Source organism: Andrographis paniculata, unplaced genomic scaffold, assembly GCF_009805555.1.
Source record: "Andrographis paniculata isolate CXL003 unplaced genomic scaffold, ASM980555v1 Contig82END, whole genome shotgun sequence".
Lineage (NCBI taxonomy): Eukaryota > Viridiplantae > Streptophyta > Magnoliopsida > Lamiales > Acanthaceae > Andrographis > Andrographis paniculata.
Window position 1 is genome coordinate 4,052,977 of NW_026137620.1, and position 144,179 is coordinate 4,197,155.

At 35.9% G+C, this 144,179-nt stretch overlaps 6 protein-coding genes, 1 non-coding gene and 1 pseudogene across 11 annotated transcripts; 4 read left to right on the forward strand and 4 right to left on the reverse strand.

Moving 5' to 3' along the window:
* Positions 1-6,414: 6,414 nt before the first annotated feature.
* LOC127241442 (uncharacterized) lies at positions 6,415-9,095 on the forward strand. Its single transcript, XM_051260494.1, has 2 exons — positions 6,415-6,920; positions 7,563-9,095. Exons 1-2 carry the CDS (start codon positions 6,813-6,815, stop codon positions 8,658-8,660), a joined length of 1,206 nt encoding a protein of 401 aa, XP_051116451.1. The 5' UTR covers positions 6,415-6,812; the 3' UTR covers positions 8,661-9,095.
* A 28,413-nt stretch (positions 9,096-37,508) lies between these two features.
* Positions 37,509-38,252, reverse strand: LOC127241162 (probable E3 ubiquitin-protein ligase XERICO). Its single transcript, XM_051260078.1, has one exon. The coding sequence runs from the start codon at positions 38,029-38,031 to the stop codon at positions 37,651-37,653; it is 381 nt and encodes a 126-aa protein (XP_051116035.1). The 5' UTR covers positions 38,032-38,252; the 3' UTR covers positions 37,509-37,650.
* An 11,115-nt stretch (positions 38,253-49,367) lies between these two features.
* On the forward strand, positions 49,368-49,474 carry LOC127241556 (small nucleolar RNA R71). Its single transcript, XR_007836553.1, has one exon. It is a non-coding gene; the product is annotated as a small nucleolar RNA R71 (small nucleolar RNA).
* Positions 49,475-53,329: 3,855 nt separating this feature from the next.
* Positions 53,330-53,959, forward strand: LOC127241357 (glycine-rich protein 5-like). The gene has a single exon (XM_051260368.1). The coding sequence runs from the start codon at positions 53,330-53,332 to the stop codon at positions 53,957-53,959; it is 630 nt and encodes a 209-aa protein (XP_051116325.1).
* A 3,909-nt stretch (positions 53,960-57,868) lies between these two features.
* LOC127241160 (uncharacterized) lies at positions 57,869-62,755 on the forward strand. Of its 2 annotated transcripts, none has more exons than XM_051260077.1 (15): positions 57,869-58,237; positions 58,993-59,097; positions 59,200-59,311; positions 59,427-59,531; positions 59,884-59,988; positions 60,839-60,922; positions 61,003-61,118; positions 61,215-61,316; positions 61,393-61,506; positions 61,612-61,668; positions 61,757-61,823; positions 61,949-62,002; positions 62,117-62,191; positions 62,271-62,306; positions 62,470-62,755. In XM_051260077.1, the coding sequence occupies exons 2-15, from the start codon at positions 59,087-59,089 to the stop codon at positions 62,599-62,601; spliced, it is 1,170 nt and encodes a 389-aa protein (XP_051116034.1). In that variant the 5' UTR covers positions 57,869-58,237; positions 58,993-59,086; the 3' UTR covers positions 62,602-62,755. The 2 variants fall into 2 exon arrangements, with proteins under 2 accessions (XP_051116034.1, XP_051116033.1); XM_051260076.1 differs by having other exon boundaries at positions 59,010-59,097.
* A 20,988-nt stretch (positions 62,756-83,743) lies between these two features.
* LOC127241434 (glycosyl hydrolase 5 family protein-like) lies at positions 83,744-86,390 on the reverse strand. Its single transcript, XM_051260486.1, has 3 exons — positions 85,973-86,390; positions 84,749-85,517; positions 83,744-84,671 (listed from the first exon to the last, which is right to left on the reverse strand). Exons 1-3 carry the CDS (start codon positions 86,363-86,365, stop codon positions 84,142-84,144), a joined length of 1,692 nt encoding a protein of 563 aa, XP_051116443.1. The 5' UTR covers positions 86,366-86,390; the 3' UTR covers positions 83,744-84,141.
* A 41,619-nt stretch (positions 86,391-128,009) lies between these two features.
* Positions 128,010-132,256, reverse strand: LOC127241519 (pentatricopeptide repeat-containing protein At1g13040, mitochondrial). 4 transcript variants are annotated; one of them, XM_051260617.1, is made up of 5 exons: positions 130,419-132,256; positions 130,087-130,314; positions 129,465-129,664; positions 128,594-128,664; positions 128,010-128,307 (listed from the first exon to the last, which is right to left on the reverse strand). In XM_051260617.1, the coding sequence occupies exons 1-2, from the start codon at positions 131,965-131,967 to the stop codon at positions 130,310-130,312; spliced, it is 1,554 nt and encodes a 517-aa protein (XP_051116574.1). In that variant the 5' UTR covers positions 131,968-132,256; the 3' UTR covers positions 128,010-128,307; positions 128,594-128,664; positions 129,465-129,664; positions 130,087-130,309. The 4 variants fall into 4 exon arrangements, with proteins under 4 accessions (XP_051116574.1, XP_051116571.1, XP_051116573.1 ...); XM_051260614.1 differs by having other exon boundaries at positions 128,010-128,488; XM_051260616.1 differs by having other exon boundaries at positions 128,010-128,488; positions 128,594-128,704.
* A 3,640-nt stretch (positions 132,257-135,896) lies between these two features.
* On the reverse strand, positions 135,897-136,766 carry LOC127241358 (uncharacterized; annotated as a pseudogene).
* Between the last annotated feature and the right edge of the window lie 7,413 nt (positions 136,767-144,179).

Sequence of the window (144,179 nt, forward strand, 5' to 3'; positions counted from 1 at the left end):
CGAGATTGGAAAAGAACCCATGAAAACCATACCCCATACATAAAAAATTTCAACAAAAATCATCGGGGTTTGGGGCATTTGATTCCGAGCAAAAATATTTCCATTTTTTTGGCACATATTGCATGACTTATAGTATATGTAGGCATCCTTGAAGAGTGTGGACCAATAAAATCCACTATCGAGCACCTTTCCCGCCGTTCTGGGATCCATAATGTCCTCCGCGGGCCATGGCATGACAAAAGGTGAGAATATAATGGTATTCGCTTTCATCGACACAACGTTTGATCACTTAATCAACAAAATGCGTCTATAGATATGGATCATCCCAAACATAATATTTTGCATCGCTTTTTAGCTTATTCTTCTTCGCCTTGGGCCAGCATGTGGGAAATTTATTATTGACTAAAAAATTGACCAAATCGGCATACCAGGAATTGGAAACAATGAGAGCTAATAGTTTTTCATCTGGAGAGAGTTCTCGAAGAGGTTGTTAGTCCTCACATTCAGAGTATGGCTCATATGGTAGGCGACCAAATTTCTGGCACATGTTTTATCATTTAACTCGAGATCAAACTCTTGTAGAAGCAGAACCCACCATATGAGCCTTGGCTTTGCATCCCTTTTTGTCATCAAATATCTCAAGGCTGCATGGTCAGAAAAATCACAACATAAATATGAAATGAAGTTTTCGAGAGCGAACACAACAACCAAAAGTTCTTTCACAGTTGTGGCGTAATTTATTTGCACTCCATCCAAGGCTTTGGAAGCGTAATAAATTGCATGAGGTGTTCTTCTAATTCTTTGTCCAAGAACAGCTCCAACAGCTACATCACTCGCATTGCACATCATTTCAAATGGGAGGTTTAAGTCCGGAGGCTATATGATCGGAGGCGATGTCAAGAGAGCCCTGATCTGATTGAAAGAATTTCTACACTCCTCATTAAATTCATATAATGCATCCTTCTGCAGCAGACAGAACATGGGAGCTGCTATCTTGGAGAAATCCTTAATAAATCATCGATAGAAACCTACATGTCCAAGAAAAGATCTCAACTCCCTAACAGGAGTGGGGTAAGGTAAAGAATTTATGAGATTGATTTTTTCTTTATCCACCTCTATACCTCTGGACGACACCACTATACAATACTTTTCTCTACCATGAATTGATATTTTTCCCAATTAAAAATCAACTTGCATTCTATGCATCTTTGTAAAACTTTGAATAGATGGTCTAGACAGTTATTGAATGTATCGTCTTGTACTGTGAAATCATCCATAAAGCTTCAAATATTTTCTCAACATACTAAAAAAAAGATGCTTACCATACACATTTGAAATGTGGCTGGAGCATTACACAATCCGAATGGCATCCTACGATACACAATAGTGCCGAACGGACATGTAAATGTAGTTTTTTCTTGATCAACGGGTGAGATCGCAATCTAAAAATAACCTAAAAAACCATATAGGAAATAGTAATAAGATCAAATAGCCAATTTTTCAATCATTTTATCAATAAAATAGAGAGGGAAATGGTCATTCTTTGTTACTGCATTTAACTTACGATAGTCGATGCGCTGGCGCCAACCTGTTTGCTTGCAAACAGTCACCAACTCACCTTGTTCGTTCTCCTCAACAGTCACGTCTGCCTTTTTTGCGAGCACTTGTATAGGGCTCACCCATTGGCTATCAAAGATGGGGTATATAATGTCGGTTTCCGAAAGTTCAAGCACCTCATTTTTCACAACTTCGGTCATCATTGTGTTGAGTCGTCGTTGGGCCTATCGAGCAGGCTTTGCATCCTCCTCTAGAATGATTCGATGTATACAAAAGAATGGGCTTATCCCTTTGATGTTGGAAATAGTCTAGCCAATGGCTTCTTTATGATCTTTTAATATTCGGACAAACTTGTCTTCTAGTGTCTCGGATAGTGAGGCTGATACGATGATGGGCAGTGTGTCATTTTCCCCTAGATATATGTATTTCAAGTTTCTCGCCAGCGGTTTGAGTTCTAGCTCGGGTGCCTTCACAAAATATGGAAGCAATTTATGGTCATTTCAGCCATAGACAATAAGAGGTGATCACAACTTTTCGTCGAGATTGGAGAATTGCAGGGTCTGGGTTGTTGTTTATGGTCCTGCAAAAAATACAAAATTGTGATCATAATGCAATTCTAAAGTTTAAATCGCAGATTTCTTACCCTCTGACCCATCACCAGATTTGTATGTTTCCTACATAAAATGATTGGCAACATCAATAGCATAAACCAAATGATGTTCCGTAGGATGTTTCATGGAGTTATAAATATTGAATTGAATTTTCTCACCGTTAAACTCTATGGTTAAAATATCTTGTCTCACATCACTCTTTGTTTGTGCAATGCTCATAAAAGGTCGACCCGACAAAAGAGGGGGAAAGATTAAAGAATTTCTCATCATGCATGTCCAACACATAAAAATCGGCTGGAAATATTAATTCATTAACCCGAACGAAGATATCTTCTAATAACCCCTATGGATATGCGTTAGTCCTATCAGCTAATTGAATTATTATTCCTGTGTCTTTTAACGGCCCCAAAGTATTAATATCGTACATGGTCTTTGGCATAACGTTTATCGCAGTGCTTAAGTCTAGCATGGCCTTTTTCACTTCAGATGTTCCTATCTTACACGGGATAGAAAACATATTTATATCTCTACACTTTGAAGGTATTTTTCTCTGTAGAATTCCTAAAACATCTTCTCCAGCTACGATAAATTCATCTCGTCTCTATCTCCTTTGATTGGTACACAAATTCTTCAAAAATTTGGCATATCGGAGCACTTGTTTGATTGCCTTTAAATGTGGGATATTTACTTCGACTCTTTTAAAAACCTCCATGATTTCTTTTTCTTTCTCTTGTGCCTTTGACTTCTCCAACATGTGAGTAAAATGAGGAATTTCAAATTGTGAAAATCAAATTCTTTTGGTCTTACCTTTTTTTGGTTCCGTCGATGCCTCTTTTTCTATTTCTTTTTCGATCTTTTCTTGATTTTTCTCTTTCGGAATGGTAGGTTATGGATCTTTTGTAATAAGTTTCCGATGCTGCTCTTAGTTTTCTTTTGAAATTGTAGAGTGTGAGACGCCATGTTTTCACTATATCTTCTAATGACATACCTTGATTGGGTAGAGGTAGTTAATAGTGTGAGGTGTGCTCGGAATCATTGCAGTGTAGCCATATGGGGCAATTTGTTTCCGTAGCTGAGGTTAGGATGATCACTCCAACCAGGATTATATGTATTTGAGTATGGATTATAATTTTGACGTGGCACCATGTAACTGATTGCAATAACCTCCATCGGAACTCCTCCAGACTGTAGTGTGGGGCAAGTGTTGGTAGGGTGGTTTGATCTCGAGTAAAGTCCATAAGTGTAAACCTGATGCGTCTTCCCTATCACTAGTTGTCGAACTATGGATGTCAACTCGGTCATCTGTTGTTGAAGAGCTTTTATTCTTTGATTATATGCTTCTTCGACGGCACTGACGAGGGCTGCACTTCGAGTACCAAATTGTTGCGCATTTTCAGCCATCCTTTCAATTAATTCTTGTGCTTTTTGTGAAATTTTATTCACCAGGGCTTCTTCACTCGCTGCATCATTGACGCTCCTATTCATTTGGTTCAATCCTTCGTAGAAATATTGAATAAGGAGCTGCTTAGAAATTTCATGATGTGAACACCTAGTGCACAAGCCATTAAATCTTTCTGAATGCTCGTACAATGATTCTTCAGGGTGCTGTTTGATTTCACAAATTTTCTTCTCAAATTTGCAACACGAAAGGCAGGGAAGTATTTTTCCAAAAATTCTCTTCACCTTGATCCATGTCATGATACTTCCAAAGGGTAGTGAGTACAATCAATTATTCACTTCATCTTTCAACAAAAAAGGAAAAGCTCGCAGCTTCAATTGATCCTAAGTTGCCTTCGGTGGTTTCATACTTGAGCTAATCACGTTGAACTCCAGTAGATGCTTATGTGGCTCCTCACTTGACAATCTGTGAAGTGAAGGTAAAAGATGTATAAGTTCAGATTTTAATTCGAAAGTTACTTCATCATCATCTCGAGAAAAATTAATGCAATGGGGTTGCTGATGTAAATCAGGAGCAGCCCACTCTCTTAGTGTGCGGTTTGCATCGGTCATGTCGAATTCTTCAATTGCTATCGTGCCACTTAGATCAACGCTGGGACGACTCCAATCTGAAGCTGCAGGAGATAATTTTGGTGCGTTAGAAAGATTAGCTTCTGGTCGGATCTGCCTGCACTGTCAGGTTTCTCGCCGTAATCGTTTCACAGTCCTTTCAATCTCAGGATCGAATATCGGCTTGCCTGCGCAAGTAAAGCGGAGCATAAAAAAAAAATAATCTAAAAAATAAATCAAACTAAATAAAAGGGAAAAAAAAATCAGGCACCAATTCCCGGCAACGTCGCCAAAATTTGACAATGTTCGCGATAAAATTTCCTACTTTCTAATCGACAAATCGTAGTATATTAAGTAGGGTCGTCTCCACAGTGATCAATTGATTTATTTCTTTTATTCAATATGATCAAATTAAGAATGGAGAGTTTTCCAATTTTACGTCTAGTCCTAGCTAAAATAAAATCAAAAGCAAAACCAATCAAGAAAATTAAAGAAATCAAGAACTTCAAATAAAAATGCCTAATCCAATGATTGATTTTAGAGGTGAAACTTGAAGTTGATCATCAATCGAATATATTATTCTATTAAATATTTTGATAAACTGGTTATAGAAGCCGACCGCGCCTCACTTCCAATTTTTCCTTACTTAATCGTTAATTAAGATACGACTATTAATTAATTCTCTAATTGAAAAAAGAAATCCAAGGTACGCCCACCAATTTGAGTTTCTAAATCGCATTAAACTCTAAAAAAGCCCAATTATAAATAGCTATTTCTTACACAAGATTATCGCAATCATATCGTAAATTTCTAAAATGGTTCATAAACATTTTATTATCACTAAATCAAATAATCACACAATTACGGATGTAATTATTCAATTAACTATGGATTACAAACTCAACCTAAATATGGGCCATCACATAAGATCAAGAAAATTTGCTACACAGAAATTTTTACGAACACCAAAGAAGTCAATAGAAATTATAAATTAAAGAGTCGATCGCACAAAATCATGAAACTCAAATCGTCAATCGATCGTTATACTAGATAAAAAATTTAGCTCCTTATAAAGAAAAACAAAACAACAAAGAAAAGAAGATAGGAATGCATCTTGGTGAAGTTTTTCTATGTCGGGAGCTTGTCGGTTCGTCGTCTCCTTTAGGAATGCGATGTCGCGGCGCTCTCCTTCAGAAGATGTTCATCAACTTGTGTTCTCCATGTCTGTTTAGGGTTCTCTTTCTGTCTCTTCTTTTTTATTTAGATTTTTTTTATCCCTTCTTGAATCGGTCCGACTCATATTTTTCTTGTTTTACTTTATTGGTAGAGAAAATTGGCTTGGGTGTATTACTTTTTCACTTTTTTTTTTTATGACAACTTTTCCACATGTTTTGGGCCTCCAAGGTATCATGGACTTAATTTGATATGTTATGAGGGTGATTTCGAGATAAATTATGCGATTCAAGTTTTCTCTATTTAGAATGAAATTCCAAACAATCTCAAATGCCCTAGTCATAGGCATGACTAAGGAGCATGTTTTACTCTGGTTTTGTATTTTGTCTTTCCTTTCATGCTCGCTTTTAACATAATATAAACTAACACAAAAATAAGTAGAAATGTATTCAAAACATCAATCTATATATATATATATAAATTTCATGCAAAATATAAGTTATCAAGTTTGACGCAGTTTTAGAAGTATGAAAGATTTGACACAATTTAGTGAAACTATATATGAGTTTTGTGCAATTTTGCCTTTAACTTATACATAAATTACAAATATACCATTAGATATATACATAAAATACAAATGATAGTCGTGTAAGGAATGACCTGATGGTGGTATAGGGGTTGAACTTGTGACCGTAAGATCATTAGTTGTCACACATGATTAGCCCAGACAAAAAAATAAAAAATCAAATAACTGAAAAAAATAAAATACCATAAACATACATAAGAAAATGAAAATAAAAAGGAAAGGATCAAAAAGAGACGACACGCGATGAAGTGTTTCGTGAGCAAGTCAATTGACGCGTTAGTGAGACCGAGCCCAAGCGAAGAAACCTGAAATGACTAAAGTGCCAGCAATCAAATGAGAATCATCGGAATCAATGAAGGGGCGTTTCAGTAAAATCGAGTCTGATATTCCCAACTTTTCAAATATTTATTTATTATTATTTATATATCGGGGCATGGAATGGAATTGAAGAAGGAGAAGGAGAGAGGTAGGCGACAAGACAAACGGCTTTCTTGTAATCCTTACAACTGCCAATCTGCCATTCATTCATTCGCCAGAGCGGCTCCAACACACACCCACCCACCCACCCGCACATTCACATAATTTCTCTTCTTCTCTCTACCATTTCTTCTCATTTCTGCAATTTTTTTGGTTTCTATTTTTTCAATTCTTTCGATAGGGTTTTGGAGTAAAAAGTTGCGAAATTAGGGCAGGGTGTTTGCGGCTCTTGATTTTGCTGTCGTCTTTTGGATGCGGCGCTCCATCTGAGACCTAGTCGCCTGAATTTTCAAAAGTTTCCGGGAGATCTCCGCTTGGGTTTTGATCTGATTTTGGTGGGTTTACATTTCCCGATCTCGAGATTAGGTGATCGATTGAAGCCGGCGAGAGTTGTGCTCGTTATGTGCAGCGTATCGAGATATTGTGAGAAGGTATATGCGATGGCGGAAGGGGGATCTCATTATTGTTCCAAAAAAACTGATGACATATGCGGCGGCGCCTGTGACGAGGTAAATTAGGTTTTTGTGTCGTTTACATATGGACGAATCGAACTTTTTTTTTTTTTTTGCCTTTTCTGATATCTGGCTCAGATTTTATTTTTGATTTCCTGACTGAGATACTGTTTTCATATTCTGTTTCAGATAATTTTATGCTTGTGCTAAATACAAATCAAAATAGTTCAAATTCTGTGGTTTGAGCTCTTGGGAAAAAGTGTTTATTCGTTGAATAAAGAGTCACGAACACATCGCTTCTTTTTGCTTCAATTTTGAAACCACACAATGGATCAAGTCTCAAACCTTGTGGTTTTTTATGAGGAAGAAATCAATGAGACTTTAGATTTTAGATCCTGTAAACTATAGCTGTAACTGTGAGCCCTGATTCAGTTTGTGCCTGTATTTTTACATTTGAGTGCTTGGCTGTACAGAAAGGTTCATATGTTTGGATGAGTGATTCTGTTGCTCAAAGCCTTGAGTTGTTGCCTGTTTTAACGCCATTGAAATAGAGCTGAGTGCTTTTATTTTTATGTCTCTTGTGAGCTATACAATCAATGCGTAATAAGGTTCTGTTCTGTTGAGTTGTGGTGTATCGATCGATATGGGTCGATTGTTCCGGTCAGATTTGTAATCTGTTTTGGTGTTTTTAATCTGCAGGAATCGGGGCGGGCCTTGAGTATGTCAAGATTGAAATGTATTCTGCGGGGACTGGACATTAGAGCTTGCCTCTTTCTGTTCATGTTGATTCCAACGAGTCTTTTTGTTGTATACGTTCACGGCCAAAAGATCACATACTTTTTGCGGCCGCTATGGGAGTCTCCGCCCAAGCCCTTCCACGAAATACCTCATTATTATCACGAGAATGTCTCGATGGAGAATCTGTGCAAGCTCCATGGTTGGGGGATACGTGAATACCCGAGGCGTGTTTTTGATGCAGTGTTGTTCAGCAACGAGGTTGACATTCTTAAGATACGATGGAAAGAGTTGTACCCATATGTCTCGGAGTTTGTCCTTCTTGAGTCAAACTCAACATTTACTGGGCTGGCGAAACCTTTTGTATTTTCAACTGTTCGGGACCAATTCAAGTATCTTGAGCCACGATTGACTTATGGCCAAGTTCCGGGGAGATTTAGGAAGGGAGAGAATCCGTTTGTTGAGGAAGCATATCAGAGGCTTGCACTTGATTATCTACTCAAACAAGCTGGTATTCAGGACGATGATCTTTTATTAATGTCAGATGTTGATGAGATCCCGAGCAGACACACTATCAATCTTTTACGGTGGTGCGATGGCATCCCTCCAATCCTCCACCTCCGTTTGAGAAACTATCTGTATTCTTTTGAGTTTCTTGTCGACAACAACAGCTGGAGGGCTTCTGTTCATGTATATCAAGGTGGAAAGACAAGATACGCCCACTACAGGCAGTCTGATGAAATCTTGGCGGATGCTGGGTGGCACTGTAGCTTTTGCTTCAGACGAATTAGCGAGTTTGTATTCAAAATGAAGGCTTACAGCCACTTTGATCGGGTTAGGTTTTCCCATTTCCTGAATCCGAAAAGGATCCAAAGAGTGATTTGCAGAGGGGCCGACTTGTTTGATATGCTTCCGGAAGAGTACACCTTCAAGGAAATAATTGGAAAAATGGGACCCATTCCACATTCGTATTCGGCTGTCCATCTTCCTGCTTATCTTCTGGAGAAGGCAGAGGATTTTAGATTTCTGTTGCCGGGGAATTGCTTGAGGGAGAGTGGGTGAGGCCTATATAGATATATATATATACATATATATATATCATCTATATATATAGTGTCTGTGATTCGCATGTATAGGTTGAAGCCAGGTTTGGCTCCCGGGAATGGAAAGGATTTCCTTGACGAACGGCGCTGTGATGCTTTTAGAACAGCGTTTGCTTGCTTGCTTGCTGCATGTCCGATGGCGATGGAGATGGCGATGCTAAGTTGAGGTCTTTATTTATTATTATATCTATATATCTATAATCTATGTATCATTCTTTGTGTTCTTTTGGACAAGTTTTAAGAAGAGGAGATTGGAGATGTTGGATTTGTTCTCTACTTAGGTTGGACATGGTAGCGAGTGAGTGAGTTTTGTACATAAGAAACAAACAGCTGGGGTTGTTATTGTTATTAACCTCTCTCTCTCATTTTGTCATATGCTTCTCCTGTTCCTGCTTGTTCTCTCCTCTTTATAAAGCACTTTCTATCTAATTCTAACTATAAGGGTAATCAATCAATGAACCAATCCATCATCGCACATGGCTGCAAGCTGTGTTTATGGATTAAATTTATCTGGGAAGCAGACATCTGGACAGGTGGTTCGTTCCTTAAAAGTCAAATGAAGAATCAGATTCTGTTTGCAGAGAGAAAGAAGGAAGGGTATATTTGTTGTATGAATGAATATCCAAAGATATATATAATTCAGATAGACAGATCATGATCATGATTAGGAAGAAAGAAAGCACAGCAGTAAGCATGGTTTAGTATATAGCATAGTAAGAGAGTGGGCGGGGGAGTATCCTATCCTATCCTATCCTCGTAAAAAATAATGGAATTTTAGTGGAACTGGAACACCACCACCACGCCATCCATGGGTCACGTGCAGGCAGGCATCGATGCTCCTTCACTTTCCTAAAGAAAAAGATGAGATGCAATCCAATCCAATCCTCAATTACACGCGTGGAGTAATTTTTCATGATTCCATCTTCATACCATGTCATGTCTGTCGGAGCTCATACAATAAAAGTATGTTTCGATTCTTAAACCAAGCTAACTGTTATCTATCTATCATTCAATTGCAAGTCGGTTTCCAAATAAAAACATCTCCTTCACGACTTGTATTAATTAATTTTTAACTTATGTAGAATTAGGGCTGGCAATTCCCTATTAAAAATCGTGTTGGGTCGGACCGCCCGATTTTCAATCGGACTTGAAAAGGCCGGCACAGCAAGGCCCAGTTTGCTGGCCTGCTTTTTTTTTTTTTTTAATTATTTTGTTCGTTTTTTAGTTTTGAATTAATTTAGAATTGAATATATTTTAATAATACAATTCCCCGAACCAAATATATACAAGTCAAGACTTGTGTTGTTGGTTCAGCCCGGTTTATTAGCGTAACTAGTCCGAAAATTTTTCGGACCCAATCAAGATTTTTTCGTACTGTGCTCAGACCGGACTTTCGAGCCGTGCTTATTTTTGCCTTCGGACCTATTTTTGGAGGTTCAAGCACAGTTTTTTCATGCCGTGCTTGGACCGGACTTTCGGGCCGTGCCTGACCCGGCATGCTAATGAACCGGGCCTTGCCTGGGCCATAAAGAATGGGCCGTGTCTGGCCTGGCCCGATTTTTTAAAATTAATATTTAATCTATATATATAATAACTAATAAAAAACAACAAAAATGTAGACATAACTTGATGGTAAAGGGTATAAGTTGTTTTTATAAGGTTGTAAGTTCAGTTTTTAATTAGATATATGCTCGGGCCTAGTTGTTCAGGCCCGTTTTAAAATTGGGCCGTGACTGTACGGCCCACTTTAAAATCGGGTCGGGCAGTCCAGAACAAAAACAACCGAACTTGTCCGAATTGCCACCCCTATATGTGAATTCACTACTATGCTGAATTTTTATGTATCGTTTAATCGATATAAATTTTAATAGTATAATTTATATTAAGTAAGGGTAGTTTAAGAATTAAAAATAAAATTGATTTAATGACATTTAAATTAAGGGAATTAATCATATTAAATAGGTATATTATATTTGAAAATAAAAATCTATTCAAAATATATAAATATTATTAATTAATTATTAAATTTATATATTCGTAATGAAATGATGTCGTAAATAATATGATGTTTTATATTAATATATATAATGTATACTTCCTTAGTCCGGTAAAATTATACCTATTTTCTTTATAATTTATAAAGAAAATAGGTATAATTTTGGGGGACGAATGAAGTATTATTTATGAAATGAATTTAAGATTTTTATTTCCTAATATATTAATATTGTCAATTAAACAAATTTAGTTATAATTAATGGAATTATTTTGAAACAAATAAGTTTTCAAAATTTATATACATATATATTTTTCTTTCTTAATTTATTAGTCAATTTTTTTATTCCCCCCCCCCCCAAAAAAAAAATATTTGTCTCCCCCTTTGATTTTGTCCGTCATCCTCTTCCCAATCAAAGATTGTTGCCGGTTTTTTTGTCACCACGAAATTGAAGATCGGCCTCTACTATCCACTATGTTTATATCTGCGTTGCATTCCGATATATACTTCATTTGCACCTGCATTGCAGTTGAATTTGTAATAAGTGAATCCAAAAAATACCCAAAGACGATATTGAAACTGAAGGAGAAGAACCACCTTCATCTAGTTTCACTTGTGTCTAAAAAATGGTCAATTTAAACAACGAGAAACTATTTTAGTTAGATGGTGATATGTTGAGGTATTTTATACAGGATACTTGTTTTAAAAGCTTGTTGGTTGTTAATCATTTGCTATTAATTTTAATTTTTTTTTCAGATTTAAAGAGATTGGGATGTTAATTGTGATTGTTTCGTATTTTCAGAGGGAGGGAAATAAATAGTGAATTACAAGAATTCTACTAGGGTGTATAGATGTATAAAAATTATATTCAAAATATATACGTAATGAAATGATGTTTCTATTTGTCATAATTAATGTATATAGTATAAAAATATGATTTGTTATACTGATGTATATGTGCATTTTTTTTGTACATATTTGAATTGGTTATTTTTAATATTTAGATGTGTGTATAAAATTAAAAACGGTTGAACTACAAAATTATAGTTAAATTGTGCCGTACATTTCCTATGCGTCTTGTGTCTTTTCCTCATTATTGCAGCATGTGGTAAAACAATGATGTTCTCTGAGTAATGTGTGATGTTATTAAAGTTAAATGTTTTACTTTTAAGACAGAAAACTAAATATATTGTATCTATTCGAGATTAATTTTCAACCTCTTCTATATTTGTGTATAGACTGCAATGTATAATATGATATTTGTAATATTACAATATGATATATATATATATATAATATCAAAATCATGCCATTCACTCAAACTACTGAAAAATATATTGATTTTATTTGTATAAAATATTTCATAACAATAAAATTATTCGATTTCTTGGATTTAGAATTTTGAGATAATAAATATGTTTAACTAAATTAGGTTCTTCAATTAATGATCATAATTTATGATAATAACTTGAGTACATTAGCATTGCCTAAACTATGAACCAAATTAATGGAATTATAATTAATTAATTGAATTAAAATATGAATATATTAATTTATGTTAATTTATATAATCCAAGTAATAAATACAGTTTTATATGATTTTTATAGCTTTAATTATGTCGATTTATTATATATATATATATATATTTGTTTTGAATATGATAGTGGGTAAAATTTTTAAGATGAAAAACAAAAATATGTATAAATTATCGTAATATTTTATAAATTTTTAGAATAATCATATCTAAATATCAGTTTTATTCTTTCACGAAATTAAAAATAATGATATGTTGAACATCTTATATAAAAATGCTATTTTTATACTTTTTAAGATGCTGTAAATAGAATCTATATATGATGCGGTATAAAAATATTTTAAAAATTTCTTTCAAATAAAAACTTATTATAATATTCATTGTGAGTATTTTGAAATATGTCATATCCTTCTTCAATTCAATCCACATCAATGATCTCGTTTATTTTCCATATAATAGCCTAATTCTTATTTTCAGAAAGTAGAAGATTTTTTTTTTTTTTTGATCGGAAAGATCAGGGATTTTAGATATAAATAATGAATAAATAGTAGATACAAAATACTCCGGGCATCCCTGGGAGATCAACCAAAGCTAAGGCCTGGACATACAAATAACGAAATTAAGGTCTGCACGTAGGCCGAGACGGACAAAAGAATCAGGTGATTCTATCTTTGCTTGTCGTGAGCCATCTACTGATGAGGAGAATATCTTTTTCGTGGCACCACGTTTTTCTTGTATCTCCTATAGAACTGATAACTTGCACATCATCATCATCATCTTATTCATCAAGATTGTGAATAGGAATAAACTTGTGTACTAAACTCCAGGATATTCACACCCTCATTTTTTTTTTGTTTGAACTACTTCTTCAAGGGCTTGGAACATTTGAGGTGGTTCATAGGATACAGTGTGCTGCCAATTGGTCGGAAGTTTGGAAGATAACAAAAGTTTGGACCAAATAAAAAATGGTTGTGGATAAAACTGTTGGGGATAAAAAAAAAAAAAATAGTGAAATTTGATGTTGATGATTTGAATATTGGGAGTTTTGTGAATCTCCTTGGTTAGTCAATATTTCCATAAAATTTTGAAAGAATAAGTTTGAGTGTTTAAACTGAAATTCATTATAAAAAAAAAATAAAAATAGATAAATTTTTGATATACTAACATATATAAACTTATAGTCTATTTATATAGATTTTTACTCACATGCATTTTTGTCGTCATTTCATTGTATAAAAAGTATTAATTATTTCATAGTATAATCATCTCTTTTCAACAGCATCTAATGCATGTTATTTACTTTAATGTACTAAAAGAAATTGATTCTTTACGTTTTTTATTGTCACTTTTTAGAATTAATACGTAATGTATATCGTATCACTTCATTGTATAAAAAAGAATATAATTGATTACTGAGCATTTTGTTGTCATTTCTGGAATTAATATAATTAAGACACAATGCATATCATATTATTTTATTGTACTTGAAGGAATTGATTCTTCAAACATTGTGTTGTCAATTCTTTCAATCAATAGACAATATTGTCATATCGCTTTATTGTACTAAGAGGAATTGATTCTTAAAGAATTGTATTGTCATTTCTAATTACATCTTACAAAATATGTTTTCATATTAATTTTATTTTAAATTTTGTAAGTATATATAAACATGTAGTTTACAATCTTTTACTACATTATGTTTTCAATTCTTTCAATCAATCAATACACAATATTTTCGTATCACTTTATTGTACTAAAGAGAAATTAATTCTTAAAAAATTGTATTGTCACTTCTTATTATATCTTACAAAATATATTTTCAAATTAATTTTATTTAAATATTGTAAGTATATATAAACATGTAATCTCACAATATTTTACTATATTGTCTTGAATACACTATTATATATTTCAACCTCCTCTAAAAAATAAACAAAATGTCACTTACATCCCTCTTGAGTTCGAGTTTCGATTCAGATGAAGAACTTGAAGCTACTTACCAATGGTAGATGCAACACCGTAAACACTGTGCAACAATTTTGAAAAAAATTTCCAACAAAGAGGCAAAAAGTTCAAATCAAATCCAAAGAAAATCATACATAAAATAAAAAATAAAAAATAAAAACCATAAGGATTGCCATAATCTTTTATTTTGCGATTATTTTTCTGAGAATCCGTTGCATACCAATTTTTAGTTTCGCCGTCGATTTCAAATGAGGAGACATTTGTTTTTGCGCTTTGTAGATCGCCTAGAGATGGGGTTTGAATTCTTTCAACGACGCCCTAATGCACTTGGTTGACTTCGATTATCGCAATTGCATAAATGTACAGCTGCTCTGCGCATGTTGGCCTATGAAGTATCGTCTGACAATGTAGATGATTATGTGCGTATTGTAGCAAGCACTGCAAGGATATGTTTGATTAAATTTGTCAAAGTTGTAGTCTTTGTGTTTGGTGATGAATATCTAAGAAGTCCAAATGCAACAAATATACAATGATTACTATATGTTACTGAGGCGTGCGATTTTTCATGGATGCTAAGAAGCATTGATTGTATACATTGAGAATGGAAGAATTGCTCAACCGCTTGAAAAATAAATTTTCACTTGTTGATGGTAAGCCTACAATTATATTAGAAGTTATGACATCATATGACTTGTGAATTTCACATTCTTTGTTTGGCACACCAGGTACATAAAATGATATTAACGTTCTTGATCAATCTCCATTACTTAGGATGTTTTGGATGGCAGAGCCCCACAAGAGAATTTTGACGTTAATAGTCGTCAATATAACATGAGCTATTATCTTACTTATGACATTTATCCTCCGTAGGTAACTTTTATTCAATTCATTTGTCTTCCACAAGGTTTTCTAAGGCACAATTATTTGCACAACAATAAGAGAAAACTTGCAAAGATGTAGAACATACTTTTGGAGTGTTACAAGCTCGATTTTCAATTATTCGTGGCCCCATATGCTATTTGGGATCTAAACATAATTGAAAAATAATAAAGGTTTAAGTCATATTACATAATATGATTGTTGAGAAAAGAGATATATATATATATATACATTATTATGATATTTCAATTTGATCAAGTGAAGACAGATGCAGATGAAAATTCGTCTTGGTCATACTCACGTGATAGATATACTAATATGACAAGTTTTCTATCAAACAAAATCCAACTTCGAGACAGAAGGACACACCATCAATTGAAATCAGATTTAGTGGCATATAGAAAACTTTTAATTCTTTTGAAAATTGAATTGTATATTTAAATTTGAACATTTAGTTACTTGTTATGTTAATTTTATTAGATGTTGATATTATGATTATATTTTAATGCTATTTTTTTTTTTGGTAAATTATATAACATCCCTTGTGTTTTACTAAAAATATGTAAAACACTTCAATTTTATTTATTGCGTGAAACCTCCTTATATTAATATAAAGTTTGCATGAAATACCCTCATTGTCCAAAGCTGATGTTTAGTTCTAAATAAAGACTTAAATTACGCAAGTTTATACAAATAAAAAACATAAAATATTTTAAATTTTTTTTGAATAAAATAAATAAATAATTGATTAATCTTTCATTTTGTAATTTTTGGGAGACAATTTGTTATATGATTTTATAAAAACTATAAAAATAAATGATTGAATCAATTATTTATTATTTATTTTAATCAAAAACTTATTTAGAATATTTTACACTTTTTATTTGTATAAAACTTGCATAATTTAGGTCTTTATTTAGAACCAACTACGAGCTTTGAAAAAATAGGGTGTTTCATACAAACTTTATATTAACACAAGGGGGCTTCACGCAATAGATAAAATACATGATATTTTATATATTTTTAGTAAAACACAAAGAGGTGTTATTTAATTTATTTATTTATTCATAATTTTACATGTATATATAAATTATATTAAAATACAATATCTTTTATAAAATATATAACAAATATCAATATGAATATATATGTATAAACAAATAAATACGTGTGTTTGTATATGTATGAATACATGTGTGAGTACTTATGTATATAATATATATATGTCTAGAGGGAGAGTGAGAGAGGAGGTAGAGTATGAGAGAGAGAAAGCAAAGTCATTCCTCACATTTCATCAAGTACAAAGCCTTTATATAGGCAATTAACAAAATAATTAGTCACCACATTAGACCATGTGGTATTACAATATTATAACACCTATATGAATATATAATGACTCACAACACTCCCCCTTAGGTGTTATTAATTGTAATGAATACGCCTCGTTAAAACCTTACTAGGAAAAAACCCAACGGGACAAAAGTCCTAGTTAAGAAAAAAGTACGATATTCATGCATTAAATTGATGTGGACATCACTTAAAATCCCGCTCCCCCTGATGTGGACATCATTTGAAATTCGGTAGCCGATGCATCCCGATGTTTTTCACCAATTTCTCGAACGTTGCAATTGGTAGAACCTTGGTCAATAAATCTGCTAAATTACGATTTGATCGAATCTGCAGCACATACCATTTTTCTGAAGATCGTGAGTAAAGAAAAATTTAGGTGAAATATGTTTCGTTCTATCTCCTTTGATATATCATTCTTTCAGTTGCGCTATACAAGTTGCATTATCTTCGTATAAATAGTAGGAGGATTACAATTTTCAGATCTCAGACCACAATTCTTTAAAATGTGGTGAGTTATTGATCTCAACTAAATACGTTCTCGACTAGCCTGATGAATTGCTATTCATTTAACATGATTCGAGGATGTTGCAGTTAATGTTTGTTTAGTGGATCTCCAGGATACCACTGTACTGCAACAAGTAAATATATATCTAGTTTGAGACTTAGCTCTATGTGTGGGTCAGAGAGATACCAGTATCTGCATATCCAATCAATTCATATAGAGAATTCTTTGAATATAATAAACCGAGATCAATCGTTTCTTGGAGCTAACGAAAAATATGTTTGATTCATTTTCAATGTCGTTGTGTTGGCATTGCACTCAATCTAGCTACTAAATTTATAGAAAATGCTATATCTGGTCTAGTATTGTTAGCCAGATACATTAGTGTGCTACTAGCACTTAAATATGGTACTTCAGGACCAAGTGTTTCCTCACTCTCTTCTTTTGGTTTAAAAGGATCTTTGATATGATCGAGAGTTCTAACGACCAATGAAGTACTTACTGAATGTGCTTTATCCATTGCAAATCATTTCAATACCTTTTGGGTATATGGAGATTGATGTATCAGAATTTTATTTCCCAAATGTTCAATATTTAGACCAAGACAAAATTTTGTTCTCCCGAAATCTTTAATTTCAAACCCCCTTTTAAGATATTCAATAGTTTTTTGGGCATCTTCAGGGGTTTTAATTAAATTCAAATCATCCACATAAACAACTATTATCACAAAATTTTCTCCTATTTTTCTTTCTAAAAACACATGGGCAAACAAAATCATTGGCATATCCTTCTTTCAATAATAATTCACTGAGACGATTATACCACATGCGACCAGATTTCTTCAGCCCATACAAAGACTTCTGTAATTTAATAGAATAGCATTCTTTTGGCTTTGATTTGTATGTATCAGACATATTAAATCCTTCAGGGATTTTCATGTAAATATCACTATCCAACGAGCCATATAAGGCAGTTACGACATCCATCAGATGCATATCCAAATTTTTATGTACTGTTAAACTGACAATATATCTAAATGTTATTTCATCCATTATTGGAGAATATGTTTCATTAAAATCAACTCCAGGTCTTTGTGAAAAACCTTGGGCAACAATTCTTGCTTTATATATAACAATTTCATTATTCTTATTTCGCTTTCGAACAAATATCATTTATAGCCAACAAGCTTAACACCTCGGGTGTTTGAACAATGGGTCCAAAATTTTTTTGTTTTGCCAGTGAATTTAATTCAGACTGGATCACACCTTTTTATTTTGGCCAATCTATTTTTTTCCGGAATTCATCAACTGATCTAGGTTCCGGATCCTCGTCATTTTCCATTAGATTACATGCTACATTATATGCAAAAATATTATCCATAATTGTATTATTTTGGTTCCAATGTTTTCCAATAATTTCATTCTCTTCAGAAGAAATTTTATTAGGATTAACATCCTCAGCAGATTTATCAGGATCAATTTTTCCAAAAATTTGATCCATGTTACTACATATTTCTTGAGGATTTGATATACATTCAAATCCATGACCCTTTCATTTGTTCCTATTTTCATTCAAGGATTCTTATCTTTGGAACCTACAGGTCTGCCAGGCTTTAGTTGTGAATTTGATTTCCTAGCATTTTGTATTTTTCTTCAGGAATAACAATTTTAGCAAGCTGTATTTTTAGCAGCTATATAAGATCTAGTGATCCTGCTGGCGTCTCAAAAACCATCAGACAATTGATTTGTTGTTCGCTGCAAATGTTAAATTCTTTGCACTTCTAATTTACTTTGACTTGTACGAGGATCAAGAAAATTCAACGGTATTTTCCAAGTAATTTTATTTTCAGTTGATTAGTTTCTCCCCTAATGTCGGAAAATGTGACTCGTCAAAATGACAATCAACAAAACAAGGCATAAATGAATCACCAGTTAATGGTTCAAGATATTTAATGATAGATTGTGATTCTTACCCGACATATATCCTTAATCTCTATTGGGGGCCCATTTTTGTACATTGGAGCGGTGCAATTAGTACATAAACTGCACACCCAAAAGTTCTCAAATGTCAAATATTGAGTTTTTAATTGTACACCAATTGTATTGGGGAGTAGCTATTATAGCTTGTTGGTCTTAGTTTTATCAGTGTTCTTGCATGCACAATTGCATGTCCCCAAGTAGATATGGGAAGCTTAGATTTCATCAACATAAGTCTTGCAATTAATTGCAGTCTTTTTATAAATGATTCAAGTAGACTATTTTTAGTATGTACATGAGGTATAGAATGTTCAATGTCAATTGCAATAGACATGCCATAATAATAAAACGTCTTAGATGAAAATTCACCAGCATTATCAAGATGAATTTTCTTTATTGGGTGATCTGAAAACTAAGCTCGTAATTTAATTATTTGAGCAAGCAACCTTGCAAATTCAAAATTGTGGGTGGATAATAAACATACATGCGACCATCTAGTAGATGTATCGATAAGTACCATAAAATATCGAAATGGTCCACATGGTGGATCTACAGGCCTTCATATATTACTTTGAATTCGTTCTAAAAATATAGGGGATTCAGTTCCCACTTTTGCTGGTGATGATCTAGTTATTAACTTCCTTTTTGAGCAAGCAACACATTTAAGCTCATTTGTATTTAATACCCTTTGATCTTTCAAGTTATGACCATGAATATTTTCAATAATTCATCTCATCATAGTATTACCGGGATGCCCAAACCGGTCATGTCAAATCATAAAATCTGTAGACTTCTGATCTACCATATATGTTTCAACTGTATTAATCTTTGTATAATATAATCCAAAAGACAATGAATACAATTTTTCTAATATATAGTTATGTCCATCAATGAATTTTGTAATCAACAAAAATTCATTATATGTCTCACTTGAGGTCTCAATATGATATCCATTTATGCGAATATCATTAAAACTCAAAATATTTCTTTGGGATTTGCTAGAATATAATGCATTTTGGATATCAAGTTTTACTCATTCAGGGAGAAATATTATTACTCTTCCAGAGCCCTCAATTAATTTCGTACAACCACTTATAGTATTCACCTCAATTTTTCTCAACTTCAAGTTGGTGAAATATTTCTTATATTTCAGAATGGTGTGTGTTCATGCACTGTCAATGAGACATGAATTGTCTTTCATATTATTTAGTATAGCGTGCTCAGCATTCATATTTCTTCTTCAGAAATTTCGCAATATGCACATTCAGGATGCTTAATATACATCTTAATATACACCATCATGGGTTTTCAAATATGAACCTTCAGGGTTCTCAATATACACCTTCAGGGTATTCAATATACATCATCGGAAATTTTCAAACTATAAACCTTCAGGATTATCAAAGTACGTACCTTCTGGGTACATAATAAAAAATCACACATATCATTGTGTGCTAATTATCACAACCACTCACATTATTTTCAAATAAATTCATTTATTAAACGTTGGCATTTATGTTAGTAATAAGTGTATTTAAAAATTTAATTGAATAAATACCTCAAAATTTTGGCAGGGTTTCAGCAGCACTTTGATATTTTCTTATTGTATCCGGGAAGAACTTTGGTATATTTCTTTTTCTTCTTCGAACACAAATTTTGCAATTTGTTTGAGTAACTTAAAAAAACATTAAAAAAAAAAAACGCTATCTTTACATTAGCACTTCCTCGGAAAAGCCTCGTGTTGATAACGTGTTATAAAATATATAAAAAATATCAATATAAATATACATGTATAAACAAATATATAAGTATATATATAAATATATGTATGTATACGTGTATTTGTATATGTATGAGTATATGTGTGAGTACTTATGTATATAATAATTATATATGTCTAAAGAGAGTGAGAGAGGAGGTAGAGTACGGGTTTCATGTTCTCACACACTTCTCTTAACAGGGCTCAGAACCTAATTCCTTCAATTTGAGCCGTCTTTCAGCTGGAGAAGAATCAGGAGTTGGTGGGGCGCTTTGGGGTCCTCTCTCACGTGTGCCTCAACTCCTTGTCCCATCAAGCTCGACAGCCGTTCCAGGTCAGGTAGACATCTTTCCCCAAAAACCCTTTTAATTTTCCCCATATGTTTCATACTTACTCACCATCTCCTTACTTTGACAAGGCCAACTTGATCTTACGCCTCTCTCTCGGGTTCCACCTCCAACAAACGTCCAAACAATGGTGACCAATTGCGCCACATTGCCCTTCTCTAACTTGAGCTATGAAGCACTACAAGCTTTAGCTCAAGTCATAATTGACCTTCTATTCCAAAGTTCCACTAGTTCAGATGTTGTTTCAATTCTCTACCGATTGATGGAATGGATCACAGAGTTACAAGCTAATTTTCCCCTGATTCGACCTCCATCGGCAAGGCCATCTCAATCTCCCCATGAAACTAATCGGACCACCATTGAGGCCTCCTTGTCAAAGACCAATGAGGACCGCAAACAAGCCGACGCAAGATTGGAAAGCTTACTTCAGGCCCAATCCTTCTTAGACGAAGACATCAATAGGTGGCAAAGAGAACTAGAGCGCCTCCAAAAATAATTGAACAAGCTCAAGGGGGAACAGGCCGCCTTGAACGGCTACATTAAAGAAGAAAAGAGTCTGATCGATGGATACTAGCAGAGTCGAACCAACCTAGCCCCAGAACTGCATGCATCCATCCATTTGTGGCTTATGCACAAACATCAGATAGCCTTTCAAAACCGTCGGTTGGCCCCGGTCCGAGTAGAAATGGACTGACATTCAGGCCGCCCTTGATGCCCTTCTGTAAAATTCCTTTTTTTTTTGTAATAAAATTACTTTGATGAAGTCATATAATCTCAAAATTTTATCCTATTCTCATGGATCACGCATCACGCTGATCAATTGTAAACTTAATCACCACAAATTAAATCTTGATTCCAAACTTTCAATTATAAATAAACCATACCTTGCAGTAAACAATTTATACCTTCAACTTTCAAGCCTTTTCCACTGCAATGTCTTCACTATGTGTTCGTGTTCCATCCAGCAACCGGGAAAAATCATTGAAACCTTTCTTTGTTGGGTAACATCCTGTTGGTTGTCATGGTGAGAATTTGATACAAGTAATCTAACAATTGGACGTCATATTATAATTCTCTCAGAGAGGTAGAAGAACTATGCATCATGTGATTCCTTTAGTGGAGCGTGTCTTAACTGGGTATAAGTCACTAAGCGATATCTTCAGTTACATACTTGACCTCGATCATCATATGGATTTAATGGAACATCATGTTGTGTCAATTTTACCTAACCTCAGTTGAAACAATGTGCTTTCCTAACAAAGAGCATCTTTCACCCGATTGTACGTTCTTGTAGACCGAGAGCGTCAATCCAAAAGATATGAAAGTCTGGAACGAACAAAATTTGAAGGAAATGCAAGAACAATAGGACCGGTAACAACCTGACCTCAAAGACCTTTTGGATGAAGAACCAAAGTTGATTTCACCAGCTGGAACAAAGATCCTGAATCATAAAAAGAAAAACATCTTTGCATCACCCTTTGAGATGCTGAATAAACCCTTTATGGGTTAGAACCCTTCGTAGGTTCTAAAATAATTTGGAATGAGTAGTTAGCTTTAGTGACCTGAAATGGCAGTGTAATACATTTTCAAATACTTGGCATTGATGTTCTCATATACTAATTTCCCTTCATGATCCATAATAATAAATGCCCTATTCCCAATTTCTTTTTAAACAACAAAAGGTCCTTCCCAATTAAGGGACCACTTCCCTCTTTGAAAAATAAATTTCCAAACCAGATCCCCCTCTTTGAATGTCCTATGAAAAACCCTTTTTCCATAGTATCTAGGTCGTATTTTATTCTTCTTAACCATCTGATAAACCATCTTTAGTTGGTTGGTGTCCACATCCTCAAACTGCTGCATTATACTTTGCTAATACCCCTCATTAACATCCAAAGTGGTGTTAGCTGTGCGAGACGATAGCACACGAAACTCAACTAGTAACACACATCTTGTCCAAATGTGAGTTTATATGGTGAAAATCCTGTAGTCGAACTCCTACTATTCCGATATGCCTAAAGAGCTTGAGGTAACAACGTATGTCATTTCCTCAAATTTTCGTCTATAATATTTTTGATAATACAAATAACAATCTTATTTTTCGCTTATGCTTGCCCATTGTCCTGATGGTAATATGGTGAAGAATGATATACTTGAATACTAAATTCTGCCAAGAACTCAATGAACTTCTTTTTGATGAAAAACAACCCTTAGTCGGCGATAAGAGTACGTGGAATCCGAAATCGATGTATAATTTGATTCAATACAAACTCAGTACCTTCTTTTGCGTTACGTTCTTCAGTGGAATCACTTCAACCCACTTCGTGGAATAGTCTATTGCCACAAGAATAAAATAATGGTGCTTTGAAGAAGTAGGGTAAATTGTTTACCAATAATATCAATCCCCCAGGCTATGTATGACCATGGTTTGATAGTCGCTTGGAGTTGACGGTCGGAAAGTGATTCAATGGTCCATGTTTTTTACACTCTTGGCAATCCTTATCAAACCAAATACAATCCTAAAAAACTCAATGGCCAAAAGAAACTCATGCGATAGATGATCCATCTCATATTTAGACATGTATGATGGACCCCAAAAATTCCACTATAAACCTCTTGCATAACCTCCAATGATTCCTCGGCCCCCAGACATTCTAACAAAACATCTTCAAAAGTCTTTTTATATAAAAATTCCTCAATCAATCAAAATCACAACTATTTTTCAATCGAATTCCCATAGGTGCGGATGATTCGGCTCTTTATGATATGCAACAATATCTGTCCTCCAGTGGGCAAGTGCATCCGACTCTGTATCAATGTCATAAATGGCAACACTTGGCACTCTTCTACAAGCATTATGGGCTAAATGAGGGAAATTACAAGCATATCGTTCTGTTACCTGATTAACCACTAGTTGTGAATCTCCTTAGATAAAAAACGACTAGAATTTCTTTGCAACCAATGCCTCCAAACTAGAATCAATGCCTCGTATTTAGCCGAATTATGGGTCATCACTTCCAATTGCAATTGTAATATGATCTTTTGAGAATCTAGTCCTTCCATACTCACTCCGGCTCCTGACCTTCCTCCCGAACTGAATCCATCAAAAAACATACGCCAAGGTTGGGTACTAACATACGGCACATATTCTGTTACCTCTTGTCCATCCCCAGTAAATTCTGCCAACAGATCAACTACCATCTGTCCTTTCACAGCCTTAATGGGTTTATGTTTTAATGAGAATTTAGCTAACTTAATGTCCTATTTCATCAATATCTCATGCATGGTTGGTTTGTGTAAAATTTATTTAATCAAATATACCTTGTATATGACCTTAGTTTCCCGAGGGGGGATATAATGTTCTTGTTTGGTGCATGCAAATACCAACAAAAAAAAAATATCTTTTCGGGCATGGTATAATTCAATTCAAATCCTGTGAGAGTCTTGCTCAAATAATAAATAGTTCGCTCCTTACTATCTTCCTAGTCTTGTGCTAAAAGACAGCTCACCACATCGTAAGTGTTTGATAAATATAGCTTGAACGGTTGGTCCCCTCTTTGAGGCACCAAGTCAGGTGGCTAAGTTAGGGCCGTTTTAATGACCTCCAAAGCCTTTTTTGTTCGGCCCCTCCAAGAAAAATTAGTTGTTTTTACCCTTAACAACTTTGTGATTGGCTTCACTTTCCCTGTAGCATTGGCGATAAACCTCCTCAAATAATTTACGTTTCCAAGTAAACTTTAAACTTCCTTAACCGACCTGGGAGTTCGAGTCCTTAGACTTTCTTTAGCTTTATTTGCATCGATCAAAATCCCTTTTTCATGTACCAAGAAACCAAAAAACATCTTCTGTTGATACTCCAAAGGCACATTTAGTTGAGTTCATCTTCAAATTATACCTATTTATTCGACGAAGCGCCGCCCTTAAATCGTCTAAGTGACATTCAAAATCAGACGAATTGAGAAATCACATCATCAATATAAACTTTCATAGACTCGTCAATAAGGTCATGAAAATTGCATTCATGACCCTTTGATATGTAGCTCCAGCATTCTTTAAATCAAATGGCATGACTGTCCATTCGTAGATTCCCTAGGCCCCATGGCACCTGAAAGCTATTTTAGAAATATTTTCTTCTGCCAAGAAAAATTGTTTGTAACCTGCATACCCATCCATAAGGCTTAGAATTCGATGCCTTGGGGCTGAACTAATCAACATGTCTTCCATGCGCATCACATATTCATCTTTAGGGATTGCTAAATTGTGATCACGAAAATCTATACAGATCCGGATCTTGCCATTCATTTTTGTTACTGGCACAATATTTTTCAATCAATCAGCATATTGACACAGCCGGATAAACCCAGCTTTAAAAGCTTTTCAATCCCTTCCTTGATTTGTGGCATTAATTTGGGACTAACACGTCATGGTGGCTACTTGTATGGCTTGAAACCGGCTTTGATAGGTAACCGTTTCTCGATTAAATTTTGTTCTAATCCTAGAATTTATGAGTAATCCCCCACCAAAGCATTCTACGTTTTCTTGTATCATGTCAACCATTTGTTTATGTTGTTTTTTAGATAAAAGACCATTTATTTATGCCGTAAAGGACAACTCTATTTTCTCCAACAAATCTGGCCAACAAAACTACTCATTCTCACCACATATTTCTTAACCAGCTCTGAGCCTTGCAATCTACTTAGTAATCGCCCTAAATATAATTGATTAATTAGAATACTACAATTATCCATACTTGTACCACCCATAATAAACGCACGTAAAAATAGTAATGGAAGTTGGCTATCAATAAGCCATAGAGTTAAGAAGAAATGTTCTTTTCATAGGAAAATATACCCATGATTGTTGAGCTTACAAATTCACCATGAGTATTCGCTCACTAGTGCAGTTTGCGAAATTGGATGAATGTGCCCTCAATAGGGTACAGACTCTTCAATTGTTTCCGAAGCACAGAAGGGATTATCACTGGCTTCCATTTTGAACACTTAGTTGCCTTCCAAGAACATCAATTGCTGATGTGATGGTACACACAGAGGTGTATGAAGTCTCTCCCAAATAATACCGAATATGTGGTATCTTCATCCACCACAAAGAAAACAATGGATATTATCTTTGGCCCCACTTCTATTGGGGCTACCATCATGCCTTCTAGCTTAGTCGGTTATCCCGTAAAACTCGTCATCTCGATATCTACTGGGATAAATCGGCAATTCCTTTGCCCAACCTTTTAAGAGTTTTCAAAGGCATAACATTAAAGACTGTCCCATTATCAATAAATACCTTACTAATTGGCTTGCCAAAAATGTGAGTGCTGACATAAATGGGTTTCAAATGAGCAAACCGCCCCTTTAGGAAGAGGAGAAAAAATTATTGGATAAAGGGTGTCCTTTTGAAGATCGAGGCATGTTATCCTTGCCCACTCAGGCTCTTCCAAACATCTTTCATCCAGACTGGTCGAAATTGGTTATTCTTCATACCAATGCATTCTTGGCATTCCAACTTGGAAAGGGAACTACTTGGTGGTCGGCCTTGATTGGCCTTCATAAGCGGTTGTACTTCAGTCGAAGAGAATGATCTGAATAGAACTTCATCTCAATCCTCCTTGAATTCCTTCATGATTGGATCTATATTGATCCGTTTACAATATTGAAATCTAAAGCATTTAGCCTTTTTTATAGGGCCTTTCTTTACCTTCCTATCCCTTTTGGACAGATCAATGATTTTTCGTTGTGTCAAAGACAACCGAATTCCGGGCTGAGGTTTCAAAATGAAAGACCCCTTATGGTTGACCGAATGCGGACCATATCTGGCAGCATAAAGCGTTTGGCATTACAAATATGAGTATAGTTCATACTTGGAAATCAGGGATCTATATCCACTGTAACGGTTTCCTATTCTAACCTAATTTATTGTTGATTGGATACGTCTTTTGAGTCAGCCGATCCCAAATCAACGCCTAGTCTTTGAGCTTTACCTCATAAGTCCCATCTGGATAGTCCCATTTTTCTACAAGTCGAGCTTCACACACCTTGAGCCTTTCACTCTGATGTTCTTCTGGTTGAGTTTCCCTAATTAACCCCTATTTTGGACGAGTAGATATCATACCTATCGTTACCTTTGGGAATGGTTTTTGCTCCACTTTGACACTCCGGCCCGCAAGCCACGCGAAGTCGGGCGTGTCAGGATTGCAGACTGGCTCCACAGGTCAACACAAGTCCTTCCAGCGCGCTTTTGTCCTTACTCACGCGCACCGTGGGAGACTTCCGAGGGGGTCACCTATCTCAAGTTACTCTAGGGCAAGCACGCATAACTCTAGAGTTCTTTCAGTAGGGCTCCCGAAAAGAAATGTACACATTGTTGAGATGAGTAGTTTATTCAATCCAATTAACATTTAATCAACTTCGGATGGCTTGACACTAGCTCATCCAGACACGGGAGTTGGCCATGCAACAGCCCAACTCCGGGGGTATCATATCCACTCCTGAGGTGACGTATTTGAACCATCTTTCTTTAATGGCCATCTGGATTTCTTTTCAAAATTATGTGCATTGGCTCTTATTATAAGTAAAAGACTTGTGCCATTTGCAATACAGCCTCACATTAATCTCCTCTTTAGTTGCAAACCAATAACCTCTAGGAATCCATATCACATTCACTCCTAAGGTGATGTATTTTAACCATCCTGCTTTAATGGCCATTTGAATTTCTTTTCAGAAAGGTGTGCTCTAACTAGTATTATAAGTAAAAGACAGTTGCCATTTGTGACAGGTGTTTGTCACACGCTGCAAACTTTAAATAAAATAAACCTACTTCTGCAATAAAAATAACATAGTATAAATGAAGTAGGGTAGTCTCCTCAGGAAATTAAAAAGGTTTTATTTTTAATTGTTTAATTTATAAATATAATAAAAGGGGGGATTTTGGAAGTAGGAAATAAAAATAAAATAACAAACTAAAAAATCTACGACTAAAAGATAAATTTAATAAAAATAAGTTTCCAGTCTATGAATGAAATTGACAACTTGGGTAGTGGATTTGATCATCGATAAATATTTAATTTTATTGGTTTCTAAAGAAATTAGTTATAGTTACCAACACGAGCCTAATAACCAACTCTTCCTTAATTTCTTGGCAGTCTAGGTACGCCCGTCAACTGCTTCCCTAGTTAGACTAGAATCCTAATGTCGCCACAAAGAATTTACTATCCTAACCGCCTTGCGAACTAGAAGAGCCTAATTCAATTTAACAATTAACTATGCGAAATTTTTTAAAATTGATTCTGTGATTTCCTAATGGTGTCTGCCACTAGTTGTTACTTGAACCAAATTAAAACGCAATTACGGAATCCTAATTTAGTTTAGCAATTAATCCTTAATCCAACTGAAATACCTGGCCACAATACCCAACCAAATAAAATATTATAACTCAAAGAAATCAGAAACCACAAAAATACTTAGGAACCAAAGAAATATCATAAATCAAAACAAGTCTAATCTCCCAAATTCATACCAAGTTGTGTTCCACCCCTAGAATAGAAAAGTAAACTACTCGCTAATCATAGGAGGAAGAACAAAGGAAAAGGAAGCAAAGAGAAACATCGCCTGAGAATGATGTTTGTAGGGGTAGAACACGTAATCTTCTTGGAAGAATCTTTCTGCTTCTTGCCCTTGCACGGTTTCTCTCTGAGACTCTTCTGCACGGTGTTCTCCTCGGCAAGTGGCATAAAGTGGCGCCTTCCCCTTCTTACTTTCCTTTATATTTGCCCTGATTTTGTAACAATTGGGTCTTGGACCTTTTTGTTCTCTTTTCCCACTAATTATATCAATTTTATTATTTTTCTCCTGCAAAATTATAAATAAATAATATATGCCCATATCAGGTAGAATCTAATCAAAATCAACCAAATATCGCAAATAATATAAATATTTAACGCTTGCGATTTATGGCTATCAAATCTCCACACACCTAGATCATGTTTGCCCTCAAGCATAAATTCGAAACAAGCCAAAAGAAATCGCAGACGACTCAATATGACAAGAAAATCTAACTCAACCAAATCAATCGGAAATTCAACATATCAAGCCAAGTCACCTTACAGGATAAAGTGTATGCGCACATGCTCTCTGAAAGAAATAAGTGTATATAATCAGCTTACGCTCAAGTAGTACGACAAAATATTATCCCATAGGCTTGAATGAAAATCAAATCTCCCTTACTTAAGATACTCGACTATAACATCAAGAATCAAATGGAACTTTTTATAAAGGTTGTAACGGGGCTGATGGTTAGGGGTAGGAAAAAGGATATGCGAAGGCTAAAATATGTTTAAAAAAAAAAACACAGTAAGAACACGATGCTAGCATGTGAAAAACAGTTCGGCATAAACAATGAAACCCTTACTTTATTCACTACCCAAACCTTAATAACATAATTATATCAATAATACTTTATCAAGATTTATTTTATTTTTATTTTATTTTATTTTTTTTGGGGCCTTTTTTGTTGTTGGTTTTTTTTTTTTTTTTGGCCTCTTTTTTAAAATATATATATACTCCTTTCACTACCCGTTCTCATTGAAGCAAACACTTCTGAATGCATTATTTATTTATACTCAAACTTCGTTTCTAACTGGTGCCGAACAAATTAGGTGCATCACACCGTGAACTTAAAGTAATTCTTTCTAACATAGGGTTCAAATCGGAGAAGGCTTAATATCAAAAGAAGGGTATGAGGCTAAAAGACGGTTTAATATAGAAGAAAAATAGGCCAAAAAGTCTCAAATGGGCTAACTAGGGGAAATATATTGTGCTGGGTGATAAAGAAAGGCTCAATGGATTACCTAATGCCCTTATCATTTTCAAAATACAAGACTCGATAGTTGCAAGTTCAACATGCATAATCACTCAAGTTCTAAGTCATCTAATTGAGCACTACAAATCACACAAGAAAGAATTTCCAAAAGTTTGATAAGCTTTTTGGAATATATACTCGAATTCTCACAGGGTTCAAATGTCAACCTGGCTTAACATATTTTAAATCCAATGCCATCAATTATGTCAGACTAACCTATCACACAAACCACCTTTGACTCACTTCAGACAAATCTAAAAAACATGCAAAAGGACAGCAAATGAGGCATCAAAAGTAGCACAAAATGAAAAATTTGCCCAAAAAAATTGCATTACTCTCCTCTCTCCACACACCTAAAGCAAACATTGTCCTCAATGTAATAAACTAAAATAAGAGAGGAACTTCCTTGGAGTCCGAAGGATTGGCGCGACTGCATGTTTTTGTTTTGGATTCCAATACCAAAATCGATGGCTCACCGAGGTCGGATAAGCTGAGTAGGGAGGAAGAAGAAAAAAGACAGCAACTTCTTTTTCTTTTTTTTTTTCAAAATTCACCAAGAAGTTCCCTACACAAAAATAAAGAATCCAAATCAAATAGGTGATGTTTAAAAATTAAAAAATAAAAATAAAACAAAAACTAAAGAAAATAAAGGAAATAAAGCTAGAAAACTTGGGTTGCCTCCCAAGAAGCGTCTCTCTTTAACGTCTTTGGCTAGATGCAGTTACCATGTTAGCTATTAGGTAGTACTACTTCAGACCGTCATACCCACTTCATTTTTTGTCTTTTACTTCCATGTTTAAAACGATAATTACTCACAAAAAATTTCTTTGCAAGATTCACATTATCATTTAAGTGAACAAGCTCCAACTGATTCGGATGAGGCTTCGATTTTATGTCCAGGATAGATTTCTCATGCAATCTCAAGACTTTCTGTATACTTTTTTCAATAACATTCACACTACACAACGCATTAGATTTTTCAAGGTATTTTATAGAATCAGAAATATTAAATTGTACTTTCTCATCATCGAATTCCATAGAAAGTATACCTTGTTTCACATCAATTTTAATTTGTGCGGTGTACATAAATAGTCTACCTAGTAAAATCGGTGCAGGATTTGGAGAATTATCATCATGCATATCAAGCACATAAAAATCCCGGAAAAATTAATTCGTTAACTTGCACTAGGACATCTTCAATCATTCCTTCAGGGTAAGCATTTGTCCTATCAGCTAATTGTATAATCATTCCAGTTTCTTTTAAAGGTCCAATCTTCAAAAACTTATATATAGACTTAGGCATCACATTAATTGCAGCTCCTAAATCTAACATTGCTCGTTTAATCTCCAACTTACCTATTTTACAAGGAACCGAGAACATACCTGGATCTCGACATTTAGAAGGAAGCTTACGTTGTAAAACGGCAGATATGCTCTCGCCAGCAATAATGCATTCGTCTCCACGTAGTAACTTCTTGTTCGCACAAAGATCCTTCAGAAATTTTGCATACTTCTGTACTTGCTTGATCACATCCAGTAGGGGTATGTTCAATTCCACCTTTCGAAACATCTCCATCATCTTCTTATTTTTTCCATCCTTCATTGGTTTCACCAACCTGCAAGGAAACGGTGCAACATTAGTTTTAGTATTAGCAGGGGTTTCAGAAGTTACCTTGATTGATGTTTCAGTGGCGGCTTGCTCTATTTCTTTCTCAATGGCATCCTCATTCTTGTCCTTTAGAACTTCAGCTTTTGATACTTCTAAATCTTTGCCATTTTGTATAACAATCGAGCTTACATTCCTCGGATTGGTGTCGGGTTGTGAAGGCAATCTGCCTTTTTCTCTTGACTTCATCTGGCACATCTCATTCACTATTTGACGCACTTGTTCTTCCAAGTTCCATATGGTATTCCGAGTTTCCTGTTGAAATTGCAACATGTTAGACGCTATAGTTTTCATCATATCCTCTAAGGAATTACTCGGAACCGTTTGAGCTGGTTGTGGAGGGTGGTTAGGTGTTGTTGAATAGAACTCACATTGCTTGCTTCTTTAACTGCTACTGCTTCTATTGCTCCGAAGTGTTGTGAGTTCATTGCCATATTGTTTAGTAAGTCCCACGCCTCTCTAGGAGTTTTGTTCATCAAGGCCCCTCCACTTGCTGCGTCTATGATTCTCCTATCGATGGAAGTCAAACCTTCATAGAAATATTGAATCAGTAATTGCACGGGGATTTGATGATGGGGTCATCGAATAAGTAAAGCATTAAAGCGGTCTCAATATTTAAATAAAGACTCCTTTGTATGTTGTGTCATTCCGCATCTCTTTCCTCATGATCTCAGCTCATGAAGCGGGAAAGTACATTTCGAGAAACTTTCTCTTTATGTCGGTCCATGTAGTGACGCTTCCGGCAGGTAGATTGAATAGTCAATCTTTTGCAGCATTTTTCAGTGAGAAGGGAAAAGCACGAAGCTTGATTTGATCTTCAGTTACTCCTTGTGTCTTCATACTTGTGCAGACGACATCAAATTCTTGAAGATGTTTATGTGGCCCTTCTCCTAACAACCCATGAGAAGAATGGAACAAATGTATTAGTCCTGATTTTAATTCAAAAGCACTGTTACCGTCTACCGTCGGGTATGCTATGCAAAGATACTGATGAGTCAAGTTAGGAGCTGTCAGCTCCTTTAGTGTCCTTTGATCCATCTTTTCTTCTAGCTCCAACTCGTCAGAACTAAAATCGCTAGATGATTCTAAAGCTAAATCTTTTTGGCGACGCTCCCTAGTTTCTTTTCTTAATCGATGCGCAGTCTTCTCAATCTCGGGGTCAAAAATCAAGTTTCCTGTGCGATCAGATCTCGACACAAACTAGAAAAAAAAATCAAATTTTTTAGATAATAGATAACAATCAAAGATAAATAAACCAATTAAAATTCCCCGGAAACGGCGCCAAAATTTGACAGGCGTTTATCACACGCTGCAAAATTTAAATAAAATAAACCTACTTCTGTAATAAAAATAACGTAGTATAGATGAAGTAGGGTCGTCTCCTAAGGGAATTAAAAATATTTTATTTTCGATTGTTTGATTTATAAATATAATAAAATAGGGGATTTTGCAAGTAGGAAATAAAAATAAAATAAAAAACTAAAAACTCTACGACTAAAAGATAAATTCAATAAAAATAAGTTTCCAGTCTAAGAATGAAATTGACAACTTGGGTAGTGGATTTGATCATCGATAAATATTTAATTTTATTGGTTTCTAAGTAAATTAGTTATAGTTACCGACACGCGCCTAATAACCAACTCTTCTTTAATTTCTTGATAGTTTAGGTACGTCCGTCAACTGTTTCCCTAGTTAGACTAGAACTCTAGTGACGCCACAAAGAATTTATTAGCCTAACCGCCTTGAGAACTAGACGAGCCTAATTCAATTTAACAATTAACTATGCAAAATTGTTTAAAATTGATTCCGTGATTTCCTAATGGTGTCTGTCACTAGTTGCTACTTGAACCAAATTAAAATGCAATTACGGATGCGTAATTTAGTTTAGCAATTAATCCTTAATCCAATTAAAATACCTGGCCACAATACTCAACCAAATAAAAGATTATAACTCAAAGAAATCAGAAACCACTTAAATACATAGGAACCAAAGAAATCTCATAGACTAGAAAAGTAAACCACTCACTAATCATAGGAGGAAGAACAAAGGAAAAAGAAGCAAAGAGAAATATCACCTGAGACTGATGTTGGTAGGGGTAGAACTTGAAATCTTCTTGGAAGAATCTTTCTCCTTCTTGCCCTTGCACGGTTTCTCTCTGAGACTCTTCTGCACGGTGTTCTCCTCGGCAAGTGACATAAAGTGGCGCCTTCCCCTTCTTTCTTTCCTTTATGTTTGCCCTAATTTTGTAACAATTGGGCCTTGGACCTTTTTGTTCTCTTTTTCCACTAATTATATCAATTTTATTATTTTTCTCCTGAAAATTATAAATAATAAATATATGTCCAAATCAGGTAGAATCTAATCAAAATCAACCAAATATCGCAAATAATATAAATATTTAACGCATGCGATTATGGCTATCAATTTTCAATACGGTCTCTCATTAATCTTCCCTTTAGTTGCCAACCGATGACCTCTAGGAATTTGTATCTGGTCACCTGCTAATAAAATGTCAAAGATCTCGTCTGCTTTAGAACTGTCAAACGTTGGTTGATCCTCCTTTCTATTCCTAGGATCGGTTTAAATTTAGGGCAGACATAAGGCATTCCATTGATGACATTTGCCACCGTTCTTTGACACTCATTGTTTGATCTGTTATGTACGATTCTATTTCTATGCTAGTCATTTGTTGAATCTAGTTACGTCTAAAATTTTGGTCACTCTCCTTGAACAAAGACTCCAACCGTCCAGCCTTAGAAGCTATACTGGAAAAATCTTCATCACCGTGGGTAGTTAAAGCTTCTCGTAATCGTGCATGCATATTCCTAACCACAAGATTGGTCATCTCTCTCTCTCTTCTATCACGGTCGGGCATCTTCTTTTCATTAGATGGACCCTCTCAATAAAATGCGCGGAAGACTCTTCCAACATTTGTTTGATCTCCAACAAGTCAGTCAGAGATACTGTTGGAATAGGGTTAAAACACCTAGCATCAAAGGTTGTTTTCAACCCTTTCCATGTCTGAATTTGCCTCGGTAGTAACTTGACAAACCAAGAAAATGCCATCCTGGTCAGAGATAAACCAAATAAATGCAATTTGTCAAAGGGGTTGTTGCCAACTTCACTAGACTGAGCAGTAAAATGACTCACGTGTTTGATAGTGGATGAGTCATGTTCTCTTGAAAATGCATGAAAGTCGGGGGGTCGATAATTTCTCGGAAGAGGATGTTCATTAATGATCCTTTCCTGGAACGTTCGTTGATAAGCAGGTCGATTTACAATTTGAGGATTCCTGGTCGTTCATCTCTTTAAGGGGTTTTTCCCTATCACCCTACTGGGGGCGGAGGCACTTGGAATAGTGTTGTCCGCGTAAGATGGCCTCGCAAAATTTTTCTAAAGTCGTGAAGGTGACATCCCTGGCGGTGTACGTACGGAGTGTAGGGTGACCCTCAACAAGGCATGATCCAGCATGTTTTGCATTAAATTTTGTTAATCACGCAACATTGCATGCATAGTCGTTGTTTGTTGGTTGTTCAATTGTTGAACATGTGCTAACAATTCGGATGCTACTTGAGATATTCCCCTTGTAGTCGGAATGGTGGGTGGAGTTGTTGTAGTGGCTCTGACGGTTGTGTTGAGGCTTTGAGACTGAGAACCTGTCATGAGGTTCCTTTCAATGATTCAACAAGATCGGTGTTGTATGAAATTTTTGTTGGATGTAGGATCAGCAATTTTGTCTTACCTCCCACTGTAGTCGTCAATTTGCTGACGTGTGAAATTCAAAAATAAAAAGTAAAATTTGAAAATATATTTTGAATTTGAACGAAAAAGTGCTTGAGATCATCGACCCTTAAACACGATATGTAAAAGTGCTAAAAAAAATTTTAAACAAACAACTGGAAATATAAAATGATGATCTCCAATAAAATTTTTTTCTAGAAATCACTTGTTGATTGAAGATGTCCCACATCATCTTGTCGGAGTCTCTAATATACATACCTATCCGAACTGCTTTGAACCTCCCCTCAGTCGGTTACTGAGTTCGTGTATTGAATCGTCGTCGGTTACAAACTTTTTCTTCCTATGTTTTAACGTAGTCAGTTGTGAGCGTTGACCACCAATCTAGAAATTCCAGTCGGTTCCTTCACAACCACCCGTCAAAAAATTCCCAGTCGGACAGGCTTTCAGACAATTAACCGACCAACCAATCCGACAATCGTTTCACTTCAAAACCTCTCTGGGCCCCCATCGTTTGGCTGGACCTTTATTCAGTAAGACAAAATCTTGTCGGGCCCACCACTGGTCCATCCCCTTCTCAATTTTTGGCCAAAACCCTAAAGCCCAGATTTTGAATTTTTTGTACTCAACAATAGTGTTAAAAGAGATGTTACATTTTGTTTGATATGCTGCTTGTTTAATGAATGTCACAAACATGGTGGAGATACTACTTTTACCGAAGTTAGGTTCAAATATTGAAAGAAAAACCTTAGACAAATTTAAAGAGCATTTAGGAGATACAAAGAGTGTACATCATGGTGTTACAACTCAAGCATTACCATTAAATTATCAAAAAAATAATGTTAATTAGGTTTGTTATCTCAAAGAGGTAAGGAAATTAAGCTTGATCACCGTGTCCGACTGACAACATTGGTTAATGTAATTCGATTGATTTTGCGTCAGAGTTTTGTTTTTTGTGGACATAATGAGTCATAAACAATTTTTCTAATGGGTTTTGTCTTTTTGAAATTTTGAATTGATACTGTGAGCATAATGAGGAAGTTGAGAAAGTGATAAATTTAAATGCTCCGAAAAATAATTAGTTGTCTTCTCCTAAAATTCAAAAAGATATTATTAATTCTTGTTCTATTAAAGTAAAAAAAAAGTTATGTTTGATAAAATTTGAGATAAATTCTTTTTAATTTTGATTGATGGGGCTCAAGATAGTTCCTTAAAGAAACAAATATATACAATTTTGAGATATGTGCACAGTAATGGAGAAATGAATGAGTGATTTATTGAACTAGTACATATATTAGTGAGACACTACTTCAAATTTCTTGAAAAATATCATTGATTTTTTTTGGCAAAGAATTATTTGTCATTTTCTAACCTTAGATGTGAATATTTGGACAGGGCTTCCAAAATGTGCCCCTTATTTGGAATCCACTGACAGAAGACGCTATTTGGATTTATTGCTATGCAACACCGGAGGAGTCGATGTGCTGCTCGGGGAAGAATCGGAGCCGCCAGCTGCTGCCGGTCGTCGCTGTCCACCGGAGTAGACTCGATCCATAGAAATCCTTGGCTAGAAGAGTGAATTGAATCTCGTAGCTTGGTCAAACGAACACAAGAATAGGGATGGGTTCTTAAGACTATTTAAGACTATTTGTATTAAGGATATCTTTTGCTTGGATCTTTTATTTTCAGAATGTCTTTTTAGTCTTAAAATTATACTCTCTATTCTAAAAGAGTTGTTTTATTTTTTTATTTTCGTCCATTTAAAAATAATTATCTAATTTTCTTATTTAATAATCGTGATCCCGCTTTATAATAAAATTATTTCTATTTTTTTAAATCATCATTAATTATTACTTTAATTTACTTCTTAAAATCCTTCAAAAAAATAAAAATAAAAATATTTTAGTCTTTGAAACAAAAAAAAAAAAAATTCAATTTCGATTTAATTTAAATTTGAATTGAAATTTATTTCTGCTAATTAAATTATACTTTATTTACGATTACCAAGGAAATTCAATAAAACCCATCCATTCCCAGCATAAATTTACAAAAGTTTATTCAACCACTCATCACACGCCACAGTGAACATTCTGTTTTCGATCTGAAGGCAAATTTTGAAATAGTAGTATAAGCTTTGAAACTTTTTAAATAGTAAAAAATTAATAATTTGTTTAACATTTTAAAGAAACTATTATTGATGAAAATTAATACCAAAAAATCACCCCCAAACGGAACCTAAATTATGCACTGTCTATTTATTATAATGAACTAAAGGCATACATCACATCACACACACACACACACAGTGCGTGCCTTTGGATGACGAGCGAGTGCATACAATACACATATATATATATATATATATATTCACGATCAGGTAATGGGACGGCGGCAAAGGGGACAGGTAAATGTAAATGTAAATGTACGGTGGAGATTATGAAACCACTTATCCAAACAGGCCTTATGGAACAAGTGTTTGCACCACAGCTCACTCACTTCCTCATCGCCCTTAAACCTAGAGAGGCATACGCAGCACCACTCCGCCGCCGCCCCCTCCTGGTAGCGCGTCACCCACACTCGCCGCTCCCCATCATCGCTGCTAATGTTGTACTCCTCCTCCTTATCTCCTAATCCGCCGCCGGCCAGCAGCACCGACTGGAGCTTGTTCTTGACGAGCGCCACCGACCTCACCGTCTTCATCACCAGCATCGGTACCACTCCTTCCGCCGGACTCTCAAAATTCCACAGCCCCATATATAGACACACAATTGATTGATTAATTAATATCACAAATAAAATTCAGATTCAATTGCCAATCTATTTAATTCCAAGCCCTAGCTAGCTAGACTCGATTCAATCAAAAATATGTAATAAATGGGCAGATGGAATATGAAGTGTATTGTATTGTATTACAGCCCTTCAGGTCAGGAAGAGAGGTATCCATCCACCTGACCATCCATCCGTGTATTAATTAATGTAAGGAAGATGATTACAGTTAATATAAGATATATATGGTGAAGCTTTGGATGAATGATGGAGGAGATCGGTGGGGGCGACACGTGTAAGAATCTTAAGCGTGTGGAAGATGGGTGGGGTTGATGACGATGATGAGTGTACGGTACGCGTGGCCAATAGAGAGGCGCCTCCTACCCTGTGGGAACCTTCTGGAGCCGCGTTTCGCCTCGTCTCACCCAATTTGGACCTTATCTATAGTGTCTCATTTAAAAAATTATAATTAGTAAATAATTAATAATATATCAATAAAATAATAATTTAAATTAAAATAAAATAAATAATTAGTGTAATTAAAATTACAAAAATTTAAAATTTAAAATAAAATTAAAGTATATAAAAAAAAAGTTTTAAAAAGTGACAAAACAAGTATACATACGAAAATAGAAAGATAAACAAGGTAAGTGGGATGAAGAACTATATTCGTTACACATAAAAGTATTTATTTATTCTTTTTTAGGTTTGTTTATTTAGTATTTTGATTTGATTTTTTTCACATGATTGTTTAAAAAATCGTTTGATAATATAAATGAATGTTATTTTTTATTAAAATTAAATAAAATATATATTAAAAATCGTGTGAAAAGAAAATTTTGAAAACATAAAACTTAATTATCGATTCATATCATTCTTCTATTTTCTTAGGCAATACCTGCTTCCGAAAGGTTGATTTGGTCTTCTTCTTTTGATATCAAATGAATTCGAGGCCTTACAACCTGTCTTCGGGCAGGGCATCAAGCTCTTGGGACAAGACATGCTCCTTTTCCTCAACATCCAGCAGGGCGTGGATCCGCATCATCCGAGGGGCTATTTCGTCCCCTAAGTTGACCTTCTCCAATGGATCTTGCATTTCGAAAAATGGAGCAGCTCCTCGGATCGAATAATAAATTTCACCTTCACCTTGATCCAAAAGAGACGGCTGGGAAGAAGTCCTGCCTGCCTTCCAGGAATGTAAGCGGCATGATTTCCGGCTTGTAAGAATAGCAATCCGGATCTGTCTGCTCTTGCCTTTGGATCATGCAAAATCAGGTCATCATTCATGACGAATACATGAGTTTATGGGCCGTATGTCGGCCTCGGTTTTGAGATAAAATCTAATCACCTTGACTTTGAAGTCGCCTTCAAAATGTAAAGCTCATTCCAGGTCTTGGTCGGTGGCAATTACGTCCAAAGTGGCTTCCGATAGCTCGTCACAATCGAGTGCTCCTATCATCGGCTCATCCCCTAGGGTCTCGGTCGTTCCAAGTACTGCGTGGCCCTGAAAATTAACAATACAATCATTGTTAGTTAAAACACACTTTGGCCTCCACTCTTTCCAGGCCCAAAGCTAGTGGCGCAAGTCTATCCTTTTTAACTTCGACATTATAGTGGCAACTCTTTCCTGACTCTCGACATGCTGCCCCCTAGTCTGACCCTGCGAATTAATAAGACAATAATCATTAATTAAAACAGGCTTCAGCCTCCACTCTTTCCGGGCTCGAAGCTGATGACGGAGATCATTCCGACCAAGCTTCGGCCTTGCAGCCACAGCTCCTTCTGAGCCCTGGGCCCACTGCCCTCCGGCCTGACCTTCGTGGTCATCAGCCTGCTGCCCCCCAGCCTGGTTCTCTTGGGAAAGGCGAGCAGCCAAGCGTAGTCACTGCATCCTCCTTTTTTGAGTCCTAGTAGGAGGTCGCATCACCTGTTCCTTCTGGTTTCTTGTCCAACTCCCGTCGTCTAGAGTTTTCCCAGGATGGCGGGTCTAATGGGGTGTGATTACCACCTGATCTATGGAGGTTACTCGCCAAACCTCACCTCCCTTTTTCAAAGCTTACTTCCGCGATCGTATTCATGGGAGAAATTCTGTCCACACCGAACTTCTTCTCAAAGGTTTGATCAACCTTCCAAGCCTTTCAAACACTGGTTTTTTAGGTTTCGTCTTCATATTATTTCTTCCAGATCCTGATGCCGACCTTCCAGGCCCTGTTTAATTTATTCCGATGATTTTTATTGCTGCGGGACTAGTTCAGTATCAATCTTCATTTTAGCCTTCTCAGCCAGCCGGTGGCAGCCTTCCCTGATGATTTTCCTCTGGGATTCAGCCAGAAAAGTCTCATTCGGTTCATCCTCGGCTTCGAAAGCTTCTTCTTAGGAATGAGCAGGGTGGTTCTCGCTCTGAAAATTATGATTCTCGGTTGCTTGTGCCTTTTTTATGAACTGTTCGGCCTTCACAACTTTGGACGTTAGCTTCCGGAAGTGATGGTACTCTTGGAGGGCCAATGTCTGACGCAACTGATGCGTCATGTTGTCAATAGCTATGTTCACCACCTGGTTCTTTGGTATGCGAACTTCGCACCTACTTTCCGACCTCCTGAAGCGTTCCAAGAACTGCTCCACAGATTCGCACTGCACTGACGTAAATTTGTCAAATCTAAAACGGCCACCTCTGGAAGAGGGCTGTAAAAACGCTCGTGGAAGGCCCTCTCCATGTCTACCCACGTGTGGATGGAATTTGGAGGTAGCGAAGTGTACCACGAAAAAGCTTAACCTGTCAAAGATAATGAAAAAAGCTGCAGTTTATACCAATTATTGTTCCCGTACTCTCCTCCGTATTGAGCCATAAATTGGCTGACATGCTCGATGGTGGAGCGGGAATCTTCCCCTGAAAATAGCGTGAATTTGGGCATCCTAGCGTTACGGGGCAACGGGTGATCCAAGGGAACATACTCAAGAAAAGGCCTTTGGTAGTGTGGCTTTACCGGTAAGCGGATGAGATCACCATAAATTCTCCGAATTGCCTCATCGATGCTTGAGAATTTATAATTGGAGGCGGTGGTCGCAGTGCTTCTGCCTCCCCCCCAGGCTGTTCGGGAGTTGCCTGAACGGGCGGCAGATTGTGCACTGTAGGCTACGAGAAGGCCTGATGAACAGGTCCCCGTTGTGGGAAATAAACTCGGGAGCCTTCCGCAACCTCTCTGAAGACTGAAACCTCATGGAATAGTGGATTTGCAGGGTCTGTTTGGGCAGAAAATTCGTAATGTTGTTGTACCCCATAACCAGCAGCAAATCGACCTTCCCTAGAATCTCCCTGCCCCCCAGTGTATTGGGATGGTGTTGGGACTGGACCCCATGGTTCCCAAGTCATTCCAGAAGGCTTTGGGACCAAGGAAGGTGCTGGAATCGCTGTCTGCCCTGCCCCCCATGCATTGGAAGTCTTTTGTCCGGCTATTGAGTTTCTTCAAAGGCCTGGAGTGGGGACTAGGGTGCTGAAAGTAGTTCTAACAAATATGGGATTATTTTGCCCATGTGGTGTTGATGGGACTGACCCGAAGGTCATCCCAAATCCGTCGGTTGGAGGCGGCTCAAAGAAAGCCTGCCCTGCCGACGCTTGAGATTCTCGACCTTCTGGATGGTGATCGGAGGTCCTTCAGATCGGGAACCCCTACCTAACAGAGTAACATGTCCATACTTAAGTGTCTGAGAGGTCAGATCTGCTGCGAAGCTGGTTGTAAGGCCTGTGGGAGGCCAAATATCTAGCTGGCTGGAATCGACCTTCCGGGCCTTGCTTTATCAAGTTTCTTTCTCCATAAGCATCGTAAACTCATTCTGAATGGCGGATTTCAGAACATCGGTAATGTACCGAGATAGATCCAGGGTGGATCCGTGAATGGATGACCGAATTTCCTAACGAATCTACTCCTGAAGGACGTTGGCTAGAAGATTAATTATCTGATCCGGCCTTCCACCAACCACGAAATTCTCGTCACATGGGGCAGCTTGCGCAGGGCGCAATGACGAATCGCCGACGATTTCTTTGTTTTTAAACATCTCTGCAGTCTTCGGCGGCATCAACTATGCATGCAAAAGTCGCGAGACGTTGGTGTCCCACCAGGCGTGCCAATCTGTTGTCGTAAAAAAATCGCCACCAACGGCTTAATCGGAAAAGTCTGTCGGAATTGATTTAATCGTAGGGTTCTCTGACCTCCTCAAAAAAGGATCCGGGCTATCTCGCGATAACCGAAAAAATTAACGAAGAAAGAAAAAGGTAAAACAAGAACGAACGCTAAAAATTAAATTAGAATTAATCGATTTATTCAATATTTTTAACAATTGTGAATCAAATTTTTTTCAATTAATAAAAAAAAGTTATATGACTTCTATTGTAACAATATTAGTGGATGGTATTCAAATTCGTTATTTTGATTGAACTTTTATTGTAACATCATATCAACAAACTTTCTTCATTAATTTGATAATAAATTATTTATTTTTATATATAACAGATAAATTATTTTTCCTTCAAATTTCCTTAAAAAATGTTAGAAAGAAATATGGGGAACAAAAATTCTAAATTGATTCAAATATTTTTTAAATTTTGATTGAAATTTATTTAATTTATATCTTTAAAAAAACTCCAAAATTGTGTTTTATATTTCATATTTTTACTATTTATCTACAGTAATTTATTTTTTCATCTTAAAACACCACATTATACATTTATGTTCCATTAATATATATAGTACATTACATACAAAGAAAATTTATTAAAATGATATCAAATACCTATTTATATCAAATAATTTATCAAAATTTTGTTACTATTTCAAGATACACTAGAATACAAAAACACAAATAAATAAATAAATAAATACAACAAAGCAAATCCTAATACGTTGATTGTGCTTTTTATATATAATGTTGAAAGTTATTCACAAATATTTGAATATTGTTATTCATAACATGTTTAAAATTTATTTGTAATATGATAATGAGTATGTTTCTTTTGATGGATTTAAAAATAATTTGGATTGAATTTTGTATTAAAATAAAGTACGATAGAATATTTTTTGTGAGAGAAAAAAGTTATATTTTTTAAAAAGAATACAAATAGGGTGTGTTTGTTTGGGGATTGGATTTTAAATACACTATTCATCCCTTTTTTTTTTTCCAAAAATATCCAATCAAACACCTATGTTTTATTTTTTATATTATACTAAAAATTAATTTTACATTCAAAACATCACATCAATACCTATTTATATCACATCATACAACTACTCAAATTCAAAATTTTTACTGTTCAAATCTCAACTCAAAATCCAAACTCCCAAACAATCGTATAAAACCAAGTTTAAACGCAAACGAAGCAAACTTGGGATTGCATCTTTAAATATATTTGGGGCAAAACAAAGCCTAATCTATTACAAGTAATTCTTTTGTTATGGACAAATTAATTTGGAAATCTCAACTGAGGGGCCGGCCCAAAACAATTGGGCCATTCAAGTCTTGTGCATGTCCAGAAGTGGTCAAAACGATATTTGCTTGAAGAAGTTGAAGAACCCACTCAAATTTCGATTACTCTTTTGCTAATTAATTAGAGTTACAACAAATATAAATATAATAAGCAATTAAATAAAATAATATTTTCAGAAAGGATTGTGCTCAACATTTAAAGAGTTAATTACATTAATTTAGTTCATTAAATAATATAATTATATAAATTAATATATAAAGTGTTCAGCAGTACTGTATTTGATCCAATCTGTAATATTTTTGGAAAGAAAATTTATTAATTGTAATATCTTTTTAACATATTTTTGAGATATTTTTCAAAGAAATTTTCACTCATTTTTAATTTTGAAAAAAAAAATGTTACTAAAATTATTGTTAAAGACAGTTCTTAAAATTATAATAATTGTAGTAATCTATTTTTGGTCTGTGTTTAAATAAAAATTAACGTACTATTTTATCAAGCAAAATACAATATTTTCTCTGCCCAAAGTTATTTATTTTTTCACGTAGATTTTTAATATTAATTATATTGAGTTGTATTAAAAAAAAATATGACAAAAATACTTCTATTAGTATTATATAATATAAAAATAATAATATTTGTATAATATATTATAAGTTGTAAGTGTATTTATTACGTTAATTAGTTATGTAATACAATTATGAAATGGTACATTTATTTTCAAACGAATGGCGTATCAAAATATTATTAAAATTAAAATCCAATAAAAAATCAGTTTTAAATCAAAACCATAAGTTCAATTTAGTAAAGAAAAATCAATTGATGAATTCAATTATATGGTAAAATTATTTGAAATCCTTTTTGATATTTTAGTAAAAAAAAATAAATATTGAATTAAAATATTAAGAAAAATCTTCAAGTAAACAAATTTATTTATATGCATGTATCGATTTATTTTATGACATGAAAAATCACATATAAATATACGGTCATAAATTCACTCTTAAACACCAAATTATTTTCTTTATAAAATTATTTTTTACTTCTTCTATCATAAAAAAGTATGATTATTTGACCGTCTACAAATTTTAATAAAAATAGATTAATATAGAAAAAAATTTCTTTTTAGATAAAAAAAATAAAAAAATAAAATATTTTTTATTTAAACATATAAAAATAAACTTAGATGATAATAAAAATAAAAATAAATTGAATAAAAGAATATTTAATTTTTTCATGCATATGTATAATGATTGGCATCAATAATTTGACTCAATTAAGTTGTAAATATTGATTGGGTGATTAGGAAAGTTGGGTTTTGTTCCCATTAATCAATTAGTCATAAATCAAATCACAGTGTGAAAGTCAACTTACTATTGATTAATGGACACGCGCTGTTGACTTTCGAAAAACAAGGAAGGAATGAATCTGGCGTTGATTTGGATATTAAAATGCCACATGTCAAGTCAATTGTCATAAACTTCACAGAAAAGGTGAATATTCGGATTTTTCGTTCGAATTTTATTAAATTCGAAATTTTTGAAAAAATCAATTCGAACCGAACATAAATAATCGAAATTCGAAATCTGAAAATACGTATCCGAACTAAAAATTTCGAACCAAACTGAAAAATTCAAAATTTTAAATATTTTTATTATTATTTTTTAAAATTTTAAATTATTTTATATTTTATTATTATTTTATAATATTAAATATATAAATATATAAAAAATAAATATAATTAATAAATTTTGAGTTTTTTATATTAAAATATAATATTTTCTAATAAAATATTAAATATATATAATATATAAAAAATAAATATATTAAAATATTATATTTCAGATTTCGGATTAGTTCGGATTTTAAGTATACCGATCCGATCCAAAAATTCGAAATTTGTTAAAAATTCAATCTGATCCAATCCAAAAAATCTGAACCAAATTTTAAATTTCAATTTGGTTCGAATTGAATTTTCGAATTTCGAATATTTTGCTCACAGCTACTTCTTCAGAGAAGACGTGGGCTTATCATTTACACTTATTAAATTGAGTTTGGTTATAAATATAATCTGGCTTTTAATTTTAAGTTGATTGGATGGTTTCTATCATCTGTTTTTGGCTTGGCTTCTAAACAAATGCGTTCTACTTGTTTGTATTGATTTAGGTCAAAAAAATATTTTATTTTTTTTAGAAATACAAGAGTGTGTTTGTTTGGGAGTTTGGATTCTGAGTTAGATTTGAATAGTAAAAATTTTAAATTTGAATAGTTATATGATGTGATATAAATAGGTGTTGATGTGATGTTTTGAATGTAAAATTGATTTTTAGTATAATATAAAAAATAAAAAATAGGTTTTTGATTTGATTTTTTGGGGGAAAAAAATAGGATGAATAGTGAAAATCTAATCAAATCCCCCAAACAAACACACCCTGAGAGTACTTTTTAAAATAAACAAAATCAATTTTTAATTAAAATTATTATTTTATCTTTAATAATAATAATAATAATAATAATAATAATAATAATAAATACAATATTATAATATATTAAAAATAATTAATTTTATATATTATGTTTTTAAAAATTAAAAAATATAATTATATTATTATTCTTACTTTATATATTATATTTAAATAAAAATTTAAAATTATAATTGAGATACTAGAATTACATGGAAGTATATAATTTTTTTAATTATACTAAAATTATTAAATACTCCTATAAGTTATAAAAATTTAAAATAAATAGAAAAATATTAATAATTTAATACTCCTATTATATTATAATTTTATTTTTAATTTATATATTTAACTTAAATTAAAAATTTTAAATATAAATAATTAAATTTTAAAAATATATTTTCTACACTTTTATTTAAAATATTTAAATATAACTAAACAAAATTAAAAATATATATAATTTTTATGGAAAAAATACAATTATATTGACAACATGTCCTTTTTTAGTAATTTTAACCGTTTAAAAACACTTTCAATTCTATTACATCAAAAACAAGAAAAAAATTTTTTTATAATGATTCATCCAAATACAAAATCGAACTACTTCTGCTTTTGACTTCGGTTTATTTATTAAGTCAATCCAAACCGGTCCTAAGATATGTTTGAATTTATATGTTTTCTTTTTTGTGTGTGTATGAATTTGGTTTGGGTTTAAGGGTTTTGATATGTATTGATTCGATAGGTAATAAATATTATAAAATACATATGTATTAATGACAGGCGTTTATCACACGCTGCAAAATTTAAAATAGAATAAACTTACTTCTGCAATAAAAATAGCATAGTATAAATGAAGTAGGGTCGTCTCCTCAAAGAATTTAAAAGGTTTTATTTTTTATTGTTTGATTTATAAATATAATAAAAATGGGGAATTTTTCAAGTATGAAATAAAAATAAAATAACAAATTAAAAATTCAACGACTAAAAGATAAATTCAATAAAAATAAGTTTCCAGTTTCTGAATGAAATTGACAACTTGGGTAGTGGATTTGATCATTGATAATTATTAATTTTATTGGTTTCTAAATAAATTAGTTATAGTTACCGACACGCACCTAATAACCAACTATTCCTTAATTTCTTGACAGTGTAGGTACGTCCGTCAACTGCTTCCCTAGTTAGACTATAACCATAGTGACGCCACAAAGAATTTACTTGTCTAACCGTCTTGCGAAGTAGAAGAGCCTAATTCAATTTAACAATTAACTATGCGAAATTGTCTGAAATTGATTCCGTGATTTCCTAATGGTGTCTGCCACTAGTTGCTACTTGAACCAAATTAAAATGCAATTACGGACGCCTAATTTAGTTTAGTAATTAATCCTTAATCTAATTGAAATACCTGGCTACAATACCCAACCAAATAAAAGATTATAACTCAAAGAAATCAGAAACCACATAAATACTTAGAAACCAAAAAAATCTCATAAATCAAAACAAATCTAATCTCCCAAATTCATACCAAGTTGTTTTCCACTAATAGACTAGAAAAGTAAACTACTCGCTAATCATATAAGGAATAACAGAGTAAAAGGAAGTAAAGAGAAACATCGCTTGAGAATGATGTTGGTAGGGGCAGAACTCGAAATCCTCTTGGAAGAATCTTTCTCCTTCTTGCCCTTGCACGATTTCTCTCTGAGAATCTTCTGTATTGTGTTCTCATCGGCAAGTGGCATAACGTGGCGCCTCCCCATATTTCTTTCCTTTATATTTGCCATAATTTTGTAATAATTGGGCTTTGGGCTTTTTTTTTTTAATTTTCCCTCTGATTTTATCAATTTTATTAATTTTCTCTTGCAAATCATAAATAAATAATATATACCAAAATCAGGTAGAATCTAATCGAAATCAACCAAATATCGCCAAATAATATGAATATTTAACGGATGCGATTTATGGCTATCAAATCTCCCCATACCTAGACCATGCTTGCCCTCAAGCATAAATTCGAAAGAAGCCAAAAGAAATCGCAGGCGACTCAATATGACAAGAAAATCTAACTCAACCAAATCAATCGGAAATTCAACATTTCAAGCCAAGTCAACCTCACAGGATAAAGTGTATGCGCACTTGCTCTCTGAAAGAAATAAGTGTATATAATTAGCTTACGCTCAACCAAAAGACTTAGGCATCACATTAATTGCAGCTCATAAATCTAACATTGCTCGTTTAATCTCCAACTTACCTATCTTACAAGGAATCGAGAACATACCTGGATCTCCACATTTAGGAGGAAGCCTACGTTGTAAAATGGCAGATACGTTCTCGCTAGCACTAATGCATTCGTCTCCACGTAGTCTCTTCTTGTTCGCACAAAGATCCTTAAAAAATTTTGCATACTTCGGCACTTGCTTGATTGCATCCAGTAGAGGTACGTTCAATTCCACCTTTCGAAACATCTCCATCATCTCTTTGTTTTTGTCGTCCATCTTTGGTTTCGCCAACCTGCAAGGAAACGGTGTAACATTAGTTTTAGTATTAGTAGGTTTATCGAAAGTTACCTTGTTCGATGTTTCAATGGTGGCTTGCTCTATTTCTTTCTCAATGTCTTTCTCATTCTTGTGTTTTGGAACTCAAATCTTTGATACTTCCGAATCTTTTCCATTTTTTATAACAATCGAGCTCACATTCCTCGGATTGGCGTCGGACTGTGAGGGCAATCTGCCTTTTTCTCTTGACTTCATCTCGCACATCTCATTCACTATTTGACTTACTTGTTCTTCCAAATTCCTTATGTTATTCCGATTTTTCTGTTGAAATTGCAACATGTTAAACGCCATAGTTTTCATCATATCCTCTAAGGAATTACATGGAACCGTTTGAGGGGGTTGTGGAGGGTGGTTAGGTGCTAGGAATCCTCTTGAATGATCTCCAAAGTTAGCTTGTTGATTTCCGTACTTTAAGTTCAGCTGATCTTTTCATCCTAGATTGTAGGTATTCGAGTAGTGGTTGTATGCTCTTGGGATGAATCCTGCAGCACTGACATCCACTCCTTGAGTCATCGTGGGATAGGCATCAGAAGGGTGTTCCGGCTAGGGCATATGCTACATGCCTTAACTTTTGCATTCCCTATAGCCATCTGTCGAACAATTGAAGTTAGTTCAGTCAATTGTTTTTTAATAGAACTCACCTCGCTTGCTTCTTTAACTGCTACTGCTTCTCTTAGTCCGAACTGTTGTAAGTTCATCTCCATATTGTTCAATAAGTCTCATGCCTCTCTAGGAGTTTTGTTCATCAAGGCCCCTCCACTTGTTGCGTCTATGATTCTCCTGTCGATGGAAGTCAAACCTTCATAGAAATATTGAATCAGTAATTGTATGGGGATTTGATGATGGGGACATCGAATAAGTAAAGCATTAAAACAGTCTCAATATTCAAATAAAGACTCCCTTGTATGTTATATCATTCCGCATATCTCTTTCCTCATGATCACAGCTCGTGAAGCGGGAAAGTACTTTTCGAGAAACTTTCTCTTCATGTCAGTACATGTAGTGACGCTTCTGGCTGGTAGATTGAATAGTCAATCTTTTGCAGCATCTTTCAGTGAGAAGGGAAAAGCACGAAGCTTGATTTGATCTTCTATTACCCCTTGTGGCTTCATACTTGTGCAAACGACATCAAATTATTGAAGATGCTTATGTGGCTCTTCTCATGACAACCCATGGAAAGAAGGCAACAAGTGTATTAGTCCTGATTTTAATTCAAAAGCATTGTTACCGTCTACCGTCGGGTATGTGCTGCAGAGATGTTGCTGGGTCAATTTAGGGGCTGCCCTTAATGTCCTTTGATCCATCTCTTCTTCTAGCTCGATCTCGTCAGAATTAAAATCGCTAGATGATTCTAAAGCTAAATTTTTTTTGGCGATGCTTCCTAGTTTCTTTTCTCAATCGACGCGCAGTCTTCTCAATTTCGGGGTCGAAAATCAAGTTTCATGTGTGATCAGATCTCGACATAAACCAGAAAAAGTCAGATTTTTAAAAATAATATAAAACAACTAAAGATAAATTGAACCAATTAGAATTCCCCGGCAACGGCGCCAAAATTTGACAGGCGTTTGTCACACGCTGCAAAATTTAAAATAGAATAAACCTACTTCTGCAATAAAAATAACGTAGTATAGATGAAGTAGGGTCGATTCCTGAAGGAATTAAAAAGATTTTATTTTTTATTGTTTTATTTATAAATATAATAAAAATGGGGGATTTTGGAAATAGGAAATAAAAATAAAATTACAAACTAAAAACTAAAAACTGTACGACTAAACGATAAATTCAATGAAAATAACTTTCCATTCTATGAATGAAATTGACAACTTGGGTAGTGGATTTGATCATCGGTAATTATTTAATTTTATTGGTTTCTAAATAAATTAGTTATAGTTATCGACACGCGCCTAATAACCAACTCTTCCTTAATTTCTTGACAGTCTAGGTACGCCCGTCAACTGCTTCCCTAGTTAGACTAGAACCCTAGTGACGCTACAAAGAATTTACTTGCCTAACCGCCTTGCGAAGTAGAAGAGCCTAATTCAATTTAACAATTAACTATGCAAAATTGTTTAAAATTGATTCCGTGATTTTCTAATGGTGCCTGTCACTAGTTGCTACTTGAACCAAATTAAAACACAATTACGGATGCCTAATTTAGTTTAGCAATTAATCCTTAATCCAATTGAAATACCTTGCCACAATATCCAACCAAATAAAAGATTATAACTCAAAGAAATCAGAAACCACAAAAATACTTAGGAACCAAAGAAATCTCATAAATCAAAACAAATCTAATCTCCCAAATCCACACCAAGTTGTTTTCCACTCTTAGACTAGAAAAGTAAACTACTCGCTAATCATACGAGGAAGAACAAAGAAAAATGAAGCAAAGAGAAACATCTCCTGAGAATGATGTTGGTAGGGGTAGAACTCCAAATATTCTTGGAAGAATCTTTTTCCTTCTTGCCCTTGTACGGTTTCTCTCTGAGACTCTTCTGCACTGTGTTCTCCTCAGCAAGTGGCATAAAGTGGTGCCTCCCCATATTTCTTTCCTTTATATTTGTCATAATTTTCTAACAATTGGGCTTTGGGCCTTTTTTTCTCCTTTCCCGCTAATTCTATAAATTTTATTAATATTCTCCGGCAAATCATAAATAAATGATATATACCTAAATTAGGTAGAATCTAATCAAAATCAACCAAATATCGCAAATAATATAAATATTTAACGCGGGATTTATGGCTATCAATTAAACATAAATTTTTAAAATTAATAATGGTATGATATGAGTATGATATATACATATATATATTTTTATTTTTATTTATTTGTATTATAAAAATTTTATTTTTTAAAATGACATACATACTGCATATATTTTATTAAACAATAATTATTATAATTATCAAATAATTGCTTTGTAAGGATATCTGCGGGGCCGTGCACATGCTATCGTACACTTTGAATTTAAATAAAATAAAAGGAAAAATTATAAAAAAAAATGAAAAATCTGCTGCAGGTCAGCGGCTGTCGGTTAGGACAGGAGGGTTTCGCGCAGTTTTCACGATGCACAATAACTTCACAATGAAATTCTCCAAACCCCTTCCGGAAAACACACCCTAAATAATCATTGTTGAAAATGAACGTATCTTTAATAAAAAAAAATGAATTTTTTTTGGAAAGAATCCTCTCAAAAATAAAAACTTATTGAAAAGCAACGGCACATGGTCAAGGAGAGCAGGCAGCGGCGTGCGGTCGGGGTGAGGCTGAGGGTGAGAGCGGCGGCGTTGCGATCGTGTCTTGTTTGTGTGTATTATTGTTGAAATTCTTCGATGACGACCCGATAAATCTAGGCCAGTCAAAATCGATAATAATTGGGTTCCTCGGCCTACTTAATAAATTATCCGGGCTAGGTCTTGCAATAAAAATAAATCGACGAAAAAATATATAGGAATTGAGGTACTAGACCGAAGTGAAAAGCGTAGAAATATTGACGAAAGGAATTAAGATGACTTGAACGGATGAAAAATAATAATAATAATAATAATAATAATAATAATAATAATAATAATAATATGATTTAATAACAAGAATTTAAATAAGGCAAAACTAATGAAAATATGCAGAGAAAAGAGAATAAAGTGGATTGAATTTTTTGCTGTCGTGTAGGTTCGTCTTCTCTTCTTCTCCCTAATTGCCCATTTTATAACCTTGTGTCACACTTCCCTTTATTTTAGGCTACATGTTCCTAATCTTTCTCCACTTCCCTTCTTTTTGTCCCACCATTTTCTCAAATTTCCTATTTTTTGCTTAGAAAAGCTCCTTAACTCACTTCCCTATTATTTCCCTCGTCCATATTAAAAATTTATCATTATCCATACATAAATTGGGGTAAAATTAGGGTTGTTTGGGCCAGCTCATCTACTCCTTCGGGTTGGGCTGCCAATCACCTCCGGAAGCCCAAAATATGTGGGATTAACAAATGCCCCCTACTCCCCCCCCCCCAAAAAAAAAATATTTCGGCAAAAAGTTTGCCAAACTTTGAAGCCCAATATTTTCGTATGAGATTTCGACGGTACCTTGGTCTGAGCTTCATATAGCCTTATCTGGCAGCGGCAGAGGCTGGTCCGGGTCATCTTAGGGTCGGATTTATTGGAAAATATGGCGGTTGGAAGTAAAGCTTCTTGATTTTTTGGGCAAAAATCCAACCAACTCGACCTTGAAGTCGTTTTTGTACTGTAGGGCTCGCTCCAAGTCTCGATCGTTGGCTATGATATCGAGACTGACCTCTGAAATTGTATCATTTTCGAGAGCCCTATTCATAGATTCATCCTCCATATATTGAGCTTTTGGATCATCCGGAGAAGGTTGTTTATCCGGGGTAGCTTTTTTGTTCGAATCACCCGTTTTGGACTCCACTCTTGTCGGATCCGACACGGATGTCGCAAACCACTCTTGTCCAACACAATTTTATTTTCACATGTCTGTGTATGGCCTGCTCAGAGCTTATTTTCTTGTTGCCTCATCTTTTTTTTACTGGAACTAGCTGTCCAGCGCCAACGTCGCTTCCTTCATCTTTGTGCTTTTGTTTTCTTCTTCCTTCGGTTGCATGTCTGATGCTCATCCCTTGGGGACTGCTCGTAATGCCGCGTTGGGTGAAAGGTTATCACCACTTGGTCCGCCGAGACCACCCTCAATATCTTTCTATTTTTCTGAAAATGGATATTCACAAATGTATTGATGGTTCTTCCGGTTTCCTTTGACCCTTGCTGGTTTGCCCGGATTTGGGGTTGTTATGTCCGGATTTGACGGAGTTGACCCTCTCGGAGTCGGTGGATCTTTCCAGGCCCTTTCCGACACTAGTGACGCTTTCAAAGGTAGCGAGGGTGGCAGATCTATATCCCTTATCGCCTTAGGATGTGGCGTCATCGTCGGGGCTGCTTTTCGGATAATTTCTGGGGCTGGATGTGCTTCCGGAGGTGACAGAGCTGTCCTCCGGGTAATGTCTGGAGCTGAAAGTGCTCCCAAAGGTCGTGGGACTGTCTTCCGGGCAGCGTTGGGAGCTGGAAGTACTACCGGAGGTGGCGGGGCTGTCCTCCGGGTAATGTGCGGAGCTGGAAGTGTTCCTGAAGGTGGTGGGGCTGTCCTTCGGGCAGCGTTTGGAGCTGGAAGTACTGCCGGAGGTGGCAGGGCTGTCCTCCAGGTAATATCCGGAGCTAGAAATGTTCCCGAAGATGGCGGGGTTGTCTTTCGGGCAGCGTTTGGAGCTAGAAGTACTGCCGGAGGTGGCAGGGCTATCCTCCGGGCAGTATCTAGAGCTGGAAGTGCTCCCGGAGGTGGCGGGGTTGTCATCGGGGCAGTGTCTGGAGCTGGAAGTGCTGCCGGAGGTAGAGGGGTTGTCATCTGGGTAGTATCTGGAACTTGAAGCTCTCTTGGAGGTGGCGGGCCTGTCCTCCGTGCAGTGTCTAGAGCTAGAAGTACCACCAAATGCACCTCCCAGGTAGTCCATGGCGCCGTTGGCGCTGAATCTGCTGTCAGAGGTACCTCTCGACTCATTCGTTGAGTTGATGGTGGTTCCTGAGGAGTTGGAGCTGCTCCCCAAGTCATTCGTGGCGTCTCCGGAGCCGAACAGTTCTCGAATGGTACCGAAACCCCCTGATTTGGAGATCCATAATCCTGGACCTACTCGGACACCTCACGAAAATTTATCCTATGGTATACTCCTTGTCACCCATGCGGAGGCAGCGCCGATGAAGTTGGTAAGTCTGATCCCACGCCATTGCGACGGCCGAAGGGGCTGACCCCCAGGGTCCCGGAGGAGGCGGGGCTGTCCCCAGGGTACCGCGGAGGTGGTGTGATTGCCCCCTAAGTGATTTCGGAGGTTGTAGGAACGGCTGGAGGTGTCGGGGTCATGTTCGACCATGCCACCCAAGCATCGATGGTCACTCCTTGATTATTGCAATCCGAAATCGAGATATGAGGACCTGTTCCACCAACTAAATGGTTATTGTACCATTGAGAGCTTGGTGGTATACCTCTAATGCTTCCCGGAGGTCTCTGGAATGGCTGCTGCCCTGTAATAGCCTGCCCGGAGGACGTCGTTGCTTCAGCCAAGAACTCATCAAGGGTACCATTGTTGCTGGTCCTTCGCGTCAATACAGTCACGTTGACGTACCAGAACATTGTCGAATGAGATCCGATGTTGCCCCCCAGTTCCGCGCTTGATAAATGATCATTTTCGGCAAGTTCGGTGTTGGTTGTAGGAGCTTCTCCTTTGTGGGTCTTTCTTCCCTCACCCATGTAAATCCATCGCGGATAGTGAACTTTAATAAATCTGTAATGTACCTGAAAAGCTCCGGAGCCGACCCATGAAGTGCCGTTTGGATCTCTTCCCGGGTTTGATTCTTTAAAACGCTAGCCGGGATTCTCACCATTCTTTCCACACCTCCCGGAGCTGCAGAGGATTCGTTATGTGTGATTTCTCCGGAAACATACGGTGCTGTAATTTTTCTGGAAATCGACATTGTGGTTTTCTTCGGCGATGGTAATTTGCGATTCCTCAATTGCGTAAAAAGTGCGAGACTCGTCGGAGTCCCACTGGGCGTGCCAATATGTTATCGCTGAAATTCATCAATGACGGCCCGATAAATCTAGGCCAGTCGAAATTGACAATAATCGTGTTCCCCGGCCTACTCAAAAAAGTATCCGGACTAGGTCTCACAATAAAAATAAATCGACAAAAAAAAAATGTAGGATTTGAGGTAGTAGACTGAAGTGAAAAACATAGAAATATTGATGAAAGGAATTAAGATAACTTGAACGAATGGAAAAAAAAAAATCTGATATGATTTAGTAACAAGAAATTAAATAAGGCAAAAAAAAAATGAAAATATGCAGAGAAAAGAGAATAAAGTTGATTGAATTTGTTGTTGCGGTTCTTCTCTTTTCTCCCTAATTGCCCCTTTTATAGTATTGTGCCACATTTCCCTTTATTTTAGGCAATATGTTTCTAATTTTTCTTCACTTCCCTTCTTTTTGTCCCATTATTTTTTCAAATTTCATATTTTTTGCTTAGGAAACTTTCTTAACTCACTTCCCCGTTATCTTCTTCATCCATATTAAAAATTTATCCTTATTCATACATAAATTGGAGTGGAATTAGGGTTATTTGGACCGGCTCATCTACTTTATCGGGCTGGGCTGTCAATTACCTCCAAAGAAACCCAAAATATGTGGGAGTAACAGTGAAAAAAATAAGTAAAGTAGGACACGAGGAGGACGGCGCGTAGCGGTGGCTTGTGGTCGTGGAGGGCAGCGCACGGTAAGGGCAAGGTTGAGAAAGAAACGGCGGTGTTGCGATCGTGTGTTGTTTTTGAGAGAGGAAAATGAATAAATTAAAGTAAATTATGAATTGGGGAATACAAGAATTAGGATTACTTATACTATTATTTTAATGTTAATTTATATATATATATATATATATATGATATTTTATTTAGGATTATTTAGGATTTAAATTTGAAATTAAAATTATATAAATTGAGAACTATTTAAAATTAATATATATATTAATTCATATATAAAATAAAATTTAGATTTATTTTATTTATTTATAAATAAATAAATTTCATATATATAATATTTATAATAAATATATTATTTCAATAAAAGTTTGTAAACAAGATGTGAGTTCGCTCGTTAATCAAATTTTGTCAGAGCCGAGTTTACGAACAGCTCAATTAATTTAAGGGCTTTAAACTAAAGTAATGGATATCCGTCTATGCTTCATGTGATGTTATGAATAATAAGCATTGTGCTAATTACTTAGCCTTAATCACGGATTAATAATAAGGGTGTCAAAATTGAACTTTGTCTAAAAATATGAATCTACTCGATTAAACATTTTCAAATTAGTATCTGAGTATTTCGGATTCTTAAGAAGTCAAGTTTACTCTGAATTTTTTTTTTAAAAAAAGAAAAATTAGTCAAATTTCAATTTAACATGATAATTTAAAATATAAAAAATAGGTTGAATTTCAATTTTGCTCCGTCCAATTATTTTATTTCTATCTTTCAAATTATTAGAATAAGAAAGAAAGAAAGGATCTAATAATTAATAATAATAAAAATACTATTCTTTCTCGATCTGCTAAATAATTTAGGAATTAAAACAAACACATCGTATTCTTTCCGATTTCGAGTTTGAATTATTTTAATTTTTTAATAAAAATTTAAATATAATATTTTTTTATATAAAAAAAAATATATTTTTTTTATATAAATTCATAATAGTTATGATTTATCTAAAAGTTTAGATATTATTTATTTATTATGGAGTCAAATTAAATAAAAAATTTAAATAAGTTTCTAAAAGAAACATGCCCTTGAATTCTAGAAAATCAAATGCTAATGATGTGAATTGCATAAGAAAATTATCAATTTTTTTTTTTTCTTTTTTATTTTTTTTATAAAGTGGAACCTCCAATCGTTATCCGAAAGTGTGTACTGAGTAAACTTCCGGTCGAATCTAATACACTGCAAACTAGGTTCGATAGACAAGTCACACTGGGCGAATCATGTATGACAGGTAACCTAAGGCGTCTGGGATTAGTGTTAATAGAGATAAATCAAATTAATGATAACGCAAATCAAATAAATTAAATTAATATATCATATTCAAACTTTAAATTTCTTTATTAATATGCCTCTCATCTCAATAATAATAAAATAAGTAACGCTATGATAGTGTGCATGTTTGAGAGTTGAATTTTGAATTATAAAAAAATTTGAATTTGAATAGTGGTATGCTGAGAGAAAATTTTTGTATAAATAATATAGTCCATCAAAGTCTTTCAAACAAACGCAACCTAGGTAAAAATGAAATTATTTCACAAACACAATATTTTCAATAATCGAAACAATATTAAAAGGGTGTGTGTGTATGTTTTTTAATGATAAGTATGAAATTTATAAAAATGAAAATATATTGGAAATACAGAATTATTATGATATAAATATTATATATAACTTGTTATATTATTATATCAATTATATTTAAATATACACTATTACTATACTTATATTAAAATTGAACTAATCTCATTAATAATTAATAACTATTTAAATACATGGATGGGGAGGAAGAGGCGTTATTAATAAAGGTGGAATTAAATATATATATTTTTTCTATCTAACGATAAATTAATATTATGGACGAGATTTTTAATAAAACCCCGTCATTTTTTATTTTTGAAAAAAAAAAAAGAAAAAAATAATAAAATCTGCGGTCAAAAGTCAAAGCCCATAAACATTAGCGGAAGTGCAGAAATAGACGAGAAACAACGGCGAACGCTGTCGAAAGGGAAGGCAGAAGAAAACGAGGAGAAATTTGGTTCTTCGATCGCTTTTGCCTGCTAGTTCTCCCTTCTCTTGTTGCTCATTCATTGATTGCAACCTTGTTATTACGCCATTCTTTTTTTTCTTTTTTGTTTGAACACTGGAGAGGAGCGGTCGGTGGCCGCTGTGTTTTGGCTGCATCTATCCATGCATTTAATGGCGGATTAAGATTTGTCGACCGGCCGAAGTGTGTTGAATCGGTTTCATTTTGTTTGTGGAAGCATTTTTGTTATTTTTTTGTAGTTATCATCTCGTGTTGCCGATTGGTTCTAGGAATTGCAGGGGATTCTTTCTGATTTTAGGGGAGGTACGTGTTTCTATGTGCACTACTTTGGAGGATATTCTTTTGAGTAATCTGTGTTGAATGTTGAGTATGTTTTTGATGTGTTTGTGCTTATGTTTGGTCTTGAAGGGTGATCAGTTTAGATTAATGTAGAAAATCATCACGCGTAGACAACGTTCGTATCCACGGTTCTCTTAGAGTGTAGCTAATATTTGGGTGCTGATTTGATTGAGAGTATCCAGTGATTGCATTATTTGTTTTGATCGAGTGATTGCACTATTGGAATGAATGGATGTGGATTCTTTGTTTGTTTTTGAATGTATTTGGGATGAAATGCCTGATATAACTTCAATATAATTTTTTAGTTTTATTTTGATATAAAGAACAGAAGATGTAAATTTTCTGAAATATATATTTTGGTGGACCATGTGTTTCATCAAGTAGACATGTTAATATAGTTTTAGGCATTCCAATGGTTTTCTCAGCTGATGGAAGGGAAGTTGAACTTTGTGCTCTCTGAATGTAAGTTTCTGTTTTGATAGTTTTATGCTGTTAGAATGAGAAAGGAGGATTAGTTTGTGTGTCTTGTGGTTTGTGAGCTCAACTTGTTCATTATTTAAGTTGTTTGCTTGGGATTTTTGGTGTGTCGAAGTACTTTCTCTGAAATATTAATAATATCTGTGTAATACTTAGACTGGTTTTTATAATGATTTTATGCCACACTGATGTCTATGTAGTGAATAATCGTTGTGTTTGTGTTGTTGTGCTATTGTGAAAAGTTTCCCTTTGGACATAGGTAGCCTGCCATCACATATTGGATCTAAGGAGCTTAAGGGAGACACGAACCAAGGCGTTATAATTAGAAGCAGGAATATGGTGCGCAGGTATGTGAGATTCTATCAAACAATAAAAATTGGACTATGTCGTTGCAGTTTTGTTTGCCTACAAGGACACTATTATATGACATTGTGTTCCATTCTCATCAGCAAATTGTCTACAAGCCCAAATGATCCGATGAGGATTTCTGTCATTATTATTTTCGGACTAGTGTCGGGCTTCTTAGTAGGAGTTTCATTTCCATCACTTCCATTAAGAAAGGTACTAAGTTTATCCGTCGATTATAAGTTATAACATGAGTGTGGTTGCGCATATTGCACCACCCGGTTAATGATTTCTAATCTCCCATAACTGATTCAAGTTTCTTGTATGACAGTTAAATATCACAGCGTCTATTCTTAATGATTTTTCAATAATTGGGAACACAGATACAACTAAGAGCAACTCAATCAAAATTCAACCCAGGAAGGATGTATCAAAGGTTTGCATGCTTTCATTGCTTTTGTTTTCTTAAGCCTATTTAACATATCATAAGCTTCAACAACTTTTCCTCTTGATGCTGGTAAAACTAGTAATTTTTAATTCAGAAATGGTATTAACAAAGTCGAAAGGAAAATAAAGGCATGTTAAATTAGTTAAAAGCTTTTCTTGATTGGCTGTCATTCCTTGTGGCGTCTAATCTATCTATTGTACAAGCTAAAGAGTTCTTGCTTATGTTGTAGCTAGACTGATGCATTCATCGGGCTTCCATCATATTCCTCTATTGTTATGCATGAGAGAGTTTCTGTCTATAATATATTTTTGATCTATGTTGTCTTTTGTCTTCTATTCAGATATGGGTCCCTTCGAATCCGAAAGGTGCAGAAAGGTTGCCTCCAGGCATTGTTGCATCTGAATCAGATTTGTACCTCCGAAGACTTTGGGGCAAACCTAGTGAGGTAAGCATCATGATTATTTTCTAGTTTCATATAACAATGGTTGTTGTGCTTATCACAGTAAGCTTAGCATTCAGAACACCAGGAATAGGAAACAACGAAACATGGTATTCCAGACCCCCAAAAGCTCCTCCACAACCTTTCATTTGTCTTCTCATGTGCATATATGCCTAGTAATTATTTAAAAACATCTCTATTTCTTCATTTTCCTTCTCAAAGGCATGAATTCCATTCCCCTTGCGCAATTCCACACTTATACCAGCCTTTAATCTCTCTGCCCTCTTTATTCTTCTACCTTTATACTATTGGCTGAGTTGGAAATTTTGTCTTCGTTTGATATTTAGTTTGAAAGACTGAAGGTTCTTTAATGATATATTCCAGCAGCAAGGCTTGCATTCTCTTAAAACAGCACCACCTAGAATGATGCGTCTCTGATACACTCAAGTTATGTTAGTTTTTACAGATAAACTGAGTTTGTGCAATGACCATGATCACTTAAATTAGACTGCTACTCCAGACAAGTAAATATTTTAAGGCCATATTCAATTTAGGTTATTGTTCAATAATCACTTAAAATAAATAAACACTATGTACATGAATTAAAGAGGCTGACACTGGTTTGATCACTTCCCTTACCTTGGAAAATATCGTGCATAATAAAAAGTAAAAGTAACTAAAAAATGTACTGATAATATTAACCAGGTCGGGTTATATTTTGTAACCCTGCAAGCTAAGGAGCATAAGAACTGATCCACAGCTTGTTTGTACATGAAAAGGATTGTAAGCAGTGATTTCACTCTGCTGGAAGAACACAGCACAATTCATTATTTCTAACTGAACCATTATTTCTTAGGACTTGGCGAGAAAGCCAAATTATTTGGTGACCTTTACTGTTGGTTATGATCAAAGGAATAATATTGATGCCGCCCTAAAAAAGGTCAGTGTCCTTAACACTGGTTCCACTTAATCCGATTCTCCCTCCCTCTACCCTTGCTCACAAATGAAGCTTTGTTGCAGTTTTCAGAAAATTTTACTGTCCTTTTATTTCATTATGACGGGAGAACAACTGAATGGGATGAATTTGAGTGGTCAAAAAGAGCGATTCATGTCAGCGCTAGAAAGCAGACAAAATGGTAAGACTGCACTATTCTTCAGATGATTATGGAACTCTTTTGTCATCTATTTCGTAATAATTCTGGAATCTGAATTTTTTGAGATCCGTATACAAGGTGGTTTGCTAAAAGGTTCCTGCATCCAGACATTGTTGCTCCATATGACTACATTTTCATTTGGGATGAAGACCTTGGGCTCGAGCATTTTAATGCAGAAGAGTAGGTCCATTTCATAAAGGAGGAAGATTGGTCCATCTTTCTCAATGCTAATGTTCTCTGTTTCTGCAAATTCCAGATATATTAAGCTGGTGAAGAAGCATGGTTTAGAAATTTCCCAGCCTGGTCTTGAAGCCACCAGGATTCCAACTTGGCAAATGACCAAAAGAAGACTCGATCGTGAAGTTCACAAGTCGGGAAATGCATTTTAATAACATTCCTTGCTTGCATGTATTCTAATCTCATACCTTTTAATGATGTCCTTTAGTTTAAATGCCGCACCGCTCTGTGATTACAGGGAGACAGAGGAGAAGCCTGGCTGGTGCCATGACCCCCATATGCCTCCCTGTGCAGCGTATGACCTTTCCTGTATAATTTTCTTAAGTTTCTTTTCTCTCCACTTGCATCTCTGTGTTTTCTTTAATATCGAAAACTTTACCCAGTTTTGTTGAAATTATGGCTCCGGTCTTTTCTCGGGAAGCATGGCGGTGCGTGTGGCACATGATTCAGGTAGTTATCATTTTCCTATCTTCCTTTTCCATGCTATAAATATTCTACATTAATTTCTGCCCTCCTTATTCGAAGATTTTATCGTCTTACCGTAAATATGCAATTTATATGCACATGCTTTGTAGAATGATTTAGTTCATGGATGGGGTTTGGATTTGGCTCTCCAAAGATGCGTTGAGGTCAGCACGCTCAATAACTCCAAAATACACTCTACTTCTCGGTTCCGCAAGAGTGAATGCATTCAATTCTATAACATATATATTCTCTGATGAAGTAAAGATTTGTGTTTTCAGCCTGCACATGAAAAAATTGGAGTTGTAGATGCTCAGTGGATTGTTCACCAAAGCGTTCCTTCATTAGGAAACCAGGTATTACAGTTTGTTTGCATCAGATAAGACACAGATTGAAGTAATTTATTCATTTTCCTGTATGCGAATGTGATGACAGGGACAATCCGAAGAAGGAAAGGCTCCATGGCAAGGGGTACGTGTCTGTCTGTTCCCCAATCTTACGATACTTTGTACGTCATTATTACTTATTACTTGCAAGTGGAAGCGCCTCATTCTGGTCTAAAAACATGGTCGTAAATATGTCATTGCTGGCTGGCTTATTACTTGTTCATTGTTGTCCTGTGTGCGTTGGTTAGGTGAGAGAGAGGTGCAACAGAGAATGGGGATTGTTCAGAAGTCGAATGAAGAATGCCGAAAGATCATACTACAAGTCCATGGGGATGGATCCTTCCAATTTCACCACACGCTCGTCGAATTCCAAAGATTAGCATTAGCATTAGCATGCAAGGGCAAGGATATATGGTAGGACATATTGTTTGTTTGTTTGTTTGTGTTTCAGTAGGATGGATAGTCGTTGCATTTGTATATAAGAAAGAATACAGTACTTAATTGATTGACCACACCCGATTATTTTCACCTCAACTTATATTTTTTATCAAGTTGGTAATTATTTGTTGCCATTTAGATCATGCAGTTATTTTGCCCCTGTTTATATATAATTGGACTAAGTTACAAAGCAATGTCCTTGAAATTGGTTAGCTTAGAGCAATAGTCATTGAGGAAAATTACGTGTCATCTGACACATTTCATTTTTAAAATCAAAATAAATTTAGTACACAATGACGTTAAATGTATTAGATGAATTTGAATGGCTTGGGCTTGGCTTCTCTGCCACGAGGCAATATATATGATGTTATACTTTTTTGGCTTTAAGATCTGTTACATTGTGTTTTTTTTTATTGAAATTTGAAATAAAAGCCTCACAGTATAGCCGGACTTCTAGATTTTGTTTATTTTGTTTATACTAGACCAACTCCTCCAATTTTCACAAATCATAATATATACTCTCTCCGTTCGCCTCAGGTTTTATTTATCTTTTTCATCGTTATACTTAACTAATATTACAAGACATTAATGAAAGTATTATTGCAATTTTTTTCTTTATATTAAATTTTGATATAATAATTAATACTCAAATATCTGTCACACAAAAAATAAATGGAACCTTAGTATGGGACAGAGATAATATATTTTATGAGCTAGAAGCCGCAATTGTTACAATCAAATGTTCTTTGATTTTGCATTTAAATTTATTATGTTTGAATTTAATAAAAGTGATAATATTCTTAAATTATAAAAAATGACATGCTATTAAAGTAAAACTAGCCTCAAAATGTTGCCCGGCATTTAAGATGTAAAATTGTACATGAACCGTGCTAATTGCAAACTAGTTACATTAGTGATTTTTTTTTTTTTTTTTTCGTATTTTAGTTCTCCGGCACCTATTTGGCATCCGTTTGGCTCGCCGAAAGATATTTTCCGCCAGGTGTTGTGGATTTTTTTTAATTTGTTTCAAATTTTAAAAAAAAATTAATTAATTAATTTTATTTTATTATTATTATTTTTTTGTAAAAATTTATGGTGTGTTTGTTTTGTAAAATAATTTGAAGGGATTTTATTTTATTTTATTTTTTTATGTAAGGTAGAATATAAAAATAATAAATGTGTGTGATATATTAATATTTTTGAAAAAAAATATTTGTGTTATTTTGTTTACAAAACACACTAAAACTTTCAAAAAATAATTTTAAAAAAATTAAAATAAAAATCTACGTATCGCTGACCTGTCCGACACGTGTCCTCTGTCATATAAAGTTATGCCCATTTGATCGGGTACAAGAAAAATATAAACTTTCTTTTATGGTAAATAAAAAATTTTTACTAAAGAAAAAACGATAATAACTTTAGGGGAACGGTTAGGATGTCCGATTAGGGATTTAATCCAACGGTGATGATTTTTGGAAGGGGTAAAAAAGTAATTTTCAATTCATATACAACAACACACAATCTATTCATTCAATTAAACCGATTTCTTCCCTAATTTTTCAAATTCCTTTCTCGATCAGATTCGACTTTGATTCATGGAAGAGCAACACATTAATCAAGAGCAACTACAAATCGAAGAAAGAGAAAGTGTAATCAGGAACACAATCATATTATGGAAGAGCACAGAGAAACGAGTTCGTACTTGATCATGGAAAAATAAATGACCGAAAGAGAAGAAACTGTTACCATACAAGAAGTCGATTTCGTCATTGAAGAACAACATGATATTATTAAATAGCAGACATCAATATCCATCAACAATGATCATTGTGACAATACTGATGTAAGAAATCACGAATCAAGTACTAAAAAATTCAACTATACAAATTAAATTCTTCGCAATGTGTTTCCAAAAAATCATATACCTTGGATAGATCATAATTACATAGCACATACTATATTAATGAAAAGCACACAAAAAGAATCATTTAGCACATGATCTACTGTATTTTATCACAAAAGTAATTTTTACTGAATCTAACATAATATATATACAACACGTATCATACCGAAAATAGTCACACTAACGTAAGATAAATAGCACATGAGAGAGTGTAACTTATAACCTATAAACTCTCTTCCTTTTGAATTATTAGCTAAAAAAATAATTTTCAAGATTAATTACATGTAACAATACATACATAGCACATCATATGCTACAAAAAATCACACTAAAAATACTTATTAAGCACACGGCCAACTGTGAACCATAAGAGGATTTTTTTTTCATTATATTTAGCATAACATATAAATACAGCACATGCTACATCCTATAAAATCACATTAATTACACTAAAATAGCACACAACTCAATCAAAGTGTACTTAGCAGACTAAGGAAACATATTTAGCACATAGACAACTGTAAATTCTCTTAAAATTATGGTGCAAGTTTAATTACATGTAACAAAACATAGATAGCACATAATATATTAGGAAAAATCACACTAAAATATATTTAGCAGATGGACACCTATCAATTGTAAGAGCATGCACAATATGCTAAAAAATCACATTGATTACAATAAATTAGGACATAACACAATGTTGAAATATTACAAAAGAGACATTTTTTCAAAAGAAATACATGTTGTGTATAATAAATACAAGTATTGTTCGTTCATAATTATAAATACGTCTGTAGTAATATTGTGTGATGTCTGGCAGCATACCGTGTGCTGAATTTTAAAATGTACTTAGCACACTAAAATGATGTATTTGCCATGTGAATAAAAGGAAATTCTAAGAAGAAATTTTCATATTGAACACTTTGAAATTTTGTGTTTTCTCTCTAAAAATTTACAGGTATAGGAAACATAACAAATATGAAATTCAATACACCTGTTGATGCTTATCAATTTTATTGTGATTATGCACATAACAAAGGCTTCGGTGTGAGAATTAAGATGCAGAAAAAAAAATAAAGAAGAAAACTGAAAAACTCCAATACTTGGAGTACTGTTGCAATAAAGAAGGGCACCGTTTGGGAAGTAAGATGGCTGCAGATAAAAATGAAAAATCAACTGAAGATTTAAATATTTCTCAAAAGAAGATTACAAGCAGGACAAAACATGAGACAAGGATTGGGTGTGCTGCAAGATTGAAACTGCAATTAGATATAGTGTCTGAAATATACAATGTTACCTTCTTTGATGACAACCATGGGTCATGCACCTGCGGCATTCAAAACAAACTAGCAAGAAAAACTGATCGTGACATGGTAATCCAATTTCTTACTAGATTGAATGAAAATTTTGAAAGTGCAAGAGGCCAAATCTTGACGATGGATCCCTTGCCCAACATGAGTAAGGCATATTCAATGGTAGTGCAATATGAGAAACAAAAAGAAATTCACATGACCACAGAGCACAATGCATTGGCTTTCACTAACCATGTCCAATCTTCTAAATTCTTGGTTGAGAAGAAAAGGATGCAGCAAGACAAAAGAAATATGGTGTGTGAGTTTTGTAAGAAAAAAGGGACATGGAAGAGACACATGCTTCTCTTTGCATGGTGTGCCTTACTGGTTCAATGAATTAAAAGAAAAGAGAGTTGCTACAACCAACAATCTAGTCATAGAACAAAAGGAACCAAATGAGAGAACCAAGTTAGGAAATGGAAATTCTGAGAAGAAGTCTACTGGTGTTCCTGACTTTGCAGCTCTTATAACGGCTGAACTTCACAAAATGATGCAACAAAGTGTTGGGGATATTACAACTCAATAGAGCAGCTCAAACATAGAATATTCAGGTAACTTTTCCTTTGTGAATTATATGGATATGATAACAATTCTTGGTTAATAGACAGTGGAGCTTCGTGCCATATTTGTAAGAATGCTACCATGTTCACCACTTTGAAACCTCTCCATTCGAAACCAAGAATATTCTTGCCTGATGGATCTCACTTAACAGCTGAGTTTGAAGGAGCAGTCACCATTGCTTCTGCCATTGTTTTCCCTTGTATATATTTTGTCCCACATTTTACTTTCAACCTTTTATCTGTGAGTAATCTCTTAAAATATATTGATTACACTCTTGTGTTCTCTATATATACTTGCCTTGTGCAGGACCGGAAATCTAAAATCACTTTGGCTACTGGATATCAAACTCAAAACCTCTACATCCTTCTTGGTTTGGCTCACTCAGTTGCTGCTGCTGTAGAAGATTGTGCAATTTTGCACAATCAACTTGGCCATATCTCAGTTGAGAGATTAAAGCACTTACCATTTGTTCCTTCCTGTGATATCAAGCCATGTGACACCTGCCACAAGGCCAAACAGCCAAACACTCCTTCAATAAAAGTGCATCATGTGCTACCTCTATTTTTTAGTTGATTCAAATGGATACTTGGGGCCTTTATCAAACTCCTACCCTAAATGGATGTTATTACTTTCTTACTATTGTTGATGATTACTCTAGATTCATATGGACCTATCTTTTGCACAATAAACAGAATGTTGATCAAATAATTGAGTCCTTTGTCCTATATGTCAAAAATCATTTCAACTGTCAAATAAAAACCATTAGATCTGACAATGGTTCTGAATTCTTGAACTCAAAATTCTGTTTTCTAAATATGGTATTGTGCACCAGCACTCCTGTCCTCACACACCCTAACAAAATGGAAGAGTATAAATCAAGCACAAGCATTTGCTGCAAGTAACTCGATCTCTACTCTTTCATGCTTCTCTACCCCTTAAGTTATGGGGTGATGCCCTCTTTCATGCCACAAACATCCTCAATAGAGCCCCTTCTGTGGTTTTAAATTGGGAAACACCTTTCCAACGTCTTTATAAAACCATGTCCACCTATGATCATCTCAAAGTGTTTGGTTGTTTGTGCTATGCTGCCAACACTGCCATCAACCTTCACAAACTGTTACATTGCTCCTTAAAGTACATTTTGCTTGGATATCCAGCTGGCCAAAAGGGATTTAAGGTTTATTATCTTGACACTCATAAAAGATTTGTTACAAGGTATGTCACATTCTATGAAAATGTGTTGCCTTTTTTATCTGTTTCTGATTCTGATTCTTTTGGCCCACCTAAAAGCTCACCTCAAACTAACATCATTGATCCTATCCTTGACCAGCCTGTCCTAGATATTCCTTTCCTCTAGCCTGAAGACACTGCTCCTACAAACCTCCAATCATCATCTAAACCAACAGAGTCAGCAACCAACCCTGCACCAACCTCACCCAATATCCCAAATGATGAGCCAACTCCTCCCTCCTCATCTGATTCCAAGCCTTTGATCCAAGTCAGTGAACCTCCTTCCACCTTGCCGCCTAGAAAAAGAAAATAACCTTCTTGGCTCAAAGATTATGTTTGCAACACCAATCACCCTCAACCAAAACTTCCCACTTTACATTTATGGCATGCTGCTTCATCTGTTTATGACCATGAACCAACATCATTCTCTGATGCTTTGAAAATGGAGCCTGGATTGAGGCAATGAACGATTAACTAAGAGCTCTAGAACAGAACTACACATGGGAGTTGTCAAAACTTCCAGCAGAGATCAAACCTATATCCAGTAAATGGATCTTCAGAATTAAAAGAAAAGCTAATGGCAGTGTTGAAAGATACAAAGCTCATGTAATTGCCAAAGGGATATTTACAAATTTATGGACAAGATATACTGATTCTTTTGCCCCGGTGGCAAAAGTGGTAACTATAAGAACCATGCTTGCAATGGCTTCATACAGGTCTTGGAGAGTTAATCAATTAGACATCAACAATGCCTTTCTTCATGGTCACTTGGATGAAGTCATTTACATGAATCCTCCACAAGGATACAAGGTTCCTCTGGGATATGTTTGCAGTTTGAAAAAAGCAATTTATGGACTCAAACAAGCTTCTCGACAATGGTATAAGGAATTCACATCCAAATTATTGAATTATGGATTCCTGCAGTGAACTTATGATCACTCCTGTATATCTTAATTCAAGGCCAAAGATTGACATTTTTGCTAGTTTATGTTGATGATATACTTGTGACTGGAAATGAAGGATCAATTATTGATGATATAAAAAGGTTCGTACACCAGGAATTTACTATCAAAGATTTGGACATGCAAATTTATTCCTGGGGATGGAAATACATCATTGCAAAGAAGGATTGTCAGTTGCTCAACATCGATTTGTTGAAGACATCCTTACAGAAGCAGGGATGTCCAATACAACCTCATGTGACACTCCATTTTTTGTTGGAAACAAACTGCAGAAATATAAAGGGACTCCTTTGGCCAAGCCAAGCATGTATAGAAGAATTGTGGGGAAATTGTTCTACCTTACCATTACCAGTCCTGATATTTGTTATTCGGTTCAACAGCTCAGTCAGTTTATGTATACCCCTACAGATCTTCATTGAAGCCCTCCAACGTGTTCTCAAATATCTATGAGGAAACAGTCATCTAGAACTAATGTTTCCCAAATCAAAGCAACCAAGTCTTCAAGCTTACTGTGATGCTAATTGGGGTTCTTGCCTGGACTCACGTAAGTTTCTTACAGGTTTTTGCTTTTTCCTTGGTCTTTCTTTGATATCAGGAAGACTAAAAAGCAGCCTACAGTTGCCAAGTCATCTGCAGAGGCTGAATACAAATCCATTACTGCCAGTGTTTATGAAGTTTTGTGGGTTCTTTACCTGCTTCGAGACTTTAAGATAGAAATGAAGTTTTCTGTCATAATCCATTGCGATAAAAAATCAGCCATCCATAAGGTTGAGAACCTGGTTCATCATGAGCGTACAAAACACATAGACATTGACTGTCACTTTATTTGCGATCACTTTGCCAAAGGTACCATCAAACTTGAATATGGGCCATCTCACCTTCAAGTTAGGGATGTGTTCACTAAAGGATTAGCTGCCTCAAGTCTCAAGATTATGCTTTTCAAGCTTAACATGGGTTATTCAGGCCATGTCAAGCTTGAGGAGGGAATGATAAAAGATACAGAAGAATGCATGCAAGAATATGATGCAGGGTGATGTTTGCTACTCAATCTGCATGGGCCTGGTGTGGTGGTTATGTAAGCTTGATTGTAATGACCCAACAATACTTTGAAGTCCAACATCATCAATCCTTTAATTCAGTCTTGATCCAGCTTGTTAAGTTTGTTAGGAGTTTGTTGGGAATTTGTTTATTGTGTTGTCGTTAGTGTGCGCCTGTGTGCTTGTGGTCCCTCCAAGAATATTCCCTTATGTAAGTTGTTTCTAGATGCTTTCTTCAATTCTCAACCTATATATAAAAGGTTGGAGTGGATTTGTCCAGGTTAATTTCCATCGTAATAAATTTATAAATGAATTCAAGCAGTTCTGCTCTTTGTTCTATATTCTCTGCCATTTATTTTAGAAATCTGGTTCTTTGGCTTTTGTAATTTTGTTGACTTTTCATTCTTTTCACACAACCTTTAAAATAATCATTTCAAGATATGACGATCTTTTCTTCAACCACAATTTCCTCATGGGCTTCACCCATTTCCAAATCTATAGTGCTAATGTTGTCATCACTTTCTTTAATTTCTTCTTTATCATGTAGAGCGAGTGTAAGTACTTCATCCTTTCCGTAATATTGAACACTCTAGATAACACCTATTGCTTTTTTTATCCTTTATGGATATTGCACATTTTGAGCTAGCGCGTCCATAGTCATTACAACCATAACATATTATATCGTTAGTTATGACAGACTTCTTCTTAACTTTACCCTTGTTCATGGCATCATTTTCTATGCTAATGACTTCACTGGAGCACCATATTTTTGGGCATTATTTGTAAGTCTTCTGTGTCATTCTGGTGCTATTTGGACTGCCAGATTGAGAGACATTTTGTTTTAGCTCCATAGCCTTTTTTGCTTGAATAATTTGATAGAGACTTTTTGTAATGTGAATTAATTTATCATTATCACTATCTTATGTTGTTGAATCCTCATTTGTAAATGCAACTCGCTTGAAATTATTCTTTAGATGTTTCAACTCATAAGTTTGCAAAATTCCTATAAATTCATTAAGAGACATATTTGTTATCTTCTTCAGCTCTTCGAGTGCTTCAACTTCAGGAGGAAATTCATGAGAGATTTTTTTACAGCATTCTAAAGACCAACTTTCTCTCATCTTACACCAACCCCAACATGTCTTGACCCACAACAACTTTGAATGGATTGTTATACTCGAATATTGATTGATATTTCTTCATAGATAGATTATTGAATTCACTCTCGATCATTTGTAGTTTGGATAACCTTACATTTTGAACTCTTTCAAATGTGGCAAGCAATGCATCCTAAACATCCTTTGCAGTAGTGCAGCTAGATATGATTTGACACAACGACTGATCAACTTCATTGATGATAGCACTAAGAGCTTTCGACTTTGCATTACATTGTACCATTTCTTCTAGAATATATTGTTTCCTTGGCTTATCTACCACTGTATTTGGAATTTGATCCCCCTTCATTTTGTTGTTCCCTTAAGCATGATGGTGTTCTGTGAAGGAGACCATCTTTGCACCACTAAATCTCAAGCTTCTTCACTGATAGATATGATAAAGTATTTTATTTTCATTTTTCAATATTGGTAGTTTTTTCCATCTAACAATGAAGGCCTCGAGATAGAACTACCTTCCTTTGTTACAATGAATGTGTATCCCTCCTTAGAAACATCAACAAGCCCCGCTCTAATACCAATTGTTGGTATCAAACGCCTTGAATGATTAGCAAACAAAAAACATCACCAGATATTCATCCAGACCGATTCGAATATAGGTGACAACAATGTTGTTCGTTAAAGTATCAAAAAACTCACACATAATAATATCAACATATATCCCAAATCAATCCCAAGCTTGATCACTAAAATTCAGGCGACAATTACACCAATGTATATTCAAAATCTACAATGGCTAACTCCAAGACAATAAGGACACAAGTAAATCCATACCCATGCAGTTTAAACTCCCCCTTAAGGGATCCTTACCAAGCCTCAACTATGTGTTCCTTGAGTCAGAATCTCAATATATTAAAAGGAGAGAATTTCAACCTCAATTTCAAGCATCAACCTAATCACTTCAATAAACACTACAGTCTACATAGTAATCCAATATATACTCAGAAGACACGATTAGATCACCATTCAGCCCTTGTCTATGATCAAATCAACCTTTCTGCCTCTATATGAATGATGATCCAGATCTATATGAAATGATTGAGGTGCAAAATCTCTTGAAAGGAATACCAAGTTTTATCTTTAAATGTCTTTTGTGCCTTTTGAATATTGAGTCAATTTGAGTTTGTTGCATCAGTGTTTTGGTTTTGTTAGGTGTGGTAGAGTTGAATGTTGTTGTGTGCTTGATCGTTGTTTGGATGCTCTATTCCTGATCTCTTAGAGTGTTAATTTCTTGTTCTTGATGCAACAATTTTCCACACAAGAGTACTCTTACAACCTCTAGAACTCTCACAATTTCCATCTAATGCGCCCAATTCATGTAAACCTATCTATTATGGATTTGAATCTTGTACTCAAATGCAAATAGGTACAATGAAATGGAGCCTTGTTGAATACATTTAAAATGCTATCAGTGTTATGTTTATGTCATTCTTGAACAAAAGTGAAGTCAATTTTAGGAGGTTTGAGTAAATCTAATATAAAATTTCATTCACTTAAAGATCTATCAAAATGATGAAGTCTAGTATGTATTGAAGAGTTCATCCGAGGGAAAGGAAAAATGTATAAACTTGTGTTTTTTATTTTAATGTTTTGTTTAGAGTGAATAAACATCATTTGGCAGTCTCAAACAAAGACCACCAAACTTGTAACCGAATCCTGTATTTTGTATCATCTTCTTCTCTTTCCAAAATAAATCATCGGGGTTTAAAATATTTATTTGAACACCTTTTAGACGTACAATCCACGTGAAAATAAAATAAAAAATAAAAACATCTCATAACTTCTTATATTAACATACATAATTGTTATGGTTTTGGGTCATTCGTAGACCGAATGATCAACTCAACACCTTCACCTTTGCCACTTCATCCAAACTATTGAATTTGTGGTTTCAATTTTCTCATCCAGGGCCACACCCAAGGTGTCGGCTCTATTTATTGTTGGAAGATTAGTGTAAGAATTTCAGAAAGAAAAATATTATTTATTTAGATTATAATTTGCACCACACTATCTTAATCTCACACACTCCGTGCATTATATAGTTTTGATTACTTCTTTAGTGACTCTCAATATTCATTATTAAATGACACAATAATGTAAGTAACCTCCATAGTTATGAGTGTAACCTCCAATATTCAAGGAAAGTACATTAACTTTCAATATATTCCCCCTTAATGTGCTTTCCTTGAACTCTAAGCTTTGCACGGAAGTAGATGAACTTATCCTTTGGCAACGCCTTTGCGAAAATATCAGCAGTTTGTTCATCAGCTCTGTAAAACTTCAATTCAATTTTGCCTTCTTCAATTTTGTCTCGGATGAAATGATGCTTGATAGCAATGTGCCGAGTACGGCTGTCGTAGACAGGATTTTTTGCTACGTCAATAGCGGACTTTTTGTCACAGTGAATCACAGTAGCTGTATTTTGCTTCTGTCCAACATCTTCAAAATTTCTTCTCAGCCAAATGACTTGGGATGCTGCTAAACTCGTAGAGACGTACTCCGCTTCAGCAGATGATTGTGCCACAGTTTGCTGCTTCTTCAATCCCCAAGAAAATACTCCTGATCCAAGCGAGAAGCAGTAGCCCAAAGTGCTTTTGATGTCATCAAGGCATCCCCAATCACTATCACTATAGCTATGTAATTTGATTGGAATTCCTTTTGTCAAATTTGATTCCAAAATCCAATGTTCCTTTAATGTATCTAAGCACTCTCTTGGCTGCTCCAAAATGTTTTTCGCTAAGAGATTGCATGAATCTTGACAATAAACTCGCATCAAACATAATGTTAAGCCTTATTGTTGTGAGATAAAACAGATTCCCCACAAGGCTTCCATACATAGTTGCATCTGTCGGTTTTTCTCCATCTTCTTTCACAAGCTTTTCACCAATAACAAGTGGTGTGGACATTGGCTTACAATCATCCATGCTAAACTTCTTCAAAATATTTTCAGCATATTTCTCTTGGCAAATAAACATTCCATCTTCAGCCTGATGAACTTTCATACCTAGAAAATGATGCAACAAGCCCAAATCGTTCATTTCATACTTCCTCATCATATCTTTCTTGAAGTCGACCAGCATCCTTTCATTGTTACCAGTATAAAGTAGATCATCAACATACAAGGCAACAATAAGGATATTAGAATTACCTTCAGTTTTGACATATAATGTTGGCTCACATTTGCTCTTCTTGAATCCTTGTTGTGTAAAGTATGAATCAATTTGACTGTACCAGGCTCTTGGAACCTGCTTTAATCCGTATAATACCTTTTGTCATTTATACACATTGTCATATTCTCTTTCCTTGACAAATCCTTGAGGTTGTTGCAGATACACCTCTTCTTTCAGTTCCCCATTCAAAAATGCCGAATTTATGTCAAGTTGGTATAGGCTCAGACCATTCTGAGCTGCTGCTGCAATAATGGCTCGAATGGTGTCGAACCTGGCCACATGAGAAAAAGTTTCTTAGTAATCAATTCCGGGTTGCTGCAAATACGCTTTTGCAACAAGTCTGGCATTCTTCTTTTGAACTGATCCATCCAGATTGCGTTTGATTTTATAGACCCACTTGAGTCCAATGATCTCTTTGTCTTTTGGCTTCTCCACAAGCATCCAAGTCTTTTTTTTTTTCAATAACTTCAATTTCATTTTCCATTGCTTTCCTCCGGTCTCTGTCTTGATTTGCCTACTGAAAATTTTCAGGCTCAAGAATGCAGAAATTGCACGTAACATATACCTCATTCAAACTTTTCATTTTTGGTGGATTCAAAGTTGGAAGGGCTGGACTTGAGCTTGGTGATGCTACTGGGTTGCGTGGACTGGTTGGTGGCGTTGAGTTGTTGTCGCTCTCTTCTTGATTCAGCCAACTATCGTACTCCTCATCATTCCAAGCTCCTTGTATAGCAACTTGGTTTTCTTTCCAATTTCAAGATGCATTTTCATCAAATAGTACATCACAACTAATCATAATCTGATTGGTTCTCAAATTAAATAACTTGTAACCTTTCGATTTTGATCTATAACCAACAAATATGCATTTTTCACTCTCTGTTTCCAACTTGTTCCTTTTGGCTTTTGGAATTTTTGCATACGCTATGCTCCCAAAGACTTGAAGGTGCTTAAATGATGGCTTGCATCCACTCCATGCTTCTATAGGTGTTTGATCCATCAAGGCCTTAGTTGGACTTCGATTGATCAAGTATACCGCTGTGTAAACTGCTTCTGCCCAAAAAACGTTCGGCAAGTCCTTTCCGTGCAGCATAGACTTTGCCATCTCCAGGACAATTTGGTTTTTCCTTTCAGAGACTCCACTTTGTTGTGGTGTGTAACCCACGGTAAGTTGTCTTGCCAACCGTTCGTCTTCACAAAATTTTTGGAATGCATTTGAGGTGTACTCTTTCCCTCAATCACTTCTCAATGTCTTAATGAAATATCCACTTTGCTTTTCAACAAAGCTTTTGAATTTTTTGAATATTGTGAATACTTCTGATTTTTGCCTCATGAATAATACCCATGTCATACTCGAAAAATCATCGACAAAAAGGACAAAATATTTGTTACCTCCATGAAATGTTGTCCTTATTGGCCCAACAATATCTGTGTGAACAAATTCTAGGATTTCTCTTGCACGCCAAGCAACACCTTTTGGAAATGGTTGTCGATGTTGCTTACCAAGTGCACATTCTTTACACACGACATTTTCTTTTTTAATCGTTGGTAAGCCATATATCATTCCTTTCTGCTGTAGCAATTTCAGACTATGGAAATTCAAATGTCCATACCTTTTATGCCAAACCCATGACTTTTCATTGGTCTGCATATTTAAGGCCTGATCTCCACAATTTCTCTCTTGATTGTACTTAAATTTGATTGGAAAACTCCGATTATTTTTCATCTCAATTTTCATCATCAATTTTCCTCCATTCTTCTTGTCATAAATATAACACTCATTATTATCAAATTTGAGTGCATATTCAAGCTTAAGAAGTTGTCCAAGGCTTAACAAGCTTTGATTCAATTTTGGGACAAACAGAACATTATTATGAACATCGTACCTTCTTTAGTCTACACTCCAATTGTTCCTAAACCATGTGCACGAGTAACTGCTCCATTGCCCATCTTCACCTCCGTCTTTACAGATTCATCAAAATTTACAAAGCTGAATTTTTCATGAGACATGTGGTTACTGCAACCACTATCAAGGTACCAAATGTTATTCTTACACTCGGATGCCATGCAACTAGCATAAAAATAAACTTCCTTCTCCTTGTTCTTTTTCTGTAAATTGTGCTTGCTGGTTTTTTTTTTTAAATCTGCAGTTTCTTTCAACATGTCCAAGTTTCTTGCAATGAAAGTACTTGGGTTTATCTTTATGCCAACAATATTTCGCCTCATCATTTCCTCTACCACAATGACTGAAATGTTGAGTGTTTAAGGATCTCTGAAACTGCATTCCTCCCCTATCTCTTAGGTTATATCCTCAGCCTCCACCTCGGCTCTGTCTTCCACCTCTTTGATTATTTTTTTACGATTCTCCATTATTGTCCTTTGAATTCAAGTTGGACTTTGATTGAAATGCACTTTCAATGGAATGCTCTTCATGCCTTGTTATTCGTGCCAAAGGTGGAGCCAAACATAATTAATAATAAGTAAATTATATTTTGTTTTTTGTTCCAACAAACAATCGCGTCATACAATAAAATAAAATAAATAATAAAGGGCATTCAGTAGTTCCCGTAATTGTTGGTAGAGAATTTCATTAATTTCAATTCAAAGACTAAATTTATGAAATATCACATCAAAAGAAAAGATCAAATAAAAACCAAAAGTATAGCTATATGTACACATATTAAACAAAGCAAAACTACAACACTACAACAAGCAGATAACACTATGCAATCTTCATTATTTAACTTAAATTTTTTTAAGATACAAATACCACACAAACAAGGGATATTATCAATACTTCAATAATTTCCGCTGATTTTCCAAGCTAAGGCTCTGAATAATTTCCCAGAACATTTCAATGACATAATGAAAAAATTAATAGGAAGTTAGCAATATGCGCAAAAATATATAAATAATGAAATGAAAGATGACAAATAACGGATAATATAAAACAATCATGCCACGTATCTCCTTTACAAATTTTCTAACACATGTTACAGCCAAAAAATAGAAAAATTAAATTTCATTATGGGATCTTGAGTGGTAATTGACAAAATTAATATCGAAGCAAATGTCAATAAAACCAATATAACTTATCAATAGATTCAACATGCACAAAAAATGTTACTAAAAGGATTAATAAGTAGCAATGTAGCATGATGGCATTACTTAAATAGCTCACTAGCACAAGGCAACATTCCAATGTTTTTTCTACATAACAATCTTTGGTATTTTACAATAACTTCGTCGGAAATGTGCATGCATGTTTTTGTGTGGTTTCATTTTGGATAATTTGGATTGTACTGGTCATCCGAAAACCTGGAAGAAGTTAAAAGTTAATATTGTCCACCAGCTACCAATTGATTGGGTTATCTGGTTGGGGAAAAGAGGCATTTCAACCATAAATATCCAATAAAAACATGAAATCTTTAAATGAAGTAGATTGGGAGGACAAGAGACCACCTATTGGCTAAAGCCCATGTGTTTCAATTATTCCTCTTGTCAGATAAAAAAAATACCAAACTTGATATGGCTATAAGAACGATATCAACCTGTGATCCTATAAATAGAAAACTGCTCTTGTCACTCCTAAACCACTCCTCCTATCTTTTGTTAATAAATAAGATCAATCTTTTTCTATAGATCCCTCAGTTGGAAAATTCTAGTTCTATGGAAATTTAATCCGTGTTCTAACATTTACATCATATTCAAAGGCAATACTACCGTATCAAGTCAAGCCCTCTAGAAAAATAATATAAAAATCAGAGAATTAGAGGAAATCATGCTTAATTTTAAAGGATATTAAAATTACCTGCCGTTAGAGCTGTTAACGAAACGAGTCGACCCAAATTTTAAGTGTCCGTTAACGTTCGCGAACAAACTCGTGTTTGTTCGTTAAGCTTTCGAGTTCGTTCATAGTGTTCAAGCTCGGCTCGTTAAGAATTTTTATTGTTTGAGCTCGTGTTCGTGTTCGGCTCGTTTAGGCTCGTTTAAGCTCGTTCGAGTTCGTTTGTCTCACTTTTTTAAATTTATATATAAATTATCGAACGAACTTTAACTGAGCCGAATCAAGCCGAACCGAGCCGAGTTCACGAACAACTCGGGTCGTTTAACAGCTCTACCCGCCATGTAACACCCAATGTTTGCATTGCTACACTTGAGGCTGGCGTTGATCTCAATCTGGTGTACTCTTCAACATTTAATTAGAAAATGATAAGTTAAAATAATGAATACTTTTGAACATGAAAATAGTGATCTCACTTTCAACAGTTAATTAAAGTTGGATAAGAATGATTCCGTACCTAACAAGTTGGATGAGCCAGATGTTTTAACATTTGCTTTTGAGTCCTCAGTTCTAAAACATAAGCAGATATTAACTATGTTTCGCACATAGTCGACAGAAGCATACATAGAATGAGAGCTTCTGGGACAAACTTGATAATACCACGTGAAGAGCCTTTCAAGGTCGACTTGGTTTTAGATGCTAAATTCCAAGATAGAGTTTTTGTAGCAACAACGCCTAAACCAAATATCACTAATGGAATTAGCTAACCGAACATCTAGCACAGGTTAAAATAGATACGAAAGCAAGGATCTTCTTATTCAACTCTCAATCTTCAGATATAATGAGCTATCAAATATGCTTATGCAAAATCTAAATGATCTAATGTCGACATGTCAATAGTAAGACTTACTTTGCCATCAAAACTATTAAATCATTGATAAAATTTCTTCTTTTCTTCCTTGTAAACACTAACAACTTTAGCTCTAATTGTATTTCGAGAAACAAGCTTAAAATGTGGTTGTAGGTTATTCAAAAAGATCTCAAAATACTCATGTTCCATCATGTTAAAACGATAATTATGCTTAACGAGTGCTCTTCCTAAGTCTTTTCTATTTCTCTTCTGATTAAATTTTAAAAATATTGACTTAGTAGTATAATCAATAACACTTTTGGTAAGTTAAGGTTATCTTTTCCACTATTTTTGTTCCTTCTAATTTGACAAATGACTAGTATCATTAGAGTTATTTCCACCGAACTGTCAACCACAATAATTACATATTGATTTATATTTTTTTATCTCCAAACTAATCTCAAGCCAATCCGTAGAAGTCAATTTTTTTTTTCCCAGTAATTTTTATTTATGTATATTCTTCACTTCCAGTTGTAGCTTCCTGTTACTCTAAGAGTTAGTTGTATTACTTTGCAACAAACAAGACATCCTACAATAAATAATAATAATAAAAAAAAATTATTCATTTTTTACAAATAAGTATGCTCGAAGATTGTGAATACCTTCAAAATAATTAATTAAAGCCACAAATTGAAAGAAAACCCACTCTAATTAATAATATAAACGAGTATGATTTTGTTTATACTGACAAAGTCAAAAATAAATTGAAAATGTAGAATATTGCATATCTTTTGACTAATAATTTAAAAAAACACCAAAATTTACAATTCAAAAATAAGTATAGTTGTGTTGCGGAGTGCCGAGGTGGAGTCAAGAGAGAGAAGAAAAGTACCTGGCAATGGTCGACAAGAACTTGTAATGCGACAAGATGTGAATGGAACCTATAGTCTGGAGGGGGAAATAGGGAGAAAGAGTGAAGCCGAAGTGCTAAAGTGCGAAAAAATTGAGATGGCATAAGGGAGAATAAGATCGGTGGTTGATATCGAATTGTAGATTACTCGATTTTGAAGGGAGCGAAACAATGATACAATTGCGGCAGACTCGCGTGTCTGGTTTGTGTCAGATAGAGAAAATTAAAGTTTAGATTAATAGAATATATAAATATAAAATTATATAGATATATAATAATAAATAATATATAATACCGGTTCCGGATCAAAACCATGGATATCAGATTTAGAACCATATAATACGGATCCAAGTTTATATAGAGTTCAAGATCCGGTCCAGAGTGGCCCATTTACTAGTTCTATTTATTATATAAACCAATTTCTTATTTATATGCATTACATTGTCCATATATTTGAAAGTATTTTTTTTTCTCTTAATATGTGTATGACAAAGCTTTAAAACAAAACTTTGAGCTACATAATTTATTGTTTACAGTTAACTCGGGGTGTATAACTGACATGAACGATTTTATATATTCAAGTACAGGGAATTTTGGTCAAAAATTAAGGTGTAATTGACTATTGTGAGCGATCAAATATAAATAAAAGTTTGTAGTTGTAGAACCTAAATCATTTATCATAATTGTTTATACTCTTTAGCTGGTGAGTTTTCAAGTCGAACACAGGGATTTTAAGTCATGAAGTCAAATCGAGCGCTAATCTGGTGAGAGCAGCGAAAAAGCGGTAAGAAGACCCGCTCGAAAGCAAGTCTGAAATTAAAACTAGAAATAACTAGAAAAACTAAAGAAAACAGTAAGGTGAGCAAAGGTGAGCGGAGTGATGATGAGCGGAGGTGGTGTCAGCATTGGGTGAGCGATAGGGAATATGGGCGAAGAGGCACTGTATATTTATATAGGATGAGCGGAGGAGGGTGATAAAGAGGCGCTGTGTCTGATTTGTGTTTTCCTTAATGGCTAGATTATCCTAAATAAAATGAGCGAGTGATGCTAGTGTTTAGTCGAAACATATATATATAATACGAAGATGGCAGGAGGGAGTAAGGTAATCATATAAACAAAATCATAAAGAACTTAGATCATTGATACTTGACCTTAAGGAAGTTACAACAAGACTTCAATGACGCCCATAATTAGAATATTATAAGAAAGAAACCCTACTGACACTAAGAGTTTTTGTGACTCAATAAACCACCGCCTATGCCCCATTAATTATCCCAATTTATGTCTCATTAGTGACTTTATCCTTCTGTTACCTCTTATTAATCAAAATCGAATTCAGATTATTAATTAAGCAGGTCGACAAGGCTCCGCGTACTTAACCACATTGAACTACCCTGGATCTATTTGTGACGCAAAACAAGGCTTGGATAATCGATTTTTCTGTGTTCTTTCTCAGCGATTTAGAGTTCTTTACAACTAAGATTTATATAAATGTGAGAACATGGAAGGAGTGACGATGAAGAACAAGTGATATTTCATTACTCACTATCAAAATAGTAAAGTTCTATTTCTACAAAAGTTGTAAATCAAAGCGGTAAACTAGGATTAATGAAGCAGTAAAGTAGCAGCCAAGGGAGGAGAAAAAAATCTCAATTCCCCTGGCTATTTCTGCTGAGAACTCCCTTACAGGGTTAGAGCTCTCGGAAGGCAGAAAGGCATCTATGAATTTGCGCAAAGAAAAATGCATGTATACTTCTCTCGAAGTATATTTACAACCTGAGCGGAATTATCTATGCCGGCTGGTAGTGGAATGGCTGTTCTGTTGCGCGTTGGACACTTAGGCATTATCTGTAATGAGTTGTCGTTGCTTCGCTGCGGTAGGTGTCTGATTCCCTGGCATGAGCGATAAGATCGTCGCTTGTTGAGCGGACATGACCATCGCTTGTTTCTCATGCCTTAGCTTTTCTGGACCAAAATCACTGCTTAAAAAGGCCAAAATTGTTAACAATATCAACAAACCAATTCTGGATCATGTCAAGCGGAATAGATCAATAAAGTATGCATAAATCAGATACTGTGATAGTTTTCATACCGAAATTCAAGTAATACATAGTTTTGTTAAGCGGAAAATATGTTCATATTTGAAGTTATCAATGACATTAATATGTGGCATAATATACGTCTCTTTGACTAAAATTTGTACTTATTGTTTTTTTACAATAATTTATTTCGTTATTCTTATGTATGTTAATCATTTTTTTAAAGGAATATTCTCAAATTTTTACCAAGTCAAACTTTATATTATCTATATATGTTGTGATCATATATATTTTTAATACAATAATTCACTAAAACAGATTTTAATCTTATTTGCCATCCATATGCCACAAATTGTATTTCTCGAGATGACTAGTATTTTTGCTCAATCGTTGACCCTTCATCTTCATCATTCCATTTGTGTTTTGTGCTAGAAGATATTGTGCTACCAAAGTTTTGTTTTGGATTATAAGGTTGAAATTTTTTCTCTTCTCTTGCTTTAAGACTATTTTTAATTGAAAGGTATTATCAATGATTCTTTTTGGAAAAGTGTATTTAATGTTATATAGTGTGATGTATTTATATAAAATCTTGGCTCTTAATTTTGTTGTATTTTGAACGGATATATTTTTATTTTTATTTTTTGGCATTAGATTATGTATTTAGGGAATGAATTAGACGGTGATTTTTTGGTATTAGAAATTCTGTTTATATTAATAATCAGTCATATGAAATGACTTGGTCACGTTTAGACTTGCTACAAAACAGTTTTCATTAATTAAAAAGAAAAAAAGAAAAGAAAAGAAAAGAATAGAATAGAATGGTCTTTTATAGTTTTATATTTTATTTTTTTTTATCTTAAAAATCCTAAAATACGTTTATATTATTAAACAAAATTCAATTATTGTACTTTATTTTTATTAATATATCACGCAGTGAAAAAAATGATTTTGTACGTGTATTTTTTGTAAAAAAGTAAAAAAAAAAAAGAAAAAGTATATTCTGATATTAAAATCCATTCAATTAAATGGACACAAAGTTACTAGTGTTTTCTAGAAATATTTAGTGAAATAAAACAATATATATATTACGGAATTGTGTACAGTGATAATTAAATTTCAACTTCAAATTAAATTACTTTTACTTTTTATATTAGAATAAATTATAATTTTACATTAAAATACTTTAGAGCAAATTGCATAATAGTTTTTTGTTTTTTATTATAAATAAATGGAAAAAAATTTATATATTTTTTCATTTTCATACCTCTCTGTTATTGTATATATTTTTATTTTTAGTAACTATGAATCTATTTGTTTTACAAATACATATTTTATCATTATATTATTATATTTAGAATAAAAATCAAAAATAAAATTATTTTTATATTACTTTTAATTATTCACTGTAATTAAAATATTATTATTTTTATATTTTCTTGAAAAAATAAACATATAACTGGAACAAAGAAAAAATTATTTTTTAAATAAACATAAAATAACATCTTTATTCCAATAATGGCATAAATATGTCTAATTATGCAAATACTTTTTTATTTATTTTATTCAGAAAAATTATATTTAAAACATTTTAATAAGTTACTTTATTAAAATTAGATGAACAACTTCAATATTAGGATATAAACAATATTTAGGATTTACACTTATATAATAGAACAAATTTAACGCAATAAATGAAAATAATATTATTGGTAATACGCAATTTCCCAGAAATAAAAAATAAAATATTAGTAATAATTCTACCCTAAACTCCCATTTCTTTTCAACTTTCTTGTTCTCATGCCAGTTCTCTCCTGGTATTCTCTTTCGCTTGACCCAAACAGCTTCAATTAATGCCGAGCAGAGCATATTTATAGGTTGCTTTCATTTGTCTATGTGGTTCTGCATTTGCTCGATTGAATTTAAAAATCTCTGTAAAGAATAAGGAATAATGAGCAATGGAAACGCTCGCAGTGACAGCAGGTGCTTTCGTTGGAGCTTCTTTTCAAGGTTCGTTTGTTCTGCTATCTGTGGAAGTTTTTGAGTAGTGTTTCTTTTGCTTTTGTACATTGTAGAGTTACTTTGCTTTCTTTTGGTTAATTGAATAAGGATGAAGATGCTGAATACAACTTTATTTCTTTAATTGAATACCATTTGTTGTAGTTTCAATGTGTGAAGAACTATAAAATGCATCTATGACTATGATAGAAATTAGTACCTCTAGTAGATTGTTTTAACTGATTCTATTGTGGGGAAACAGACTGACTGATTTTAGTTGGATGAGGAACTGGTGACTGAGGGGACTGGTTGAGAGAACTTGTATTCTTTTTTCTTTATTGCTAGGCTTGGGTCTTAGATTGGATGCTTGAAAAATTAGCTTTAAGGATAGAATTGCAATATCGGAGTCATTTTTTGATGGAATCAATGATGTCTCTTCTTTGCTAGTGATCCATCCCTCAAATTGCCCTCCTTGTCGTGTTCGAATTTCTCTATTGCATTGCCATCTGCAAATGTATCATGAAATGGTGAGCTGCATCCCCTCCCATAAGCTGATAATAGTCCTTGCAATAGGTTCACCAGTCAAGCCGATCTCATGGAAGAAGTCGCTACGGCCACTCTGACTTCTTCTTGTGCTGTCAATAATTTTGAACCACTGGCTTCCTGGATCACACTTGTTGTTTCTGTTATCCAGACATTTGCAGTCGTTTGTGACGACTTTGTTGTCCGAATCTACATCCAAGCAGACACTTTTCTTGGCTTCGAGGTTTGTAGAAAGCTGCATCTTGGAGTCTGAAATGGCTTCCCATTTGGAATTGCCATCGCTGCATGTTATCCCGAGTTTCACTGGCTTTCCCAACCCGTCTGCTTGCAGGCAAAAATATGTTCCCTTTATCGTCAAGGTTTGCTGTGGACTATAGCTCCAGGCTTCTGCCTCAGTGCACGGTCCTAAAATCAAAGGTTTGAGTATTGATATCCTCTTGACACACAGGCCTGTCATCGGATGAAATAGTACTCTGTGTTCACGGCTTTCTGCGTAACCTGGCCCTGCTTGCATATTTAGATACAAGATCACACCCCTATGAGGTTTAGGTTTTAAAGAAAGTTGCTCGTATATGATATACCTCTGAATGGATACTGGAGAGACGAAATCCGGCGTAGGATGCTTTGGTTCCGAGTGTTGCACCAATTCCAGTCATAGACGCCATAGGTTTCGTCGAATCCTGCAATCCCATCCCTTAGGTAATAACTCCCAGTGAGAGTCCACAATGCCCAATCCACGTCTTGTTCGGCTGCCCAGCCCATGAAGCAGTTCATGTACCGGTTGTCGTTGATATTTGTTCCTCGCATGTCCATCCCAAACTCGCTAAGAAACAATGGAAACCCCTGTGTCAATAGGAAACCGGCCTTGGTCATCGTTTCGCTCACCAGACGCCCACAAACCTCATTGGGGTTGCCGGTCTTCCATGCCTGCCCATCTGAGAAACCATACCAATGCAGCTCGAATACCAGCTTGTTCGAGAAAGTCAAGGCCACCGGTTTGTCTACAAGGAAAGAAAGATCTCTATCGTATTGTAGCCCAGATAGAATCACGAGAACATTAGGATTTGCTGCATGCACTGCTTCCGCTCCCTGCTGCATGTACCTGTACCAATCGTCGACATTCTGTCTTGGTCCTCTGAGCTCGTTCCTCAAGCTCATGGCAACGACATATTTAGTGTCATTGAAAGTAGTGGCAACCGTGGTGAGGCCCTTGATCCACACTTCTGGGTTAAAAAACTCGTCCCCAAAGAACCCATTGCCGTCGAAAGTGCTGCAGCACCAGCCTGGCTTACTCGTATGGTTATCAAGTATGATCATCACTTGTTTTTTCGCAAGACTAGCTACCACTTCCTGTAACATCATGTCTAGTTATAACATCTTAGGCCTTATTAGACTTGGGTAATTGCATATCTTAATGAGCTGTTTTTCCAAATATATATATATATATATGGTAATGTACATATCTACTTCTGTGTTTAGAGTCCAAATATTAGGAAAATAAAGAAATTCTTGGAGTAGAAAACGAAGGAGAGTGGTGCTGCTCCTTATCTTATCTTATCTTATCTTATGGGTCCCCATCGATCGCTACCTAATGGTTGGAAAACTTATTTTCAAATGTTGATATGACTCCCTAGAACCTACCTCAGCTGCAATTCTTTATGCCCAAATAATTGAGTGGTTAAAGGCAGATATCTGTAAACAAATACACTGGGCTTTGTTTTTCTAAAGCAGAAGATCACTGAATGAAGAAGACACAGACAGACAGACAGACTGATGAAGATCATATATATCTTTTTGGTCATTACCTTGTATGCATCGATGAGAGAAAGATCGATGATGGAGGGATTGTTTGCCTGAAAGCCCGAGATGGATGCGAACAATCCGAGGTTCCTCAAGGACTGCCTGACTGTGATGGAGGCTAATGTATCATTAGTGAATAGGAAGAGAGGCCATGTCAACCTGACACAGTTGAACCCCATGTCCCTTATATCTTGAGAAATCTCATCCACTGCCTTCTTGCTCAGCCCTTCGGCCACCACTACTTCAAGGTGCGATGGCCAGCTAACGCACGCCAGCTTCACACGTTGCCCTGACTCGCTGTTGACGATCCATCGTGAGTCCGTGGAGAGGGGTTGTGCCACGATCAAGAGGGGCATGGATATAAGGATGCACAATAAGAAACAGAAGAGCCTCCCCATCTATTTCTGTTCCTTAGTTTCTTGCATCAAGACCTTTTAATATAGTAGATGGTTTGTAATTAGTCGTTATCAGGTTAGTTGTATCCATATTGAAGTATTAGCAGCAATACCAGTAAGACAAAATCAAATTCTATAATCTTTACTTACTTCAAGGCCCAGCCCAGGATACTACTACTGGTCAGGATAAGAATCTACCTTTTGAATTTTGTAATAACTTAATGCCCACACAGTTTTGGAATAATTAATAATGAATGATCAAGTTGATGTCTGAAACAGCAACTTGACATAAACTTCTTCCATTAGCATTTTTAGATTGCGAGAGAGGGGTGGTGATTTAGAGTATGATTTATTGTAAAAAAAAAAAAAAAAGTAGATTGATAAACTGCATATTATACAATGCAAGAATGATAAGGTAAGGTATTAGAAAACAACGTCTAAACAGTCGGGAAAAGTGAGTGTCCCACTAGAAATGATTGGGAAAGACCAAAAAAACAGAAAAGTGGATAAGAGTTAGGCATGAGCATCAACTGTGTATTTATTATTCTAGGTAGACTTGCAAGGCAACATACATATAGACATAACTGCACTATTGCTTTTGGACAACACATGCAATGAAATCAAGAAGGAAATGCACACATGATAGATGATAAAGTAAGATATTTTTACTAGTGGTTGTAATCTTTTATGAAATTTTCATATATTTTTACTATTTTTTTTCCTAGAAAATATCAAATTAAATAATTATTTTTTTATAATATACTAAAAATTTATTTTACATTCAAAATATAAAATTAACATTTATTTATATTTTATCAAACAATTATTTAAATTCAAATTTTTATTATTTAAAAATTCAAATCCGAAAAGCAAACTCACGAAAAGCATATCCTATGTTTTAGTCTTAATTTTAGAGAGGGTACAATAAGTATATAAAGGTTGAAGGGCGACAAAAGACTTGAATGTAGAGTGTACTCTTTCAAGCTTCAACTTGGGACAATACAACAAATTGTACTAGTCATTATTATTGTTCTGTAGTCATTGCTCATGAGTGTATTTCTGGTAAAGCGATCAAGTTTTGGAGGGCAAGAAAGGAATAAGTAATGAAAAATAAAATAAAATAAAAGAATGCCCATGTCTGAGATTTCTTGTTGAAACAAGCTATAGACCCATAGTGTAATAAAATATATTCCTCCACTGAAGAAAAACCTTGCATTCTTTTTTTTTTTTTGATCCGAAAAAACCTTGCATTTTTTATTTCACGTAAGAGGGTATTTCGTTTTTGGTTCAAATTGTAATTGAAAGTTGGAATGTATGTCATTTATTTAATTATTATTTGTTTTAGGATATATTATATATATATATATATAATTGAAAGAAGGTGGTCAATTAAACACCGGATAACACATACTGTGTTAATAGACAATATACGATATTACTGCAGACATCACATCATTAATATTGATACAATATAAATTCAAGGCGCGGCTCTTCCCTAGGGAGGGGCCGAAATTGGGCTTATCAACTAAAAGTAATGATATAGTCTCCCACATCACATGTAATAGTTAATTTTAATCCATAACATAATTTTATTCTGTACACGTTAGATTATGAACAAACATTACATATCTTTATTATAAACATGTGTTCTATGTAATTAAAATTTATGATATTTGTATATTTTATGTATGCTAATTTGGGAAATTAATGAAGATCAGCACCAATAAAATTTTCTTAAAAGAAATTTAAAATATATTTAAGTGTTTTAAAAATTATATTTAAATAAAATATATACAATATAAATACTCTCTCCATCCACCATTAATCTATCAATTTTGTCATTTTAGTTTGTCCATTGCAAATACATAAATATATATTCCACTAAAATACTCCATCTGTTCCATAACAAAGTATCCATTTTTCTATTTTAGTCCGTCCCATAACAAAGTATCAATTTCTTTTTTTAGTAATTGTACTATTTACCTAACATTACAAATATCCTTGCAACTTACAATAGATTACACAAATGACATTACCTTTATATCACACATACTAATAAGGTCAGTTTAGTCATTTCTATTTTATTCCTACTACATCCAAATATAATACTAATATTTCTAAAACTACGTACAAAAGCAAATGGATATTTAGTTATGGGACGGAGGGAGTATAAAATTACACCACCCTTCATATAATATTACAAAAATACCATAAAATAATACCACTTAAATTAACAAATAAACACAACTAATTATGTAATTAAATGAACATTCCTAAAACACCTATACATCACACATTATTCTCTCACTCCCGACCCACCATTTGATCCTCTTCGTCCCTCGTATCTGGGTCTTTGAAACCCTATTTTTCATTCCTCTTATTTCACCGTCGGTCCTAATCGCCGGCAATGTCCTTTCAACTGCAGTCCCCGCCGCCGGTGGAAGGTTATTCACCATTGGAATCCTTTCGTTTGCGCCGGAAGAATAGTTTCAGGGGTGAGAATATGTCACAAAGAAATGAAGAAGGAGAAGAAGGCAAATATTAATAAAAGCATTAATTTGTAAAAGCATAAAAGTGCTTCTTTCTAATTTTGCAATTTAAGATTGTATAAGTACCTGTATTGAACCAATTTTGGTGATAACAAAAAAATCTAATCGAATTACCTGTCTTCTTCTTCTCCAATCTCTCTGATCTCTCGTGCGCTCATGCTGGAGACGTGACAATTTGGTATTAGAGCCAGATTTCGCTGCTCTCTCTCTAGATGACGCGATCTCAAACACAAAGGCTCGACGTTCTGTAACAACAAGTAACAGAGGTTGTAGACGACCAAACTGCTATAATCTAAGGTCATATTCAAATGGAAGCTAGGCTGGAATCTAAGCTAGATGCGAAGTTGGAGAGTCCAGGAGATTTATTGAAGACTCAATTTCTGAATTTCATGAAGGAACAACAAGCTGGACCTTCATTCAGAGGTAATGAGCCTCTAGATCCTTATATTTCACATATTGCTCTCGACTCTGGTGTTAAACCTAAGGAAGGAAGGGGAATACTGTCTCGAACTCCCATGACTAGGTTAAATGAAGCTCACTCCACTTTGCATAATAATAAATTACGATTGGATTTTCCAAAATTTAATGGAGATAACGTGCACTAGGTATTTTGTTTACAATCCAGTGTCTGATTATGACAAACTCAGCCTTGTTGCTATGAATTTGGAAGGAATAGCTGATAGTTGGTTTGTGGACTATATTGAGGAGGATATCAATTTGTCATGGGCTGAATTCTCTGCATTAGTGTTGGAAAGGTTTCTGAATCCTGGTGGAGGAAGTCTAGTTGCTCAATTTAATAAATTGAGGCAAAACACCATTGTGTTGAATTATGTCCAGGAGATTAAAGAAATGAGAGCTTTATTAAGAGAGGATAATAAAGCTATGAGGGAAAAATATTTTGTAGAAAGCTTCATTGGTGGATTAAGGGAGGAGATTGGAAAGTTCGTGACAATGCAGAAGCCTAACACTTTGAGGAATGCTATTCAATTGGCCATCCAAAGTGAGGATATTGTGAATCTTCTCACTAAGGGACAAAGAGGATTGAACAGGGGTAGCAGTCATCAACCAACAGTGCCGGTAACTAAAATTGGTTCAGATGTTGCTAAACCAAAATTACCTCCTATTAGAAGGCTGTCCCCCGACGAAATGAAGGATAGAAGAGAAAAAAAAATTGTGTTTCAATTGTGATGAGGTGTTCCATATAGGACACAAGTGAAAAAGAGTATATTTAATCATGGGAGAAGAGGATGGGGAAAGTGAGACCGACATTGGAACTTCGGAATTGGGAGAATGCCAAGGGGTGGAGGAACCCCAAATCTCTTTGAATGCTGCGGCTGGTCAGGTCCCTTCCAATATCATTAAGTTGTTAGGAAAGTCCAACAACTATGAACTGGTTATTTTGCTAGACTCAGGCAGCACTCACACTTTTTTGGACCCAAAACAGCCTCAAAGTTGGGGTGCATAGTGGAGTTTATTAATCCTTGGTTGATAACCATTGCCGCTGGGAACAAGGTGGAATGCAGATCTAAGTGCCCTATGTTTGCCTGGGAAATGGGGGGCCACAGGTTCAGTGCTCCTGTGAGATTCTTGAAATTGGGGGGCTATGACATGGTTATTGGAGTGGACTTGCTAAGTCAGTTTGGAAAGGTGACCATGGATTTTGCAGAGCATACAATTCAGTTTTGTTTTAAAAGGAATATGGTTAAACTCCAAGGAATCCAGCCTAGGATTGCATGAAGCATGCTAACTATGAACCAATTTAGTAGGGAGCTGGAAATGGAAGACACTGGAGGTTTCTTATGCATTATTTCTAGGCAAACAACAGTGGAGGCATATGTTTGTGATATTGAAATTGCGACATTGCTTCAAGAGTATCAACATCTATTTGAAGTCCCTGTTGGTTTACCCCGTAAGAGAAGCATGGACCATAGAATTCCCACCAAGCCTAATATAGGACCTATTAAGCAACATGTTTATAGGTATCCTATGCTTCAAATGAGGGAGATTGAAATATTGGTGGATGAGATGTTGTAAACAGGGGTTATTAGACCCAGTAACAGCCCCTATTCCTCGCCTGTGCTGTTAGTTAAAAAGAAGGATGGCTCATGGAGGTTTTGCATTGATTATAGGAAACTCAATGCAACTACAATTAAAGATAGCTACCAATTCCCTTGGTAGATGATTTATTGGATGAGCTAGGGGGAGCAACTATCTTTTCAAAGATAAACCTAAGGGCTGGATACCACCAAATTAGAATGCATGAAGAGGATATCCCAAAAACAGCATTTGTAACTGTCTCCGGCCTATATGAGTTTGTTGTGATGCCTTTTGGCCTCACAAATGCACCAACTACTTTTCAAGCAGTTATGAATCAGATTTTTAAGTCTCACTTGAGAGATTTCATCGTGGTTTTCTTTGATGATATATTTATCTACAGCTTGAACATGGAAAAACACTTGAAACACTTGAGGATAGTGTTTAATATTCTATCTCAGCATACTTTATTTGCAAAAAAATCGAAGTGCAGTTTTGGAAGAAGAGAGGTTGAGTATTTAGGGCATATAATTGGGAGTGGAAGAGTGCGGATGGATAAGTCTAAGGTTCAAGCAATGCTGGATTGGCCGACCCCATCTAATGTTAAGGCTTTAAGAGGATTCTTAGGCCTCACGGGATACTACAGAAAATTCATTCAACATTATGGAACAATTGCTAAGGCCTTAACTGATCTTACAAAAAAGGGGAGGTTTGTGTGGTCTCCAGAGGCTGAGACTGCCTTTCAAATTCTTAAAAATGCAATGACTACAACTCCGGTTTTGGCCTTACCTGATTTCACTAAACCTTTTGTTGTTGAGACTGATGAATCTTATAAGGGCTTCGGAGTTGTCCAGCACCCTTTGGCTTTTCTAAGCAAGGCTTTAGGCCCTAAAAGTTTGGGGTTATCAATACATGAGAAGGAATTTTTAGCTATTATATTGGTTGTGGAGAAGTGGTCTTATTTGCTTCACGCCCCATTCATTATTCGAATATATCAGAGGAGCTTGAGATACTTCCTAGATCAAAAAATCTCAACACCATTGCAGCATAAATATTTGACCAAACTCATGGGGTTTGATTACAGCATTGAACACAAAAAGGGAACTGAAAACAGAGTGGCTGATGCATTGTCTAGAGTTCACCCTTCAAATGAGGAATTGGTGGAAGGGAAATGTGCAGCTATTAATATCTTTAAGCCTATGTGGGTGCGTGAAATTATCAACAACTATGGCACTGATTTGTTCCTCCAGAATATAATAGTTGAGCTGGTTACCTTACCATATAATGTCTTTGTACAGCTATCATGAAGGACTATTGAGACATAAGGGCAAATTGGTGGTGGGTTGTTCTGGAGATCTAAGAGATCAGATCCTACATCAGTTCCATAGCTCAAGTGTTGGTGGTCATTCGGGCATTAATGCCACATTTCAGAGGGTGTTCAGTGTTTTTCGGTGGCCAGGGATAAGGCAGCATGTACAGACTTTTTTCGCTTCTTGCCAAGTGTGCCAAGTGAGCAAGCATGAGAATGTGCATAATCCAGGGTTGTTGCAACCCCTACCAGTTCCGGAACAGGCTTGGACTCATATCTCTATGGATTTTATTGAGCAATTACCTAAATCAGCCAACAAAGACACCATCTGGGTGATTGTTGACAGATTCACCAAATATGCTCATTTCATTGTCATTGCTTACCCATTTACAGCCTTTAGTCTTGCTCAATGTTCCTACAGTCAATCTACAAATTACATGGCTTACCTCACAATGTCATTTCTGACAGAGACAGGTATTCACTAGTCAATTTTGGCAACAGTTGTTTAAGGTGTTGGGGATTTAGCAGGGATTAAGCACAGACTACCATCCACAAACCGATGGACAAACTGAGAGATTAAATCAGTGCTTGGAATCTTATCTCAGGTGTATGTGCAGTGCTAATCCTAAGCAATGGTTCAATTGGCTCCCTATGGCAGAGTTATGGTACAATACTTCCTATCACACCTCCCTAGGTACGACTCCATTTCATGAATTATATGGTTTTCATCCTACACTATGGTTTTTTGGCCCTATACCTTACACCAATGTGGAAGGGGCTCAAGATTTGATCTCCAATCGACAGCAAGCCCAACATCTACTTAAACAGGCTCTATTGGCAGCTCAATCTTGTATAAAGTATTTTACAGATTCTCATCGTCGCGAACACGAATTTAAAGAAGGAAATTGGGTTTACCTCAAGCTTAAGCCTTATCGCCAACTTTCACTTCACTCCAAGGATGTCTGGAAGTTAAGCCCCAAGTATGCTGGTCCGTTCAAGATTTTAGCTCGTGTTGGTGTTTTTGCCTATCGCTTGGAGTTGCCCACGTCTTCTCGCATCCATCCAGTTTTCCATGTTTCTCTTATAAAGAAACATGTTGGTCCGCTGTCTACTGTCACTGCCTCCTTGCCTTCTTTTGATGATGATGGGAAGATTATGCTGCAACCAGTAAAAATTTTGGCCCATCGTCTTGTCAAGCGAGGATCTTCGCCGGCAACCCAACTCTTGGTTCAGTGGGCTCACCTTCTTGAGGAAGAGGCCACATGGGAGTTCTTTGAGGATTTCAACACACGCTTCCCTGGTTTTACGACTTGAGGACAAGTCATGTTTGAAGGGGAAGGTATTGTCACGAAGAAATGAAGAAGGAGAAGAAGGCAAATATTAATAAAAGCGTTAACTTGTAAAAGCGTAAAAGCGCTTCTTTCTAATTTTGCAATTTAGGATTGTATAAATACTTGTATTGAACCAATTTTGGTGATAACAAAAAAATCTAACCGAATTACCTATCTTCTTCTTCTCCAATCTCTCTGATCTCTCGCGCGCTCATGCTGGAGACGTGACAGAATACTACCTTGGCCGGTTGGATGAAATCGTATGGATCTTCCCGGATCTCTGTTGCCGACATCGTTGTTGGCCTCGCCTCCGTTTATCGTGCCCGATTCGGAGACGGAGTTCGAATAACAACTCAACGAAACCTTATCGACGGTGGATCTTGCCGGATCCGGGTTGACAACGACCTGTTTCGCATTTGATTCGTTCATTGTGCCCAATTCGGAGCCCGAGTTCGAACCAGAACTCCCTGGCCCCAGGGTCATTCACCACCGATCTCTTTTCCGTGGCTTTGTCCCAATGAAATCCGCTGGAATTGAGAAGGCTCTCCCAAGCAACTCTTTCACTCGCGTAGTGGTGTTGTCTTTCTTAAACATCTATTGCCCTCTCACCCTAAAGTTATCGGAGTTCCATGAAGTAGGTGAAGTTTTCACATAATGCACATCTTTTAATTTTGTTAATAAAACTTAGGGTTTGTATCATTATTTCATATTCTTGTGTATGTTCCGTGGAACTTCTTGAGACAGACAATTCACCAAGCCTTTTCATGGAAGCTTCGATTAAATTGTTAAGGTATATTTTATATATACTCTCGGAACTTTGATGTTTAAGTTCAACATTCTATATGTGGTTGTGATATTCGAAAGTCTTTGCGGCATTTCTTTGGTGTAAAGTATTTTGTGTGAGCTAAAATGATGATTAACTTGCTTACTTAATTGACTTTGCAATGATTGTGTTACTAGTACAAGGTTTGGAGATATACTACCCCCGTCCAGTTCTAAGGGTTCTATTTACTTTTTACATGTTTATTTTTTAATATTAATTATTATATGAAAACATAATACAAATTAACGAAAAATGACAAAAATACTTCTATTAGTGTCTTATAATATATTACAATGACATTTGTGCAAAAACTTATACAAATATAAAGATCTTTTTAATGTTAAGTACAATGACACAAAATGTAAATGAGAGTCTTAGCCGGACGGAGGGAGTATTTAGTATAATGTCACCCCTTGCAAGGTTTCGTAGACTTATGTATAATGTCACCCCTTGCATTAGTGATCTTTTATAAATGAAACACTCGATGATCATTGTTATGTAAGAGTGCAATGTTGTTGTCTCAAAAAATTGTTATATTGCTAGCCCGTACTTGATAATGATAATATAATATGAGTGTAAAAAACAAGAAAATATATTGTCAAAACATGTTTGACAAAATAACTATGTGAGTGGCATTTCTTAGCAAATAATGTCCAACATAAGTCATGCCCCTCCACTTGATGATGATGCTATAATATGAGAATAGAAGCCCTTCACTCTACTGCCCCGAAATCACTGTGTTGGAGTTGTAATTACAATTGAAAACTGGTTGTGAATATACACCTAGTTTGAAGTTGTAAAGAAACTCGGTTGCACAGGTTTAGTTACCTACAACTACTAATATATTTGACTATACTATTTAAATTGGCAACGTTTTACAAATGAGTCATGTCAAATCTGTTCATCAAATCATTTCCTCAATAGCAGTAATAAATTCTTCCATACCATGTGCTTGATTTGATTCGATAAGTGTGTCAATGCATGTCTTGATCACTTCTCGATCAACTTCCAAGTCTGTTGGGAGCATGCCTATTTTTGTTAGTCATGATTTTTTCAATGTGGGGGATCTTGTAGTTGTTGCTTCCATTGCATATAATGATTTTGATTAAACATTCCTGTAAGCTTAATAAAACATTGTTAAGTGTTGTATCGGATAGTTCATCAAAAGATTTGCTAACAACTGCTAGCAAATCTTCGACATTTTGTGTCGTTGTTGTAACCTGAAGGGGTTGCAGTGCTCGAAACCATCCTAAGTCATTGATATTTGTATCTGGGATGTTTGGTGGTTGAAACACAATGCATATGTTGAATCAATCGGAACTTGTTGCCCTCATGAAATCCGGGTCATTATCCTCTATATGCGGCTTAGCATTGTGTTATGGGGATTACTTACACAAATTTATTTGAATCTGTTGCCACTTAGCCTTGATTGTGGGGATTACTTACACAAATTTACATGATATTATTGAGGATGCACTTTTAATTGTAAGACTTAAGTAAAAGAAATATACCTTATTAATAATAACATCCTTTGTCACTTCCTTGGTAATTGACTCTAAAGGTTTTGTTTCCATAGTCCCTGCTGGTCGAATTTTTGAATTATTCTTGGCTGGGACCTATTTAGTAAATCGAAAAATTCTTATTTTTCCATCAAATAAGCAGCCCCCTTCTTCGTTATAAACTGGTCCACTCATGGCACAAAGAACCATTATTTTTGTAATGAATCTTTTGCTTTGGCATGCCCGGTATGGTTCTGGTTCATCTTGAGTAAGATAATACCTCTCACTGTTTCGAGTTAAATAGAACCATTTCTCATCAATATGCACTATCTTTTTTATACTCTTAGAGCTTTATCAAGTTCAAGTCCCTGCATACTTCTATAGCATCGAGGCAATACTTCAATATGCTAATTATATTCCTCTCAGTTAGGGAGGGTTTGATTGCGTTGCTATGAGCTCTGATTATGCCCTGTTTCACCCAATTTCCAACTGTTGATTTGCCAACATCCATTTTCTTTGCTATACTACGATAAAATCCTCTCTTGCTATAATGTAAACTTTTTAACATTGTTTCATCGAAAACAATTTTTTTTATGCTCTTTTCCTAATTTTCTGTTTGCTAAACATATTGGCGTACCTGATTGTTGTTGTTGCATTGCTCATTGCCATATGGTATCCACTATTTGCCTTGTCACCTCAAATTTTGTCGCTGCTTCATTGATTTTGCCATGTGCCGGCTTGCCATTGCGGGATTGATGTAATAAAGATTAAGATATTGCGTTAAGCTGATCAGAAGTTAAATGTTTTATATATATACACCTTCAAATATATATATATATTTGAAGGTGAGAATCATTTACTATACGCAACTTTATTAAATTCTATATTTATAAAGAAATTACGGGGGAATTTTATTTTTGGTTAGGGAGAAATTTTATTTCAGCTTTGAGGAAAATTGTAAAATGTCAAAGCAGTAATTTGAAGTTGTTTACAAATTTACTGTTTCATCTAAGTCTGGTGTGATGTGTTGAGTTGTTGAGAGGGAAAATATATTTTTGGTTGGGGGAATTTTTAGAATTTCTAATAATGGTGTGGTATATTTTTATTTTTATTTTTATTTTTGCTTTTAGAGATATTGTGATCTAGAAATTGATTGAAAACGTTTTGGATGGATTAGGAGTAATTAATTGTCTGAGCTACTGCATGATGGATTTGGAGTAATTATTTGGTTTTGGCAACAATTAATTTATTACTATAATTTTTTATCTTAATTATATTTAATAGTTAATTATGTTCAGTACTTAATTAGTGGACTGTGTTAATGTAAAATTAGTATACTATAATTACTCTTTTAATATCATAAATATTAAGGGGTATAATAGTCTTATTGTATAGTAATTGTACCACATATTAATATAATACTAATATACTAACTAAACGGATAGATTTGTGGTGGATGAAGGAATTATTATTTTATAAAAAATAATTTTTTTTTTAAAAAAGGGTTTGAATCAATGACCTCACGGTCACAAGTTCACTCCTCATACTATTATTATTATTATTATTATTATTATTATTGTCCATGGGCTGCATATTACTCCAACCAATTGCGCACAATGGTAAGGATGATTGAACGGTCAAAAGTTGCAACTCCAAAATTAGATGAAGAAGAGCCTATTTGAACAGATTCCTGGCTCAAATTGACATACAATTTCAGAAGCGGTTTCTTAAGCGACTGTAAACTGCATTTTTAGCCGAAAATCATGTCATCCATAAATAACTAACGTTGCAATAATTGATTTCAACCGAGCCATCAATTTTCTATAAATATCCGATGTGAACCAAATAAATTTTCATCTCTGTCACAAATTTCTTGGAGAATTGATTGAGGATCACCGCTTTAATCTTCTACTTATTTATTTTCTTGCATCCTTTTAATTCTTAGGGATTTCAGTCTCAAACTATAAAAATTAAATTCGAGCTCAAGCTTGATTTCACTATTTATTGTTAAATTTTTCATGTTTAAAAACAATAATTTAAAATGAATCTAAACTAAAAAATTATCTTTGAGATTTGAAATCGTACTTTTCTTTTCTTTCATCAAGCAAGAATTGTTAAAAATCTTCCATGTCGAGAAAGTTTAAGCAATATATCTCTCTCAATATAGAGAATCAAGCAATTTTTTAAAAACTCATCATCCATACTATTTTGAAGTCTTGTTTCCACAATTTTATAGTAGAAAAAAGCTCGCTAAATAGTCTCTCTTAGTTCTTAACAAAGTTAAACAATTGTAGAAAAATATTTCAATTCAAATGTTGGGACAAATTTAGCTCATAATGTTGCCACTAAAATTTTAAGTAAACATTTTCTCGGTAAAATAACAAGGATAAAACTTTTTTATTAGTTCACATATGACTTCAATATCAAAAGACTTCTAATAATCTCTAGGATCCAAAGAAACACTAACAGATAAGAGCTCGGTCACCTACTTATTAAATTTGAATTTTAACTCTTGCAATTGATGATCAACAATTGCAACAAACACATAAACTCTGTAATTATGTTCAACAATCATATTTTTCCTTTTTATGATGAGATTAAATCAAATCAGAATAAGACAAACTCAAAATTGAGACCACAATGTCACGATTTTCACAAAATAACACGACATCATTCAAAATCTTCTTCATTTCTCATTTTTTTATAAGAAAATTTCTAAATCAAAATTATTGTAGTAAAAACCAAACTTAATACATTTATGATATTTTGATATTTTCTTGTAGTGCTTCATAAAAATTCTCAAATGTCCATCAACTCTTTCATCAAATGCATAGTAATAAAAAAATCAAATGACAATAATATTTGAAGTGCAAAGAAGCATCACATGTTTGAAGATGTGGATTACTCAACAACAATGTCTTTCAATACCATTTTTGTTAGACCAAACAATTTCGCCAAACTGCAAAATAATTTAAATGTGATTTTTATCTTGCGTCACATGGTCTCCATAAATGTTGCAATTTAATTTACACATCTTTCACTTTCAAGCTCTCTAACTTCAAATAAGTATGACATTTATGCTATTTGAGCAGTTTGCAACTGATCACTAGCTTGGAAGACGAACCAATTATGTTAACAATAAAACTCAACATTTTGAAAAAATTGTGTACTTTGATGACATCTTTAGATCGATGTTGCAATAAGAGTTAATTGCAATTGATGTGCTAAATAATGAATGTAATATGCACGATAGTATTCCTCATAATTATTTCTCATTGGTCGCAATTCTTATTCTACTGCAACGGCACAAGTTTGCCTTCTGTTTAACAAATGAATCTATAGTTTATTCTTTCAATTTTTTCCTCATAATTCAATAACCAATCTGAAAATAAAAATAATATCAGTTATCAATAAAAGAAATTCAATTACTGAAACATTCTTCAATTTTACTGTCTTCATTTCTTAAATTATTCGACTAGAACATAAAAATCAAAATTTCAAAGAATAAAGGTAAACTAAGAGATAAGCTTAAAAAGAGAGTTGAGAGATAAAGATTAAGACAGCAGAGGAAAATCTGATTTTCATCTCAAATCATTTCAGACACACATATATATATATATATATATATAGGCTTGATGGCAGTGTAATGCATCAATTCGTAGTGTCTACGTCGACATTTCATCGAAACTACATATACAATACTTTCCATTGAATATTTTATATAAATAATGTGTCTCGTTAACATTTTTTAGGAAAAAACTCTGTGGAAAAAAATCTTAGTGAAAGAAAAAAAAAAAAAGAACACAAAATTTTTATATTAATGCACTTCTCCTGTTTTGAATTTTATTTAATGTCTTTCATTCGACGAATTCTAATTTCTTGTACCAATTTGTTGAATATTACAGTCGGTAGCACCTTCATAAATAAATCTGCAAAATTTTCAGATGATCGGATTTGTTGGACATTAATTTCACCACTCTTTTGAAGATCTTGAGTGAAAAAGAATTTCGAAGATATGTGCTTTGTCCGATCGCCTTTAATATATCCTCCTTTTAATTGAGCTATACAAACTACATTATCTTCGAATAACATTGTAAGAGGTAATACATCATCAAAATCAAGTCACAATTTTTCTGAATATGGTGAGTCATACACCTCAACCAAACGCATTCACGACTGGCTTTGTGAATTTCTAAAACCTCAGCATGGTTTGAAGAAGTAGCTGTTATTGGGTGTTTAGCAGATCTCCAAGAGATTGCGGTTCCATTACAAGTAAATAAGAAACCAGTTTGAGATTTTTCTTTGTGTAGATCAGATAGATAAAACATCAGCACAGTCAATTAATTCATTTCGATATTCACTCGAACAAAATAGACCGATGTCATGAGTCCCCTGAAAGCAACAAAAAATGTGCTTGATACCGTTCCAATTGCGCTTTGTGGGGAATGCGCTAAATCTGGCCAATAAATTTACTGGAAAATATATATATGGTCTGGTACAATTTGCAGGTACATTAATGCGCCAATAGCATTGAGACATGGTACCTCGGGGCCAAGTGTTTCTTCATTTTCTTCTTTTGACCTAAATGGATCTTTATTGGGATCAATGGATCTGACCACCATTGGTGTACTCAAAGAGTTAGATTTATCCGTATAAAATTATTTTAATACATTATGGGTATATGTGAATTGATGGATAAATATTTCATTATTAAAATGATCCACTCGTAGTCTCAGACAATATTTTTTCTTTTCAAAATCTTTGATCTCAAATTCTTTCTTTAGATATTCAACTGCAATTTGGATCTCTTCATGAGTATCAATTAAATTGAGATCATCAACATATATTGCAATAATGACAAAATTTGATCCATTTTTCTTCATAAAGATGCAGGAGCATAATGGATTATTAGTATAACCTTTTTTTTTATTATTATTAAGCATTCACTGAGAGGGTTATACCACATTCGCCTTGATTGTTTTAGTCGATACAATGACTTTTTCAATTTGATGGAATATGATTCATTTGGTTTTAATTTGTATGATTCAGGCATATTAAATCCCTTAAGAACTTTCATATAAATATCACTATCCAATGAGCGATAAACATATGCAGTAACTACGTCTAAAGGACGCATGTCTAGTTTTTTTCGCACTGCTAGGCTCACAAGGTATTTATTTGTTATTCCATCGACAACTGGAGAGTATGTCTCATCATAATCTACTCCAGGTCTTTGTGAGAATTCCTGAGCTACAAGACATACAAACACTCATTTGTATCCAACTAGTTTTATATCATCTGGTGTTTGAATAATCGGTCCGAAGACCTCTCTTTTGTTTAATGAGTCAAGCTCTGATTGAATTGTATTTTTCCATTTTGGCTAGTCATTTCTTTACTGACATTCATGAACCGATTTGGGGTTTGGATCCTCATTTTCTTCCATTATATCAAGTACTAAACTGTATGCAAAGGCTTTGAATAACCTTAACATGTTTTTCAAGATCGTGCTCTTCTTGAACAATCATTTTAGGGTTGACTTTTTCATTAGATTGAGATTTATCAATGTCATTCATGATATTTTTATGATTATCATCATTCATTCCTCTTTTCTTTCAAGGATGTTTGTCTTTGGAACCGAGTGGTCTACCATGCTTAAGTGTGTCGCTGATTCATTAACACTTCCACTTTGTCCGTCAGGGACAATTATTTTAGCCCGAGCGTTATTAGCTTTGTTATATGATCGAGTGAATTTGTTCGAGTCATTGAAAGCATCCGGTAACTGATTTTCAATATTTTGGAAATGTATAATGCGTTGAACTTATAGTTCACACTACTTTGTATGAGGATCACAAAAATTAAATGGGATTTTCCAAATAATATCCCTTTTCGATTAAATTCTATCTCCCCCTAATGTCGGGAAATATGATTCGTCAACTTGACAATCTGCAAATCTTGTAGTGAATAAATCATCTGTCATAGGTTCAAGATATTTATAATTGACGGTGATTCGTATCCGGCATAAATGCTCAATCTACATTGAGTACCCATTTTTGTACGTTTGGGGGTGGTATAGAAACATAAACAACACACAAAAAATACGTAGATGAGATATATTTGGTTCGTAACCAAATACTAACAGCATAGGGGAATAGCTGTGATAGCTTCTTGGCCTAATTCTTATAAGTGTTCCTACATGTAAGATTGCATGCCCCCAAGCTAAAATAGGCAACATAAACCTCATCAATAATGGTCTAGAAATCAATTGCAATCTTTTAATAAGTGATTCTGTCAGGTCATTTTTTGTATGAACTTGAGCAATTGGGTGTTTTACATTAATTCCAATCGACATGCAATAATCATCAAATGCATTCAATGAATATTCACTAGCATTATCTTGACGCATAGTCTTAATTGGATTATCAGGGAATTGTGCCCATAATTTAATAATTTGGGCAAGGAATCTCGCAAATGTCATATTGTGAGTAGATAATATAAACATACATGGCACCATCTAGTAAATACATCAATAAACACCATAAAATATTTAAATGGCCCACACGGTGGGTCTAATGGTCCACATTATCTCCGTGTATTTTTTCCAAAAATGTAGTTGATTCAATACCTACTTTAACTGGCGATGGTCTCGTTATCAGTTTTTTCTAAATGCAGGAAACACAGGTTAACTCATTTGAGTTTAACACTTTTTGATCTTTCAATGAACAGCCATGCGAATTTTCAATTAGTCGCCTCATCATCATACTACCAGGATGCCGAAGGCGATCATGTCATATTTGAACATCGGTAGTCTTTTGATCCACCGTGAGGTGTGTTTCAACAATACCTAATCTAGCATAATATAAACTAATAGAAAGTGAGGGTAATCTCTCAATGATGCATTTTTTTTATCAATGATATTGGTGATCAATAAAAATTCACCATTGGTTTTACTCATAGTTTCAATGTGATAACCATTTTTTCGAATGTCATGATAGCTCAGTAAATTTCTTCGAGCTTTAGTGCCCAACAGTGCATATTGTATCAGAATTTTCGTCCCTGCGGGGAGAAATATAATGGCTTCTCAAGAGCCTTTAACTAATTTTGTATTGCCACTTATTGTATTAACATTCATCTTTTCCCTTCTCAAATGAGAGAATTATTTTTTGTGTTTCAATATAGTATGTGTCGTTGCACTGTCAATGAAACACATATTTGGATCATTTTAATTGGCATCCATTTCAACCAAAAATAAAATAGGCAAGAGCTTTCGTGCTGATAACGTGTAATATTATAAATAATATATATGTATGATATATATGTAGGTGTTGTGTCATGTCGTGTCGTGTGTACATATGTATTTATGTAGGTGTTATGTATGTATTATGAGTATGTATGTATATATATGCATTAAAGGTAAGCTTAAAAAGAGAGATTTTCCTTTTTCTTTTTTTTTCCAAATGGCTATATAGCAATAGCCGCGCCCAAAGTGGGCTGCCTACGTATCCGAACGAGATCAAGTCATACGTAGTTCTACTAAGCTATACTGACACGGCCCGACAGTGTATAATTATAACTAAGATAAGTTTCTTACCCAGAAAGTTCAATAAAACAAATGGATCAAGAATATGTATAAAAGAAAAGAGAAGGAAGAAGAAAAGATAGTGCAGAGAATGTGAATTTAGTTTGGTTGATAACCAACCACGAGAATAAGTCTCGGACTTGAAATCAAACCGTAGTTAAAACACAAACAATAGGCTAAATCTCACTGCAAAGGATTGGAAGCCACGAACCGATGGAATCACTCCAAAGACCCGATTTGAAAGAATGGGTGAAGAAGAAATGGTAGTTCAGAGAATGTGAATTAATATGGATGATAACCAACCACGAGAATAATTCTCGGACCTGAAATTAAACCATAGTTAAAACTCAAACAATCGGCTAAATCCCACTGCAAAGGATTGAAAGCCATAAACCGATGAAATCACTCCAAATACCTGATTTGAAAGAATATGTGATCAAAGAAAGGGTAGTGCAGAGAATGTGAATTAATATGGATGATAACCAATCAGGAGAATAAGTCTCGAATCTGAAATCAAACCATAAATTAAAACACAATCAATAAACTAAATCCCACTGCAAAGGATTGGAAGCCACAGACTGATGGAATCACTCTAAAGACCCGATTTGACATATCTAAGTGGGAGAAAATCTGTAACACCCCCAATTGGCTCATACTGGAAATGCTACCGCCACACTGCATCATGAGGTCGTCATCTCCTACTTTGGGCCCCACAATACAGTGTTAAGGCTAAAATTAACCATAAAAGCGCATTATTATATAACAAAATCTGATTTATGAATATTTACAAAACACACTCCTAAACAAGAGGTTTTTCCGGTTAAAAATTTACATATAATACAATAGATGTAAGTTCACTCACTCAACCCGTCTTTCTATATCCCGGGACGTCCACTGTCTCGGATGTGCCATGCATACCTGAAACAAATATTTTTCTTAAAAGCAGTCTAGAATTAAATCTATTTTAAGAACTAACGTGAAATATGTCATTTCATACCTTTTTAAAATAATGTCTAATTCCCGTCAATCATAAAATACGTGTCATGTCATGCCAATAGTGAAATGATGCAACAAAGATATCAACCTCGACAACAATGAACATCCACATATATATATACATCCGCCGAAGTGAGCAGCCGAAATAACCTCGGCTCCATAATTATAGGCTCACTGTATCTGTCTAAGTGAGCAGCCAGAAATAACCTCGTAATAACAAGCTCACTAGACCATCATCAATAAATAGCCGAAAAGTCCTTGGCTCAAGGAATGACCTGATAAACCCATAATAATATAACGGTCATCCGGTTACTTCCATATACCCACCATACGACTCCCACAATCAATATATGGATAGCCGAACATTGTCGCCATTAACCACAAGACGCCCCATAGTATCATCACAAAGATAGGACACCCACTGACTAGCCCTATCCCGTGTAATGTAGTAGAATCCGTGCAACCTAGAATCACCCAAGGAAACCCGAAAACTCTACTCCTCCTCGCGCGCCCTAACGAGATCACGTTTGGAGTTTGGCGTATGATCCTAAACTACCGATAGACCTAACTAGTAGCTACTCCAATGAGTGGAACAACACCGAACACGAATGATTAGACCAAAAACGTCTCAACTACCATGGGTCTAATCCCTGAATGACCGTGCGACTAAGCTACCCAGTTGTCCGAGTACTATCGTCCACTATCTCCAAAGTGTTACGGTACATCGGGGTCGAATATTCTAACCTCAGATGATGCTCTCGTCTAGCACTACCGCACACGGTGACTAGACGATAGATTCATAAAACATATCCGATAAACCGTGCAATATGTGTGCAACATGCCAAATAAGTGAATTTACCGAAAAGGACTGGTGAGACAGCTCACATATCCTCTTTTTTATAAATTCACCAACGCGATCAAATACGTATATCAAATATCATAAACCGTGTAGTCTCCCACATGCATACGCACACATATATATAAATGTCTACATGCACTGACAAAATGATTCACATAATATCACATTAGCATATTAATCAGAATCGCATGCAACATGCATACCTAATTTCTTAAAATTAGATTTAATTCCTTTATGCTTACCTCTAATCGACACTCCCTAACTTTTGTAATCTCACCCAAATCTCCTCCAACGTACACCTGCCCCATTATTTACTCAAATCAGATGAGCTATATGCTTATTCATATGAGCTACCTGCTTATTCAAAAGCTAATTTCTATAATTAGCTCGTTGGGTTTCAAACTTTTATATTTAGTAGAATACGATATTCTAACTATAAAACTCTTATACCTCATAATATTTATATCGCCCAATTATTAAATAAAAATATTTAAAGATATGAATAAACAGGCATGTGCAATACACTGCCGTTTTCAATTTGGCTCGAATCGATACGAAATTCTCAAAATATAACGCTAGGACTACGACTAGGCTATCAACTAAAGAGATTAGTTGATTAAATAGTCAAATAGCCAGTTACGAATTTTTGAAGAATTTCTAATTTAATATCCCCAATATCGAAATTAATATTAAAATTCATAATTAAATTTTACGTATAACAAGGAATACAATACCCATATCGAAATAAAAATCGGACGACTAAATCTTTTTCTTTCCTTTTTCTTCTTCTCTGCCTTCGTTCTTCTTCTCCTTCCTTCGCAGGTAAGGTTTGATTTATATATATAATTATATAATTATTATATTATATTATGTTATATTATTATTATTAACGTTATTATTTTATATATATATATACTTATATTTATATATTATTAATATCATCATTATCATCACCTTATTATTATTATTACTATTATATTATTATATATATTATATTTTATATTTATCTTCATCGATATTTATCTGTTTAACAGTTTTTTTTAATTATAATAAATAAATAGAATAGAAATAAAATTTATTCCAGAATATTAATTTCTTGATCCCAAAATATTATAAAAATATTTATTTGCTATAATAATATTATTTTATACATTTTGAAATCGGGGCATTACAAAATCACATCTTAGCACTAGACAAATATTGAGAGGAAACAATAAAGAAATTTTATTCAAAATTCACTCTGCCCTATTACAATGATAGACAAGGACCTTATATAGACGTCCTTGAGGAAAATAAAAGGCAACAAATAATAATGGAAACAAATAAAAGGTAAATCTAACTATAAAGAAACAAATAATGAGGAAAGTTCTAGATATGAAATTATACTATATGGAAACTTATGATAAAAGGTAATATATAATTAGGTAACTTTGAGATTATTTCATAATTATGTATTGTCTTAGTCTTGAAATCCCGACTCTTGTGATCCTGGCCTCAGGATGAATCGGTTGGGTGACCTTTGAGTTGGATAAAAAGGAATTGTAATGTCTAACACATCTATCTTCTATAATCGTTTTTCTGAACTTGGACGGCCGCGTCATATATAGTCCCAGTAAAACAAACAGACAAGACAAGCCTAGGTAGTCTACTTATCAAAGAGCCAAAGGCAATATGTCTAAGGCATATATACCTAAGGCATCAACATCATACCAAGCACAAAGCTATAGAGTCCAAATATCATCGATCTAAGCTAAGTCAAAATCAAGTAAGAGGGTGAAGTCTACTACCTGAAACGGAAAGTCGGGTGACCATCAACATCCGCTTGAATGAGGCCTCTAATCGACGAAGGGATATATGTCGGGAGAAGTATCTACTCAATCGGGAGAGAAACCACTACAGTCGCTAAGGCATCTGCGATGCGGTTCCCCTCTCTATATATATGAGATATCCGCCAAGTCGTATCCCTAAGCTGGAACTGAATACACGTAAGGGATTGCTGGAGAGTCCAGTGGCTCGTCTCGGAGGAGAACATGGAGATGCATGTTGTTGAATCTGTCTCAATCCACAATGGCATCAATCCTCGATCAATCGCTATCCCTACTCCATTCTGAATCGCCATCAGCTCTGCCAAAATTTTTGTCGCCTGCGGAATCGGAGTCTGAAACGCAATGAGAACTGCTCACGTCGAACCTCGGATAATACTTGCCGCTCCTGCTGCTCCGGGATTGCCAAGCGAAGCACCATCTATGTTAAGCTTGAACCATCCCGGAGACGGTGCCTCCCATCGCACCATAATCGGAGGCCGAGGGATCGGAGGGGGGGTATCGAAATCCAAGTCCATCTATTATATGAAAATCGCCCACCCAATGTCAACGTAATAGAATCCTAGCACGCAAAAGTGTTTGGAAATGTGAATGAATCTGCCAGATGAATGGAATATACGCTCTAATACTCTGAGAATGTGGCGAAGAAAGCCTCCACGAAGACGCAAATAGATGCAGTGTATGTGTCTCTGGCAAAGATATCCTAAAAATCACCGCAAAATACTCCCACACTCGCCAGGCAACCGCCGAACTAATAAAGAGATGTGAGATAGTCTCAACCTCCAAATGACAACAGTGGCATCGTGAGACAATCGAAACGCCATAATGCTGAATAATCTTATCTGTCAGTATCCGTCGCCGAAACAATCTCCATAGAAAGACTGACATCTTTGGAATAAGAATACGGGACCACAATATCCCCGACAGCCAACTCCGTACCCCCGAATTACGGCAAAACTCCCAAGCTGAGGATGTCGTAGATGTACTGGATGACGAGGCCATCCAACTCATTCAATCCTCAGATTGTCTATCAATAGGGACCTCCATAATACACTAAACGAGAGACTCGGGGAGATATGCTCGCATTCTCACAATATCCCACGAGTCGCCACTCTACATATCTCGAACCAAGATCGGCGGCGGCGGCGGTAGTCTGCCCTCCCGAAAGGTCAAAAAGGGCTGCTCTAGAAGCCATCTATCATCCCAGAAATAACACGCCCCCCGACCTAAAGTCCAATAAATCTGCAACTAAATTTCCTCACTAACTCGGCACAAACGCTTCCACACCGGGCTGTGGTAGCTCCAACAAGGAGCACTACCCGGAACAGAATTGCAAAAGTATTTGTGTCGCATCGCCTGTGCCCACAAGGAAGAGCCCTCGTGAAGCTTCCACCAAAACTTTATGGAAAATACATGAACCATATCCGAGAGACGTCGAAGTTCCAAACCACCCTCCTCTTACGGCCGTGCCGCATCGGCCCAAGAAATCCAATGACGCTGGCGATGACCATGATACGATCCCCAAAAAAATCGTACACAGATCTGCTCAACCTCACGAAGTATCGACTATGGAGGATGCAACACCTGAAGTAAATACAGTGGAAATGACAAAAGTGTAGTCCGAATAAGCTGTAATCAGCTGCCATGTGACAATACAACACGATCCCAGGCTTAAGTATCTCCGAACCTTCTTTAGAAGCTTCTCGTATAGAATACTCCTCTGATTCCCCACATAGAGGATCACACCAAGATATGTAATCAAGAGATCAGCCACTCTAAACCCCGTAACTGTCTAGAGCTGCTCCCGAACTCCCTTCGGACATCGTCTACCGAAAACAATCATGCTCTTCTGACAGTTAACCTTTTGGCCAGTGATCCTCGCATAATTGGCCAAAAAGGTCGTCAAAGAGCTCATCCTCTCCCCACAAGCACTCGCAAAGATCAAAACATCATCGGCATATGCTACGTGTAACAACCAAAACCCCCCTCTACATCTAAAGTAAAGCTCCGACCAGCCCTAGTAGAGACGCTCCAAACCCCTCAATAGAAGATCCGCTGCAAGCACAAACAAAGTAGGCAACAACGGATCCTACTGTCGTACCCTTCAGAAGGATTTAAAAAATCCCCAAGATCTCCATTAATCAAGAAGGAATAATAAGCATGCTCCACACAATGCATCACCAATGTAATGAACTTCTCTGCGAAACCGAACCTCAATAAGGCATGCCTAAAAAAATGCCAAGACACCCTGTCATATGTCTTATTAAGGTCCAGTTTCATAAGCACCTTATACGACGTGCCTCTAAGGTTCAAATCATGAACCATCTCGGATGCCATCAATATATTATCCGCGGTCGCGCGGGCTTTCACAAACCCACTCTAATGCAGTGAAAGTAGGCGCTGTAAAGTCCCCAATCGCACCGTGAGCAACTTCGTGATGGTCTTATTGCTCACGTTGCACAAACTAATCGGTCTATAATCAGCCCAAGACTCCGGAATATCCCTCTTCGGGATAAGAACGATAGTAGTGGCCGCTAACACGTCCGGACCTATAATCTCCCAACAAGCCCTGTAAAAAGCCGCCGAGAATCCATCCGGACCTGCCACACTATCCGGATCTATCGAGAATACCACCTCCCGAACCTCCGCCAACGTCGGTAGCACCAAGAGCCGCCGGTTCTCCTTCGGTGGAACCTGCGGTGGCGTATCCGCCAACTCATCCATACCCGAAGTACCCACATTGTCTGTCTCCCCGAACATCGATGCAAAGTAGGATATTGCCGATGCCTTGATGTCCAAGTGCTCCGTAAGCTCCCTATCACCATCTCTCATATAAAAGATAGATACTCGTCGGCGGCGCTCTAGGACCATCGAGTGAAACATCCGGGAGTTCCTCTCCCCAGCGTCTGCCCACCTACATGCGACCTTCTGCCGCCAAAACGCCTCATCCAACACAATGGCATGTCTCAAAGCTGCCGCTCTGTGCTGTCGGCGTAACAAAGTAGCCTCCGAATGATCCCGATCATACTCAGCCTCACACTCCGTAGCCTCCCTCTCGGCCTCCACCAAAATATGAAACACACCTCAAAAAAACATGCCGATTCCACCACCTCAATGACTGCTTGAGCCTCCCTAACTTCAAGCGTAAGTTAAGAAGCCCCGACACTCCCGTCGGAACCTCCCAACTCTCTCGAATGTTATGCATGAAAGAGTGATGACGAGTCCACATGCATTGAAATCTAAATGCTGACGAAACCCGATGCCGCTCATATGAAACCCAAATCAGTAGAGGTGCATGATCCGAGCACATCCGCGGGAGGTGTCGAACCCATGTGGACTCCGTAAGCTCCTCCCACGAACGACTATAAAGTATCCGATCCAAACGCTTCCACACCTGCCGGTTCGTCCAAGTATACTGAGGGCCCTCAAAGCCGGCAAGTATCAAACCAGCATCAAGGAGAGCTCCCAAAAAATCTTGAATCGATCGCAGTCGTGGCCGCCCTGGGCCATCCCTCTTTGATATATCTGCGATGGCATTAAAGTTGCCACCAACTATCCAAGGAACCCCAATAGTTGAGACTGCAGTCTCCTCCAAGAATCTCCATATCTCCTGACGCCTAACGACACTACAGCTCCCGTAAACCCCCGTCAGCAAGAAAAGTCGACAAATCTGCAGCGACAATATCTGCACATGAATCCACTGATCGACACTCGCAAGCATCTGAATTTCATCTCATATCATTTCAGACACATATACATAAATATATATAGGCTTGATAGCGCTGTAATGCACCCACTCATAGTGTCTACGTCGACATTTCATTGACACTATATATACAATACCCACACCATAAAATAATTAAATTAGTTGGGCTCCCTTTAGCTACGTCAGTGCCCACAATGTGTGTTTTTATTTATCTGTTATATAATACTCCCTCTGTCTCATTCGTTTAAATACAATAGTTTTGTTTACCATTTTTGTCTGTCCCGAAATAATAGTCTCATTTTCATAAATAATCATATCACTATAAAACTACTCTTACTTTTTCATTATTATTACACAATTTCCACTACTTTTTACACTAATACACTCACAAGGGCAAAAAATCTTTTACCTGTATTTTTTACCCACTATTCATATAATATCAATATTCCTTAAATCTCGTACCAAACACAACTCAGACTATAATTTTGAGACGGAGGGAGTAGTAAATAACTTAATGTTATATAATAGTAAATAACTTAATATATAAATAGGTAAGTTATATAAATAGGTAAGTAATCGTTCCGACCCACTTAATTTGTCTATTTTTTTTTTTTATTTCGTCCGTTCTACATAATTTATTTTTTTTAAAAAAATATTTAATTATATACTTTAATGATAATTTAAAATTCATAATTTATAATTTTTTATTTTAATTAAACTATTTAATCATCTTAATCTTAATATATAATTATCAAATCATAATTATTTTTATTAATATATTTTTTAATTATTTACTAATTATACAATATCTAAATCTTCATACGTAAGCTAAAATAGATAAATTAATTGGGACGGATGACACGGCTCCGGATCACACGAACCCGAACTTAGACGGACCGATTGCAACCCGAACCCGGTCGAAGCTACTTGTGTGCTTGGAGGTTGTGATCCTTTGATCTTAATCAAAATGTGTGGTTTAGATTAGCTTGCCACTTAAGATGTGTGGCTTAGATTAATTTGTCATTTAGTATATATAGCCTTGTTTATTTTCTTGATGGACACACAACTTAGATGAGGACATTTTGAGAGAGGGTTAACCTAGCTTTGGAGAGATTCCTTAGAGTTGGAGTGATTCCATCTGCCGAGAGGGCAATTCGATTGTTGAGCTTCGGATGCAATTGCGTGAGAGACGGAAGATGCATCGGCAGCCTCGGACAGTCCGTGGATTCTCAAAAGTGCTTGCTCGAGAGGAGTGATTGCTTTTGGAATTCTACTTATCCTATTTCTATTTCGATTTTCGATTCAGCATTGTAAGTTCCCAAATACATATTAGATACTTGTCTTTGAGTTTGATTCATAGAGATGATCCTAATCCATGTCATAAATTGGTATCAGAGCGGTTGTTGATTTGATCATAAGATTTCGTAGCAATCTTGTTCACAACATGTTCGATAATATGTCTCTATGCCCTGTTTGATCAAATTTGTGTTAGAACATTGGTTTAGTTCATGTTATTTGGACATAGTTTATAGTTTCTGGAAATAGTCATTTCGTTATTACAAAAATTCCCTCTCTAGTGGAAATGATAGCTAGTTCCAATCTATTGTTAGTTGCCAAACATGAGTTGTGTTGTTGAATTTGCCTCTCAAGAAACACAAGTAGTAGTGATTTTTGGCCGGCGCTAACAAGCTTTGTTCATAGTTTTCTAAGTGTTCTTAGACCTTAATTGAGTAATATGGTTGGTTTTGAGCCTAAACACATCAAATAATCATGGAATTGAGTGAATTGAGGGCTTAGAAGTGTGTTTTTGTGAGTTTTGTTGGTAAATCGTATTTTGGCCGTAACTTTTGCATACGAACTCCGATTTACTATTGTGAGGAGGTTTCGGAATTGGCATCGAGTCATCTATATAGTGAGTACTGCTTTGCCGTGCTGAGATCTCAAATTCGTCAAAAAACACTTAGAAGACAGTTTTTGGTCAGTCTGAAAATCTTGGGTCCAGCATTCTGTTTTCTGTTTTGAGCAGTCGAATTGTTCGATTTACTGCTCTCAATTGGCTGGGAATTTTTGAGTGATTCTTTTCTTTCCTGTTAGGTAAATCCTTGAAGTTGATTGTAAGTTTTGGAATCGTGAGATTTGGTTTTGAATAGCTCTCTGAAATAGCATTTCAATTTGATTATAGTGCACTGTGTCCTGTTTTTTAGGAGTGTGGCAAAAGTGCAATAAAAGAGCCAAGCTGGTAATATAAATTAGAAAAAGGCGCACTCTAAACATTAAGTAAAAGCCTAGAGTTTTAAAAATAAAAAATAAAAATTGAGCAGCACACTTTCTCTTCTTTTTACAGTGCTTTGTCGATCATTTGGATAATCATAGTTGAGAGTCACTAAACCAGTTTTGAGGAATTAGTTCTATCCTTCTGTGGGGGTTCTTTTGAGTTAGGAGAGATTGTCATGATCAAATGATGTGCTAGGGATTTTGATTCTAGCTTGTTGCTTAATTGTGGAATAAAAACTTGTGTCAAACTTTCTTTACATTCTGCGATTATAGTTTGGCGTCGAATCCTCTAGTTTGGTTCCTAGTTGATGCGTCTTGTTTTTGTTCGACATTACTTCTTCTTGAGTATTGCATTTGAATAAATTCCGACGTACTGTTTGAGGTATTTGCAAAACGCTTCTTCTGTTTTGATTGTGGTTGCTTCTGATTTTCCTTTCTGAGAGTTGTGAGAGAAAGTGAGAGCACTTACCTTTCGATATACATATATAGTTTGTCTTTGTATGCATGATGGCCACTTTTGAACAATTGAAGGAGCTGTTGGAATCGAGTATGCAACAATTGGAGGCCAAAATGGAAAAAACTTTATCCATGCAACAAAGGGCAACTTCGGATCATGTAGAGTACACCGTGAATAAGAAAATGGAGGACCTCAATCACAGGTTGACATCTTTGGAGACGGCACGGACTGAGGTTCCTTCTGGAGTAGCTGATATTCGGGGTAGATATGATGCAGCCGAGGCTTCTCGTCATCGTGATGTGAGTCCTTCAATGAGGTCAGACGCACACAATAGTCGTAACTCAGAGCACTCATTCCATGAACGAGACCGAACTTATCATCGACGTGGTGAAGTGGATGATGATCTTTCTACCATTAGGATTACCCTTCCCACCTTTGGAGGATTAAGAGGGGCTGAGGAATTTTTGGATTGGACAACGAAGTGCGATATGGCATTTGACTGCCATAATTACTCGGATGGCAAGAAATTCCGAATGGCGATTTGTGAATTCAGGGATTATGCATTGACTTGGTGGGAGAAGGAGAGACGTTATAGAGAACAGCATCAACGAAATCCGATTGATACTTGGCCCCGGTTGAAGAAAATCATGATGAGGCGTTTTGTGCCACAAAGCTATGAACGAGATGTGAATATCAAGTTGCAGTCCTTGGTGCAAGGTTTGAAATCGGTGGAGGAATATTTTAAGGAATTGGAGATTTTGATGATGCGATTGGATATTGATGAGAGCGAGTCATTGACAGAAGCTCGGTTCATTAAGGGTTTGAGGCGTGAGATAGCTGATACGGTTGAGCTGCACCGTTTTCGTTCTCTTCGGGAAGCTGTGGATTTGGCTATCAAACGCGAGGAGCAGCTCAAGAGACCAACCTCAACTGGATTCTCATCTCAAAGGAAGTTTCCAACCAGTTCTGTAGCTCCGGTTGTATCTTCTATTGGAGCTAAGGGAATTGTTTTCGCTAAGCCCTTCGATAAAAATATAGATAAAGGCAAATATAAAATAATTGATAAGAAGGATGAGGCTGCGAAGTTCAAAGGAAAGGATTTTGGACAGAAAAAAGAAAAGATTGTAACGTGCTATAAGTGTCATGGACAAGGGCACTATGCAGGTCAATGCCCCAATAAACGAACCGTTATGATTTTGGAGAATGGCGAATCGGAATATGTCGATGATGGTGAGGGTGATGAGGTAGTAGAGGCTGAAGCAGAGGCTGGAAGTGATGAAGACGTTGAAGAAGTGTGCAATGAGGATCCATTAAGTTTAGTAGTCATGTGTGCCTTAACATCTTTACCGCGCGAAGATAAGGATGCGGGACAGCGAGAAAATCTATTCCATTGTCATTGCAAGGTAGCGGGACATACTATATCCATGATAGTGGATTCGGGTAGTTGCACCAATGTTATTAGTTCCTATGTGGTCGAGAAGCTGAGTTTGAATACCACCCCACACCCGAAACCATATAACCTACATTGGATGAGCGATGAAGGAGCTGTCCGTGTCGATAGACGAGCTATTGTTACCTTTTCGATTTGTGGTTTCAGCGATGATGTCCTTTGTGATGTGTGTCCCATGAATGCATGCCACCTCCTTTTGGGACGACCATGGCAATTTGATAGACGTGTTTTGTAAGATGGATATAAGAATCAAATATCGTTCACTAAAGGTCGCAAGAAGCTTAGCATTTCCGCCCTTCCACTCGAGACCGTCCGTCGTGATGCAGAACATTTACATAGGACTATGCGAGATGTGGTAAAATCAAAAGGGGCTGTTGTTACCATTTCGGCGAAACCTTCCAAGGGAGACGATAGCAAGCTGATGCTTAGTCTCAAAGAGTTCAACGAAGAAGTTGGACAAAACAGTAACCAAGATGAGGGAAGTTACTTTTATATTTTCTTACTCAAAGAAGTACTTGTTATTGACGATAATTCTTTTTCTCACTCGTCTTCTCCTTTTGTAGACTTTCTTAAGGAGTTTGAGGATGTTTTTCCGGATGATATACCACCTGGATTACCACCATTGCGAGGCATCGAACATCGTGTTGATTTTGCACCGGGTTCATCAATCCCCAATAGGCCAGCTTATAGGTGTAATCCAAAAGAAAGTGAGGAAATTCGAAGACAAGTCCAAGAGCTTCTTGATAAGGGATGGGTTCGAGAATCTTTATCTCCTTGTGCTGTACCTGTTTTACTTGTCCCTAAAAAGGATAACTCATGGCGTATGTGTGTTGATTGCAGGGCCGTCAATGCAATTACTGTGAAATACCGACATCCAATCCCTCGATTGGATGATATGCTTGACGAGTTGCATGGAGCACGGTTGTTTACAAAAATTGACTTAAAGAGTGGGTACCATCAAATTCGTATGCAACCCGGAGATGAGTGGAAAACAGCTTTTAAAACTAAGTTTGGATTGTACGAGTGGCTAGTCATGCCATTCGGGTTGACAAACGCGCCCAGCACTTTTATGCGGTTGATGAACCATGTGTTGAGAGAATTTATTGGAAAGTTTGTGGTGGTATACTTTGATGACATACTTGTCTATAGTACTTGTTTGGAGGACCATCTAGGACATGCTAGGCAAGTTTTTCATGCATTAAGAAATGCTAAATTATATGGTACGTTAAAGAAATGCATTTTCTGCACTAATGAAATTATTTTCGTTGGCTTTGTTGTAGGTGCAGAGGGTCTTAAGGTTGATGAATCTAAGGTTGCTGCAATTCGGGAATGGAAAAATGTACAAGTGTGGCCGATGTCCGGAGGTTTCTTGGAATGTGTGGATTCTTTAGGCGATTTGTACCACATTTTAGTGTGATAGCAGCCCCATTGACCTCCCTTTTAAAGAAGAATGTTCCATTTAAGTGGGAGGCAAGTCACGAAGCATCCTTTGAGAAGCTTCGGGATAATTTGACACATGCTCCGGTTTTGGCACTACCCGATTTTGAACGAGCTTTTGAAGTCCAATGTGATGCTAGTGGAGTTGGTATAGGTGCAGTACTATTACAAGAAGGACGACCAATTGCTTATTATAGTGAGAAATTTAATGGAGCAGCCCTTAATTACTCGACATACGACAAGGAATTATATGCGGTTGTGCAAGCCCTGAGAGTTTGGCAACATTACTTGTTGCCAAAGGAGTTCGTGATTCACACGGATCATGAGACCCTCAAGCATTTGCGTGGGCAGCAGCAACTCAATCAGCATCATGCTCGGTGGGTAAGCTTTATTGAGCAATTTCCATATGTGATTAAGTATAAACAAGGGAAAGAGAACGTAGTTGCTGATGCACTCTCTCGGAGGTATGCTTTACTTAATCATACTCGTACACATTTGGTTGGATTTGCACATATTCGTGAGTTGTATGAGCATGATGTAGATTTTGGTGATATATTTAGGAAGTGTGAGAAGCATGGTTTTGATGATTATTATAAGCATGATGGCTATTTGTTTCATGGTGATAAATTGTGCATTCCTAGATGTAGCATTAGAGATGTTTTGATTGAGGAGAGTCATGGTAGTCATATGCTTGGACATTTTGGTAGACATGCTACATTTGATGTTCTTAGCGTTCACTTTTACTGGCCTTATATGCGTAAACATGTTGATTCTTTTGTTGATAAGTGTCTTGCATGTAGAGTGGCGAAGAGTACTTTGAAGCCCCATGGTATGTATACTCCTCTTCCCACTTCGGAAGGCCCTTTGTTAGATATTTCTATGGATTTTGTTCTTGGTTTACCTCGGACACCGCGTGCTAAAGACTCAATTTTTGTTGTGGTTGATAGATTTTCCAAAATGGCTCACTTTATACCTTGTGCGAAAACGACAAATGCTAGTCATGTGGCAAAGCTTTTCTTTCGAGAGGTTGTGAAATTGCATGGGGTCCCAAAAACTATTGTATCTGACAGGGATGTAAAGTTCGTATCTTATTTTTGGAAGAGTCTTTGGCATGAAATTGGGACGCGCTTACTTTTCTCTACCACGTGTCACCCCCAGACTGATGGCCAAACGGAGGCGATCAATCGTACCTTAGGTAATCTTCTACGTGCCATGGTACATGATAGTGGTCGAACATGGGATGAATGCCTACCACATGTTGAATTTGCTTATAATAGGCATGTTAGTACTACTACTAAATTGTTCCCGTTTGAGGCTGTTTATGGTTTTAATCATTTAACTTCTACCGATATGTTGCCACTACCTAGTAGCGAGCATTTGAATTTTAGTGGCAGGGATCGAGCTACATCAATCAAGGAATTATATGCCAAAGTACGGGAGAACATTGATAAGGTGTCCGCGACATACGCACGCTACACCAATCGCGGAAGAAAACGCGTGATATTTCAACCCGGAGATTGGGTATGGGTATATTTGCGTAGAGAACGCTTTCCGGAGCTGCGGCGTGGGAAACTTTCTCCTCATGGAGCTAGTTCATTTCGTGTGTTGGAGCGCATAAAGGATAACGCATACCGGATCGCACTTCCGGAAGACTTGGGCGTGAATGCGACTTTCAACGTTGCCGATTTGAGCCTTTTTAATCATGCTGAAGATGCTACTTGCCTTGAGTACAAGGCAGCCGAAAATGCTACTACTAGCCTTGAGGACAAGGCAGCCGAAGGGGGAGAGGATGACACGGCTCCGGATCACCCGAATCCGAACTTAGACGGACCGATTACAATCCAAACCCGGTCGAAGCTACTTGTGTGCTTGGAGGTTGTGATCCTTTGATCTTAATCAAAATGTGTGGTTTAGATTAGCTTGCCACTTAAGATGTGTGGCTTACATTAATTTGTCATTTAGTATATATAGCGTTGTTTATTTTCTTGATGGACACACAACTTAGATGAGGACATTTTGAGAGAGGGTTAACCTAGCTTTGGAGAGATTCCTTAGAGTTGGAGTGATTCCATCCGCCGAGAGGGCAATTCAATTGTTGAGATTCGGATGCAATTGCGTGAGAGACGGAAGATGCATCGGCAGCCTCGGACAATCCATGGATTCTCGAAAGTGCTTGCTCGAGAGGAGTGATTGCTTTTGTAATTCTACTTATCCTATTTCTATTTCGATTTTCGATTCAGCATTGTAAGTTCCCGAATACATATTAGATACTTGTCTTCGAGTTTGATTCATGGAGATGATCCTAATCCATGTCAACGGAGTATTAAGTATGTATGTCTGTGACATGTCGTGTTGATGTGTGTAACAATATATATAAATACGCAATGATGAATATGTATATATATAAGTGTATGTGTGTATAGTGGATATGTGATGTAAATGAAATGTTGTGAAGTGTTATTAAGTAAATATTAATGATGAGTGGACCAAGAGAGAAAGAGAGATTGAATGAAGCAAATCTTGCATTGTGTTTTAATCTCATTGAGCTGCATACATATATATTAGATATATACACATCTTTGCATATGCTATATCGATAAAGCACTACATCAATTCTGTGTAACGCATATGTGTATGTATAACAATTTCTTGTTTGTATATAAATATGTACTTCCTCCGTCCCGGTAGATATGAGTCGTTTGGCAATGGACACGATATTTTAGATAGTTTAGATTACTAAATTATTAATATTAAGTTATGATATTATATTATATTATTATTTTTTATATGAGTAGTGTTATTGGTATTTTAAATATTTTTAGTATTATATATTAATAAAATATATGCATTATGATATCATTTGTAGATAATAAAATTCTATATAATACAAATAAATAAATAAATGTATTTATTTATTTATAATTAATTTAAAACTAATTGTTGAGCACAAAAACTAATAATAATAATAAATAATGGCAGTAGGATTCTGGATGGGTCTGGATATAAGCCAAACGGCCCAGAAACCGGGCAAAAAAGAAGTCGGACAAGGAAGGATGATCGACCGATACGTTGTCGGACAGGACAAGGTCGGGCACGGAGATCGGACGTGATAAAGTCGGACACGGAAGTCAGACAGGATAAAGGTCGGGCGAAGAAGAAGTATCGGCAGTCGCGGAGGTTTGTCAAGAGGAAGGTCGGGTGCGATAAGGTCGGACAATGAGGTCGGACCTGGTCGGGCCAAGCTTAAAGGTCGGGCGCAAAGAGGCCGAATTTGAAAGTCGGGTATGGTAAGGTCTGGTGTGGAGATGAGGCAGGATAAGGTCGGGCGTAATGAGGTCGGGCACTGAAGTAGCATGTGCAGGTCGGGTGAGAGAGCAGTTCTGGGGCGGTTGTAGGAAGTTGTAACTGGCGAACGGTTTTTGAAGATTGGACGTGGTAGGACGGTTGACACACGTGTCAATAGAAGAGAACTTTTGGGGCGGTTAACAACGGTTATGGTAACCGACCAGATAGCGGTTCGAAACGTTTCTTCAACAGGGTTATTTAAGGATCCGGTGCTGTTCGAAAAAAAGGCATCTTCAATCGACATAAAATTCAAGAGAATTGCTTTTGGGGATCACCATTTTATTTTCCATTCTTTTATTTTATTTTTCCTATTTTATTTTTATGTATTCTACAGTGTTTAGAGATCCCTAATCTTAGGCACTCATCTATCAAATTCGAAGATATTTCACTATTTTCGGATTTTACTTTTTATTGTTGAAAAATTGCATCAACAATTTGGCGACCACAGTGGGAGAAAGGCAAGATTGCTGATCCTACATCAACACAAAATGTCATACAACTGAGGTCTGGCCGAATCATCAGAAAAATCAATATGGCAGGCACACAACCTCAATCATAATCAGCACCGGTGGGAGAGAATATTTCACCACCAGTCATGCCAAATCCAGGGGAGATTCCCCCACCACCTACCGATTGGTTGTCTTATATTCAACAAATGAACAATCAGCAAACTGTGTTTATGCAGAACATGTTGCGTGAACAACAAAATCTAATGCAGAACATGTTGGATCAGGCATTCTCCAGATTCACCCTGTATCCAAACATGCTTCCAGCCGTGTCACCTGCTCGTTTTCAGGCGATTTTTCCAGGATCAACGTTTGCAGGGCCAACGTACGTTGACAGTACGTTTCCAAGCGTCACAACTTTCAACCGAACAGATATGGGGAAGATTCCTCTAACTTTCCCAGATAATGTTCCTTTGGGACCGAGGGTTGATAATACACAGCCGAATGAGAGATTAGGAGGACAGACTCATAATCCCATTCCAACCGAACCAGCCTTCTCTAGGGAAGAGAGGTTGGGGGAACAGACTCATAATCCCATTCCAACCGAACCAGCCTTCTCTAGAGAAGAAAGGTTGGATGAACAGACTCATAATCCCATTCCAACCGAACCAGCCTTCTCTAGAAAAGAAAGGTTGGAGGGACAGACCCATAATCCCATTCCAGTGTTCGATCCTATTCCACCCAGAGTAGATCCGGAAGACATCGCTCAAGTTCTGCGGGTGCATTTCGGAATGAATCCTCAAATGGTGAATAGGCCGGCATATCAAAGACCTTTTTCAGAAAGGATCATTAACGACTTTCCTCTCCCAAGGAATTATCGACTGCCAGACTTCCATGCTTTCTCGGGACAAGACGGATCCTCCACCATAGAGCATGTGGGTCGGTTCATAGCACAGTTAGGAGAAGTCGGTAATAACCCTTTTTATAAACTGCAACTATTTGGTTTGTCTCTTACCAGGATAGCTTTTTCATGGTTTGTAAATCTGCCACCTAGGCAAATACAAACTTGAGAAGGTTTAGAGATGGCGTTCCATGCTAGATTTTTCAACCCTTTACCAGCCGTGTCTCTTTCCGATTTGTTGGAAATGAAACAATGTCCGGAAGAGTCAGCCTCACAGTTCATCGAAAGGATACGGTTGATGAAAGGACGATGTCCTACAGTAATCAATGAAAAAGAGTTGACCAATTTAGTGGTCTGCAATATGCATGATCGGTTGAGAGAGGCACTCACTGCTCACTATGTGGAAGATCTAACAAGTCTCGCATCCAAGGCAGGGAGGTTAGAATCCCTTTTTAGAGAAAATGATCACGACTTCCGTCAAGGGGGAGATGCTGAAGCAATGTTAGTGCAAGATCGATCAATGTGCAGACCACCACCAGTCCGCGATAAATGGAGGTCGGGTCCAACGTAGCCTCAGAAGATGGAGGTCGGATCTGCGGCTGACGTTGCCTCAGATGCTGACCTGCAAACTCCTAAAACATCACTGAAAGTGATGTTTAGGAGTCTTGAGGAGGAGGCTTATTGTTGAGCACAAAAAATAATAATAATAATAAATAATGGCAGTAGGATTCTGGATGGGTCTGGATATAAGCCAAACGGCCCAGAAGTCGGGCAAAAAAGAAGTCGGACAAGAAGGATGATCGACCGATACGTTGTCAGACAGGACAAGGTCGGGCACGGAGATCAGACGTGATAAAGTCAGACACGGAAGTCAAACAGGATAAAGGTCGGGCGAAGAAGAAGTATCGGCAGTCGCGGAGGTCTGTCAAGAGGAAGGTCGGGTGCGATAAGGTCGGACCTGGTCAGGCCAAGCTTAAAGGTCGGGCGCAAACAGGCCGAATTCGAGAGTCGGGTATGGTAAGGTCTGTTGTGGAGATGAGGCAGGATAAGGTCGGGCGTAATGAGGTCGGGCAGTGAAGTAGCATGTGCAGGTCGGGTGAGAGAGCAGTTCTGGGGCGGTTGGAGAAAGTTGCAACTGGCGAACGGTTGGAGGAAGTTGCAACTGGCGAACGGTTTTTGAAGGTCGGACGTGGTAGAACGGTTGACACACGTGTCAATAGAAGAGAACTTTTGGGGCGGTTAACAACGGTTATGGTAACTGACCAGATAGCGGTTCGAAACGTTTCTTCAACAGGGTTATTTAAGGATCCGGTGTTGTTCGAAAAAATGCATCTTCAATCGACATAAAATTCAAGAGAATTGCTTTTGGGATCACCACTTTATTTTCCAGTCTTTTATTTTATTTTTCCTATTTTATTTTTATGTATTCTACAGTGTTTAGAGATCCCTAATCTCAGGCACTCATCTATCAAATTCGAAGATATTTCTCTATTTTCGGATTTTACTTTTTATTGTTGAAAAATTGCATCAACACTAATATTGTAAAAAATGAGAAATTTTAAATATAGATAAAAATATTTGTTTAGTGAGGAGAGATAGAAATAAAGAAGTTTTGAGTAGGTCGTGTAAGAAGTTAGAAATTTAATTAAATTGATTTATATTTGTTAAATATGTTTAAGATGAATAAATTTACTAACAATAGAAAGGTGTGATCTTTTGTGGACCGACAAAAAAAAGAAAATGAATCATCTGTGGCGAGACCGGGGGGGGGGGGGAGTATTTCTTTAGCTGAGATATCAAACAATAGAAAATTCACATGTCAAAGTGTTTGTTTTGTTATAATTTGAAACTGATTTAAAATGAATTGTTAATTTGAATTTTTATTAAAATGGTATTTGAATGTAATATCTTGTGAAAAATAATATTTTTATTGAAAATTTGTGCAAATAAATAATGTTAATTTCAATTTGAAATCACAAGAAGAAATTTAAATTTGATTTTGAGATTTAGAATTGTTTATCATTTTTTCCTTTAAAATATATTAAATTAATTAACTTATATTATATTAAAATTTAATTTTATATTAAAAATTATTTAATTATATCATACTAATAATTATTTAAATTTGAAAAATTTACTATTATCTCCTGAACCTTAACGAAAATAGATTGAAAATGCTACCATATGTTCTAGAATATTACTTGAAATATATTGTGATTATTGCCGGTCTATTATATCTGTTTTCGAACATTACTTGAAATACATGTAATCTAATTTGAATATAACAGGATTTACATATCCGGCTTTCGTCCAACCTTATCATATCCTATTAATATATATATATTTGAAGGTTGCACGAGCCTTTTTTTGCAATATTATTTTTAAAATTTTTAATTAGTTCAAATAAAAAGTAGGGTCTTTGTACATATTAATAATAATGGATTGAACTAGTACCGTAAAGAATGGTTTGTGGTATAATTTGAGCCAAAGGTTTCTTGATTGGAATCTCCATGTCTGTTGCGCAATAGATTTAAGTGACTAAATGACATGTCCCAAGGCGACCATGAGTGAATTCATGCAAGCAGTTATGCCATGGATAATTAACTCACCAATATTGATGGATTGGTTGTACAAGATCTTGGTCACCAAAAACAAGTTTTTCGCACCTATGTTAGTAAAATATGTGGTGCAGTAGATTCTCGTGGTAGCCCACTTCAAGAATGGCTTATATTAATCCTTTATAGCCTTCCGTGCTAACTTTTTGTTGCTACCCATAGTAGGATTGTCCGTGAAAACTGAGAACAATCTCCTCATGCGGTCATCAGTCGCACTGTCCAAGGATTCACAAGAGTCCAAGGATTTTTTGTATAGAAATTCCTTTTTCGGAGACAAATGCTTCACAATGGCCCTTAAACTGGCTTCCGCCCTGATGCCCTTGGACAAAAACTATCCATCCATTTTTCAGCATGTAGGTTTGCATAAAATTCCTTGAAAATTACAATGCTTGCATACTCCACCAGATTCACGAGTAGCTGCAGCAATCCCTTTAGACCCCCATCCAATGAGCTCATTAATGAAATGTTGTACGTTGAATCCTTTCTCAACAATATGGCTCTTTGCTCCGAATAACTCGTGTTGGAAAAAAGCAGCCATGATCACAAATTATGTTTGGCCAAATGTATTAACCTATGTTGCCAGTTTTTCCACCTTCTCTGCCTTACTTTTATTGAGTTCACCCTTCTGTGTTGCCATAATCATTTCTCCATAAATACTCAGTTTCTCCTCTTCCAACTAAAAGCCACGCATTCCTTCCAGCTCAAATTCTGATCTCACGCGAGTGTACTACTTCTCTATATAATTGATAAGGCGTTTGGTAGCAAGTTCATATTTGCAACCGGCACAAAATTTCCCTCAATTTCCATCCAAGGGTAGTAATCATCAAGGAATTGAATATTCCTCACACAGTATGTGTTGCTTGATAACTTTTCCAATAATAACCAATTATGAATTGTGAGCAGAGAGTTTCTTCATCTATTATACGCAATTGGTAGTAAAGACTCAAGTAGTACAACACCATACAAGTATTGAACCTCTTTATTCCCGCAAGGTCAGTTAACTTCGTGACATTCCTTTCAAAAATTGAATCAAGCTCCGCAAACTCTTTATGATATTTATTTCTCTTCTCATCCTCAAGAATAGCTATTGCTCGTCTAAAGTCCTAGACGTCAGATTGCATGTTTGTGAATGCCACAACTGGTAGTTCTTGCGAGTAGCCTAATTGCCTGTGGATCATTTTCTCGATGATCAGAAACTCTTTTGTACGCACCCCTGCCAAGTAATCACGATAGAATGTCCCAATACTATGAATCGATCCTAAAGGAATGGCACTAAAACGATAGGGTTGCGAGAAAGGGGTTAGGTCAAAGTGTTTGACTCTAAATTTCTTAGAACACCATCTTTGCAATGCAAAAAACAAATTAGACAGGGCGTCTTCAGAATTAAGGTAGTTCACGTGTTCTAAGAGTGATACTACAAGAACTTTAGAGATTGACAAATATGGGAATCGAACTTCCTTTCAAATTGAACGAAGTTCCTTAGGACAAAATAAATAAGACCTAATTTGTTTGACTTATAAATGAAGTAATAGACAGTTAACACACGCTCAAAACAAAGAGTTTGAGGATATTTGCTCCGAGTAATGCAAAAACTCCTAGGATCAAATGCTGAAAATATAATACAAATATAATCCATGAAACGAGTGTGCATGCCTTGATTTGCATAAACAAACTTGCAATTTTGGATGGGCACAGTGGAATCACTCGATTTTGGAAGATTTTAGAGTTTTGTGAGATATCGTATTGGAGACATTTCAGAGAAAAATTGAAAGGATTTTGATATCGTCTGTAGTGGAGGGAAACTAAAAGGTTGTAGAGTTTTAAGGTTCTCGGTGGCATTTTGGAATTTTGAAGAATTTGAGGGGGTCAAAATATAATTTCCAAAGCTTCTATCCTAGCAGAATGCGATCGCGAGGATATCTTTACGAATCATGTTGGTTTTTGCTCTCAGAATAGATCCTACAAAACTTTTAGTCTATCATAGAATGTGATTAAATCTAACTAGAATGCGAGTAAATCAATCACAACTGTAAATGATTGCATAAAGATTTTAAAAAAATGTATTGGAAATGATGTAGATGTGTTTTTGTTAAGTTTTGACATTTCCTCCTCACACTGAATCATTGTGCGTCCTTGCATATTTGAATTTCCAGTGATTGGGTTAATCTTTTATACTCGCGAATCATTGAAAATCCTTTAACAAACATTTTCAAACGCATTTCATTTACCAAAAAATCATCATGATTATCTACAGAATTTGGATTGTAGATTCAAACTACACCATTAGCGAGGGCCTCTTTCACAATATATGGTCCAATCCATTGCAACTTGAGTTTCTCAGGAAAAAGATGTAAAAGGGAATTGTAAAGCAAAACTTTGTCCCCTTCTTCGAAGTGCTTATGGTGTATCATCTTGTCATAGTATAATTGAGCTCGCTCTTTGTAGATATTGGCATTCTCATATGTGTGGAAGCGGAACTCGTCCAAATCCATCGTTACTTTCTTTTCTTTTCTTACGCAGTTAGTATATCAAAACTCAGGAACTGAATTGCCCAATATGCGCGATGTTCTGTCTCTTGAGGTAAATGACAAGACCTTCCATAAATGGAGACATTCCTATCAAAGTTTTAAATGTTGTTCTGTAAGCCAAGGACGCGTCATCCAGCTTTAGAGACCAATCCTTTCCATTCTTGCTGAAAGTTGCCTGTATTATATGTTTTAACTCGTGATTAGTTACTTTGACCTGCCACTTAATTGTGGCTGATAGCCGGTTACGAGGCTGTAGTGAACATTGTACTTAACAAGAACTGTAGTGAATCGTTTGTTGACAAAATGTGTGCCTTCATCGCTAATATAAGTCCTAGGAACACGAAATCATGAAAAAATATAGTTTATATGACAAAATTATATATTAATTTAGATTGTTTGGGAGGGGGCAAAATGTTATAATTTATTTAATATTTAACTAAATTATATATGAATTTAGATAGTTTGGGGGGTGGGGGGAAATTGTTATAATTTATTTAATATTTAACTAATAAATTTAAATAAAAAATAATGACAATTATATATGAATTTAGATAGTTTGAGGAGTGGGCAAATTTTATATAAATATATAAAAATTAATATTTTTAACACTAAAAAAATTATAAAAAATTGGGCTTGGGGGTAGTGTAATTTCGCCCCTGAGGTAACGTGTCTAATGGTAGCCTACTAAGATGGTCGGTCATTGAATTGTCACTTCCTTTTCTATTTTTCATTTCAATATCAAATTCTTATAACAATAGGCACGGTTTAAAATCTTTCGTCCATGAGATATCAATGCCGCATAGTTAGTGTAACCATTTGTCTTATTTTCAACCAATTTTAAACAATTTTCTTGCAATAATTTTATATATACTACAATTTTCCTTAAATTTATGAATATTTACTTTGATTTTATTACAACAAATTATAACATAATACCAAAATAGTATTTTCTTTATCCACTAAATTTATTTTTTAATTTTTTGTCATCCGTTAAATTTATTCATTATCAATTTTAAAAAAATTAAAATATAAACATTTAACTTTTACTATTCAGTCAAGATTTATTTATAACAAATATCATTACTATTATTATTACACATTATTAATATGTTTCTTTGTACATTATATAAAAAACATTTCAAATTGAAATACTAAACAAACATACCTTAAAATATAACCAAACAAAACAAATACTACACGGGTCCCATAAGAAGGGTACCATTTAAAATTAAAAATATTTTTAAATTTATATAATTTACTTACAAATGTCATTATATTGTATTAGAAAGAGACTAATAGAAGTATTTTTGTCAGAAAATATTACAATATAATATAAATATTTTTCTTCAATCCACTTTTAATATCTACGATATTTCTATTTTCGGCCAATTCATAAGTTTATATTTCTCTTTTCAATAACAGTAGATCATACCATTAACTATTAATAATTTTTCACTTATTTATCATACTACCCTTACAGTACCGATACTTTCTTTACATTTATTTATCCACAATTATTAAACGTGCAAAAAACTAAATATAAATGTTAGAATTAAACAGAAAAAAATATAATATTATAATATATAAATGGTGGGAATTAAATATATAACATAATAATATATTTATGATGGGCCTAAAAAACATATTTGAAAAAAAAAAAGAAAAAAAAAAAAAGTCATCCGTCCCCAACTGTATAATATATAGGACATGATAATACTTATATTAAAAATAAGAAATGATTGTCACAAAATAAAAATTCCTATTAGTTATGAATATTATATAGCGAAACTCACAATGGAGCTAAGCAAGTAAAATAGTGCAAAGAGGGATTATTATTGTTCAATCTTGTCATCTTACTTAACTTAAAAGAGGCCTCAATTGCCATCATAGATTGATTGGCACATAAACCAAACTCCACACCCCAATTAGTAAGCTATTCTTCCCGCTTCTCCTTCTCTTCTTCTTCTTCTTATTCTTCTGCTTCTTCCTTCAATTGGCAGGCAGCTTTTGTAAATTTCGTAGGCATGGAAGTTACCCATTCGGGTTTCTGCAGGCAGCCTACTAAGTACCCTTGACATTTTATCACTAGTGCATAATATATTATCATTTTTTTATGGCGTGGAAACCTACAACTGCTTTTGAATAAACTTCTGATCGTACCTAACAACCTACAAATTAGGTCAGCAAGGTAAGAAAGACTAGGGTGAACCATGTGGCGTCAAGAAACAAGCCTTTTCTTTTGATTGAAAGAAATCAAGTTTCAAAAGACATACCTGTTGCTGCCGACTTTGGCTTGCTTTCACAAATGTTACTCCTCGCCTATCCCACCGTTAACAAGATCACCCTGGATATTAAGATTGCTGTTAAATCTTCATTTAGCTGGACTTCGAATTGTATCAAACTCCACGAGGTTAGTAACAGAAAGAATTGCTACATTATTAAGGAAAATTATATTACATATATATTGTTCACAAGTTATGGTTATTTCAGTACATGCGGATGTGCACTTTATCCACAGTAGGCATATTTTCTTAGATTCGGGACAAGACATAGCAGTTTGAAAGAGAAGAAATAGATAGCATGTAGGAACAACAAAGGTACTCAGTGTGACCAAATTAATTAACACTCGAGGGGCTAATGAACATCTGATAATAAAATAACTCTCAACCACCACATGTCAAAAATAAAAGATTTTCACTAGTTTGACTTTCAAAGAGAAAATTACATATTCGTAACATGAAAAATACTCCTTATTTATTACCATGATATCAAGATTACATTATTAGGGTATCTTAAAATTTTGGATCCTGTGCCCAAAATAAAACCATGTGAGACGCATACAATATCAAATGGTTTTTAGCAACATCATTTGACCAAAAGCATGCTCTTGCAGGCTTGAAATCATCAAACTTAAACAGTAAGTATATGGTAGTGACGAACTTGAAAATAAACACGACAAAAACTAGAAGAGCTTGATTTTAATGTATTTTGGATTTTAACTCTCATAATATAAAACTGCCTCCTAGTCATTAAAGCGGCGGCTTCCTAGTTGATTAAAGCGGCGGCGAAGTACAAAAACAGATATTACACAGACATAGAGGTGCTCAGCTGAACTAATTAACTTGATAATCAACTAATAGTTACCTTTTGAACAGCAAGGATCAGTGAATGGACATACACATTCAATGCCCGATGGAGAACTGAAAAAGAGAAAACTCCCCCCACAATAACCGGGGTACAGGGGTGTAGACACAACTCCTGCAGTCTCTGAGCAAGTGGAAGCTGCTTCGAGTTTTCTGTCAGTACGCCGTTCTTTTCATCAGGAAATTGTCAGAGGTTCATTCCTGTTTTTTTACCACTTTAGGTAATATATTAATCCAGGAAAGACAAGGAAGTTCATGCAGCATACTTGTATAGACATGTAATGCTAAAAAGGTAACAATTGCAAAAATCTAAAAACTAAAAAATCACTAACAAAATTAGAGAGAATAGATTAACGTGGGGAGCACTTGTCTTCTGTCACAAAGATCTGCAGTGTCACTTTATCACTGATTTCCAAGAACTACTTTGAACTTTTCCGAATGCAGCATTAGTTTAAATGCTATTTCAATATCACTTAGGCAATTCTATATGTTAAGTATCAACAATGAAACTCAATAATTCTCATTATGCCATCAGATAACATCCTTCTTTTTTTTTCTTTTTTTTTTGTATAATCACATTTTACTTCAATTCAAAACATTACACAAAGAAAAAGAAATCTTACCTCTAACAAGTAATATGAAGCGAATTTCCAATCCTGCTAGCTCTGTCCAGGAGGCGGCATATTTAAATGCAAGAACATCACGTGACTAACCAACAGAGGACATGTTTAAATAACATGTTACAATGGATCAGCCTAAATCAATTTGTCGATAAATAACTATTGAAGTTTTCATTTGTGGGTATAGTCCATCATAGCAGGCCATCTTGCATAGACTTATCCGAGTTTAAACTGCAAAATTATACATAAAATTAAAGATAAAAACACAAAATAGACCATAATGGTCAGACAACTAATATCTATATGACCATGACTATGTAATGCACAAAAGTTACCTGAGGGAACTTGTTTTGAATTGATGGCATTAATTAGAGTCTCGGACAAATAACTATTTAGGGTAAATCCCTTCTCCATCATTTGATCCCAAACTCCACAAGCCAAAGACAGCTTCTTTTCTTTTATGAGACCATGAATAATCAATCTGTAAGTATCTTTATCGGCAGGAACCCCTCTAGCTTGCATTTCCTCCAACAGATGAAGCGCCTCACTAGTTTTGATGGCCTTGCAATATCCGTTTATAAGTGCATTGTAAGACACAACATCAGGGCTGATTCCCTTCTCAATCATGTCATTAAACATATCATGGGCCGTATTTATTCTGGCAGTGTTACACATATGGTTGATAATGGTTGTGTACAATTCAAGTCCAGGCGAGAGATTCATCTTTGACATTCGGTCAAGAAGGCTCTTTGCTACAGCCACATTCCTTCCTTTAAGGAATGCATCTATGAGAATAGTAAATGTCACCACATCAGGCATGATGCCTTTCCTATCCATCTCTCCCAAGACATTATAAGCCTGTCTAGAGTGACCCTGTTTGCAAAAGCCTTTTAAAACTGTATTATAGGACACAACATCTGCAAATCCCTTCCTCTCCATCTTGCCTACCAACAGCATATATGCCTTATCTACTCTATTCGCTTTGCACAGACCGTTTAGAAGCAAATTGTAGCTGTAACCATCAGGGCCCACACCACTCCTCTCCATCTTCTCAATCAACTTCTTGGCATCATCCAGCATTAGTGCATTACAGCAATAGTTCAACAACACATTATGAGTAATCAAGTCGGGTGCACACCCATTTCTCCTCATATAATTCTTGATTGTCAGTGCCTTATCGATCCTACCGGCTCGACAAAACCCATCTATAAGTATATTATAAATAACCACATTAAACTTAACCTGCTCCCTCATATCCCCCACTGTGAGCTCATAAGCCAAATCAACTTTCCCAACATCACATAGACCTAGCACAAGTGCCCTACACGCCATGTTGTCTGGTCTGTGTCCTTTCTTGATCATCAACTTCCACATTTCAATGGCCTCCTCATGGCGGTCAATTCTACACAATCCACTAATAATAATCGTATAACTAACTACATCAGGCGCCCTGCCCTTTTCTTCCATGACAATCAAAACTTCCAATGCTCCATCCACCAAATTCTCGCTGCACAGAAGATTCATATAAATATTGAATGCCCAAATATCAGGTACAGTCCCTAGTCTATCCATATCTTCGAAAAGCGTAAAAATAAGCTCAAAGTCCCTAACTTGACACAACTTGGAAACAAATCTTGAGTAAGTAAACGAACTCAAAGTGAAACCTTCCTCGTTCATGGACTGGTAATAATACTCCGATAAATCCAAACGCTGGTTCTTTATCAGGACACCGAGGAATCTATTGTAGTCAATCGAAAACACCCTGCATTCCGACTTAGACATTTCGTCGAACACTTGGATTGCGTTGTCGATGAGGCCTGCTTTCACGTACCTGGCGATGCGCGAACGATATATAAGGCGTTGCCTGCCAAGAGCGCTGAACATTTATCGAAGCGGGGTCCCAATCGGCAAACGGGAGGGGAGGCTGCTCCACTCCGAACTCAATTCATATGCGCGGACAGGACAGGACAATTATAAGCGTGAAGGGGTTAGTTAAACCTCCAAACAATGGATGGATGATGCCCCGAAGCCTACGCAATGCAACGCTCCCTGGTACGCCGTCTCGCCTGTGTGTCTTCTTCACTTGGCTACGGCGATTAGACGCAGACACAACACAGACCCGGAATGAAATCGAAGGCTGACGTAGACGAGGAGGTTCGTGAGCTTTTCTTTATGTTTTCTTATTTTTGAATTTAGTGGGCTACATGGCCTCAGCCCATTATATATCTTTAACGGAACCTAAAAAAATACTCAAAATTGTTTATAAAATTTTGTATTTTTGGAAAAAAAAAAAAAGGGTGTGAATTTAGTATGAAAATAATGTTAGATGTTTTGTGAGAGGAAAACACAGAGTTCAAATAGTAAAATTTGAGAAACTCCGCTAAAGAAACATAATACTCCCTCCGTCTACCGATAAAATAAACATTTACTTTTGGCGCGGTGTTTAAGAAATAATAGTATTTTAATTACAGTGACATTGACATTCTAAAATAGAAATGTGTATAAGCTGGATGGAGGGAGTATATTTTATTAATTTAAATTTTAAAATATATAAATATAAATATAATTTAATTTTATTAAAAAAATAAATATTAACAAAATAATTTAATTTATTAAATAAAATATAATTATATATTTTAACACAATTAAATATTACTTCGATGTCGTTGTAGATACGAGAATTTAAAAAAAAAAGCACGATTAGTAAAAAATTAATAATGTATTAGTAAAAATAATTATTATTTAATAAAAATAATTTAAAATTAAAAGTAAAATATATTTAATATAAATAAATAAATTATATAATAAATAATATAACTTTTTGTTTCCATAAATTTTTGAGAAATCAAAATATTGGAAAAAAAATAAAAATAAAATAATAATAATAATAATAATAATAATAATAATAATAATAATAATAATAATAATAATAATAAAATATTAACTAATTAATTAAAAAATAAAAAATATAATTAAAAAAAATAAAAATTAGAATGAGTATATTGTTGTGAGTATAAAATAAAATGGTGTATCTCCATATCAGACAAAGAAAATGAAGTGAATGGTGAAAAGTTTGGATATTTCGGTCTTATGATCAAATTTATTAATTTTTAAGTGATATTAATTTATTTCATATCTAAATATATTAAATTTAAATGGTTAAAAATTAATAAATTTTAGTTGTAATTGAAGAAAAATTTATTTATTTTATTTAAACATTTAAAAATGAAGTTATTTTATAAATTATATTCATTTAATTTGATTTTTATTATTAATACTATTTTACAATTATCATTATCATTATTAAAAAAAAAACTAACAGTTATCATAACACATAAGAACAAGTAAAAATCAATTGAAAACAATTCTATTAGCACGACATAACCAAAATGCATATTGAACCAAAAACAGACAAACAAACCATTGTCAAAAATTAATATTTTAAATATATTTAATAATACTTCTAATAACCGCCATCAACATCCAAATAACAACAATACTTATAATATCTAACAATCACTAGTTATTCTAATATCATCACAAGAACAATAATAATATCTAAAATTACTAATAGTACATTCAGCACCCAAATTATTACCCAAAAAAACTTTAGAGGTGTATACATTTGGGATTTTATTGGATTTTTTAGGATTTTAAAGAGTTTAATAAAATCCATAGTGTCAATGCAGATTTTAATGGATTTTATTAATTGGTTTAGATGAATTTTTATAGATTTCATTGAATTTTTTTATGGATTTATATGAATTTTGTAGAATTGTAAAATATTTTTTTTATTGAGTTATATAATTATATGCAAAATTTGTTACAATAAGTTGGATGCCAGAATAGTATTTTATACGAGTTTTTGTACCGGTATTTGTAACGGCAACAATTTCGTAAAAAAAAATATTATCCCTATTTTTTCAATAATAACAAAAAAATATGTAAGAAAATCCGAAAACCTATGCAATGCGAGAAAATACTAATAAATGGCATAACAAAACATAAATTTATTACATCAAATATATATTACTATCAGTTGCACCAAGTATACATTGTTGAGTAATATAACCATTTGCCAAAACAACCAAACATAAACAATTCAAATATAAAATATAGCAACAAACATACAAATTCCACTATACATACACGTTCAACCAACGGATAGAACTGTCAATATCAATCCACAAACGCAAGTCAATCTTTTTAGAAATACATGCAACAGTGCATCGCCTTATGTAGCATCAAAGCGAACATACAAGATATTTACGGAGGACAAACGAGCTGCCAACATAGTGCGATTGACACAAATATTCTGTTGCCACAAAATGGACCTCTACATGAAAGTTTAAAAGTTTATTCTAATTTTTTTTTAAATAAAAACTCGTGCTACAGTCACTGCACATATATCTAAAACTTGTATATAAAAAAAGAGTAATGATAAATCAGTACCTAGTGTTTGCTGACAAAGGAGTGTTATGCTGTTGAATATTGGGGATTCCCATCAAGCTCATAAAAACAAGAGCATGATCTGAACCCTCTAATTTGGCATGCCTTACATTAGTGTCAGTAAAAAATCGGAATAGAAAAAAAAAATCTAAATTGTAAAAGCTAAAAATGATAACTCAAAATACATGGAAACATGTCGGTAAATGAAGAAAAAGAAAAAAACTTAAGTGAATAATGCAATGAACTTTAGCTGATTGATAACAAAACATATTTATGCAAAAACTAGGATCACAATCCTTTAATATGACAATTTAACAAGGTATGCCATTGACTTTTTCTCTTTATGTAAGTTGTCATTGTCATTGTTATACAAAACAGTAACTCTGTAACTTTATTGACAGTAATGTGACATAGCTCATAGAATTTTCTCAAATTTTTTGCGTACATCCCAAAATTTAGACATGATTAATGGATAGCAAGACCTATTATCTACAGGAAACTCCAACACAAAACTCACTGAAAAAATTGCAAAAAAAAAAAAAAAAAGCCAGGAGATCATTTATATAAACCTCAAACAATGAGGAACGAAATCAGCAGTTTGAAAAAAATCAAGACAACAAAATATCTGAAAAAGTATTCAGCAGTTGCTTACCTTGCTCTTTGCAATAGCTCCCAATGCAAAGGTCCAGTAGTCATATTAAATGCTCCAGGATAGCAAATCAATAAGCACCTAAACAATAATAACAAGTTAAAGGTAGCCAGCCACCATGAAGAACTAATCATTTGTGAGTGGTAGTGTCTTATCTGATCAAACCTCTCACAATAACTAATAATTCCAATTACAAACATGAAACCATTTGACCATGCCAAAAGTTTTTATCAACCATATAGAACATTTTCAAGCTATTTCCTCTATGACTTCATGTAATTTTTATTTGAAGTTTCTAACCAGAAAATACTATTACAAAACCACAAGAGATTCTTACTACCAAATTCACTTCAACTATACTTTAGAGAACATGAAGCAAATGTGAGTCTAAGATTAAGATACCCATCATAGAATGTCATTGCAGTCAAGCGGTAACTATTTGATACCAAATACTCCTTCACTGCATAGTTAACCAAGAATGGGCATAGGAACAGCCAAGAACCTTAAACAAGTCTTTTGTAGAAAGTATAACAATCTATACATATGATGACAATTTCAAGAGATTCACACCCACAATTCTTTATTGATAAATGTCTTATTATAACAAACAATGGAGCATTATTATGGTCAATATGTAATGATAATCATCAGAAAAAATAAACCTCATGAAACTGCAGACTAGATTAAAGGAATTGCCATTTGAAATGGAAATTTGTTACTCTTGCAATGATTTTTTGGCAACATCTTGTTCTTCTTTCATCTTTCTTTCCCACCTCATTTTTCTATAATTTGCCAGCATTTCAGGCATAGATTCCATAAGTTTGGCGGTTGTTAGTCGCTTTTCTGTAGCTATTCTGTCAACCTTATGCCCTTTCCGGATTCAAGATCATATGGCTAGTCTGCTCCAGCATTGAGGACTTCTTTACGAAGTCGAGCACAACGCCATGCACTGGTACCAAGAGGTTTTCAGGAGCCAAGCTCTCAGTAACCCCAGACACCCTCGATACTTCATCCTTGTATTTTTTTTCCAATTTTTGTTTCCATGGGACTGGTAATCTCCCACTTTCTTCGCAATAGATTTTGTTGCCTTTCCAGCCACCAAACTTCAAAAGAAACAATTAAAACACTTCGTAAGTCAGCAACCTAAAAGTTTTTTTAAATCCAAGAGGATGGCCGTAGTGAAAATAACATTGTTGATGCAATTTTTTCAACAATAAAAAGTAAAATCTGAAAATAGAAATTATCTTCGAATTTGATAAAATAAATGCCTGAGATTAAGAATCTCTAGACACTGTACGATACATAAGAAAAATAGGAAACTAAATACTACATATTGAAAAAGTAAATGGTGATCCCCAAAAGCAATTCACTTGAATTTTATGTCGATTGAAGATGGTTTCTTTAGGTCATGAACAGAGCTATTTAAAACCTATGTCAACTGCCACAACCAGGTTGTGCCTTCATATCCGCTCGCCGGTTGTAACTTCTGTCAACCGCCTTAAAACTGCTTTTCGTCCAACCGGCACACCCGCTGCTACGTCTCCTCTTGTCCGCTTTCCACCTGTCCGACTTCCGTGTCCGCCATCTCGTCTTTCTTTGCCTGACCTCCTTTTGACCGACCTCCGTATCGGCCATCTCATCTTTCTTCGCTCGACCTTATCTTGTCTGACCTCCGTGTCTGCCATCTCATCTTTCTTCGCCCGACCTTATGTTGTCCGACCTCCGTGTCTGCCATCTCATCTTTCCTCGCCCGACCATATCTTGCCCGACCTCCGTGTCTGCCATCTCATCTTTCTTCGCACGACCTTATCTTGTCCGACCTCCGTGCCCGACCTTATCTTGTCCGACCTTCGTGCCCGACCTTATCTTGTACGACCTCCGTGCCCGACCTTATCTTCTCCGACCTGTATGTCACCCGACCTGAGCACATATTGTTTTCCCTTCTCCGTCCGACTTCCTTTTGCCCGCGCTGTATGTCACCCGGCCTCTTAGTCACAGTTTTCTCCCGAGGAAACCTTTCTCTTAATAGCGCTTGGAGTTATATTTGGACCCTGTTGATGTATTTTTTCAACAAACAGAAAGTAAAATCCGAAAATAGGAATTTATCTTCGAACTTGATTAATTGGTGCCTGGGATTAGGAATCTCTAAACACTGTACGGATACATAAATAAAAACTAGAAAATAAAAGACTGGAATTTAAAGTGGTGATCCCCGAATCTCTTGACTTTGCTGTCGTTTGAAGATGATTGAAGATGCCTTGTCAGTTGCAAATTTTAATCCTTAAATACTCTTCAGAAACGGTACTGGAAACCGTCGCCCGAACAGTTACAACGCCTCTTTTTCAACCGTCTGTTAACCCTTCTCCTGCTGACACGTGCCCTCAGCCGACCAAATTATCATTCTCACTCACTCACAACAGTATCCGACTCTTTGGACCGACCGCAGACCTTCCGCTTTTTTGGCCCGAACGCAGCTCTTCCGCCCTGTTGGTCTGACCGCAAACCTTCCGTCCTTTTTGGACCGACTGCAATCCTTACGCCTTGTTGGTCCGACTGCAAACCTTCCGCCCTTTTTGGTCCAGCCACAAAACCTCCTGACTTGCAGACCACCCGAGTTATTTGGCTCAGCCGCAAACCTCCCAACTTACAGACCATCCGACTTGTTGGTCCAGCCGCAAACCTCCCGATTTACAGACCATCCGACCTGCGGATCCTCCGACCTGCGGACTTTCCAATCTACAGACCTTCCGACCTGCGGACCTTCCGACCTGCGGACTTTCCGACCCCTGGACCTTCCGACCTGTGGACCTTCCGACCTGTGGACTTTCCGACCCGCGGACCTTCCGACCTACGGACCTTCCGACCTGCGGACTTTCCGACCTGCGGACCTTCCGACCCGTTATTTCCTTAAAAATACATCTACTTTACCTGAGCTTCCCGCAATGCCCTTCGACCAGTTCGATCACCTCAATTGTTAGGACTATTTTTTCTTTTACCTTGGGCTTTTAACCTAATTCTAAATTTCATACATAACAACTTGCCCGCCGCCATCGGACTTTCAAACGCCATCCCTCAATCGCAGTTTGGAAGTTCGTAGACCACAACCCTACTGAGGAATCACCTCTGCGACTGCATCAGTTACTGCAACATATCTGGTGCCACAAAACTTTCCCTTCTTCAATACTAGCCTTTGTTAATCGGAATCTCTGCAATCCCAAACCATGGCGAATCAATACATCCCTGCACTCTCCTTCGACGGATCAAATCCTGAAACAATTCTTGTGGCGACAAAAATGCTCACCCTATCCGTTCGCCCATACTGCACTACCCCCAAAGACTCCAATCGAATGAGAGAAGTTCTGGAGGCAGGAAATCTACTAGCTGTCAATAATCCCAACTACAATCCTATCCGTCTCCATGATAACATCAAAACCCATTTAACGGACCCCAAAGATCCTTACCCTACTTGGTACAAAAGGGTAGCAGAACAGTTCCAGGATCAATGGAAAAACCAACATATCGACCAGGCCATACTCCTGTCTACTCTTCCATGTCATTTACATGACAAAGTTCTTCTAGCAATGACAGCGTTCTGGCACCCTGAGATTTGCGCCTTCCTTCTTCCAACAGCCCCACTCGGCCCCACCGTCATGGATGTGGCCATGATCGCTCATCTGCCAATCGTAGGAGAAGACCCTGTAATGGGTACCCTAGACGGACAAGAGCCCAGTGCAGACCATCCAGGCTGGTCTCTGGCTAGCGTTAAGGAATGGGGCTGGACCAAATTTTTAAACGATCAACAAGGAGCAGACGGTACCCCTGTCACTGGCTGCGAGCATATTGCCTTTCTGCTCTTTTGGCTCTGTAAGTATGTCATCATTTCTCCTTCGAAGTGTGTTCTTCCCACTCATCTTGATTTGGCCATACACATAGCCTCTGGTCGTTTCTTTTCTCTGGGTACCCTTTTCCTTGCCAATATTTTTGAAGGATTATCCAGGGTTAGCATCCGCCTTACAGATAAGGATGGTAAAAAATTAGATACCGTTGCGTCGGGTCCTTTTTGGTTCCTGGAACTATGGTTCCGTCTCTATTTTCCCGACGCTTTCCAACTCGGTCATCCTCCCGTTGTTCCCACACCTGAGAAGTCTCTAGGAATACCCCTCAACTGACTTTGCTTAGGTCGCAACAACCTCCAAGCATCTGATCCTATCATCACTGCTATTCTAACCGACGACCGTAGTAATTCCCGATTTTACATACACGGAAAGTACATCGGTTATGCGTCCAACCTGTTTTGGCCATTTCCTGTATCTTCACCTTTGTCCGAACCAGACCCACTTCCACATCCCACTTACTCTTTCTCCTGGGATGTTGCTTTTAAGCCCAGGTCCTTATTTACTAGCAAGAAAATTGAAAAGAAAGGTCCCAAAGTTTTTTATACCTTCAACTACCAGCCTCAATTTTTGGCACGTCAATTCGGATGCCAACAAGGCTTACTTGGTCCCATTGCTCATCCACATTTAATAATTCAAAGTCCGGATGGGAGAGCCATTCCTGACTTGATCACTCCTTACGTATCCCAGCTTACCAATTATATAATCTCCAACTCTTACATTCCCTTCCGGACTTCTCCAACTTCAAATGAATCCTTCCGCGAATGGTGGTCAGTTACTTGGGTCTTAATTGCTCCTGACAAAGATCGTCTGCTGGGCATTCTTTTGTCCCAGCCTGCAGTGGTGTTGGGGGCGACCCCATTGACCAATACCCGAAGGAAATTGATCGTTCAAGGCACTGGATCGGGCACTCCGCAGAGGAAAAGAAAAGCCTCCCAGACTCAAGCTATTCCCTACTCTGAAAACGATCAGCAGCCTTTGAGAGACCACTCAACAGGTCGGCCACCTGTAAAGACCCGACCTTGCCCAGGTATTTTTCCAATAACCCTGATTCAATACAACTTCTGTACTTAATATTTTATTAACCATCATTCTGACATCTAGGTCTGACTTCAGTCAGAGCAACTACCCAAACTATTCCAACTCCAGACGAATCATCAGGATCACCAGCCGACCAACTTCATGCACCTGAACCCCCGACCAAACGGCAGACCTTAATGCAGGTGCCTTCACCAGCTGAACTGGCAACAATAAGGATTTCATCTAACAGTGAGGCGACTGTTTCTGCCGCGGTCGCTTCTGCTGCGGTCGCTTCCGCTGCGGTCGCTTCTGCTACGGTCGCCTCAAAAGACAGAACTATCCTGAGGCGGCCGTTCGGGATGCTCCCGACAAACTCGTTGCAACCGCCCTAGATGCACCTGACCAAAGGGTAGCAGACTTAGGAGCGGCCGATCTAAGGGCTGCCGACTTGGGAGTAGCAGACCCGAGGGCAGCGGACCCTCTTCCAGAAGTACACAGACATGAGGAAGAACCCGCAGCTGCTCAACCGAGGGGCCTTTTGCAAGAATTACTTCCTCTGATTCGGAGACTTTTGGCTAACTTGGTACACGCTCGATACCCTCTTTTCCAAATTACAGGTTAGTGTCTTTATACTATTGAATACACTACATTCCCGCTATTCAGGGATCTAGATCTAAGCCTCAACACCCGTTTGAAGCAGCCGACGAGTCAGCCATCAAAGTACCAGTCGCTCATCTATCCAGACCTATGGCTATTCTGGCACCTTCAGTGACCACCATTCATCCAGAGGTAAGAACAATTTCCACAATCAATTCTCAATATTTTTGCTCCATTCGGTCTTAAATAAACATCTTTTATTCCAGGGATGTTCTAATCTAGCCCTCTTGTCGGTCGTCCCTATTCCGACGGACGTCCAAACTATAATTGCACAGGCTGTTGACCAATCTCTCCCCGACCTAGGATCAGACTTGTTTGACAGCCTTCTTCAAGCCATTGGTGGTCTGTTATTTCAAATGTCTTCAGAGTTGGCTGCTACCTCCATTCTTCACCAGTTGATGGAGCGACTATCTGAACTCCAGAATGAAGTTTTGTTCGCTCGTATTCTGACACCTGAAACACCCTTGCCCGAATTGGACCAAATAAGTCTGGAGGCTTCCTTGACCAAAACCAAGGAATCCATTCAACAGGCGACTGGCCGACTAGAAGGCCTTAACAATGCCAAGGCACAAATAGAGGGATCAATCCAACAAAAAGAAGCAGAACTGAGGGTGCTTCATCAAGAAAAGTCTGTCCTGAAAGGCCATATCAACGACGAGCAACGCCTGATTGATCGGTACAAGACCAATGCAGCCGACCTAGACCAGGAACTAAAGATTCACGCCCGATCTCAACTCATAAGGCAATATCAGTCGGCTGCCAATAACAGGCGACTTTCCAGAACGGAAGACAAATGGTCCCAGATTAAACTTGTTTCAGGATCTCTTTTGTAGAATTTTGGAAACCTTGACTTGGTAAATAAATTTTCCTCCGTTTATTAAGGATCGCTTTCCAAAATTTCTATCCTCCAGGGGACAACACCAACATCATCTCTTATCTAAACGCTTGCAGTCCCTTGCGAAACAACAAACAGATGCTTAGCCACAAACTGAAATTTGAGCACACTTGCTAACAAGTATTAAAATGCCACCTCATCGTCCTCAAGTTCCTGTGAACAATTGGCAAGATGTCATTCAACCCTTTTTTGTGGGTAATCATGCAGTTGGAGGTCACGCCGAAGAACTGCTAAGCATCCTCAAACAATTAGATTTCAAATTCAGATTTTCCCAACGAGGCAGAAAAACCATTCATCATGTTATTCGCCTAATGGAAAACGTGCTAGAAGGATATGAGACCCTTCGGGATATAGAAAATCGCCTTCCTGACATTGATCATCACATGGATTTGATTGAACACCATGTGACAGCATACTCCCAGACCTTGGCTGGGATCATACCTTCTCCAATCAGCGCGCAGTCTTTTCAAGATTACGCACTCTTGTTGATCGTGAGCGCCAAGCCGTGACAAACATGAAAGCTCGGACCGACTATGATCTTGAGAAGATGCAAGATCAGTGGGAGAAATACCGACCTAGCTTAGAGGACCTTATTGATGAAGAACCAGAATTAATCCCTAATCACTGGGATGAAGATTCTGATTCAGAAGAAAGTAATCCTCTGCATGACTCAACATCTGATAATGAATGAACCCTTGTTAGGTTCGAACCCTTAGTGAACGGGTTCTGAATAAAGTTACTGTTTCATGCTTTCTTGTTATCTGAAAAGGCAGGAAAATACCATTTCAGATATTTAGCATTAATACAGTCTTGTACCCTTTTACCTTCTTGATTTATAATAATAAAGGCACCATTTCCGATCTCCTTTTGAATTATGAATGGTCCCTCCCAATTCGGGGACCACTTTCCTAATTGATCAATCTTCTTATATGTTGGAAGAATAGTCTTCCAGACTAAATCTCCTTCTTTGAATGTTTTGTAAAAGATTTTCTTTCCATAGGTCTTAGCTCTGATTTCGTTCTGCTTCACAATCTAATCAATTGCATGAAGTCAGTTGACATCCAGACTTTCCAATTGCTGCAACATAATTTGTTGATATTCCTCAGTAAATTCATCATTGGTAAAGCTCGTACGTCAAGATGAAACTTGAACTTCGGCTGGCAACACAGCATCCTGTCCAAAGGTGAGTTGATATGGCAAAAACCCTGTGGCAGAATTTCTGTTATTCCTATGTGCCCATAAGGCTCGAGATAACAATAAATGCCATTTCCTTGGGTTCCCTTGAATCGTTTCCTTGATAATCCCAATAATGATCTTGTTAGCGGCTTTTGCCTGCCCGTTAGCTTGGGGATAATAAGGCGAAGAATGATTCAGACGAATACCAAACTCTGCCAAGAAACTTAAAAACTTCTTCCCAGTAAAGACCAGACCTTGGTCGGTTGTTACTGAATGAGGAATACCATACCTATATATGATCTGATTCAACAGAAAATCTATCACCTCCTTTTGATCCATATTCTTCAAAGCAACCGCCTCCACCCATTTGGTGAAATCTGTTGCAACCAGAATAAAACAATGATTTTTGGACGAGGGAGGATGGATCTTACCAATGATATCCATAGCCCAAGATTTAAAGGGCCATGGTTTTACCATAGTCTGCAATTCTGTGACTGGCAAGTGATTCAACTGCCCATGTCTCTGACATTCTTGGCAGCCTTTGGCGAATTGTATGCAATCTTAAAAAATCTTTGGCCAAAAGAAACCCAACTGATGTATAGCCCATCTCATATTCAGACCTGCCCGATGAGCTCCACAAATCCCACTGTGTACTTCTGTCATCACCTCCAAAGCCTACTTGGACCCCAAACATTTCAAAAGTAATCCCTCGAATGTCCTTTTATATAGTACTCCTTCCACCAATTGGAATCGCAAAGCTTTCAGCCGGATTCCAATTGGTACATTTGCTCTTGGATCCTGCAGATACATGATCAATTATGTCCTCCAGTCGGTTCCAACTTCTGTCTCAGGACCGACCTCTGCACAAATATCTTTTGGGATTCCCTTGCAAGCTTTTTGAGCTAATTCGTCTGCAAACTAATTTTCCTTTCTAGGGATGAATTCAATTATCACTTCGGAGATCTTTGATAGCAACCGACCTACCAAATCCCTATATCTGCGTAGGTGGGGATAATTGCAAACCTATTGTTTGTTTACTTGGTTAATTACCAACTGAGAATCTCCTTTTATAATAACCAACTGAACTTTTCTGGCTATTAAAGCTTCTAACCCCAAGATTAAAGCTTCATATTCTGCTGAATTATGGGTCATGGCTTCTAATTGCAATTGCAGATTAACCATTTGGCCGTCTGGCCCTTCTAACAAAACTCCTGCGCCCGATCTGTTTCTTGAGGTAGAACCATAAAAAAACATTAACCAATTCCGGGTACTAACATATGACATGCCCCTGGTCGGTTGCTACTCATAACCTGCGAAGTCTGCCAAAAAATCTGCTATTGCTTGGCCTTTGACCGCC

Bases quoted from the DNA above. Each gene is read 5' to 3' on its own strand.
- LOC127241162 (XM_051260078.1), bottom strand. From the start codon at position 38,031: ATGGGGCTGTGGAATTTTGAGAGTCCGGCGGAAGGAGTGGTACCGATG.
- LOC127241160 (XM_051260077.1), top strand. The intron at 59,532-59,883 runs GTTTGCATGCTT...TCTTCTATTCAG, and splicing joins CCAGGAAGGATGTATCAAAG to ATATGGGTCCCTTCGAATCC. The intron at 60,923-61,002 runs GTCAGTGTCCTT...GCTTTGTTGCAG, and splicing joins TTGATGCCGCCCTAAAAAAG to TTTTCAGAAAATTTTACTGT.
- LOC127241434 (XM_051260486.1), bottom strand. From the start codon at position 86,365: ATGGGGAGGCTCTTCTGTTTCTTATTGTGCATCCTTATATCCATGCCC. The intron at 85,518-85,972 runs GTAATGACCAAA...ATGATGTTACAG, and splicing joins CTCTCATCGATGCATACAAG to GAAGTGGTAGCTAGTCTTGC. The intron at 84,672-84,748 runs GTATATCATATA...ATATGCAAGCAG, and splicing joins TCTCCAGTATCCATTCAGAG to GGCCAGGTTACGCAGAAAGC.
- LOC127241519 (XM_051260617.1), bottom strand. From the start codon at position 131,967: ATGTTCAGCGCTCTTGGCAGGCAACGCCTTATATATCGTTCGCGCATC.
- LOC127241357 (XM_051260368.1), top strand. From the start codon at position 53,330: ATGTCCGGATTTGACGGAGTTGACCCTCTCGGAGTCGGTGGATCTTTC.
- LOC127241442 (XM_051260494.1), top strand. From the start codon at position 6,813: ATGTGCAGCGTATCGAGATATTGTGAGAAGGTATATGCGATGGCGGAA. The intron at 6,921-7,562 runs GTAAATTAGGTT...TTTAATCTGCAG, and splicing joins GCGGCGGCGCCTGTGACGAG to GAATCGGGGCGGGCCTTGAG.